This window comes from Bos indicus x Bos taurus, chromosome 7, assembly GCF_003369695.1.
Source record: "Bos indicus x Bos taurus breed Angus x Brahman F1 hybrid chromosome 7, Bos_hybrid_MaternalHap_v2.0, whole genome shotgun sequence".
In the NCBI taxonomy this organism is placed as follows: domain Eukaryota; kingdom Metazoa; phylum Chordata; class Mammalia; order Artiodactyla; family Bovidae; genus Bos; species Bos indicus x Bos taurus.
Genome location: NC_040082.1, coordinates 68437735 through 68581913, shown reverse-complemented (window position 1 = coordinate 68581913; position 144179 = coordinate 68437735). Strand labels below are relative to the sequence as shown.

The 144179-nt window shown below is 38.1% G+C and overlaps 4 protein-coding genes and 2 pseudogenes across 5 annotated transcripts; 3 read left to right on the top strand and 3 right to left on the bottom strand.

The window, feature by feature from the left end:
• Positions 1 to 8663: 8663 nt before the first annotated feature.
• Positions 8664 to 9602, bottom strand: LOC113896278 (olfactory receptor 2G6). The gene has a single exon (XM_027548514.1). It carries the CDS (start codon positions 9600 to 9602, stop codon positions 8664 to 8666), a length of 939 nt encoding a protein of 312 aa, XP_027404315.1.
• Positions 9603 to 48995: 39393 nt separating this feature from the next.
• LOC113896592 lies at positions 48996 to 52587 on the top strand (annotated as a pseudogene). The gene is made up of 2 exons (XR_003512057.1): positions 48996 to 49078; positions 51371 to 52587. The product of XR_003512057.1 is annotated as a heterogeneous nuclear ribonucleoproteins A2/B1 pseudogene (transcript).
• Positions 52588 to 66715: 14128 nt separating this feature from the next.
• On the bottom strand, positions 66716 to 67669 carry LOC113896277 (olfactory receptor 2T29-like). Its single transcript, XM_027548513.1, has one exon. It carries the CDS (start codon positions 67667 to 67669, stop codon positions 66716 to 66718), a length of 954 nt encoding a protein of 317 aa, XP_027404314.1.
• Positions 67670 to 80193: 12524 nt separating this feature from the next.
• On the top strand, positions 80194 to 81180 carry LOC113896591 (annotated as a pseudogene).
• Positions 81181 to 93892: 12712 nt separating this feature from the next.
• LOC113896276 (olfactory receptor 2T3-like) lies at positions 93893 to 94864 on the bottom strand. Its single transcript, XM_027548512.1, has one exon. The coding sequence runs from the start codon at positions 94862 to 94864 to the stop codon at positions 93893 to 93895; it is 972 nt and encodes a 323-aa protein (XP_027404313.1).
• A 21128-nt stretch (positions 94865 to 115992) lies between these two features.
• LOC113896275 (olfactory receptor 2T3-like) lies at positions 115993 to 116964 on the top strand. Its single transcript, XM_027548511.1, has one exon. The coding sequence runs from the start codon at positions 115993 to 115995 to the stop codon at positions 116962 to 116964; it is 972 nt and encodes a 323-aa protein (XP_027404312.1).
• Positions 116965 to 144179: the final 27215 nt, after the last annotated feature.

The window sequence follows — 144179 nt, the reverse complement described above, 5'->3', positions numbered from 1 at the left end:
CATGCCCTCCTCCAGGGGATCTTTCTGAACCAGGGATCATACCCAGGTCTCTTGTGTCTCCTGCAGTGCAGGTGGAATCTTTACCACTGAGCCATGGGGGAAGCCCATGTTATCTATATATAATTTATGCATTATTTATATATAACATATAGTCTCTATGTTTACTTGTTTTTATTATATACATATATGTGTGTTTCCTTTTTCAAAATATTCTGGGAACATTTATAGACTTTATCTTCCATTTGATAAACATTTCGTCATCTGTGTTCCTTCTACTGAGTCCTATTACTATGTTTTCTAAATTTAATATTTTTTTTATTTTTTTTTAATCACAGCACTGTTTATAATAGCCAGGACATGGAAGCAACCTAGATGTCCATCAGCAGATGAATGGATAAGAAAGCTGTGGTACATATACATAAGGGAGTATTACTCAGCCATTAAAAAGAATACATTTGAATCAGTTCTAATGAGGTGGATGAAACTGGAGCCAATTATACAGAGTGAAGTAAGCCAGAAAGAAAAACACCAATACAGTATATTAACGCATACATATGGAATTTAGAAAGATGATAATGACAACCCTGTATGCGAGACAGCAAAAGAGACACTGATGTATAGAACAGTCTTTTGGACTCTGTGGGAGAGGGAGGGGGGGATGATTTTGGAGAATGGCATTAAAACATGTATAATATCATATAAGAAATGAATCGCCAGTCCAGGTTTGATGCAGGATACAGGAAACTGGGGGCTAGTGCACTGGGATGACCCAGAGGGATGGTACGGGGAAGAAGGTGGGAGGCGGGTTCAGGATGGAGAACACGTGTACACCCATGGCGGATGCATGTTGATGTATAGCAAAACCAATACAATATTGTAAAGTAAAAAAAAAAATAATAATAATTTAATATCTTTAAAAGTCATGTGTTTCCGGTTATTTTTTATTTTTCCCACTACTTTTGAAGGTATTTAAAAAAAATTTTTTTTACTTTATTTAACTCCTTTTTGGTATTTAGTGATTCTTTTTCTTTTATCTTCCTCATTTCATTATTTTTCTTATTTTAATTTCTTTGGTGAGTTTGGGTCTGCTTAAATATTAGGAAATTGTTTACTTTATTTTTTTTTTATATGTAGTAGTATATATTTTCTTTCCTCCATTGTTTCTGAGACTCTTTTTATCATATGGAGGCAAAACTACAGTTTATCTTCTGAGCATTATGGTGACTTTTCTTTTCTTTTTTATTCCTTAAATAGCTTTTTGCGGGGGAGAGAAGGGGTACATATTTGGGATGGAAGTCATTATGATCCTCAGCTCCTCTGCAAATTATCCTGGATGAACTGCTTAATAATTCCTGCATCTGTATCTATAAACTTCAAAATGTTTCCATTTCTTTGATAGTATTTAGGCTAGGTTTGTGCTGTGGTTTCCCTCAATTTTTTTTTTTTAAATCTTATCCTATATTTCTCTTTCCCTTGAATTCCTCAGTATTTCCAATATATGTAGCTTTTAAAAAAATTATTCTAAAAAGTACATCTCTTGCTTCATGGAAGGATGTTGGAACTTTTTGTTCATTATGCCCCTTTTATTGTACAGGTTAAAAGCAATTTCAATATGTAATTATCACAGAGATAGGCAAGATTGCCCCTTCCATGGGAATGAAATGGAAAAAAAAAATTGGAAAATAAATTGGTAATGTATGTAAATCTACTTATGTGTCTTTGTTTTTGACAATTGCATTCCTAAAAGGGTCTTATCAATTCCAGCTCAAGATGGAGGAGTAGAAGAATGTGCACTCATCTCCTCCTGCAAGAGCACCAAAATTTCAACTAGCTGTAGAACAACCATTGACAGGAGGATGCTGGAACCCACCAAAAAAAGATACCCATGTCCAAATACAAAGAAGAATCCTCAGCAAGATGGTGGAAGGGGCACATGATGATCAAATCAAACCCCATACCTGCCAAGTGGATGACCCATAGACTGGAGAACAATAATACAAAGAAGTTCTCACATTATTGTTAAGGTTCTGAACCCCACATCAGACTTCACAGCCTGTAAATCTGACAAAGGGACTGGGAATCCCTAAGGAATCTGGCCATTAGGGCCAGCAGGATTAGATTATCCTTCCAGAGGACTGATGGAAACCGAGATCCCAGTCTGGGAAGGAACAAACAAAATTTTATGCATAACAAGATCTAAAGGAGAAGTGCAGTGACCCCACAAGAGACTGAACCAAAACTACCTGTTAGTGTCAGAGGGCCTCCTGTGGAGACATAAGCTGGCAGGGGCTCACTGCAGGAACTGGGGCACTGGAGGATACACCTTGGCATAAACCCTCTTGGAGTTTGTCACTAACTCTACCATAGAACCCATAGACCCCATGTCTGGGTCACCTCAGGTCAAACAACTACCAGGAAGGGAGTGAAAACCCACCCATCAGCAGATAATTGGATTAAAGTTTTACTGAGCAAGGCCCTGACCACAAGAGCAAGACTCAGTTTTCCCTATCACCAGTCCCTCCCATCAGGAAGTTTACAAAGCCTCTTAGCCTCATCCATCAGAGCGCAGGCAGAAGAAGCAAGAAAAAGCACAGTCTCACAGCTCACAGTGGCCAAAATAAAAACCATATTGCAGAGAATTAATCACAACAATAAAGCAGAAAGTTATGCCCCAGAAGAAGGGACAAGATAAAATCTCAGAAGAACAACTAAATGGAGATAGGCATCCTTCCAGAAAAAGAATTCAAAATAATGATGGTGAAGATGATCCAGGATCTAGGGAAAAGAATGAAGGCAAAGATCGAGAAGATGCTCAAAATGTTTACCAAAGACCTAGAAGAACTGAAAAAACAAACAAACAGAGATTAATAATACACTGGAAGGAATCAATAGCAGAATAACTGAGGCAGAACAAATAAATGACCTGGAGGACAGAATGGTGGAACTCACTGCCACAAACAGAATATTAAAAGAATGAAAAGAAATGAAGACAGCCTAAGAGACCTCTTGGAAAAATTAAACACATCAATATTCACATAACAAAAAAAGAAAGGACCTGAGAAAATATTTGAAGAGATAATAGCTTGAAAACTTCCCAAACATGGGAAAGGAAATAGTTAACCAAGTCCAGAAAGCACAGAGAGTCCCAGAAAGGATAAACCCAAGGAGGAGCACATTGAGACACATAGTAATCAAACTGACAAAAATTAAATACAGAGATAAAATATTAAAAGCAACAAGGGAAAAGTAACAAATAAGAGGGAACTTCCAAAAGGCTATCAGCTGATTTCTCAACAGAAACTCTACAAGCCAGAAGGGAATGGCACGATATATTTAAAGTGTTGAAAGGGAAGAACCTCCAACCAAGAATACTCTACCCAGCAAGACTCTCCTTCAGGTGTGATAGATAAATAAAAAACTTTCCAGACAAGCAAAAATTATTAGAATTCAGCACCATCAAACCAGCTTTACAACAAAAGCTAAAATAATGTCTCTAGGCAGGAAACACAAGGGTAGGAAAAGACCTACAGAAAATAAAACTCCAAAAAATAAGAAAATGGCAATAGGATCATGAATAGCAATAATTATCTTAAATGTAAATGGATTAAATGCACCAACCAAAAGACATAGACTTCCTGGATGGAATACATGTGCATATATGGACTTCCACTTACCACATAACTCTGTTTGACCCTCCCAAATTGTACGCAATTATTTTATATTGTTAAGTTAACCATGGACTGGTTCCAAATTGGGAAAGGAGTACAACAAGGCTGTATATTGTCACCCTGATCATTTAACTTATATGCAGAGTACATCATGTGAAATGCTGCCTAGATGAAGTATAAGCTTGAATCAAGATTGCTTGGAGAAATACCAATAACTTCAGATATGCAGATGACATCACCCTTATAAGAGAAAGGATACTAAAGAGCCTCTTGATGAAAGTGAAAGCAGAGAGTGAAAGTTCAATTCAGTTTCTCAGTCATGTCTGACTCTTTGCAACCCCATGAACCACAGTACACCAGGCTTCCCTGTCCATCACCAACTCCCAGAGTCCGCCCAAACCCATGTCCATTGGGTTGGTGATGCTATCCAACCATCTCATCCTCTGTCATCCCCTTCTCCTCCTGCCCTCAATCTTTCCCAACATCGGGGTCTTTTCCAATGAGTCAGCTCTTCGCATCAGGTGCCCAAGAGTGAAAAAGCTCACTTAAAACTCAACATTCAAAAAACTAAGATCATGGCATCTGGGCCCATCACTACATGGCAAATAGATGGAGAAACAATGGAAACAGTGACAGACTTTCTTTTCTTGGGATCCAAAATCATTGTGGATGGTGACTGCAGCCATAAAATTAAAAGATGCTTGCTTCTTGGAAGAAAATCTATGATCAATCTAGACAGCATTTTAAAAAGCAGAGACATTACTTTACCGACAAATATCTGTCTAGTCGAAGCTGTGGTTTTTCCAGTAGTCATGTATGGATGTGAGAGTTAGACTATAAAGAAAGCTGAACACTCAAGAATTGATGCTTTTGAACTGTGGTGTTGGAGAACTCTTGAGAGTCCCTTGGACTGCAAGGAGATCCAACCAGTCCATCCTAAAGGAAATCAGTCATGAATATTCAATGGAAGGACTGATGCTGAAGCTGAAGCTCCAATACTTTGGTCACCTGATGTGAAGAAATGACTCATTGGAAAAGACCCTGATGCTGGAAAAGATTGAAGGCAGGAGGAGAAGGGGACTATAGGGATGAGATAGTTGGATGGCATCACTGACTTCAATGGACACAAGTTTGAGCAAACTCCAGGAGTTGGTGATGGACAGGGAAGCCTGGCGTGCTGCAGTCCATGCAGTCACAAAGAGTCGGACACAGCTGAGCAACTGAACTGAACTGAACTGAATTGTGTTCCTACTATGGCTTGCAATTGTAATTATCTTTTATGTTTTATCTGGCTATTGATTATGAGAACTGATAAACATACATTACTATTGTTATTGTGTAACTATTACTCACTTAACAGCTTTGTATCATGATTCAGTTCAGTTCAGTTGCTCAGTTGTGTCTGACTCTTTGCAACTGCATGGACTGCAGCACACCAGGCTGGTCAATAAAAAAATAATAGAACTCTATATCACCAAAACTACCATTTCATAGAAAAACCTGTAATCACTTTTTAAAGTCCAGATGCCTATCAGAATTCTCTTGGAATTTTTTGAAAAATACAAATCCTTAGGTATTACCTTCTTTCTCCAGACTTCCAGATATGTTTCTAATGAGTATTCATGTTTAAAAACAACTGCACTATATGATGATCTTTTACTTTTATCTAGTTTGTTTCACTTTTCCTATTTCACAATCAATAATCCCATTTCATTTTGCTTATGTTCTCCAATCTGTCTCTTTATTTTGATGTTCTTTCTCAAGCCTCTATCAAGTGTAATAGAAAAGCTTCTGTATATATATGTGTGTGTGTGTAATATATATATTTTATAAAACTCAAGAATTTTTGCCTAACTAAATATTTATGACATTTTGATTCCACACGTTTGACTTAGTATGAATAAAATGCTAGATATCTAATTAAAAAATAGATAGGCAACAAGCAACAAAGGTTTACTTTACAGCATAAGGAACCTTAGTTAATATCTTATAATAACCTATGACTGAAAATAATCTCAAAAATAATATACATGTATATGTATAATTGAATCACCTTGCTCTGCACCTGAAACACTGTAAGTCAACTATATTTCAATAAAATATATATATGTTTAAAAGGGCCTTATCAATATATGACAATAAACGTAGACTACAAATGTGAAGAGAAGACTCTTGAGAGTCCCTTGGACTGCAAGGAGATCCAGCCAGTCCATTCTAAAGGAGATCACTCCTGGGTGTTCATTGGAAGGACTGATGCCAAAACTGAAACTCCAATACTTTGGCCACCTCATGCGAAGAGTTGACTCATTGGAAAAGACTCTGATGCTAGGAGGGATTGGGGGCAAGAGGAGAAGGAGACGACAGAGGATGAGACGGCTGGATGGCTTCATCGACTCGATGGACATGAGTATGAGTGAACTCCAGGAGTTGGTGATGGACAAGGAGGCCTGGCGTGCTGCGATTCATGGGGTTGCAAAGAGTCGGACATGACTGAGTGACTGAACTGAACTGAAATGATGCTTACTCCAGTTATTAATCAACAGAAAAACTGTAAGCAAACTATGGAGAAACTTTTGAAAATAAACCATGGCTTTTTTTTGAGATTATTCAATCATTATAGGAAAACTTAGAATATTACAAATTTTAAAATATAGTATAAAATTGTATATTGCAAAATCAATGTAAACATATTAACATAGAAAACCCTGCATTAAATACAGAAAAAATAGTGGCATGTTTTTTCAAATATGTTACATTTTCATCTAAGAATGAGACTTTTTATTAATTTTTCTTTCCATATGTGTTACCACTCTTTATGTTATTTATTGATTTCTTTTTGAAGAGTTATGCCTATTATTTTTTGGTTGTAGAAAATAGTGTATTTCTCTTTATTTCATTCTATCTATACTTTTTATGAATTATATTAGCATTTAAGTAATCATACATAAAAATTTTATTTTTTCCAATAGAAATTTTTTTTCATATTACCTTCAAGTGTTGGTTTTGTTGTTGTTATTTCGTCCTTGCATTTGTTTTTTCTCAGAGTAGTCCTATCTGTTGTTTACTTCCTTTACTTCAAACATTTTTTTCCTCTCATTTTTCAGCTGTTTATCCTTTTTTTTTTTAAGTTCTTTTCCTGAGGTTGGCTGCCAAGTATTTCTTGACAGCTATTCGATTTATTATGGTAGCAACTGTTGCTGTCCTTGAAGATCGTCCATGTGGCTCTTGAAGAGGGGTTCAGTTTGGGGTCATCCTCAAGGCCTCCAACCTAGGTTCCCACACATGCCCTTCAGAATGAGCATCTACAGATATTTCCTGGGAGACCTCTGGCCAGCACTTTGTCGTAGCCCTTACTAAGGATCTCAAGGATGGCATTTCTCTCCTCCACAGGATATTAGAATTTGTAGAGATGTTTCACAGCATAGAGTCTGGGCTCTCCACATGTGGTGATTCAGAGTCCTAAATATCCAGAAAAAAGTTTAACTGTTTTTTGTTTTATTTTTTTAATTTTTTATTAATTGTAAAATTTTGTGTCATAGGGGCTTTATTTTGTTTAAATTTATTTGGATTCTGACATATGTATGTTCTTTCCTGTGTTGTGCTTTTCTGGGTATAAAAAAGTGATGTTTTTTATAAGTATGAGCTTTCCTACGGAACGTCTTCTCTCCTTGGGCATTATAAATGAAAGTGTGCATTTCTAAAAACATGTTCAATTGAATTCCCAACTCTTCCTTCCATTATTGAGTGGGGAACTCACATAAGAAACTTCTAGAAGACAAATTCAGTCAGACCTTTATGATTCTTCTTTCTGTTAAATAGTAGTCATTTTATTTCATATAAAGATGTTAGATAGATGTAAATTGGGCAGAGGTTGTTTGCAGAGGCATTACTGATTCACTCAGAAAATTCTCTACATGTTTTTTTTCCTTTTGGGTGCAGCCATTTTGCCTTCAATCTAGGCTTTGGCAGTAGAAACAGCTCCAAACTTTATCTGTAATATTTATAGACTGACAGCAATATTCTAGTACCAACTGAATTTAAATGAGCCTCAGTTTTCCTCTCTGTAATCATAAGTCTAAGTCACGTATGAATTTGATTTTTTTGTCTTCATTGTTTTCACGGGTTTTTTTTACCTTGAAATTATTATGGAAGATGGAAGTGAACTTAATATGTAGATTAAATTAATCTCTCTCTAGTTGCACAGTTCTCTTAAAATACTGGAGATTCACAAATTGATCAATTCTGCTCTTTTTGAGAGAAAGAGACAGAGAGAATGATACACACTCTGTCACTTTCACTCGACTTCTAATCCCTTTAAAGAAAAGGGGAACAACTCTAAATTATATATGGACTGATCTGTTTAATGAAATATTATTTATTCTATCACTTTTGTAAAATAATAAAGTGAAAATTTGCATCATAAATGTTATCAATGTATCATAATTCTGTTTTATATTTTTTCATAATATAAATGAGCCAGTATAATAAGGCTTGTCCAGTCTCTGGTTTAAGATGACATTGTGGGTAAGTGGTTATATATTATTTCCAAAACGGTCTCTATATTATTAGAGAGAGAGAGAATGCTTCATGTTTTAAGGAAACATATATTATGAGCCAGTTTTACCCAGAGGATTAGATGGATCAAGTTTCAAGAAAACTCAAGAGTACAGGTAAAATTTATTGTAGATTTTAGAGATAAGCAGAGATTTACGAAATAGACCAGTATTCCAGGGTGAAATAATTTGTGTATGAAAGTTGATGGCATAGTGGAGGAAAAGCAAAGAGTTTTCTCTAGATAGAGCATAGAATCTTGGACTTCATGAGAAGAATGTTTGGAAAAAATGAAACACTATTGTGACTCGAGAATATTAGCTTCTTGTAGAGTTCTGTGTCTTTTACTATCTCTTACAGCATTGAATAAGAAAATTGCACTTAGAACAAATAATCCATAAACTACAACTAATCCACTAAAATTATACCTACAGCTCATACCCTTTATGAACTGAAAGCATTTCCCATTACCAGTGTCCTCATGGCCCCTTTCACATCTTTGTTTCTCAGAGTATAGATAATGGGGTTTAAAAGTGGGGTGACTATGGTGTAGAAAAGGGAGACAAACTTTCCCTGGTTTTTGGAGCTACTTTTAGCTGGCTGAAGGTACATGAAAATGATGGTCCCATAGAAAATGATGACCACAAGCAGGTGGGAGGAGCAAGTCCCAAAGACCTTGCTACGCCCTGCTGTTGATTTAATCCTCAACACCGCTCGCGTTATAAAGCCATAGGAGACTAAAATGAGTGACACAGGGACAATTAGAAAGATTACACTGGCCACGAATAGTTCTACTTCATTGAAAGTTGTGTCCACACAGGCCAGTTTTATGAGCACTGGCACCTCACAAAAAATATGGTCCAATTTGCGATGACCACAAAGAGGCAGCTGCACAGTAAGGGAGCACTGAATAAGGGAGGTGATGAGGCCACTGAGCCACGCTGTGCTGGCCAGGGATGCACAAAGCTGAGGATGCACGATGGTTGTGTAGTGCAGAGGCCGGCAGACAGCAGCATAGCGATCATAAGCCATGACCGCTAGGAGAATACACTCAGAGGAACCCAGCCCGGTGGCTACATAGAGCTGGGCCACGCATCCGCCATAGCTCATGTTCTTGTCTTTCTTATTCATGGTAACCAGCAACTGTGGGGCAACACTGGTGGTGAAGCAGATGTCTACACAAGAGAGGTTGCTGAGGAAAAAGTACATTGGAGTGTGGAGTTTGGGGTCCAAGTAAGAAACTAAAATGATGGCAGTGTTTCCCAGTAGGTTTAAAATGTAGAAGAGCAAAATTATAACAAAGAGTATTCTCTCTAGTTGGGGCTGATCAGAAAATCCCAGAAGAAGAAACCCTTTTTCAGAGCTGCTGTTGCTTTCTTCCATTATCTTGCAGCCTTCAATTCATAAAAGGGTTTATACTCTGGAGATAGAAAGTGAGGAGGTGAATATTAGTAAACTGTAATTGTTTCCAATATGATTATTTTTCTCTTACAACATTCAACCATGTTGTGAAAGAATGATAGCAGTTTCCTCAATGTATATTTTTGACAGAAAATACCTCTCCCCATCTGGAATCTGTTTTCTTGAAGCAGATTCCACCCTAATAGGAGGAACTCTAACACAGACACCATCACAATGCCTGATTCTTTTCGTTCTTAATCCAAAAGGGTATCACCTGCTTTACATTCTTCATCTAGCAGAGACATCTCTGTAAATTTAGTAATGTGCATTTGTGAGACTCTATTCTATCAATTCATGGGGTCACAAAGAGTTGGACACGACTGAGCGACTGAACTGACTGATTCTATCAATAGTGGTTGCAGACTCCTGGAAGAGTCTGCTATTGTTTTCTAAAAAAATTATCCAATGGCAGACAAATATGGAGGAGACATTGAGAAAAATAACAGTTATATGTGGAGAGAATATAGGTTAGATGCGAGTAGTGATGACATATCCCAGGCATGGAAAGAAGTTTGAACCAATGTGGCCGAGAAGGGAACTCTAAAGAGGTCGGTGGTCTTGAGAAGAGAGGAAAGAGACTAGATGAGAAAAACAGTAGCATCACCATGACACCCACTAATTTGTTTGGACACTGCCATTGACTTAACACAGAGTTTGAGCTGCGGACATTTTTAACTAAATACCCAGTTAGCAGTCTCTCACACACACATTATTCCATGGTTCCTTCTTCACTTCCCACCTCCTTCTCTTCAATTACAGCCTTCCCAATAATTTTTAACATTTTTTGATTATTGTAGAGTAGCTTACAAGTATTTAGAGATGAGTTAGAGAAGTAGTCTATCTTGTCTCTCTCCTTTATAGCTATTTCCACTTAAATTTTTCATACCTTTTTCTATTAAAATACAATAGTTGAAAAAGTATTTTTTAAATAATTTAATGCTGCTTATATTCACCTAATTGTTTATTATTTCATTTGAAAATGTACTTTAAACACATTGCATTTTAGTATATAATATTTTAATAATAAAAACAAAATTTTAAAATAATATTTACTTATGATATCTTCACTTAAAAATGATTACTGTTAACTGCTTAGTATATCAGAAGAAACAACTTAGTGATATTAAAAAACTTACTTTCATCTCCATACTCCTTGCTCAACACCTGTAAACATTAATAAAAATTTACATATTTATTATTATAATGGGAATAAATATTAAACTGGTGGTAGTCAAATTATAAATTAATAATTTCTTTAAGTAAATACATATCTATTTTTATAATTTTCAATACTTTATGCTGTTTACACTTACTATATATCCAAATCTTGTATTTTTATGTTATATCAAAAGTTTAAAACACATCAAAAATATCTAACTTTCAGAGATTATGTAAGCTTTTATCATGTGAGAAATGTGATTTATTTTATTGTTTACCATTAAAGTTGGTTATAATTTGTTATTATATATATTATATAATGTATATTATTAACATATATATGTTATATATAATATATTATGTTATATAATATATATGTTATATGTGTTATATATAACACATATATGTGTGTTGTTATATAATTATATATTATAATTTGTTGTTATATATAACATAATCTACTGTATTTACATAATTTATAAATATATATACATACATATATATATAATTATATGTGATGCAATGAGGTATGTCATATATGAAACTATACACAATTATATATACCAAATGTTCACAGAATATTGTCTTATCTAAAAAAATCTGTATATTTATTCAAGTTTACAATCTGTGGAGTTTAAGACTTTCTTTAATATAATGTGGAAACAAAATAGAACAAAATCCCTCTGTAGTTAAGGAAAAATATGAAAAATAGTGTTTTTATTTGAACTAGAATAATATAGATGAAAGAAGGGGAAAAAATTGGTCTATAAGCACTTTGCTTACAGTTTTAGTTATTAGTTTTGCTAATAGACTGTGGTGTTGCAGAAGACTTGTGAGAGTCCCTTGACAGCAAGGAGATCCAAACAGTCCATCCTAAAGGAAATGAGTCCTGAATATTCATAGGAAGGACTGATGCTGAAGCTGAAACTCCAATACTTTGGCCACCTGATGGGAAGAACTGACTCATTGGAAAAGCCCCTGATGCTGGGAAAGATTGAAGGCAGGAGGAGAAGGGGACGACAGAGGATGAGATGGTTGGATGGCATCACCGACTCTATGGACATGAGTTTAAGTAAACTCAAGGAGTGGTAATGGACAGGGAAGCCTGGTGTGCTGCAGTCCATGGGGTTGCAAAGAGTCAGACACGACTGAGCAACTGAACTGAACTGAATACAAGAATTTGTTAATTGCTCAGTCATATCTGAGTCTTTGCAACCCCATGGACTGTAGCCCCTCAGGCTTCTCTGTCCATAGAATTCTCCAGACAGGAATACTGGAGTGGGTAGCCCCTTCCTTCTCCAGGGGAACTTCCCAACCCAGGGATCCAACCCAGGTCTCCTGCATTCCAGGCAGATTCTTTACCATTTGAGCTGCCTAGAAAATGTATATGAAAATCAAGACGGTGTGTGTGTGTGTGTGTGTGCGTGCCAAAGTCCCTTTATGATCTTCCCCACCACTTCCCTTCCAATCACTATCATCTAGCACCTGCACCTCTGCCAGAGTTCCCAAACTGAAAATCTTTTGCACTCTTCCCCCAATCACCTCCTTATTTACAGAGGGGAACAAAGTAAAAAATTTCAAATATAAAAAAGGAAATTCTAGTTGCTGGTAAACACTTTGGATAATCTTCTAATCTTAATATTTCTACTGTTATTTTGAAAATATATACTAAACATTTCAAACAATGACTAACATTGTACCTTCATTATCATCAGGAACAAAACAAACAAAACCTCACCAAATTAAATGTAATAAAGAAAAAAGGTACTGACATTCATCAGAACTGTTGCAGAAATCCCAGAATGGGATCAGTAGGCCTTGAAGGGAAGAAGAGGTTATTCAATGTCACTGATGTGGGCAACACCCCCAAAATATCAAAAATAATTTCCCTTTAAATGAAGTTCTTACTATTTTGTAAACAGTTATGCACACGTCTAATGGACAAGGAGGCAGGGAGCAATCAGGAAAAACGTGTAGAGGAAACTCTGGCAAGGGACTGGTAGAGCTATTAAAGTAGCATTATCTAAACTAAGGGAATTATTATCCCAGTCATGGCAAAGGATGAGAAAGTGTTAAGAAGTGCGGTTTAGAGAAGAATGTAGGTGTTCACACAACAAAGGAACAGAAACCAGGAAAGGATTCTCAATGGCTACAACCCCATGGAATCAATCTGATAATGATGCAAGATAATGCAATGTAAACGTGCCAGCAAAGTTGAAAAAACAGTGGCCACAGGGCTAGAAAAGATCAGTTTTTCATTCCAATCCCAAAGAAGGGCATTGCCAAAGAGTGTTCAAACTACATTTTCAAACTAAATTTTCGAACCACAGTTATGCTCATTTCATATGCTAGCAAGGTAATGCTCAAAATGTTTCAAGCTGGGCTTCAACAGCACATGAACAAAGAACTTCCAGATGTACAAGCTGGATTTTCAAAAGGCAGAGGAACCAGAGATCAAATTGCCAACATCCGTTGGATCATAGAAAAAGTTAAGGAATTCCAGAAAAGAAGTCTACTTCTGCTTCCCAACTATGCTAAAGACTTTGACTGTGTGGATCACAACAAACTGTGGAGAATTCTTAAAGAGATGGGAATCCCAGATCACCCTACCTGTGTCCTGAGAAACCTGTATGCAGGTCATAAAGCAACAGTTAGAAACAGACATGGAAAAACAGACTGGTTCAAAATTGGGAAAGGAGTATGTCAAGTCTGTATATTGTCACCCTGCTTATTAAACTTGTATGCAGAGTACATCATGCGAAATGCCGGGCTAGATGGAGCACAAGCTGGAGTCAAGACCGGTGGGAAAAATACCAATAACCTCAGATATGCAGATGATACAACTTTAATGGCAGAAAGCAAAGAGGAAATAAAGAGCCTCCTGATGAAAGTAAAAGAAGAGAGTGAAAAAGCTGGTTTAAACTCAATACTCAAAAAACAAAGATCATGGCATCACGTCCCATCACTTCATGGCAAATAGATGGGGAAACAATGAAAGACTTTATTTTCTTGGGCTTCAAAATCACTGTGGATGGTGACTGCAGCCATGAAATTAAAAGACACTTGCTCCTTGGAAGAAAAGTTATGATAAACCTAGACTATGTAATTAAAAAGCAGAGACATTACTTTGCCAATAAAGAGCCATCTAGTCAAAGCTACAGTTTTTCCAATAGTCATGTATGGATGTGAGAGTTGGACCATAAAGAAGGCTGAGTGCTGAAGAATTGATACTTTCAAACTGTGGTGCTGGAAAAGACTCTTGAGATTCCCTGGGACTGCAAGGAGATCAAACCAGACCGTCCTAAAGGAAGTCAACCCTGAATATTCATTGGAAGGACTGATGCTGAAGCTGAAGCTCCAATACTTTAGCCACCTGATATGAAATGCTGACTCACTGGAAAAGATCCTGATGCTGAGAAAGATTGAAGACAGGAGGAGAAGAAGGTGACAGAGGATGAGACGGTTGGATAGCATCATTGACTCAAAGGACATAAGTGAGAAAATTCAGAGAGATAGTGAAGGACAGGGAAGCTTGGTGTGCTGCAGTCCATGGGGTTGCAAAGAGTTGGACACCACTGAGTGACTGAACAACAGCAACCTTCTTTATGGCTGAAAATTCTCCCTTACCAGAGAGCCAAACCAGCAGCTTCATGCATTTGTGAAGACAAACTGCAGCCCCATATGACTAATATGCACAGTCAGCAGTTCTGCTTGGCTAAGGTTCCTAAATGGTAGTTCAGTCCATTGATGGAGACAAGCCTACAACCCCATCTGACTGCAGAGCAGCTTTCTTCAGAGTTGCAACCCTATTCAAATGCATATCTCAACCTGCAGCCCCATCCAAATGTGTGGTATAGTCAGAGGTATCATCCTACCTGGGACTCCAGTGACCCCACACAATGAAGCACAGCCACTGGAACTATCTGATCACAGAGTTCAGTCTGTACCTCTGTTCACACCCAGAGTACAGCTCTTCTGAAAATAGAGCCCAATCAGTATCATCACCCGGACTTGGAGTATAGCCTGTGGCACCATCTGACAAGGGGTGATTGCAATGGTAACTCTGCATGATCACATAATTTAGCCAGCAGTATTGCCTATTCAAAGAGCTCAGCCTGCAGTCTCATTCATTTGCAGAATCTAGCCTGTGACACTGCCTGGTCAGAAATCACAGCATGCATTCCTGCCTGATTATGTTACCTAATAAGTGGCCCTGCTTGAATACAAAGTCCAGTCAACTGTTATTCCCTATTGCAGGGCCCAGCCAGAGAACCCACTAGAGAATAGTCAGTGGTGTTACCGTCCCAGAAAGCCCAGCCAGAGGCCCTACTTGATAAAGGAGCTCAGTCAGTGGAACCATCAGATCACAGAGGCCAGCCATTAGGTCTTCTCAACTAAAACTTAGGCAGAGGTCCTAGCTGACCTCAAAGTCCAGGCATTAACCCCACTTCATCAGAGACTAGCAGAATGCCCCACTTCCCCATGTATATTACAAACTATCTTGGCTGGAACACCAGGTAGGGATGATTGGGTAAAGGTCTTTTGGTCTTTGCCAAAATGAGCTTGTAAAGAGTGGAAGAGATGCTCAAATATATAGACACCAACATAAATTTACAAGCATCATGAAGACAATAGGAATGGTGGTACTGCCAGTGAAAACCAATAAAACTCTAATGACCAAACCCAAAGAAAGAGAGATCTATGAAATGACTGACAGAGAATTCAGAATAATTATTTTAAATATTTAATGAATTATATGAAAACTATACAACTATATAAAATTAGAAAGAAAAATTAATACATGAACAAAATGAGATCTCAACAAAGGAAAAGAAATATAAACAAAAAGAAATCTTACAGCTGAAGAATACGATGCTTGTCTAAAACATTCAGTAACAGCAGACTTGATCAAGAGGAAGAAATCTTCCCTGAACTTGAAAACAATCCATTTGAAATTACTCATTCAGAGGACAAAGAGGAAAAAGAAAGAAAGAAAAAATGTGACAAAGATCTTATAAGACTTACGAGACATCACATAGGTATACAATATAAACATTTTAGGAGTCTCAGAAGGATAATAGAGTCTATTGAAAGAAATAATGACTGAAAACTCTCAGTTTTGAAGAGGGATACAGACATCCAGGTACAAAAATAACAAAAATTCCCTGACTCAATCTGAAGTGGACTTCTCTGAAACATAATATAATCAAAATTTGAAATTACAACAAAAGATAAAATTTTGAGATCCACAAGAAAAAGAATCATCACATAGAAGGGAATCCCCCATAAGCCTTTTTGTAGGTTTCTCAGCAGGGACCTTGCAGGCCAGGAGAGAATGGGATGATATATTCAAAGTACTGACAGAGAACAAATACCAACCAAGAATATCTGACAAACTGTCCTTTAGAAATAAATGAGAATTAAAAATCCTTTCACATTAAACTGTATGAACCTAAAGAGACACATTTAGCTTTAAAGATAAGTATAAGCTGAAAGTGAAGGGATGGAAAAAGATATTCCATGCAAATATTAACCAAAACACAGCAGAAGTAGCTTTACTTATATCAGGTAAAATAAACACATTGCAATAACTCATAAGAGACAAAAAAGGCATTGTATGATAAACAGAGACAGCTAATCAAGAGGATGAATTGACCATCATATTGTAAATATATATTATCCAACATTGGAGCAGCTAAATATATTAAGCAAATATTAACAGATTTAAAGAGAATAATATACACCAATACAATAATACTATGAGATCCGTACTCCATTTTCAATAATGGAAGCATCATCCAGAGAGAAAATCAATAAGAAAATGTTGGAACTGAACTATATAATTCAGACCAAATGTGCCTAATTTCTCCGTCTCCCTTTCTCTCTCTCTCTCTATCACAGGCACACACAATAGATGCACACACCCACACAAATAGACATACACACAGTGTTTCCTAATTCTAAGGAAAAAATTAAAGACTCAATTATAAATGTATTTTTGCCAGTCTTAGTTTTATAAAATCATAAACACTATGGCAGAAAGCGAAGAGGAACTAAAAAGCCTCTTGATGAAAGTGAAAGAGGAGAGTGAAAAAGTTGGCTTAAAGCTCAACATTCAGAAAACTAAGATCATGGCATCTGGTCCCATCATTTCATGACAAATGGGGAAAGAGTGGAAACAATATCAGACTTTATTTTTGGGGGGCTCCAAAATCATGGCAGATGGTGATTGCAACCATGAAATTAAAAGATGCTTACTCCTTGGAAGGAAAATTATGTCCAACCTAGATAGCATATTCAAAAGCAGAGACATTACTTTGCCAACAAAGGTCCGTCTAGTCAAGGCTATGGTTTTTCCAGTGGTCACGTATGGATGTGAGAGTTGGACTGTAAAGAAAGCTGAGTGCTGAAGAATTGATGCTTTTGAACTGTGATGTTTGAGAAGACTCTTGAGAGTTCCTTGGACTGCAAGGAGAACCAACAGTCCATTCTAAAGGAGATCACTCCTGGGTGTTCATTGGAAGGACTGATGCTAAAGCTGAAACTCCAATACTTTGGCCACTTCATGCAAAGAGTTGACTCATTGGAAAAGACTCTGATGCTGGGAGGGATTGGGGGCAGGAGGAGAAGGGGATGACAGAGGATGAGATGGCTGGATGGCATCACTGACTCGATGGACGTGAGTCTGAGTGAACTCCGGGAGTTGGTGATGGACAGGGAGGCCTGGCGTGCTGTGACACATGGGGTCGCAAAGAGTCAGACACGACTGAGCGACTGAACTGAGCTGAAAATATAGCTTGCTTGAAGTCCTATAGAATGTCGTTTGAACCCATGAATATTTGTTTTTATGTCTGTCCTGTCTTCTGTCTGTGTCTTTGCTCAGGTAAGGGATGTGTTGCTTTACTTCATGGCTGCATTTCCTTCTGTTTGTATTTAAGATAAGTATATAATCAACTTTGATTTGAAAAGAATTCCTAAAAATAATCGTTCTAACTTATACCTATTTTATATTTTGTATGATGTAAAACCCATGTCATTTTCTCAGGACAAATTTTAATAACTACACTTAAAATAGCAATAGTCTATTTCCAAGCATTTCAAGCCCCCATCTCTTCCCACCATTCAAGAACTGATTGTTCCTTAAACTTGATGCTCTAGCTAAAGCTCAGTGCAAAGCCTAGACAAGTGGTCATCAAGTACTAAGGGTGGATGAAAGAATTCTTGGATGCCATAGGTCTTTATTCATCAATCTTAAGGTCCCCAGGTACACTGAAGACTTCATTTTGTTAACTTCACACATTAAGCCTGTCATCTGAAGAGGTGAACATAACAAGCAAACTCAGAATAATAACCAATTTTTGTTTCCCCAAATAGTTTTCTCTGCCATCCCTTAGAGTCTCATGCCATCATAATATTTGATTTTCATGTGATCTACAATTACCAAAAATTTATAATGTGCTAGGCACTGAGTTCAACCCTACAGACTCTGTAATGTTAAAATTTAGATATGGAAACAGATATGGTAACAATATCTTTATACTTTAAAAACTGCTGCAGCAAATAACTACCTGTATACTGTCAAGCCCTTTTTTCTTGTATATTGAGATTGAACACACACAAAAAAAAGTGGTTCTGGTATTGTTTTTCCTTCTCTGGCTTTTAGAGAATATTCATATCCAGGAAAATCAATCAATTGGCTTTAAATCACACCAATTTCTGGAGAAGGAAATGGCAACCCATTCCAGTATTCTTGCCTGGAGAATCCCATGGACAGAGGAGCCTCGCAAGCTACAGTCCATGGGGTTGCAAGAAATCGGACACAACTTGGTGACTAAATCACCACCACCACCATACCAATTTTTGCTATTTTTACCAAATTATACTTTTCAAAATAAAAGAATCATTGTGGTCCAATCTATTTGATCTAGTTCTACCTTGAAATACCATTTGGATAAAATTTGGAAAAGAAAAATTATACTCAGTGCTTCATAGTCTATATGGCCATGAACATGGATTGACTTGCATTGGAGAGAGGTCAAGTTTACAAACATATTTAAATTTTACTATAATTCCTAGATGCAATCAATCAGCAAGTTTACTTCTGGATTTCAGTCCAACATTTTCTTTCTAACACCAATTTTAGAACGATGTGCACAATATCCTATGATTTTTTTCCCTTTAAATGATTTCAATTCACATGGAATATTTTGCAATACCTGATATTGTGGATGATCCCAGCCTCTTCTTGGATGGTCCCTTTGGTTAGAATTTTTGTGTGAATCTAGTTATAAATCTTGCATAATGAAGACAGAAAAAAAAAAGAATTTGATAGGGAAAGTAATGAAAAAGTACCAGCTAAGAAAGAAAAGATAGCAGATGCAGCAGTTTGGATCCTTGACCTGCTTTCCCTGAATGGTTGCCTATTTCAGAGTCAGGAGATTAAAACCACAGAGTAACAATAAGTTATATTTTGAATCTAAAACAAGTCTGATAGGAAATGGAAGCGAACAGATTCTCCCCTTAGGGATAAAGTGCCTAAATTTAGGGTATGGCTTGTTTATATTGGCAATACCACTGGGACTATGATCTCAACCCACCAATTAAACTTAGAGAGATTCAATGGAGACTTATGGTCCTGAGAATGCTTCCTCTGGGAAAAAAATTTATACCATCCAATTGACCTAAATATGCACAACACAATTCCAATGGACAGCACATATATAATTAAACTTATGTATCTGGGCTTATATTTTTAATGTTTAATAAAAAATAATCAGAACTTCTATTAATCTCCAATAAAAAAATTTTTTATTGATTTTTAATTAAATAAATAAAAATAATAAAACATAAGAAAAATCAACATTTGGAAGGAAGAACAATAAACTCCAGATAAAGAAAAATACATTTCAAAAAATTAAAAATAATATAGAGTCAAGATTTTAAAAAGGAGCTACTTATTTTGTTAAGGTCTGTGATATTTAACTATTTTCTTTCAGTTGATGAAAGACATTTAGAAGTTTTTTTTTAATACAGAATTAATGTGTCTTTACAGAATAACTATGTACACATCATAGACATAATTTTTGTGAAGATTCTAAATAAAAATATATAGAGTATTTCTTTTACAAAGAAGAATGCAAAAATACACAATGCAGAAAGGATAGCCTCTTTATTAAATTCTATTGGAAAAACTGGACAACTATGTGCAAAAGAATCAAACTGAACTACTTTTTCACACCATGTACAAAATAAATTCAAAGTAGATTAAAGATGTAAATGTAAGACCTGAAATACAATTTCTAGAAGAAAACATAGGCATCTGTCTTAGTAACACTTTTTTTTTTTCTTTAGTGTCTCAGGCAAGGGAAACAAAAGCAAAAATAAGCAAATAGGACTACAGCAAACTAGAAGGCTTTTGCACACTGAAGAAAACTATCAGCAAAATAAGAGGCTACCCGGCGTCCCTTGTGGCTCAGTTGGTGAAGAATCTGCCTGCAATTCAGGAGAACTGGGTGTGATCCCTGGGTTGGGAAGATCCCCTGGAGAAGGGAAAGGCTACCCACTCCAGTATTCTGGTCTGGAGAATTCCATGGACTGTATAGTCCACAGGGTCACAAAGAGACGGGACACAACTGAGCGACTTTTATTTTCACTTAATGAATGACTGAAAAGTGAAAGTGTTAGTTGCTCAGTACTATCTGACTCTTTGCGACTCCATGGGCTATAACCCACCAGGCTCCTCTGTCCATGGAATTCTCTAGGCAAGAATACTGGAGTGGTTAGTCATTTCTATCTCCAGGTGATCTTCCTGACCCAGGGATGGAACCTGGGTCTCCTGAATTGCAGGAAGATTTTTTACCATCTGAGCTGGCAGGGAAGCCCTAATGAATGACTGAAAGTGAAGGTGAAGTCCCTCAGTCGTGTCCGACTCTTTTCGACCCCATGGACTGTTCTACCAGGCCTCTCCGTCCATGGGATTTTCCAGGCAAGAATACTGGAGTGGGTTGCCATTTCCTTCTACAGATGAATGACTGAAGACATTTGCAAATGATAGATCTGATCAGGAATAATGTGCAAAATATACAAAGAACTCATACAATTCAGCATTAAACAAACAAAAATGGGCAGAGGAACTGAATACATTATTTTTTCAAAGAAGATATGCAGATGGCCAATAGGCACACAAAAAGATTCTCAGCATCACTAATCTTCAGGAAATGCAAATCAAAATGTTAGTGAGGTAGCACTTCACACCTGTCAGAATGGCTTTTATTAAAAAACAATAAATAACAAGTATTGAGGAAGTTGTGGAAAAAAGTAAACTCATCCACTGTTGATGGGAGTATAAATTGGTCTGGTCATTATGAAAAACAGTATGGAAATTTCTCAAAAAATTAAAAGTAGAACTACCATATTATCCACCAATTCCACTCCTGGGATTCTAAGAAAACCAAAACACTAATTCAAGAAGATATATGCATTCTCTGTGTTCATTGAAGTAGTATGAAGCATTTAGAATGGCCAAGATATGGAAACAACACAAACAGGGGTAACCAATAGAAAAACAGATAAAGAAGATGTGAGATATATCTCACAGTTAGAGATATTATTCAACCATAAAAAAGAATAAAATCTTGTCATTTGTGACAACATGGATGAACTTAGAGTATATTATGTTAAGTGAAATAAGTCAGATATAGAAAGACAAATACTTCATTTTTTCGCTTATAGGTGGAAATACAAGTAAACAAATACAATAAACAGAAGCAGAGTCACAGATACAGAGAACAAACAGATTATTGCCAGTGAGGAGTTAGGGGAGGAAAAAAATAGGTTAGGGAGACTAAGAGATATAAACTTCCAGTTGCAAAGTAAGTCAAGTGCTTAGTGTGGGGAAAATAGTCAATAGTAATATAATATTTTTATATAGTGGCATATTTTAACTAGACTTATTATAAAGATCATTTTGAAATTTACAGAAATACCAAATCATGTCCTGTGACAGAAACTTAACATAATGTTGTAGGCTAGTTACACTTCAAAAACAAACAAACAAGGTTATAGATAAATCAGAATAGTAGTTACCAGAGGTAGCAAGGTGAAATCGGATGAAAACAGCTGAAAGTTGTAAACTTAGAGTTATAGTATAAATAAGTACTGGGGATATATTATATAGCATGTAAATATAGTTAACACTGTTGTATGTTATATATGAAACTGCTTAAGAGTATAAATTTTAAATGTTTTCAACACAAGAAAAAATTTTTCTATTTCTTTAATTTTGCATGTATATGAGATGATGGATGTTCACTAAACTTACCATGATAATCATGTCATGACTGATGTAAGTCAGATCATTATGCTGCACACCTTCAACTGACATAGTGCTGTATGTCAGTTATATCTCAATAAAACTGAAAGGGGAAATAGAATAAAAAACAAACAAACAGAAGAAATCAAAACTCCTTCAATGCCAACATATACATCATTCAAGCAATTTTGTTTCCTCCAACCAAAAAATAGATAAATAAATAATAGCTCACTATAGAGTGAGCACTGACCCTGCATTTATTTCAATAGTATAAATTCTTATGTCTAGATTTTACAGGCTTAAAGAGATAGAAAGCCAGTTAGCAAATCAAATATCACAGTAGTGTGTGGTATAGATATGACAAAGATGTTTACATGAGGAAGAACTTGAGAGATAACAAATAAAATGACTAACAATAGTAAATGACCAGTATTAAATATTTTTCAGTGATATGTTTCAAATACCAATGTATTTAGCTAAATTTTTTTTTTTAATACCACTTGCCAAGTACAGCAGGAATGGTCAAAAACACAGACAGACTCTAATTTCATGGAATTAACCATGAGATCAATTAATTCATATCAGTTGAATAACCATATAGTTTATTAACATACAATACATTTTATTAGTTTCAAAAGGATACATAAAGCTAGGGTAACTGATTACAGTATTTAATGTAAAAAAAAATTTTTATAAAATAAATACTTAAGATCATTATAGAAATTAACCTGAGTCATCCAGGAGAGGAGCTGAGGAATCTCGAAGATCGTAAGTACGATTATGCTAGGTTTGGGTACTAAAGAAATATCAAAGCAAGGGAAATCCCACAAGGAAACATGTAACAAAGAACATGTAATTTCTAGAGTTTCTCTCAAATAGTTTATGTTTTCTGGAAGGTCAGAGAATCAAAATTAGCAAGAATTTTGTGTGTGTGTGTGTGTGTGTGTGTGTGTGTGTGTTTAATTTAAATTTATTTATTTTAATTGGAGGCTAATTACTTTACAATATTGTATTGGTTTTGCCATACACTTACTTTTTTAGCTAAAGCAATAATAGGATTAGTGTATTAATAGAAAATACAATATTACACCTCTCAACTCTGTTGAACAAAGTCGTGGATATGTGAAATGTCTTGGCCCATGAAATATGAGTAGGGTTAATATGTGGACCTTCCAAGAAGAGGACTGAAGAAGGCATCTTGTGGTTCAGTACTTTTTTCTTCTCTATATCTACAACCAGCAATATTCTACAGAGATGCTCTTCCTAAAAGATAAATATGAAATAAAGCCAAAATCAACTGGAAGTGGTCATGAACTACAAGCAGGAATCAATACTTGCATCTATAAACTACTAAATATTTGACATTGCTTTCTTTTAGCACATCATAGTCTGCTGCTGCTGCTGCTAAGTCGCTTCAGTCGTGTACGACTCTGTGCGACCCCATGGACTGCAGCCTACCCGGCTTCTCCATCCATGGGATTCTCCAGGCAAGAACACTGGAGTGGGTTGCCATTTCCTTCTCCACATCATAGTCTAGTCTCCTTTAACTGGTACACACCATCATTTTCCTAGCTCAGGCCCGATCCTCAAAATTAGTTGTTTCCTTAAATAACTTAAAGAGTTGCAGTTTGTAATTTCAGGAAAACAAAAGCTCCAATGGTGGGGGGGACACTTATTGATCATATGTTCCAGTAATTTATGCCATTTATACTCATGTAAATGTATTTAAATTCAATCCTAGTAGACAACATCCTCTCCCACAATACTTTATTTTAGTGTAGCCCAACTTCACATTCTTGCTTACAATCAATTGAACAGATCTTGAGTAGACTCTTATGTAGTTAAGTTTGTACCAATGAAAGAGAAAAATTGAAATAATCATTAAATGAAATACAAATTTTAAAATTGCAATGCAACAGCATTACTATAAGAGGAATTCTTTGTAACGGAAGAGTGTATTCAAAAGCCAGAACGAATTATTCACACACATTTCTTTAAAAGGCTAACCAATTACAATGCAATGTACTCATTCCATTAAAGTTCTCTTACCTGATTAGCAGATAATTGGCATTTGGAAAGAAGGTTCCTTACATAATTGGCCTTAAAAAAAAAAATGAGAGAAAGTAAAGATTCAAAAAAAAAAACCACTTTGAGGTGAGTTTGAAAATTTTTGAAGCAATTATTCCCATCAGTTAAATTCAGTTCAGTTGCTCAGTTATGTCCCACTCTTTGCGACCCCATCAAACGCAGCACACCAGGCCTCCCTGTCCATCATCAACTCCCGGAGTTTACTCAAACTCACGTCCATCGAGTCGATGATGCCATCCAGCCATCTCATCCTCTGTCATCCCCTTCTCCTCCTGCCCCCAATCCCTCCCAGCATCAGAGTCTTTTCCAATGAGTCAACTCTTTGCATGAGGTGGCCAAAGTACTGGAGTTTCAGCTTTAGCATCAGTCCTTCCAAAGAACACCCAGGAGTGATCTCCTTTAGAATGGACTGGCTGGATCTCCTTGCAGTCCAAGGGACTCTCAAGAGTCTTCTCCAACACCACAGTTCAAAAGCATCAATTCTTCAGTGCTCAGCTTTCTTCCCAGTCCAACTCTCACATCCATAGGAGCATTTAAAATCTAGTTATATTATAGTTAGAGAGTACATAGGTGAGTAATTAGAGATTATATACGTAGCATTTGATATAGCACAAGGATGGGAGTTTGGAGGGTGAAAATAAATTATCTAGGATTTTATGGAAGAATATAGGATTTTGGCATTTAATCTTGATGATTTATATGACAATGAACAAAAGAGTGACATTATTGGTTTACATGGGTTTGAAAAGACTCACTGTGGAAAATGTGTTGAAAATATGCTATAGGGTAGTAAAGGAGAAACTAAGAAGACAGTGGTAGAGAAGCTAAGATAATCAAAATAAAGATAAACATATCTTGACCAGGAATAGAAAATTGAAGAAGATGAAAAGGTATCAAATTTCAGTATGACTGAGTCAACAAGTTTTGCTTAAGGGTAGGAGTTATAAAATAATGGGTCATAATAAACTTTTTCTTTGAATTGTCTGACAGAAAGAAACTATTTGAGCAACAGAAAGTAATTTTTTGAAGAATGGAAAGATTAAGATATTGCATTACCCTATTTAGTTTTAGAAACTATTCAGATATCTAAATGTCAATATTTAGAAAGCAATTATACCTATGAGTCAAGTTTAAGGATGAGTCTGGACTAGAATTATTTGTTACTGAGAATTACCAGACTGTAGGTGCTAGGTAAAGCAAGGTGAGTGGATGAAAGGGAAGAAAATAAAACATAACATTTCTATCCTGATAGGATTTTTAATTAAAGGGAGAAAATATAACAGTAAAGAAAAAGAAAAGTATTACTAAAGTGAGGTCATTGTTGTCAAGATCAAAACTGGATCTAGGGTAAATGTGTAGGGTTTGTGCCTCTGGAAAAACATGGGCACCTCCTCCATATTAAAAATATATAGTTAAAATGCATTTGGCTTCCCTAGTAGCTCAGCTGGTAAAGAATCCTCACGTAATGCGGAAGACTGGGGTTCAATCTCTGGGTTGGGAAGGTGCCCTGGAAAAGGGAAAGGCTACCCACTCCAGTATTCTGGCCTGGAGAATTCTATGGACTGTATATATATATATATATATATATATATAAAATATATAGTTAAAATGCATAGGCTCAAATGGTGGATAAGGGGAAATCTGTTTGAAGTTATATTCTCAAAGAACTTCACACACTTCTCAGAGAATTAAGATTTAAGGTAAACAGCACAGAAGAAAAATGAGGAAGGTGATTTGAGAACTTTAAGAAAACAGAATTCAGTATGAAACAGTCATATAAAAGACAGTAACAGAGCATACATTTGGGAATATAGTATAATTTCCAGGTAGCATGGAAGTCACACCTAATGGTAATGAATATGAAGGGAAAAGTCACCATCTTTGTGCTTTTCCTCAGTCATTAAGTGTATAAGTGCTAGTATGGAGTATGTAAAGAGCTGTATTTAACCAGAGAGTGATCCGAAGAAATAAATGTGAAGAAAAAATAAGGGGGAAAGAAAAGGGGATGGGAGTTGGAGGGATATAAAAGCCAAAAATGGACAATGGAATTTAAGCTGGATCAGGAGAAACGTGAGTAAATGTTGACAGTGAATATAGTTTTCAGACAAATTAAATTGATTTATATTAATGAGGGTTAAGAAGTTTGAGACTTGAGTGTGAAGTCCCATCCCTCTCATTGGCGTTTAACTTTCCCATAACTGGCTTCTTTCAGCAAGGATATATAACTATTTTACTGTGGGGTTGTTTCGGCTGCAGGGACATTTTGCTTCCAAATGTAGATAAGTCTGTGGAAATCCATTACTGCAAGTATTCCTCAGCAAATGATGCACAGAGGGTAGTAGAACTTCTTCACCTTGTGTTAATACTACAATACTGGGATATTTCACACAGTGTCCAGAGGCCTCCCCCAACCCCCGCCACAATGGAACTAAGTTGGCGTTTACATTGGAGGACACAGAACACTTCCTGGACCTTTATTAAGGAGGCAAACGAAGGCCAGGTGATAATAGGAGTCTAGTCCCCATATTCCCACTGTGTTTTTTTTTTCTTTTTTTATTTACCACAAAGTATTCAATGTAATTCACTGCATATACATTTTTGATCATGTTTTTCTTATGAAAGTAGTCATAAAACAAACATGATCAAAAATACATATTAATTTATAATTATAATTTATTTTAATTGGAGAATAATTACTTTACAATATTGTAATGGTTTTTGTCATACATCAACATGAATTGGCCACAGATATATATGTGTCCCCCAATCTTGAATCTGCCCCCATGTCCCTCCCCACCCTATCCCTCTGGTTTGTCCCAGAGCATGAGATTTGGGTGCCCTGCTTCATGCATTGAACTTGCGTTGGTCGTCTATTTTACATATGATTATGTACATGTTTCAATACTATTCTCTCAAATAATCCCACTCTCGCCTTTTCCAGCCAAGTCCAAAAGTCTGTTTTTACATCTGTGTCTCCTTTGTTATCCTGCATATAGGATTATTCAGACTTAAATTGAAGAAAGTAGGGGAAACCATTGAACCATTAAGGTATGACCTAAATCAAATCTCTTACCATTATACAGTGGAAGTAACAAATAGATTCAAGAGATTAGATCTGATAGAGTGCCTGAAGAACTATGGACAGAGGTTTGTGACATTGTACAGGAGGCAGTGATCAAGACTATCCCCAAGAAAAAGAAATGCAAAAAGGCAAAATAGCTGTCTGAGAAGGCCTTACAAATAACTGAGAAAAGAAGAGAAGCAAAAGGCAAAGCAGAAAAGGGAAGATATACCCATCTGAATGCAGAGTTCCAAAGAAGAGCAAGGAGAGATAAGAAAGCCTTCCTCAGTGATCAGTGCAAAGAGATAGAGGAAAACAATAGAATGGGAAAGACTAGAGATCTCTTCAAGAAAATTAGTGAACTGACTGACTGACTGATTGACTGAAGGGAACATTTCATGCAAAGATGGACTCAATAAAGGACAGAAATGGTAGGTACCTAACAGAAGCAGAAGATATTAAGAAAATGTGGCAAGAATACACAGAAGAAATGTACAAAAAAGATCTTCATGACCCAGATAACCATGATAGTGTGATCACTCACCTAGAGCCAGACAGCCTGGAATGTGACATCAAGTGGGCCTTAGGAAGCATCACTACAAACAAAGCTAGTGGAGGTGATGGAATTCCAGTTGAGCTATTTCAAACCCTAAAAGATGATGCTATGAAAGTGCTGCACTCAATATGCCAGCAAGTTGGAAAAACTCAGCAGGGGCCACAGGACTGGAAAAGTTCAGTTTTCATTCCAAGCCCAAAGAGGCAATGCCAAAGAATGTTCAAACTACCACATAAATGCACTCATCTCACACTGGTGGGCTGCCGTCTATGGGGTCACACAGTGTTGGACACAACTGAAGTGACTTAGCAGCAGCAGCAGAGCACACTCTAGCAAAGTAATGCTAAAAATTCTCCAAGCAAGGCTTCAACAGTACATGAACCGAGAACTTGCAGATATTCAAGCTGGATTTAGAAAAGTCTGAGAAACCAGAGATCAAATTGCCAACATCCATTGGATCATAGAAAAAGAAAGGGAGGTACAGAAAAACATCTACTTCTGCTTCATTGACTTTGCCAAAGCCTTTGACTGTGTGGATCAGAACAAACAGTGGAAAATTCTTCAAGACATGGGAATACCAGACCACCTTACCTGCCTCCTGAGAAATCTGTATGCAGGTCAAGAAGTAACAGTTAAAACCAGACATGGAACAATCGACTGGTTCAAAATTGGGAAAGGAGTACATCAAGACTGTATATTGTCACCCGCTTATTTAACTTCTATACAAGAGTACATCAGTGTGAAATGCTGGGCTGGAGGAAGCACAAGCTGGAATCAAGATTGCCGGGAGAAATATCAATAACCTCAGATATGCAGATGACACCACCCTTATGGCAGAAAGAGAAGAGAAACTAAAGAGCCTCTTGATGAATGTGAAAGAGGAGAGTGAAAAAGCTGGCTTAAAATCCCACATTTAAAACACTAAGATCATGACATCAAGTCCTGTCACTTCATGGCAAATAGATGGGAAAACAACAGAATCAGTGACAGGCTTTCTTTTCTTGGCCTCCAGTATCACTGCAGATGGTGACTGCAGCCATGAAATGAAAAGTTTCTTGCTCCTTGGAAGAAAAGCTATGACCAACCTAGACAGCACATTAAGAACCAGAGACATCAAAAAAAAAAAAAGAACCAGAGACATCACTTTACTGACAAAGGTACATCTTGTCAAAGCTATGGTTTTTCCAGTAATCATATATGGGTGTGAGGGTTGGACTATAAAGAAAGCTGAGTGCAGAAGAATTTATGCTTTTGAACTGTGGTATTAGAGAAGACTCTTGAGAGTCCCTTGGACTGCAAAAGATCCAACTAGTCCATCCTAAAGGAAATAGTCCTGAATCTTCATTGGAAGGACTGATGCTGAAGCTGAAACTTCAATATTTTGGCCACCTGATGCAAAGAACTGACTCCCTGGAAAAGACTGATTCTGGGAAAGATTGAAGGCAGGAGGAAAAGGGGACGACAGAGGATGAGATGGTTGGATGGCATCACTGAGTCAATGGACATGAGTTAGAGCATGCTCCAGGGAGTTGGTGACAGACAGGGAAGCCTGGCAGGCTGTAGTCCATGGGGTCACAAAGAGTCAGACACGACTGAGTGACTGAACTGAACTGATATATGTACCACAGCTTCTTTACCCATTCAACTGTCAGTGGACATCTAGGTTGCTTCCACGTCCTGGCTATTGCAAATAATGCTACAGTGAACATTGAGGTTGTGTGTCTTTTTCAATTTCAGTTTCCTCAGAGTATATGACTAGTAGTGGGATTTCTTGTTCATTTGGTAGTTTTATTCCTAGTTTTTGAAGGAATCTCCATTGTGGCTATATCAATGTACCTTCCCACCAACAATGCAACAGGATTCCCTTTCTCCACATCCTCTCCAGCACTTGTTTATGGCTTTTTTGATGATGGCCATTTCAATCTTTATTCCCTGGACCTTGTGGTCCTGGCTATGGGAATATTCATGCCTTATAATGGATGATGATTGAGAGCTTATACAGCCTCACCAAAAATTGCCCTTACCCTGCAATGTATTGTCACCAAGAGACACTGATTCTCAGTCCTCAAAATTCCATTCCACTGTTTTATCAGACCAGCTGCTTCAGGATCACTGTAAAAAGGGAAGGACCTGTGAATTCAGGAGCAGCTGCTCACTGCCACACTTCATTTCCTGTTCAATGAGTCCCTTCTCCAGAAGCAGTGTGTGTGGTACACCATGATGATAGATAAGACATCTATGCATCTAGGCATGCTGGTGTTAACAGAAGCATTGCTTGCAGGGAAGGGAAATCTGTTTCCAGGTTAATTAACCATACCAGAATCTGTACTTTTATTGGCCAGATTCATCCAAATTAGTCCTGCCATTCAGTGCCTATTGCACTGGGGATTGGTCCAGTGCAAGAAAAGGGACCGATAAACCCTTGGCCTCTATAACCATGAAAAACACTTGCCCTGCATCTAGTTGGCCACTTTGACTACTATCATTGTCTGTAAAAAGTATTCTTACTTCATTGAAAGGAAAGGCACTTCACTTTTGTTGAAAATCACTTAACCATATATTGGAAAATCCCTGAATCCTCTGAGCTATAGATTTCAATGTTCTCTTGACGTATTCCATAAAACTTTGTTACAATTACTTTTTTATGGTTTTGTAGTCAGTTTGCAATAAGGAGGCTTGATGCCATTAACTTTGGTCTGGTTTTTCAAGATGATTTTGGCCATGCAGGGTCCCTTAAAATTTCAAATGTATTGTAGGGTATATTTTTGTATTTATGTAAACATGACACCAGAATTTTGATAGGACTGAGTTGAATCTGTAGGTCACTTTGGTTAGTGTTGTCATTTAGCAATATTAATATTCCAATCCATGACATGAAATGTCTTTCCATATTAATTTCCTTTAATTTCTTTCAGTAAGAGTTAGTAGTTTTCAGAGTACAGGTCTTTTGCCTCATTGGTTATGTTTACCCCTAAGAATTTCATTAGTTTTGTGTCATTCATTGCTATTCTCTATAAAAACACATGTGTTTTTTTTTTTTATGGTGAATTGTATCTTTCAACTTTGTTAAATTTATTTGTTATTGGTTCTGAAAGTGAATGTGCATGTGTTTCTGTGTGCATGAGATCTTTAGGAATTTCTACATACAAGTTCATGTCACCTTCACACAGAGATAATTTTACTTTTCCTTCCTGTTATGCATGCCTTTGTATTTCTTTTTCTTGCCTTATTGCTCTGACTAGGAATTCCCATTCCATGTTTCTTGAAGTGGCAAAAATAGACATCCTTCTCTTATTCGTGATCTTATAGAAAAATATTTTCAGACTTTATTGAGTATGATGTCACCTGTGGGTTTTTCATGGCCTCTATTGTATCAAAATTTCTTTGTTTTCCCACTCTTTTGAATACTTTTGTCATGAAAGGATGTTGAAAATTCTTTTTCTGCTATAATTATAATGATCATGTGTTTATTTTTCCATTTGTTTTTTAAATGTAGAGTGTTACATTAATCAGTTTTTATATAATAAACCATCCTTAAATTCTGGCAATAAGTCCCATTTGTTTATTATTCAAAATGCATTTAATATGTTGCTAAATTCTATTTGATAGTATTTTGTTAAAGATAATTCTAAGCATTCATGAGGATGTTCATCTGTAACTTCCTTTTTTTGTATTATCTTTGTCTGGCTCTTGTATCAGGGTACTACTACTGACCTCATGGAATGAGTTGGAAGGTGTTCCCTCTTCATTTTCAAAAACATTTGAAAATGATTTTGTTAACTAATATTTATGCTTGGTAGAATTCAACAATAAAAAACTTCACAATGTTGTTCTTTGTTAGACTTTTTGGATTACTGATTTAATCTTCTTATTAAGTGAAGTGAAGTGAAGTTGCACAGTCGTGTCCGACTCTTTGTGACCCCATGGACTGTAGCCTACCAGGCTCCGCCCTCCATGGGATTCTCCAGGCAAGAGTACTGGAGTGGGTTGCCATTTCCTTCTCCAGGGGATCTTCTTATTAGTTTCATGTCTATTCAGATTTTCTATTGCTCCATGGTTCAGTTTTGGTGGGAGAATTTCTAGGAATTTGTCCACATCCTCTGAGTTATCAAATATGCTCATGTGCAATTTGGCATAATATCCTCATACAGTTATTTTTATTTCAGTCAATTCAGGAGTAATGCCCACACATTCATTTCTTATTTTATTTTTTTGTCCAGGTCGTGCAGCTTGAAATATTTTACTTCCTGGATCAGGGATTGAATCTGGGCTACTACAGTGAAAGCACTGAGTCCTAACCAGTCACGTATTTCTCTCATTTCTTATTTTAATATTTTAGTCTTCTCTCTTTTTTCTTAGTCAATGTAATTAAAGCTCTGTTAATGTCGTTGATGGAGAGGGCAATGGCACCCCACTCCAGTACTCTTGCCTGGAAAATCCCATGGATGGAGGAGCCTGGTAGGCTGCAGTCCATGGGGTTGCTGAGTCAGACATGACTAAGAAACTTCACTTTCACTTTTCACTTTCATGCATTGGAGAAGGAAATGGCAACCCACTCCAGTGTTCTTGACTGGAGAATCCCAGGGACGGGGGAGTCGGGTGGGCTGCCATCTATAGGGTCACACAGAGTCGGACATGACTGCAGCAACTTAGCAGCAATGTTGTTGATCTTTTCCAAGAACCAGCTTTTGTTGATTTGTATATTATTTTTCTGTCCTTAATTATTTATCTCTGCTTTAGTCTCCAGTGTTTCATTCTGTTTGATAGATTTGCATTTGGTTTTTCCAACTTTTCCTAATTCTTTAATACGCAAAGTTAGGTTCTTGATAAGCTAGATTTAAAATAGTATTTTATTTTAGCTAAATAAACTGGCTTCTTGATTACATATGCCACTATCAATAATTGATGCTTACATTTAACCTAAGTGCTAAAGCATCACTTGAAATTATGCTAAGGAGTCCTAAGTTGATTTGAAACCAGCTCCTCCTAACCTTGCCAAGTCCCTCAGAGCAGTGGTGACGAAACAACCATGAGCTCCTTGGAAGGACATCGGTCATGGACACAGGACAGCAGAGCTCTCAGTGTCAGAATGGGCTTGTCTCCCCACACCTCCCAATCTGCCCCCAAGCCCTAAGTTTCAGAGTCACAGACTGATGAAATCAGAGAGAAATGGGGGAAACGTTTTTCCTCATTGTTTTTCACCAGGATGAAGGGAGACAGGTGCACGGCCCCAGGGCAGGAGCCTCCCCAGAGGTCCTCCGTGGGACTGATCTGAAGCAGTAAAAAGAAGGGGAAGCCAGGCTACTCCTGTCACAGTGACACTGAGGGTGAAGTCTCAGCACTGTGACTCCCTCATACATACCTACCTTCTGATTCTAACTGGGCCCTTGTCTGGCACAAGAGTCTGGCACATGCCATGCAGGATTTCCAAAGGCTGAAAGACAGAGGGGTAGTGTACAAATGCTGTGCTGTACGTGAGGAGAAATTTTCCTTTTGGACAGCAGAGCATGGATCAGGTGCTGATTCCTTTTCTCAGCTGAATGTAGACACAGGTCTTGGTCTCTCTGTTGGACAGCCCCTGTCATGTCATTTGTCTTTTCTTGCTCATGCTGTCTTTACATACTGCATGTGAGATACTTGACGAAGATCCTTGGTATCCCTTGAAGCAAAATGTGTATAGAGATGGGACCTGATGGTGGGTGCGTTTTTTCTCCTCTGTTCCTTGAAACAGGTGAATTCTGTCTCTCCTTCCTGAGAAGACCAAAGCATCTGAAACCATATGTATAAGTTCTTCTCTGCATTTGCATATGTGTGTGTTTCATCCCCCTAAAAATAACCTGAGGTGTGCATGGAAGTGGCAGAAGTGTAGACCAATGGATTCTGAAAATTCTATTCTTTCTTTGTGCCTCCACTACCTAAAATATTTTCCTCTTTCCTCCTTTTGAGACACAGGAAAGAATGATTCATTTTTCCAGTTCTATCCATCACAAGGATATCCAAACTAAGTTCCTGGGGAGGGTCTTAGAATTAGTGAGACTGCTGAACCACAGACCATCCTACTGCCAGGACCCCTAGACTGGGACACAAAATCCCTTTGAGACCCTGATTCCCTGGCCTGAGGCCGCTCTTAGGAGAAAGTGTCTCAGCCTGAATGTTTGCTGCTGACAAGGACATTACTGAGTTGTGTTCCCCTGTAGAGGCCCTAAGTACCTTGGATTCCCGACTCTAAAAAATAAGCCCCACCAAATATTAATATTATTAATTTCTTCTCATGAAGAGTGAGATATTCAACCCTATATCCTGGAAGACAAAAAAAGAAAAGTAGGCACTATATCAAAAGACAGCAAAGCTCTTCATTTTTATCCATATTGTTAATTTTTCTAGGATCAAGGATGAACACTGCCCTTAAGTCTGGATTTGATCTAACTGTGAGGTGTTTATGTCTCTGGTTGAGTTACAGGAGCAATGCTTAACAAGGAGTTTGCATCAAGCAGTCTGTGTTCTGTTCATGCATTGTTGGTTGATCGAGTGTCTAACGTCTTACAACATTTATCAACATGCCCACGTCCTCAGAAGCTGAGATGATGTTTAGAACCTGTATACCTTGTTTCCTTGCTAGTTGCATTTGGAAATTTTAAACACTAGTCCTGTTGGCAGCTGCCCTGTTATTGGAGAGCTGCTCATTTAGGGGTAGAATTTCAATCTTGTTTTTACTCTTCTGTGTGAAGACCTCTGCCAGTCTTTGTCCCTTCCTGCTGTCTCATTTCATATTTCCTTTCTTCAAGGTTTGCTTCTATATCTGTTACCAAAATATGAAATGAGATGTTCGATGGAAAGTATTTCAGGTGGGTACATTTTCTAGTTAGGTGGAAGCTACTCATTATTTGACATGTATCAGGGTTAGGGTGTCACGAAGTGCCTAACGGGGATAAAGGAACCTCTCTGATTGCAGGCACTGTGTGGGGGAAAAGAGAGAACCAGTTTTGTCCATGAAGTCAGTTTAGGGGTAGGGATGAGAGTCTATACTGATGTCCCAAGGCTGGAGGCTAAACTTTGCCTCCTTCCTTCTGCACTGCTGTCAGAGAAATATATGGACATCTCCATTCTGTGCAGGGGAGCAGCAGACATCATTTAATTGACAAGCTCCGGAATGTTATTCTAAACTCTGTGAGTTGCACTGTGGGTATATACTATCAACTTCAATCTGTGAACTACTTCTCATATGTATAAATTTGTCAAGGACATAATTTAATATAAGAAAATGTACATTCACATTGTGATTTAAATCTAAAATTGTCATTTCATATATACATGGAATATTTATTTAGCTTTTGTCATTAATTTAATGTAATAATTAATAAGTGAATATTAAGTCTTCTTAACAAACTTGGAACATTTTTCTGATTTTGATCATTGTAAATTGCTAGATCAAGACACATGCACTTTCAGATAGAGCTTTTGGTGTATGTTAACACAGTAGTGGCAAGGAAACTAGCACTTCACAATGCAGCTAGCAGAGGGCAGGGTTATCTTTTTCATGCCAAACTGGATATGCTTTTTTTTTTTTTAATAAATTTATTTTAATTGGAGGATAATTACTTTACAATATTGTAGTGGTCTTTGCTATACATTGATATGAATCAGCCATGGGTGTACATGTGTTCCCCATCCAGAAGCTCCTCTCACCTCCCTCCCCATCCCATCCCTCAGGGTCATCCCAGTGCACCAGCCTGGATCACCCTGTCCCATGCATTGAACCTGGACTGGTGATCTGTTTCACATATGTACTATATATGTTTCAATGCTATTCTCGCAAATCATCCCACCCTCGCCTTCTCCCACAGAGTCCAAAAGTCTGTTCTTTACATCTGTGTCTCTTTTTTGTCTTGCATATAGGGTCATTGTTACCATCTTTCTAAATTCCATATATATGCTTTAATATATCTTTCTGACTTACTTCACTCTGTACAATAGGCTCCAGTTTCATCTACCTCATTAGAACTGATTCAAATGCATTCTTTTTAATAGCTGAGTAATATTCCATTGTGTGTATGTACCACAGCATTCTTATCCACTTGTCGGCCAATGGACATCTAGGTTGCTTCCATGTCCTGGCTATTGTAAACAGTGCTACAATGAACACTGGGGTACACGTGTCTCAATTCTGGTTTCCACGATGTGTATGCCCAGCAGTGGGATTGCTGGGTCGTATGGCAGTTCTATTTTCAGTTTTTTAAGGAATCTCCACACTGTTATCTCTAGTGGCTGTACTAGTTTGCATTCCCACCAACAGTGTAAGAGGGTTCTGTTTTATCTGCACCCTCTCTAGCATTTACTGTTTGTAGACTTTTTGATAGCAGCCATTCTGACTGGTGTGAGATGGTACCTCACTGTGGTTCTGATTTGCATTTCTCTGATAATGAATGATGTTGAGCATCTTTTCATGTGTTTGTTAGCCATCTGTATGTCTTCTTTGGAGAAATGTCTGTTTAGTTCTTTGGCCCATTTTTTGATTGGGTCACTTGTTTTTCTGGAAATGAGCTGCAGGAGCTGCTTGTATATTTTAGAGGTTAATTCTTTTTCAGTTGCTTAGTTTGCTATTATTTTCTCCTATTCTGAAGGCTGTCTTTTCACCTTACATATAGTTTCCTTTGTTGTGCAGAAGTTTTTAGTTTAATTAAGTCCCATTTGTTTATTTTTGCTTTTATTTCCATTACTCTGGGAGGTGGGTCATAGAGGATCCTGCTGTGATTTATGTCAGCGAGTGTTTTGCCTATGTTTTCCTCTAGGAGTTTTATAGTTTCTGGTCTTATGTTTATATCTTTAATCCATTTTGAGTTTATTTTTGTGTATAGTGTTAGAAAGTGTCCTAGTTTCATTCTTTTACAAATGGTTGACCAGTTTTCCCAGCGCCACTTGTTAAAGAGATTGTCTTTTCTCCATTGTATATTCTTGCCTCCCTTGTCAAAGATAAGGTGTCCATAGGTGTGTGAATTTATCTCTGGGCTTTCTATTTTGTTCCATTGATCTATATTTCTGTCTTTGTGCAGTACCATACCGTCTTGAGCGACTTCCCTTTCACTTTTCACTTTCATGCCTTGGAGAAGGAAATGGCAACCCACTCCAGTGTTCTTGCCTGGAGAATCCCAGGGACAGGGGAGCCTGGTGGGCTGCCGTCTATGGGGTCGCACAGAGTCGGACACGACTGAAGTGACTTAGCAGCAGCAGCAGCAGCATACTGTCTTGATGACTGTAGCTTTATAGTGTACTCTGAAGTCAGGCAGGTTGATTCCTAATTCCATTCTTCTTTCTTAAGATTGCTTTGGCTATTCGAGGTTTTTTGTATTTCCATACAAACTGTGAAATTATTTGTTCTAGCTCTCTGAAAAATACCATTGGTGGGTTAATAGGGATTGCATTGAATCTATAGATTGCTTTGGGTAGTATACTCATTTTCACTATATTGATTATTCCAGATCCATGAACATGGTATATTTCTCCATCTACTTGTGTCATCTTTGATTTCCTTCATCAATGTTTTATAGTTTTCTATATATAGGTCTTCTGTTTCTTTAGGTAGATTTATTCCTAAGTATTTTATTCTTTACATTGCAATGGTGAATGGAATTGTTTCCTTAATTTCTCTTTCTGTTTTCTCATTGTTAGTGTATAGGAATGCAAGAGATTTCTGTGTGTTAATTTTATATTCTGCAACTTTACTATATTCATTGATTAGCTCTAGTAATTTTCTGGTGGAGTCTTTAGGGTTTTCTATGTAGAGGATCATATCATCCACAAACAGTGAGAGTTTTACCTCTTCTTTTCCAATCTGGATTTCTTCTATTTCTTCTGCTTCTCTGATTGCTGCAGCTAAAACTTCCAAAACTATGTTGAATAGTAGTGGTGAGAATGGGCACTCTTGTCTTGTTACTGACTTTAGGGGAAATGCTTTAAATTTTTCACCATTGAGGATGTTTGCTGTGGGTTCATCATATATAGCTTTTATTATGTTGAGGTATTTTCCTTCTATGCCTGTTTTCTGGGGTTTTTTTTTTTTTTATCATAAATGGATGTTGAATTTTGTCAAAAGCTTTCTTTGCCTCTATTGAGATAATCATATAGTTTTTAATCTTTCAATTTGTTAATGTGATGTATCAAACTGATTTGATTTGCAAATATTGAAGGATCCTTGCATCCCTGGGATAAAACCCACTTGGTCATGATGTATGATCTTTTTAATATGTTGTTGGATTCTGTTTGCTAGGATTTTGTTAAGGATTTTTGCATCTATGTTCATCAGTGATATTAGCCAGTTCTTTTTGCCTCACTTTAGAGGCAGGAAATACATAGCCATCATTTTAATGTGCACCTCTTGTCTAATTAGAGTCTCAACAATGTTTGTGGTTTTACACATTGTACATATTTTTCAAAGAGTATGATTGTTCATACTCTTTAATTGTAATGATATTTCTACCGGGGTGCTGATCTTTTGCTTATTTATTCATTATATTCTTTATGAAATAGTTATCTGAACTCACTGTCATTAATCTGAACCCATTTATCATTGATTTTTATTATTTATCTCCAGTATCTGTTTTGATATTTATTTCTGTGTTGCTGTGGAGAATTAAAAATACTCATAATTATGTAGTTAAATCTTTCATTTTTCCTCTTCTGTTTTTTGTTTCATCTAATTCAAGAATTTATGTGTGTGCTTCTATATTGAATTTTTGAAGTAAACACTTTATTGAGATATAATTCCCATAATATAAAAATTCAATCTTTTACAATGTAAAGTACAATGTTTTTTTTACACATTCACAGAGCTGGGTAACCTCTACTACTATCTAAACTTAGAACATTTGTATCATCCCGACATGAAATCCACATCTATTGTCAGTCTCTTCCCATTTTCCTCTCCTCCCAACCTCAGCCACTAATCTACTATCTCTAAGGGTTTGCTATTTGGGGCATTTCATGTAAATGGGATTAAATAATATGTGGTGTTTGGAAATGGCTTCTTTCACTTAGTTTCCTTATCAGTTATCTATTTACTGTTGATTTAGAGTACTGATGTCTCCTGCTGTTACTAAATGTCTATTTCTCCCTCTGACCTGTTTGCATTTTCTTAGTATATAGAGGTACTACCATTAGGTAGGATGTAAGCAGGAAGCTATTGGTAAATGTGCTTTATCAAGTTGAGGAAAGGCCCTCTACTCCTACTTTGCTGAGGTTTTATTAGTAAAGGATTTTAGATATTTGTTGCAAATTATCTGCATATATTCAAATGATCTGATGTTTTTCCTGCTTTATTTTGTGAATATGGTAAGTTACACTGATTTGTCAATGTTAGCGCAACCTTGTATTCCTAGAATAATCCCAAGAACATTGTAATGTATACACACATGCACACACACAAGTCTATGTGTGTGTTTGGATCAACTACCTATAACATTTGAAGAAACTTTGCATCTAAGTTATGAAAAGACATTTGCCTGTGGTATTATTTTCTTCTAATATTCTTGCCATCTTTTGTTCTGATAGTAATGCCAGCTTCCCAAAATAACTTAGGAAGTGTTGCATCCTCCTTATCTTCTGGAAGAGTTTTTAAACTCTGATCTGGTCCTATCTCTAGGTGAGATGTTTTGTAGAAGTCACAAATTTTACTGTCTTCCAGCCTTTGGATACTGTGGCACAGTTTATTATATCATCCTTTTATGTGTGTGTGTATATACATATATATATATATATATATATATATATATATATAGTGCCTTGTTGAAGTTTACCAGGTAAAAATGTTGTATACTATGATTACATTTGGGTTTATCTGTGGAATTGAACAGAATTGATTTCTCAATATCAAATTTGGGTCCTATTTCTTCCAGCCTCAAGAGAATTGGCTGGAGAGTTCTCCATCTTATTTTCTGGCAACAGTATTAAAATTGCACTTTACATGTAGCCTGAAGTTTCCTAAACTTACAGAAAGATGATTTGCAAAGCAGTCGATGTTGAGGGTTTTTTGTGTGTCAAGTTTAAACTTAAGTTAGAAATCTAAGATTGTTGAAGTTTATGATTTCTTCAGGTTTTCTACCCATTTGTGGATGATGATGAATGTATCATCTGAGAGGTTGAAATTAAAGGAAAAGATAAGCAGGTGACATTAAAGCTGAGTTCAAGTGTTTCACCGCAACAGCAAATATCAAAAATACAGATTCCTTTCATATGAAAAAAGATAAGACATAAAGAAAATGTTAAAGTAAAAGCAGTAAATTCACTTCTGCTACTTTATGAGACCTCAAACACAAAAGGAGAGATCTCTAAAGAATATCATTAGTGTGGAGGAGCTATTTGATATATATCAAGTGTATCCTCTATATGAACTGTATACAGTTTAGTTATATTTCAAATGTTAATGGAGAAGGAAATATGACAATTTGTTTACCCAGTAGAAAACTCAAATTCCAAAAATAGGAAAAAATACACATAAAATTATTTGAGCACAATGTAATGATCTTTTTATAATGAACAATAGAACGTCTGTTTTTAAAATAGCTCATGATATTGAGAAAAACAGTTCACCTAAAATAAAATTTCAGTTTATCTGGAAAATTACAATATTGAAAATATTTAAGAAGCACTAGAAAACAGCCAAATCACTGTTTACATAAAATAATTGAGTCTACTACAATTTGTTAACAAATAAATATTAGTTTTAAATGTACTTCTCTTAAGGTTGAAATTCACAAAGATAGAAAAATTCCAAGAAAAGGAGAAGGAAAAGATTTAAAAAGAAAAAAATATTATTTTTTTTAAAGAAACACAAAAATAGAGTTATTTTAAATATCAAATATTTAGTGTTTGGGATGGAAAAAATACAAGAAAATCACATATTAAATGACAAATGACAGAAGAAAATTTTCCCCACTTTCTTCAATTTAAGTCTGAAGTTGGCAATAAGGAGTTCATGATCTGAGCCACAGTCAGCTCCTGGTAATATAAAAATTACCTATATATGAATAAAGATATGACAAATAAAGGAAAAGTTGATGGATTTTATCTGAAACTTACAAGCAAAACCAATTATTATTAAGAAAATAATAATGTATGAAATCAGATTTAATACAGCATTAACAGAAAAAAAAAATCTCACTTGAATAGATATCTCTTCTTTGAGTGTAAGTACTAGAGGAAAGAAATGTAAATTCAAATAAGTAAGTAAAACCTCAGCCTCAATTATCCTATTGATTTAATATAAAAATGAAGACAATCAAGGAAAATGTAAATTGAGTTTTCTATGAGAGAATCAATGCCTAGGCAGGTTGATAAGAGGTCTGGGGGTCCCCAGAGAGAGAGGGGGGTCTGGAATTCTCAAGGAGGAGGAAAGGACAATTTTTTTTTCCTCTACATTCCTTAGTCTTAGTCACATAAAACATTTTTATCTTTAAGCATGGAACTGATGCTTACACAACAAACAACTCAGTTTAACTCTGTGCTAAGGATTATATAACAGCAAAGTATCCTGCCTGAGGACAGTTTCTCCTTCCTGAAAACATTCTGACTAATCCTGTTATCTTAAAATGTAAATTATGGGCGTGGGTCTAGTAAGATCTTTACAACCTCCAGACATTCAAGAAACTGCACTGGTCATAACAAACACCCTCTTCCAACATACAAGAGAAGACTCTATACATGGACATCACCAGATGGTCAACACCCAAATCAGATTGATTATATTCTTTGCAGTCAAAGATGGAGAAGCTCTATACAGTCAGCAAAAACAAGAACAGGAGCTGACTGTGGCTCAGACCATGAACTCCTTATTGCCAAATTTAGACTTAAATTGAAGAAAGTAGGAGAAACCACTAGACCATTCAGGTATGACCTAAATCAAATCCCTTATGATTATACAGTGGAAGTGAGAAATAGATTTAAGGGCCTAGATCTGATAGATAGAGTGCCTGATGAACTATGGACTGAGGTTTGTGACATTGTACAGGAGACAGGGATCAATACCACCCCCATGGAAAAGAAATGCAAAAAAGCAAAATGGCTGTCTGGGGAGGCCTTACAAATAGCTGTGAAAAGAAGAGAAGTGAAAAGCAAAGGAGAAAAGGAAAGATATAAGCATCTGAATGCAGAGTTCCAAAGAATAGCAAGAAGAGATAAGAAAGCCTTCCTCAGTGATCAATGCAAAGAAATAGAGGAAAACAACAGAATGGGGAAGACTAGAGATCTCTTCAAGAAAATTAGAGATACCAAGGGAATATTTCATGCAAAGATGGGCTCGATAAAGGACAGAAATGGTATGGACCTGAAAGAAGCAGAAAATATCAAGAAGAGGTGGCAAGAATACACAGAAGAACTGTACAAAAAAGATCTTCATGACCCAGATAATCACGATGCTGTGATCACTGACCTAGAGCCAGACATCCTGGAATGTGAAGTCAAGTGGACCTTAGAAAGCATCACTACAAAGCTAGTGGAGGTGATGGAATTCCAGTTGAGTTATTCCAAAATCTGAAAGATGATGCTGTGAAAGTGCTGCACTCATTATGCCAGCAAATCTGGAAAACTCAGCAGTGGCCACAGGACTGGAAAAGGTCAGTTTTCATTCCAATCCCAAAGAAAGGCAATGCCAAAGGACGCTCAAACTACCACACAATTGCACTCATCTCACACGCTAGTAAAGTAATGCTCAAAATTCTCCAAGCCAGACTTCAGCAATATGTGAACCGTCAACTTGCTGATGTTCAAGCTGGCTTTAGAAAAGACAGAGGAACCAGAGATCAAATTGCCAGCATCCACTGGATCATGGAAAAAGCAAGAGAGTTCCAGAAAAACATCTATTTCTGCTTTATTGACTATGCCAAAAACCTTTGACTGTGTGGATCACAATAAACTGTGGAAAATTCTTCAAGAGATGGGAATACCAGACCACCTTATCTGCCTCTTGAGAAATCTGTATGCAGGTCAAGAAGCAACAGTTAGAACTGGACATGGAGCAACAGACTGGTTCCAAATAGGAAAAGGAGTATGTCAAGGCTGTATATTGTCACCCTGTTTATTTAACTTATGTACAGAGTACATCACGAGAAACGCTGGACTGGAAGAAACACAAGCTGGAGTCAAGATTGCCGGGAGAAATATCAATAACCTCAGATGTGCAGATGACACCACCCTTATGGCAGAAAGTGAAGAGGAACTAAAAAGCCTATTGATGAAAGTGAAAGAGGAGAGGGGAAAAAGTTGGCTTAGAGCTCAACATTCAGAAAATTAAGATCATGGCATCCGGTCCCATCACTTCATGGGAAATAGATAGGCAAACAGTGGAAACAGTGTCAGACTTTATTTTGGGGGGCTCCAAAATCACTGCAGATGGTGACTGCAGCCATGAAATTAAAAGATGCTTACTCCTTGGAAGGAAAGTTATGACCAACCTAGATAGCATATTCAAAAGCAGAGACATTACTTTGCCAACAAAGGTCCATCTAGTCAAGGCTATGGTTTTTCCTGTGGTCATGTATGGATGTGAGAGTTGGACTGTTAAGAAGGCTGAGCGCCGAAGAATTGATGCTTTTGAACTGTGGTGTTGGAGAAGACTCTTGAGAGTCCCTTGGACTACAAGGAGATCCATCCAGTCCATTCTAAAGATCAGTCCTGGGTGTTCATTGGAAGGACTGATGCTGAAACTCCAATACTTTGGCCACTTCATGCAAAGAGTTGACTCATTGGAAAAGACCCTGATGCTGGGAGGGATTAGGGGCAGGAGGAGCAGTGGACGACAGAGGATGCGATGGTTGGATGGCATCACTGACTCGATGGATGTGAGTCTCAGTGAACTCCGGGAGTGGTGATGGACAGAGAGGCCTGGCGTGCTTCGATTCATGGGGTCGCAAAGAGTCGGACACAACTGAGTGACTGATCTGATCTGATCTGACATTCTTTTGATTCATTGTAATAACTAATTAAAAAGTATATAACTCCCTTGCTAACACTAGTGATGGGGTTACTCTCCATCCCCCTTCTGATGTCTGTGTCAGAAGCTTTCTCTATCTCTTTTATACTTTAATAAAACTTTATTACACAAAAGCTCTGAGTGATCAAGTCTCATCTCTGGCCCCAATTGAATTCTCCTCTGGAGGCCAAGAATCCTGGAGTCTTTCGTGGTTCAGCAACAGCCCTTTACTATGAAACATGAATATGACGATGGACATTGCAAGGAGATGCTGATGAAAGGTCAGATACATCATAAGATGAATTTCTCAAGGTCTGCACCACTTTCCTTTTCTTCAGCATTAATGTTTCCTTTCTTACTGTGTTTTCTAGGGTCTTTCTTGGATCTTCTTCCTCTCTTCTTCCCTGGCAATCCCATCTGTCCTCAAGGCTAGTGGCAGTCTCTCCTCTGCTTTCTTCACAATCTGCTTCTGTTTCTTGTCATCTCTATAATTTTCCTTATTCCTAAAGAGAGGTTGCAAGAGAACCATGTCTGTTTCTGGGCTCATCTATGATAGATATGGACATTCTTGGGCTTTTTTAGGACTAGTATGCAGACCCCCATCCACCCTTATACTGGCCAAAGGATTTATCAGAACTACTTGGTGCAACTGTTGTTAAGGTATTTGTAAAATACAAAGACATACAAGTTCTCCTTCACTGCTGCAACCTGTAGTCCTTGCAGTCTCTTGATGTCCAAGGTGGTCTCCTGTTGGCTGTTCCTGAACTCACTGTCAGCCTGGGAAATTATTCTTGTCACTCACCTCTGGAACATGCAGTTCCAGATACAATGCAGATACAAGCCTTACAGGGTAGCTAGAGCTGAAGCCAGTTTTCTGCTTGACCTATTTCAGTCTCACTGTTTCCTCTGTGAAGCCGAGGCATATTTCTTGAGCTTTCTTTTTAAAATTAAAATATGTAGTTTGAGTAAAATGAGGGACAAACACTGAAATCCATGGTGAATGTGTCAGCCTATTGTAATATTCTATCATTTTCTGTCCTGGATAAATGTGCCATCACAATCAGCTACAGGGTTTCTAAAACTCAGATTTCTGGACTTCAACCCACATAGGTCTTAGGTGGGAGTGGAGAATTTTCATTTCTAAGAGGTTCCTAGTTGATGTTGATAATGCTGGTACAGGTATTATACATTGAGAAAAGGGTTTAGGGACATTACAAAGCTGGTGTGAGACAAGGAGACAAATCTGAAGATTATTATCTAAACCCAGGCCATTTTTCAAATTGGTAAATTTTTAAATCTTTACTTCTTGGTATTTTGAAAATCCATCCACTAACCATACTTAAGCAAGATGTCATCTTTTGAATAACCTCCTCTAATAGATTAGCAATGATGGTTTAAGATTCCTAATCCTTTCTCCATTAATTCAGGTATGAGATTCTAGTCACAATGATCCATTTAAAGCATAAATCTGGTCAGCTCACCAGAACTATTCATATATATATATATAAATCTATTGTAAGAATTGACTCAGTGGCTTGATAGATGGGAAAGTCCCAGAAACGACCATCTCCGAACTGGAAAGCCATAAAAGTCAGCAGTATACTTGATTCCAATTCCAAATGCTTGAGAACCAGGAGTTCTGAAGTCCAGAGGCAGGAAAATATGGATGTACCAGCGAGGGAGAATGGATTAATCCTTCCTTCACTTTTTCCCAGTTGGGCCCTGACCAAATAGCAAAGCACCCACTCACATTCATGAAAGTGGATTTATTTACTTAGTCTATAGAATCAAGTGCTAGTCTTTTCCAGAAACACCCTCAAGAACACACCTGAAACCGTATACCTCGTATTGGAACTCGAACCCATGGTCTTTTAATTAGAATCACTCACCCGGGGTCTGTACTTACTGAGGCTCAGATTCTTCATGTCTTAGTGTAGAAGGAACTAAGGAAGAGGAACTCAGCAAGAGGCAAAGTGATAGGCAATAAATAGATTTATTAATATAGGATGCTTATAAGCAATGCAAGGAAGCAGGCAAGGGAGTTCTGCCCCAAGGATTAAGTGGGCCACAATTTTATAATCAAAGGAAAGTGGGGAAGGAGGAAAAAACCCTTTTCTCTGAGTAGACCTCAGACTTACATTACTAGCTCCTCCTCATGTAGGGCAGGAGCGTGTCAGACCCTATGAGGTCAAACTAGGATTATCATAGAGCTTATTCAAATCAGTAGAGAAGTGGTGAAATTTTTCTTTCACCATATGGCTTTATTGTAAAACTGTTCCTTTTTAAAAATCAAAGATTTTTATTCTGTCTGTCTTGGAAATGAAACTAAAAATTTTGGTAATTAAGAAAATATTGATTCTACAGTTTTTACCTGGATTACTAAAGAGTAAGGCAGAACAAATATTTCAACAAAAACTGAGAGTGAAAAATAATAAACAACCCAGACTTAAAATGGAAGAGAGATATGATTAAAAGGGGAGCAGAGAGAAGGTATGGAGGAATTGATATTGAAACAGAGCAAGACTTTATGGTCTTTCACCATCCCCTCTCCCCTCCCCGCTCATGTCCTCAGCTTGCCTTTTGCCTGTGGAAAAATTTTAGTCAAAAATAAGTTTACACAGAGAAAAACGAGAAAATGCAGGAATAAAGGAAAAGAGTCCAACAAGAATAAGTAATTTAGTTTAGTCATTAAGCAAAGTTAAAGTCTTTTAATTCCTCCTCAAGAGCTATAAATAAATTCTGAACACACCCTCTGAGCTAGATACTGAAACTTTCAACACGTGAAAGAAGTTAACTACTTGATGGCCAGACTATAGCCAAGACATAATCTGACATAATTCTGGGAATTTGCCTCAAGGAAATGGGAACAAACCAACCCTGAAGATTAAGACTAACTCTACTTAAAACCATCACTTCATGGCAAATAGATGGGGAAACAGTGGAAACTGGTTGACTTTGTTTTGGGGGGCTCCAAAATCACTGCAGATGGTGATTGCAGCCATGAAATTAAAAGATACTTACTCCTTGGAAGGAAAGTTATGACCAACCTAGACAGCATATTCAAAAGCAGAGACATTACTTTGCCAACAAAGGTCCATCTAGTCAAGGTTATGGTTTTTCCAGTGGTCATGTATGGATGTGAGAGTTGGACTGTGGAGAAAGCTGAGCACCGAAGAATTGATGCTTTTGAACTGTGGTGTTGGAGAAGACTCTTGAGAGTCCCTTGGACTGCAAGGAGATCCATCCAGTCCATTCTAAAGATCAGTCCTGGGTGTTCATTGGAAGGACTGATGCTGAAACTCCAATACTTTGGCCACTTCATGCAAAGAGTTGACTCATTGGAAAAGATCCTGATGCTGGGAAAGATTAAGGGTAGGAGGAGAAGGGGACGACGGAGGATGAGATGGTTGGATGGCATCACCGACACAATGGACATGGGTTTGGGTGGACTCTGGGAGTTGGTGATGGACAGGGAGGCCTAGCATGCTGCGGTTCGTGGGGCTGCAGAGAGTCAGACATGACTGAGAGACTGAACTGAACTGAACTACTTAAAACAATCAAGATGAGACTGGTCACACTACTGCATGACCAATTTCAAGATGACTGTCAGAGCTGACTGTGCTGTTTCTGCATGTAGCCCCCTCCCTCTGTCAATAAAAACTAATAGTCCCTGGTTGTGAGGGTGGAAGTTGACCTTTGGATAAGAGTCCTCCCTCCCCTACCCCCATTTCTGGCATCCAAAATGAAGCAAATTTTCCTTTCTACCAACCTTGCCTCTTTAGTGGATTTTGAGTGGTAAATAGCTGGACCCCACTTTCAGTCACAATATTACAAGTGAAAATACACAAGCACACTTCATATTAGTGAAAGGCATCCACCTACATTTGCAGTAACTCAACATTAGCTAACACAAGTATATGCAGAAGAAACAATGAAAAGCTATCCTATGGTCTAAAAACTAAAGTTAACCTAATGAATCTGTAGAGAATACAGAAGCCAAACATGCAAGAAAAAGCTTAATTTTTGACACTGATATTGAAACAAAATAAGATAAATACTAACAGAACACTATTTTTAAAGAGTGATAATTATATCAAACCAGAATTCTGTATCAAGCTTCAATGTTCCCCCAAGTAAAGATGTCTTTAAAAACTTAAAGTGAAATATTTTATTGTTAACAGCTTTGAATTAGACAAAATACTAGAGTGAAATATTAAGCTCCAAGGAAATAATCCCAGATTGAAAATTAGGAATGCAGAATGGAATGAGGAGGAAAGGAAGCAATGATTAGGAAATATATATAATTTAATTTTGTTTTATAAAGAACTAGTTATATCTCTGGTAAAGAGTCAGACATGACTTATTGACTAAACGGCAGTGACAGATAACATCCCATGGAAATTAAAATATAGACAGAATTAAAATGCAGAAATGATAAAACACTCAGGAAAGTGTAATGGAATTGAAAAGTGTTCTAAGGTTTTAGACTTTGGGAAAGGTGGTGAAAGTATTAGACTTTAAGTATATTAGACTATTAAGTGAAAGATTCATAATTCAATCATCAATGTAATTACACCCAGATTTGTATATGATTTGGATTAACAAATTGATTAGGGAATCTTGGAATAATAAAAGTGGAGTAAAAAGAGTAAAGAGACTATTTATGTCAAAGGGTAAGGAAAAAGCAATACAGTTGTTGTCATTTCAAATATGAGTAATTAGGTGAAATGTAAATGCACAAAACACTAATTTTGTTGTAGTGGCTGTTTGATATAGATATTATAGTCTTGTCAATAAGTTTTTTATATTTTTTATTGAAAAACTTTAAACAGTGTCTATTTTTTCCTATGAAAGCATAACTTATCTGAAGTTTTATATCAGGAAACCTCCATTCTTATTTTTGCAGAATGTATTCCATAGTGGGAGAAAAAGGAAACATAAAATATTGACTAAAATGTTGGCATAAACTCTAAGTAACACTCCCCACATACAAACATATCACATTTTTTCATCTAGGACATTATGCAAATATAAGTAGCCCCAGATTTTTTTCTTTTAAAATCTCTTCAATCTCATTAATCTAAAATAGGCTGTCTCTCTGGGTTATCCACCGATTGGATTATCCACTGTTAGTCTATAAAAGGGTAATCAAAGGCAGAAGTCGCTACTATCTGCAGCAAGGTACTGGTTGCCTTCATCTCAGGTGTGGGTCACAGGACAGCTCTTGGAACTGGGAGAACCAGCATTCATAAGTCAGACTGTTCTGGTAAGTGTGGCATTTTTATTGATGGCAAGAATGTCCTTTTGTATCCTTTTTTCTTTGGTAAAATCTCTTCTTAAGTTAGCAGATTTTACTCTTAAAACAAGAAGTTACCTAAGTTATTTCCTTGGTGTTAGTATTAAGAAGGTGGAGAAAACAATGGCACCCCACTCCAGTACTCTTGCCTGGAAAATCCCATGGATGGAGGAGCCTGGTAGGCTGCAGTCCATGGGGTCGCTAAGAGTCGGACACGACTGAGCGACTTCACTTTCACTTTTCACTTTCATGCATTGGAGGAGGAAATGGCAACCCACTCCAGTGTTCTTACCTAGAGAATCCCAGGGACGGTGGGGCCTGGTGGGCTGCCGTCTATGGGGTCGCACAGAGTCCGACAGGACTGAAGCGACTTAGCAGCAGCAGCAGTATTAAGAAGGTGGAGAAAACAATGGCACCCCACTCCAGTATTCTTGCCTGGAAAATCCCATGGACGGAGGAGCCTGGTGGGCTGCAGTCCATGGGGTCGCTAAGAGTCAGACACGACTGAGCAACTTCACTTTCATGCATTGGAGAAGGAAATGGCAACCCACTCCAGTATTCTTGCCTGGAGAATACCAGGGACGGGGGAGCCTGGTGGGCTGCTGTCTATGGGATCGCACAGAATCAGACACGATTGAAGCGACTTAGCAGGAGCAGCAGTATTAAGAAATAGTTTTATATACCTTTGTATATGAAACTTTCTTAGGATAATAGTCCAGATTTTAGTTATTTTAATTTTTATTTATTTATGATTCATGGTTTTACATACCTTTGTATATGAAACTTTCTTGGGAATAACAGTCCAGATTTTCTAGAGTGTGGGCTCAGTTGCTCCATGGCATGAGCAATCTTCCCAGGCTATGGATCGAACCTGTGTCGCCTGCATTGGCAGGAGTATTCATAACCCCTGGACCACCAGGCAAGCCCCAACATTTTAGTTTTTAAAATCAATGTCCCTGGAAAGCAAAGTAGTGTTTATCCCTGTGTTGCAGAAGTTGTTCTATCTTAAAATTCCTTAGTTACTATGTGTTTTTTTTTTCCCCCATTTTTCCTTTCTTCCCTTTATTTTTTGGTATCTTAGTTCCCCAACCAGGGATTGAATCCAGGCCACAGCAGTAAAAGTGATGAGTCTTAAACACTGGACCCCCAGGGAACTCTACCCCCATCCTTTTCTTTCTTTGCTCAGCTCTCAGGAGTCAGACTTCCCATAATCTCATCATCTGAAATTGTAGTTAATTCTCCCTCCCTTTTGCCTTTCTTACTGCTCTTGCTCTTTCTCCTATCTCTGCATTGGCCTTACTGTTTGTCAGAATCCTTATTCATACCTAACACTAGAGTAGGCATTCTTAAGTCTATTAACACTTTTATCTCATCAGGATTAAGATAAATTAGGGCAGTAACTTTGTTAAGTAGAATTATGAATCCTGGGTTTTAGTCCACACCTTGGCATATATTAGGTGCTCTGTAAATGAGAGGATCAAGTAACTTTCCCTCCAGACTCAAACATCTTTAAGAAGTACTGTTAATAATTATGGCAGAATAGCAGGAATGGAATTTGATTTTTTTTCTCCCCTTAAAAATACCAATGTGGACAGAAATTTAAAAAAAAAAAGGGTGCACTGATTAACTTTACATCTTAAATGGATTATTGTGGCTAGAGTCTTAAAATGGATTACACAGAGAAAAATGATTTGAAAAGAAATGATTGCAGTCCACCACAAGAGATTATCAGGGCTTAACTATTGTGATTTTATTTGAAAAATGTAGAAAAAAAATTTCTTTTTTGGTGTGAATAGTTTTCTCTCAAAATTCTGAGCATTTCCTAAGAACTAAACATATTTATGTTGCTATATGTCAGTGTTAAACATTAAAGACTAGATCAATATTGTCTTCATTAGATATCCAATTTAGTGAGAAAAACTATGAAATAAAAGATACTAATATATGTACAATCTAAAATAGGAAAAAATAACAGAAAATGTAATATTAATTTGGATTCCTGAATCAGGAAGAGTCACTCATGTAAATGAGGTTTTGCAGGAAAATTGAAAGGTGCTCAAGAATTTCAAAGGGTGGCACCAGGTCATTGAGAAGGTGTTCTTAGAAGGTGGTTGTTCCAGGAGCAGTGGATGTTCTCCCCCTCAGATCCGGGGTGAGTTAGGTTCTAGTTTCTTGTTACCTCAGCATTGTGAACAGTCAGGTTGCTGAGCTTTCCCAGAGATCTCCCTCATCTCCCTCATCTCCCTCACCTTCCCTCACCAGGAAAATGGCTGAAGTGATGGAGTCCGAGATTGAGCAAGGTTTCCAAACTGTTAGATCTTGGAGGAAAAAGAAGGAACAAGAACAATTCCGTAAACTCTTTATTGGTGGCTTGAGCTCTGAAACCACAGAAGAAAGTCTGAGGAACTACTACAAGCAGTGGGGAAAGCTTATAAGCTGTGAGATCATAAGGGACCATGCAAGCAAAAGATCAAGAGGGTTTGGTTTTGTCACCTTTTCATCCATGGCTGAAGTGGATGCTGCCATGGCTGCCAGACCTCACTCTATTGATGGGAAAACAATTGCCCCCAAACGTGCTGTCCCAAGAGAGGAATCTGGACAGCGAGGGGTTTTCCTAACTGTGAAGAAGCTGTTTGTTGGTGGAATTGAAGATACCGAGGAACATCATCTTAGATATTACTTTGAGAAATATGGAAAAATCGATGCCATTGAGATAATTACTGATAGAGAGTCTGGAAGAAAAAGAGGCTTTGGATTTGTGACTTTTGATGACCATGATCCCGTGGATAAGATTGTGTTGCAGAAAAACCATATCATCAATGGCCATCAGGCAGAAGTAAGAAAGGCCTTTTCTCGACCTAAAATGCAACAAGTCCAGCATTCTAGAAGTAGAAGGGGAGACAACGCTGGTTTTGGAGATTCTCCTGGTGATGATGGAAATGTTGGACCAGGGTCAAGACGAGGAAGTAGCTTTGGAGGACGATCTGATGGATTGAGAAGCGGTCAGTGGACTTGGTCATGGTTATAATAGGTGTGGAGAATGACCAGGAAGTGGCAATTTGGGAGTTAGCCCTGGTTATGAAGGAGGAAAAGGAGCTTATGGTGGTGGACAACTTGGATATGGATTGACAAGAGGATCTTTAGCTTCCTGTTTTACATGGACTTGACTATATAAAGAGAGGATAAGAGCCCAGAGATAACAGGGCAACTTTAGGTTATCCAAATAATTAATGACTTTAAGGAAACTCATCTCAGTCATGCCATGACTGTGGCAGTGATGTAGCAGAAGACACCAGAACAGATGCAGAGTCATTTGTGAATGGATTGGTTTACTATACTATGGAGGAAAGAATGAATGTGTCCAGTGACATGTTAACCTGTTTTCAAGATTTTTCTCACTAAGTTTTGAAAACCTGTTTTCTAGGATCATGGTATAATAAGACATTTAAAAAACTGAAATGTTTGTTGTATTAAGAAGTTGTTGTACATTTATGATTTAATAAAGACTTCTAAAGGAAAACAGCTATTAGTTCTCTTTCAGTCATGTTTTTGCATTTTTATTCTTTCTTTTAAATAAATACTTCTTCATTTTATGAGATCATTGACATACAGCACCATATGTTTAAATATGCAGTACAATGATGATTTATATGTATTGCAAACTGATTACTATAGAACTTTATAGCATTTATCTCACACTGTAACATTTTTCTTATGATAATCCTTAACTTTCAGTGTTAAGTGTGGCCCTCATGTACATTACTTCTTTTATGTTTATCTTAAAACTGAATGTTTGTATTTTTTTTATAATTTAAGTATGATTACTCTTGCATGGAAAATCCCATGGACAGAGGAGCCTCGTAGGTTGCAGTCCCTGGGGTTGCTGTGAGTCGGACACGACTGAGCAGCTTCGCTTTCACTTTTCACTTTCATGCATTGGAGAAGGAAATGGCAACCCACTCCAGTGTTCTTGCCTGGAGAATCCCAGGGACGGGGGAGCCTGGTGGGCTGTCGTCTATGGGGTCACACAGAGTCGGACATGACTGAAGCGACTCAGCAGCAGGAGCAGCAGCATGATTGCTTTACAGAATTTTTTACAGAAATTAACAGAATTTTCTGTCAAACATCAACATGAATCAGCCATAGGTATACATATGTTCCCTGCCACTTGAACCTCCCTCCCATCTCCCCCCACATCCCACTCCTCTAGGTTGATACAGAGCCCCTGTTTGAGTTCCCTGAGTCATACAGAAAATTCCCATTGCTTATCTAATTTACATATGGTAATGTATGTTTCCATGTTACTCTCTCCATACATCCCACCCTGTCCTCCCCCAACCCTTGTCCATAAGTCTGTTCCCTATATCTGTTTCTTTATTGTTGCCCTGCAACCATCTTTCTAGATTCCATATATATGCATTAATATACAATATTTTATCTTTCTCGTTCTGTATTACTTCACTCTGTATAATAGGCTCTAGATTTCATTAGAGCTGACTCAAATGCATTCCTTTTTATGGCTGAGGAATATTCCATTGTGTATATGTACCACAGTTTCTTTATCCCTTCATCTGTCGATGGACGTCCGGGCTGCTTCCATGTTCTAGCTATTGTAAACAGTGCTGCAATGAACATTATGGTACATATGTCCTTTTCAATCTGGGCTTCCTCAGGTTATATGCATAGTGGGATTTCTGGGTCATGTGGTGGTTTTATTCCTAGTGGAATCTCCATACTACCAGCCATAGTGGCTGTATCAGTTTTCATTTCCACCATGTGTATTTTCAATTTTGGTTTTCTCAGGTTATCTGCCTAGTAGTGGGATTGCTGGGTCATATGGTGGTTTTGTTCCTAGTTATTCAAGGAATCTCCATACTATCTTCCATAGTGGCTGTATCAGTTTACATTTCCACCAACAGTGAAAGAGGATTCCTTTTTCCGCACACCCTCTCTATCATTTATTTGTAGACTTTTTAATGATGGCAACTCTGACAGATGTGAGGTGATCTCATTGCAGTTTTGATTAGCATTTCTTTAATAATGAGCAAGGTTGAGCATCTTTTCATGTTTGGTAGCCAACTGTAGGTATTCTTTGGAGAAATGTCTGTTTAAGTATTTTTTCCACTTTTTGATTGGGTAGTCTGTTTTTCTGGTATGGAGTGGTATGAGCTGGTTGTATATTTTGGAAATTCTATGTCAGTTGCTTCATTTTCTATTTTCTCCCATCATGAAGCTTGTCTTTTCACCTTGCTTATAGTTTCCTTTGCTGTCCAAAAGCTTTTAAGTTTAATTAGGTCCCACTTGTTTATTTTTGTTTTTATTTCCATTACTTGAGGAGGTGGGTCATAGTCTTGCTTTGATGAGTGTTCTGCCTATGTTTTCCCCAAAGAGTTTTATAGTATCTGGTCTTACATTCAGGTCTGTAACCCATTTTGAGTTTATCTTTGTGTATGACATTAGGAAGTGTTCTAATTGCATTCTTTTACATGGGTCAAATCAGATCAGTCGCTCAGTCGTGTCCGACTCTTTGTGACCCCATGAATCGCAGCACGCCAGGCCTCCCTGTCCATCACCAACTCCCAGAGTTCACTCAGACTCATGTCCATTGAGTCAGTGATGCCATCCAGCCATCTCATCCTCTGTTGTCCCCTTGTCCTCCTGCCCCCAATCCCTCCCAGCATCAGAGTCTTTTCCAATGAGTCAACTCTTCACATGAGGTAGTTGTACAGTTTTCCCAGCACCACATATTGAAGGGGCTATCTTTGCCCCATTGTATATTCATGCCTCCTTTGTCAAAAATAAGATACCCATAGGTGTGTGGGTTTATTTTTGGGCTCTCTTTTTCCATTGGTCTATATTTCTATTTTTCTGCCAGTACCATACTGTTTCATTGTTAATATATAGGAATGCAAATGATTTCTGTGTATTGATTTTGTGTCCCACAAATTTGCTAAATTCACTGATTAGCTATAGTAATTTTCTGATAGTATCCTTAGGGTTTTCTATGTATAGTATCATGTCATCTGCAAACAGTGAGAGCTTTAATTCTTCTTTTCCAATCTGAATTCCTTTTATTTCTTTTGCTTCTCTGATTCCCATAGCTAGGACTTCCAAAACTGTGTTAATAATAGTGGAGAGAGTGGACACATTTGTCTTACTCCTGATCTTAGAATGCTTTCAGTTTTTAACCATTGAGAATAATGATTGCTGCAAGCTTATCATATATCAGTTCAGTTCAGTTGCTCAGTCGAGTCCGACTCTTTGCAACCCCATGGATTGCAGTACACCAGGCTTCCCTGTCAGTCACAAACTCCCAGAGCTTATTCAAACTCATGTTCATCCAGTCAGTGATGCCATCCAACCATCTCATCCTCTGTCGTCCCCTTCTCCTCCCACCTTCAATCTTTCCCAGCATCACGGTCTTTTCCAGTGAGTTATTTCTTCGCATCAGGTGGCCAAAGTATTGGAGTTTCAGCTTTAGCATCAGTCCTTCCAATGAACACCCAGGACTGATCTCCTTTAGAATGGACTGGATGGATCTCCTTGCAGTCCAAGGGACTCTCAAGAGTCTTCCCCAACACCACAGTTCAAAAGCATCAATTCTTCGGCGCTCAGCCTTCTTCACAGTCCAACTCTCACATCCATACATGACCACAGGAAAAACCATAGCCTTGACTAGATGGACCTTTGTTGGCAAAGTAATGTCTCTGCTTTTTAATATGCTGTCTAGATTGGTCATATCTTTTCTTCCAAGGAGTAAAGTCCATATAGATTCGTTGAGGTAGATTCCTTCTATGCCCATTTTTTGAAGAGTTTTTATCATAAAAGCTCTTTTTATAAGTCAAAGGCTTTTTCTTCATCTATTATGATTTTCATATGATTTTTATTTTTCAATATGTTAATATGGTGTATCACATTGATTTTCTGTATATTGAATATTTGCATCCCCGAAATAAACCCAACTTGATCATGGTGTATGAGCTTTTTAATGTGCTGTTGAATTTTTGTTTGCTAGAATTTTGTTGAAGATTTTTGCATCTATGTTCATCAGTGATATTGGCCTGTAGTTTTCTTTTTGTGTTGTCTTTTTCTGGTTTTGGTATCAGGGTAATGATGGCCTCATAGAATCAGTTTGGAAGTGTTCCTTCCTCTGCAACTTTTTGAAAGAGTTTTAGAAGGATAGACATTCTCTCTTCTCTAAATGTTTGATAGAATTCACCTGTGAAGCCATCTGGTCCTGGGATTTTGTTTTTAAGGAGATCTTTTATCACAGTTTTGATTTCAATGCTTGTAATTGAGTTGTTCATAATTTCTATTTCTTCCTGGTTCAGTCTTGGAAGATTGAAATTTTCTAAGAATCTGTCCATTTCTTCCAGATTATCCATTTTATTGCCATACAGTTGCTCATAGTAGCCTCTTATACTCCTTTGTATTTCTGCATTGTCTGTTGTAACCTCTCCTTTTTAATTTATAATTTTGTTGATTTGATTCTTTTCTCATTTTTTCTTGATGAGTCTGGCTAAAAAGACTTGTCAATTTTGCTTATCTTCTCAAAGAACTAGCTTTTAGTTTTATTAATCTTTGCTATTGTTTTTTTTTTTTTTTTCCATTTCTTTTTCATTTATTTCTGCTCTCATCTTTATTTCTTTCCTTCTGCTAACTTTGGGTTTTTGTTCTTCTTTTTCCAGCTGTTTTAGGTTTAAAGTTAGGTTGTCTATTCAATGTTTTTCTTATTTCTTGAGGTAGGATTGTATTACTGAACTTCCCTCTTAGAACTGCTTTTGCTGCATCCCAAACCAGTCTATTCTGAAGGAGATCAGCCCTGGGATTTCTTTGGAAGGAATGATGCTAAAGCTGAAACTCCAGTACTTTGGCCACCTCACGCAAAGAATTGATTCATTGGAAAAGACTCTGATGCTGGGAGGGATTGGGGGCAAGAGGAGATGGGGACGACAGAGGATGAGATGGCTGGATGGCATCACTGACTCGATGGACATGAGTCTGACTGAACTCCAGGAGTTGGTGATGGACAGGGAGGCCTGTCGTGCTGCGATTCATGGGGTCGCAAAGAGTCAGACACGACTGAGCGACTAATCTGATCTGATCTGATCTGATAGGTTTTGAGTTGTTGTGTTTTCATTGTCATTTGTTTCTGGAAATTTTCTTGATTTCCCTTTTTATTTCTTCAGTAACCTGTTGGTTATTTAGAAACGTATTGTTTAATCTCCATGTGTTTGTGTTTTTTAGTCTTTTTGTTGTAACTGATATCTAGTCTCATAGTGTCATCATCAGGAAAGATGCTTGATATGATTTCAATCTTCTTAAATTTACTGAAAGTTGATTTGTGACCCAAAATGTAGTCTATCCTGGAGAATGTTTCATGTGCACTTGAGAAAAAGTGTATTGTGCATTTGGATGGAATGTCCTGAAAATATCAATGAGATCCATCTGGTCTAATGTGTCATTTAAGACTTGTACTTCCTTATTAATTTTCTGTTTTGATGATCTGTCCTTTGATATAAGTGGGGTGTTAAAGTCTCCTACCACTATTGTGTTACTGTGACTTTCTCAATTTATGTCTGTTAGTGTTTGCCTTATCTATCGAGTTACCCCTATGTTGGGTGCATAGATATTTACAATTGTTATGTCTTCCTCATGGATTGACCCCTTGATCATTACATAGCATCCTTCCTTATCTCTTGTAGTATTCTTTATTTTAAGGTCTATTTTGTCTGATATGCGGATTGCTACTCCAGCTCTCTTTTGACTTTCACGTCCATGAAATATTTTTTCATCCTTTCGTTTTCAGTCTATATGTGTCTTTAGGTCTGAAGTGGGTTTCTTGTAAACAGCATATATATGGGTCTTGTTGTTGTACCCATTCGACCAGTCTATGTCAGTCTATGTCTTTTGGTTGAAGCATTTAATCCATTTATATTTAAAGTAATTATTGATATATATGTTCCTATTGCCATTTTCGTAATTGTTTGGGATTTGTTTTTGTAGATCTTTTCCTTCTCTTGTATTTCCTGAATATGTAAGTCCCTCAACATTTGTTGTAAAGCTAGTTTGGTGGTAGTAAATTTTCTTAACTTTTGCTTGTCTGTAAAGCTTGATTTCTCCATCAATTTTGAATGAGATGCCTGCCAGGTAGAATAATCTTGGCTGTAGGTTTTTCACTTTCAGTATTTTAAATATATCCTGCCATTCCCTTCTGGCCTAAAGAGTTTCTGCTGAAAGATCAGCTATTAAACATAGGGGTTTCCCTTGTATGTTACTTGTTGCTTTTCTCTTGCTGCTTTCAATATTCTTTCTTTGTGCTAAATATTTGTTAGTTTGATTAGTATGTGTCTTGGCATGTTTCTTCTTTCTTTTGTCATATATGGGACTCTTTGCACTTCTTGGACTTGATTGACTATTTCCTTTCCCATGTTGGGGAAATTTTCAACTGTAATCTCTTCAGAATTTTTCTCATGCACTTTCTTTTTCTTCTGAGACCCCTATAATTTGAACATTGGTGCATTTAATATTGTCCCAGAGGTCTCTGAGACTATTCTCAATTCTTTTCATTCTTTTTCCTTTATTCTGCTCTTCAGCAGTTACTTCCACCATTCTACCTTCCAGCTCAATGATCCATTCTTCTTCTTCAGATATTGTGCTATTGATTCCTTCTAGAGTATTTTTAATTTCAGTAATTGTGTTGCTTGTCCCTGTATGTTTATTCTTTAATTCTTCTAGGCCTTGTTCATTGATTCTTTCATTTTCTACATTCTATTTTCAAGGCTTTGCATCATCTTTACTATCATTATTCTGAATTCTTTTTCAGGTAGTTTGCCTATTTTCTCTTCATTTATTTGGACTTGTGGGTTTTTAGCTTGTTCCTTCATTTGTGCAGTATTTCTCTGCCTTTCCTTTTTTTTTTTTTTAAACTTACTGTGTTTGAAGTCTCCTTTTCCCACTCTTCAAGGTTTAATTTTTTTCTTCTTTGGTTTCTGGCCTCATTAGTTTGGTCCAGTTATGTAAGCTTTGTGTAGGGTGTGATTTTTGCTTGTATTATGGTGGGTGGAGGTGAGGTGTTTTGTTTTGTTTTGTTTCCTCTGATGGGCAGGGCTGAGTGAGGTGGTAATCCTGTCTGCTGATGATTGGGTTTGTATTTTTGTCTTGTTTGTTGTTTGGGTGGGGGTGCAAAGGGTGCTACTGGTAGTTGGGTGATGATAGGTCTTGTATACAAGTAGTTGCCTTTGTGGAATTCTCATTATTTGATACTCTTTAGGGTTAGGAGTTCTCTGGTAGTCTAGGGTCTTGGAGTCAGCACTCCCACTCCAAAGGCTCAGGGCTTGATCTCTGGCTGGGAACAGAGATTCCACATCTGGTTTGTTATGGCATTAAATGGCATTAAAATAAATACACAAAAAATGAGGAAGAAAACAAGCACCCCAGGCAAATGGCAATTACAAAATCAGGTAAATAATAACTAAAATAATGGAATATACAGATACATATACAGCCATAAGCAGAACCAAAACAGTCCAAAAAAATTAAGCATAAAAGATCGACCCTGCAAACAAAGGAAACCAAAAATGAAATCCACCAGATAAGAACAAAACTAACTAAAGTATTAACTGGAAAACAAAACTAAAGCAAACTGCTACCTGGGGAATAAATCAACAAAGACAAAACAAACCAACAAATATGGTGAGAAAAAGAGAGAATAGAAATGCAAAGTTAATTAGAGGTAGATAGAGAAGATTTATGTATATTAAAGATTAACTGCAACAGGAAAAGAACAATGGGAAAAGCAAACAAAGGAATAAATGTAGAAAAATAATAATAAATTTAAAAAGTTTAATTAAAGTTAAAAGAACGGGGAAAAAAAAGAAAAAAGAAAGAAAAATGGATAAAAAAGGAAAACCCCACAGAACCACAAAAGGCCAATATTGAGGCAGAAGCATATAAGAGAAATAAAATGTGTGATTTTAAAAAAATTCTCAAAGGTGTAAATAGTGAAATCAACAACTACAACCACAAAGGGGGGGAGGGAGAAAAATTAATAATAAATCCAGAAGAAATTACAGTAAAAGTCAAAATATAAAAATAATAAATGCTTCTCTTGAGTCTCTCCTATCAGTGTACTTTCCCTCTCTGGGAGTCACAGTCTACCTTGCTTCCCTAGATTCACTCCAACACTGGACCTGCTGTGGGGGCAGCTCAGACTCTAATCTGGTCCTACTCCTGAGTGTTCTTGTCTCCAATTTCCGGAGTTTTCAGAACTAGTGGGTGCATTTTTGTTTTTGTTTTCTTTTTGAGAACTCTCAATGTTTTTTTTTAAATATATTCCATAGACACAGAGTCTGCCTAGTTGATCATGTAGATTTAATCTACAGCTTGTACAGCTGATGGGAAGGTTGTGGGTCTTCTTCCTTAGCCACACTGTCCCTGGGTTTCAACTGTGGCTTTATCTCCACCTCTGCATGTGGGTCATCCACAGGAGTTTGCTCCTGAGGTGCCCAGAAGGACTTGGGTTTGCCTCATTGAGTGCCAGGTGTGGTCATGGTGCAGCTGCTTGGGTCACAGGGGCCCTGGCAGCACCAGGTACTCAGGGGAGCTGGTGGCTAGGGCAGCAGGAAATATGCTTTTCTAGAAGAGTGGCAACCCACTCCACTACTCTTGCTTGAAGAACCCCCAGACAGAGAAGCCTGGAAGGCCACAGTTCACAGGGTCACAAAGACTTAGTCACCACTGAAGCAACCCACATACACAGATGCAGGACTTTTTCTAGCCTGTGGCAGTTCTGCCCTAGTGAGGATTGAGTGTGAAGGTGGTGCAGCTGCTTGACAGTGCCAAGTGCGCAGGGACACAGACTGGCTCAGCTGCAGCTATGGCTCTATCAGAGTCTGGCAGCTAGCAATCAGAAGGCCTCTTTGGCTAGTCCTTCTCTGTTGCTCCGCCCATTCATGCACTTAGAGGTCTCCCTTGCCTGGGGTCCTTCTCTGTTGCTTGGTGCATCAGGCACATGAAGGGCTCCTCTGGCTGGGGTCCTTCTCTGTTGTTCCATGCCTCAAGCACTTGAAAGGCCAGCATCTCTATTGTTCACCTGCTGGTGTTGGTCTTAGTGTGTGAGGAGAGAGAGGCTACCATGATGGCTTCATCCCCTACGCATGACTCAGCAGTATCCACTTGCTGCCATGGCTGCCTGACTTTTCTCCACAGACATTTCTCAACACAGTCTCCTCCCTCATGTCCCCTCAGGCTGTCTCTCTGCAGTCAACAGCAGGCTTTGCCCTGGGATTGCTCCACAATCCCTACACTTCAGCTCCCAGCCACTGTGCCTTCTAGGGGAACTGCAACCCTGTCTGGGGTACGAATGGCTGCAGAAAGGAATGTCTATGTGATTATCATTCCATTTAGGCTGTCACAGATCAGCTGCTCCACTCAGCCTCAAATGTTTCTCCTAAGTCACAAATAAATACCCTGAGTTCCCCCACCCACTGAGGGCAAGTCCAGTCTTACTAACTCTCCTGTTTTTCCTCCTTGTTCCTTCATTCTAGCAAGTTTTCCATGGTTCTATATATTCTTTTCCAGTGGTCAGGTACTCCTGCCTGCTCTCAGCTGGTGGTCTGCAATCACTTCTGGGTCTGAAGGTGTATTCCTGATGTATCCATGGAGAGAGATATACTCCATGTCCACCTACTCCTCTGCCATTTTCTTCCTCATGTTTGTATTTCTTGACAACCTTCATCCTCAATCTCCTCCCACCAATTCTCTGCCTTTAGTAACCACAAATGTTTGTCTTGTTATCAATGTGTCCTAAAGCAGCAGTTGCCCTGAGTCCACCCAGATGTAGCCCTGGGGGTGGCTGTGTTCTTTTCCACTGCCTTGAGCTATGCTCAGTGAATGTGAAGGAGAGCCTGAAATTCTCCTGATGGGAGTCTGAAAGATAAAGCTTGAGAAGAGGAGTTTGAGAGGTCCAGGAATGGATGTCTCCAAACTGATAATGCATGGCCATGCATGGGCACAGCTGTACCAATTAAAATCTCAAAATGCTTCCAATCTTAGTGGGTAAACAGTCACTGAGCTCAGGTCACCCCAAGTACCCATGCCATAACCAGGAGCTAAAGGGCTTTTATCTGGCATTTTGAACTTCATCTCCTAGAAAACTCTGTAAAAGCAAAGTAATATCTCTGCTCTTTAATATGCTATCTAGGTTGGTCATAACTTTCCTTCCAAGGAGTAAGCGACTTTGAATTTCATGGCTGCAGTCACCATCTTCAGCAATCTTGGAGCCCAGAAAAATAAAGTCAGCCACTGTTTCCCCATCTATTTGCCATGAAGTGATGGGATTGGATGCCATGATCTTAGTTTTCTAAATGTTGAGCTTTAAGCCAACTGTTTCACTCTCCTCTTTCATTTTCATCAAGAGGCTCTTTAGTTCTTCTTCACTCATTAGGATTTTAGTTTTTACAGAGATCAGGAAATGTGCTAGGTGCTAGGGATCTGGCAGGACAAAGATAAACTAGATTGTCCCATTCCTTGACCTCATGGAGGTCACAATCTTGAGGAAATGGGGATGAATAATAAATGTTCATATAAAGGATAACCAGGGCTGTGATATGTTAAGCATTGGGTATTGTGGGTACCAGAAGTAGTCCTTGACCTAGTGTGGGAGAGTTCTTGGGGGAGCAGGCATCTAAGTGAGGACCTGAAGGATGATCAGGAAATTACCCACATAAGCAGAGAAGAGGAGAAACATCCAGACAGAAGTGACTGCATGTGCAAAGATCCCAGGATGAGAATGTATGACAGAGTGGAGAAACTGTAAGTGGTTCAACAAGGCTGGAAATGAAGTGTGCAGTGATGACAAATGGAGAGATTCCAAGTGGACTGCATCCCCCAAAGGTCAACCACCCCTTCCCTGGGTGAGGGTAAAAGGGCATATAGCAAGCAAAAATGGAGGCAAAATGCGTGGGGGCAAAAATGTGTGGACAAAAATGTAATGAGGGTCTCTTGTTGGGGACATGTTGGAGAGGTAGGTATAGAAGGGTCATTTCTAATCAAAAGGTAAGGAGTTCCTTTATAATACAGATGACATTTAAGTCTGAATAGAAGATGAATAAATGCTCACCTGGTACAGAGAGAATGGCATCTATAAAGGAGCCCCACATGGACAAAGAAATCTGGGGTTTTGAAATCTGGGGTTGTTCTTTCACCTTTCCTTAATGTGTGCCTTTTTTGTCTCCAGGTTTTAATGGACATGGTCTGAATGAGCCTCCTACAAGTAAATATCTTTGCATCCATCTTTCATTTCAGCCTCCATGGGTCTTTTGCCAAGCTTTTCTTTTCGCTCACAAAGGGAGCTGTCCCCAGACTCAGACTGGTCTCCTGAGTGGAGCCAAGATGTCAGTGGGAGGAAAAATGCTGAGCCTTTGGTCTCTTTTTGTACCTGCAGCAATGGTACTGGCTTGTCAAATTTTATTTTCTGTATTTTTCTGGGTTAGAAGGGTATATTTGAGCAATAATTTCCTACAGAAATGAGTTGAAGTTCTATAATGAGCTTATAATTCATGACTCCTACTAACAAAATTTCCTGTGGGTGCCACAGAAGTATCAAGGTAAAGATGTAAACACTGGTGACTATTCACTATTAATGGTGAAATTTGCATTTTTTATTCAACGCCTCCCTAATGTATTTTTCCATCCATTTTTCTATCCTACCAGTTATCTGTTTTCTCAAATACAAATCTCCCTCCCTCCATTCCTTCTTTTCTTTTTCCTTCATTTCTTTCATCCATCCAAATAACCGTTCACTTGTTTGTCCTTCTTTTGTTCTGTACTTCCATTCATCTCTCAACTTTTCTTCCTGGTATTTACTCTTCTTTCCTCCTCTTTGACTCTCCTATGTCCACTCTTCCTTCATCCATCCAGGTATCCCATTTCTCTTTCTCCATCTATCTGTCCTCTTTGTTTACTGTCTTTCTTGTTTACCCACTCACACTCTCTTGGATTCATTTCATTCATTGTGTGAATAGGAGGCTTGCTCTACTCACAAAATCACTCCTATTCACACAATCCCTCCTTCCCTCACTCTGATTAGTGGTACACCTTTAAATGGTTGTCCTTGGACAAATTTCTGGAACTCAGGTGAGCCTGGGGGGCTTTCTTCCATTCTATGGGGGACTTGGTTTTTTAGTTTGATGAAATGAATTTTTTTTTTTCTTTTGAAATCTGGTTCATTTAATACCATATTTAAGAAGCCAAAAGGTCAAGAAGATTTACTCATATCTTTTTTTTCCAAGGGCTTTCTATTTTTATCATTGAATTTAGGTCTTTATTTTCAGTTAATTTTGTGTAAGTTGTGAGTTGGGGGACCAACTTCATTTTTTTTTTTTTTTTTTACACATGGATATCTACTTGTTGCAGTGCTTTTTGTTAAATCATCTATTATTTCCCTGCTGTCTTGGAACTTCTATTGAAAATAAATTGCCTAGAAGTGTGTTTGTTTCTAGACAAAAAATCCTACTCTATTGATCTAAACGTCTATATTTATGCAAGTGGGTTGGGAAGATCCCCTGGAGAAGGGAAAGGCTACCCTCTCCTGTATTCTGGCCTGGAGAATTCCATGGACTGTGTAATCCATGGGGTTGCAAAGAGTTGGACATGACTGAACAACTTTCACTTCACTTTATGAAAGTGGAATGCTCTTTTGATATCTGTAGCTTAGTAGCAATTTTTATAATTGGGAAGCAGAATTTTCAAAGTTTATTATTTCTGCTTATTGGTTTGGCTTTTCAAGTACTTTGCAATGTTATATGAATTTTAGGATCAGCTTCCAAATTCCTATAGAAGAGCCAGCTGAAATTTTGACAAAGATTGTATTTAATCTGTAAATTAAGTTAAGCAGTGTTTCCATCCTAATAATATTAAATCCTTGATTTATGAATATAAGATGCGTTTCTGTTTATTTCGGTCTTTCTAAAATTTTTCAACAAAGTTTTGTAGTTTTCAGTGTATGAATCTTAACAGTATTTTTGTTCAATTTCTCCCCAAATTCTTGATATTTTATTCTTTGCTTATTTATTTTTTAAATTTCATTTTCAGAATGTTAATACCTGGCATTTAGAAATACAGTGTTTGCGTATTTGTCTTATATTGTCCTGAACTAATAGAATTCAGTAGTATTTATTTATATTTCTTAGAATTTTTAATATACAAGATCTTATCATTTGTGAATAGAGAGAGATTAAGTTACCAGAATACCTTATCTGTCTCCTGAGAAATTTGTTTGTGGGTCAACAAGCAATAGTTAGAACCAAACACAGTACAATGGACTGGTTCAAAATTGGGAAAGGAGTACAACAAGGCTATATATTGTCACCCTGTTTATTTAACTTACATGCAGAGAACATCATGTGAAATGCTAAGATGGATGAATCACAAGATTGGAATCAAGATTCCTGGGAGAAATATCAACAACCACAGATATGCAAATGATACTACTCTAATAACAGAAAGAAAAGAGGAATTAAAGAGCACCTTGATGAGAGTGAAAGGACAGAATGAAAAAGCTGGCTTGAAACTCAACATTAGAAAAAAGAAAAGAAACCTAAGGTCATGGCATCCATCCCCATCACTTCATGGCAAATAGAAAAGGAAACAGTGGAAGCAGTAACAGATTTTATTTTCTTGGGCTTCAAAATCACTATGGATGGTGACTGTAGCCATGAAGTTAAAAGATGCTTGCTCTTTGGAAGGAAAGCTATAACAAACCTAAACAATGTTTTAAAAAGCAGAGACATTGCTTTACCGACAAAGGTATATATAGTCAAACTTCTGATTTTTCCAGTAGTCATGTATGGATGTCAGGGTTGGACTGTAAAGAGGGCTAGGCACCAAAGAATTTATGTCTTTGAACTGTGGTGTTGGAGAAGATTCTTGAGAGTCCCTTGGACAGAAAGGAGATGAAACCAATCAATCTTAAAAGAAAATCAACCCTGAATATTCTTTGGAGGGACTGATGCTAAAGCTGAAGTTCCAATACACTGGCCACCTGATATAAAAAGCTGATTCACTGGAAAACACCCAGATGCTGAATTTGAGCAAATTCTGGGAGATAGTGGAAGACAGAGAAGCCTGGCATGCTGCAGTCCATAGGGTCACAAAAAGTCAAAAATGGCTTAGTGACTGATTAACAGCAATTACAATTACGGCACAAACTACATTTACAGTTCAAATTCCTTCCAGATAGGATCCATGCATTACTCAGATTTTAAACTAATTTCATCTATTTTTAAAAAATTATAATGTAGTATAAGAAATGTTTAATAAAAGCATTTCCATGAGTAAGACATCATGCTGTGTGATCATTAGCTCTGGACCTAAAGAAAGGCCAGTTCTAGGGCAAGATACATTGTTGCACAAGGCTTAAAGAAAGCATGAGGAAGAATGCTCACCTCCTACTGGAAGGGCCCTGGACTGCCTATCAACTCTCTCAGGGATGAATATGGGATTTACATCATGGCATGAAATTCTGAAGAATAATATTGGCAAAAGACTATATATTTCTGATGTACAGTGAAGGAAAATAAACCATTAGTACAAAAATGCCTTAATTTACAGTATTGTGACAGATCCCATGTTTAACATTTTCTTTAGAGCCCCTGTGACATCCTTATTCCTAAGACTATAGATTAAAGGGTTAAGAACAGGAGTGAGTATGGTGTAAAATGCAGATACAATCATATCCTTCTCAGGGGTGTGGTAGGAACTGGGGAGCATGTAGGTATAGATGGCAGCTCCAAAGAACAGGATGACCACAGTCATGTGGGAAGAACAAGTAGTGAAAGCCTTCTTCCTGCCCTCTGCTGAATTCATCCTGTGGATGGTGAGGAGGATGAATGAATAAGAGCTTGAAATGACTGTCACAGGGATGAGGAGCATGAGGACACAGCACAGGTACATGAGTGTCTCATACAGGGAAGTGTCTGAGCAGGAAAGCTTCATTAGAGCAGGGACCTCACAGAAGAAGTGATGGATCTCCCTGGTTTTGCAGAAGGGGAAGGTCATGGTGACTGGTGTGAGCATAAAGCCATCCACTGATCCCAGGAACCAGCAGCCAGACACCAAGAGGTGACACACTCTATGGCTCATGAGAATAGAATAACGGAGTGGATGACAGATGGCCACATAGCGATCATAGGCCATGGCAGCCAGAAGAAAAAATTCTGAACCTACTAGAGTCAAATAGAGAAACATCTGCATTCCACATTCAGAGGCTGAAATCTCATTCACACCCATGACCTGGTCCATGAGCATCTTTGGCACAGTGACAGAAATGTACATCACATCCATGAGAGACAACTGACTAATAAAAAAATACATGGGAGTTTGAAGATGGGCATTAGAATGTATCAGAAGGATCAGGATACTATTACCAGACAAGGCCATCAGGAAAATCACAAAAATGACCACACAAAGGAGAGCTGGGTGCTTGGATTGACTGAAGAGTCCCATGAGGATGAAATCCAACTGTCCAGTGTGGTTGGCCACCCAGGTGGAGTTGTCCATAAAGTTTCACCTAGATAAGCAAGGAGAGCTTTGTGATTAATAGATTGCAATATGGTCATGCAATATGACCACCTGATATTAATGTTTAGTGAGCTTCTGCTGCATGTGTGTTTGTGTTTTTGACTGTGTGTGCATACACACCTGCATGCACAGCCATGTATGCAATCTAGTTGTGCTAATAAGAGGAGATGTTATGGGGTTGTAGATTTGAGGATTATAAGATTCCTTCAATTAAATACATTCTTTGAAATAGAAAGAATTCACAACTTGTCTTTCGGTGAATATATTGTGGGTTAAAACAATCAGTTACTAATAGTAAGTTTGCCAAAGTTCAATGTCATGAGATGTCCTGATGCAAACTCTACGTAAATATATATTAAAGCAAATAAGAGTATATAAATATAAATAAGTATAATTTATACTTCCAATTTTAACTGTGGATAAGCAGAGTTTCATAGAGAATCCCATCTCTGTTTTATCTAGTACATGCTTCTGCAACTTCATCTCCTTATAGTTCCTGCCATTTGTTTCAAATATCGGGGAACAGAACTAGTGTTTAGAAGGTCACAGACATTTACAAGACAAGGCATTCATTGTTTTGCAAGCATTATCTGCTTTATTGCCTACAGCAATCAAGTTTTCATGGAAAAAGAGATGCATAAAGGAAAACTGAATAACACTGAAAAGTCTCTGACTCCATGTAATGTTCTGTCCCCTATCTTGCTGCTCACAGTACATATCTGTGTTCAATGCTGAAGACAAATTAAAAAAAAAAAAAAATTAAACTTGGTTACACTTAAGGAGGTCATAATCAGTCAATGAGGGAGAAATATTACATAAATGTGATTTAAACTAGAATATTAAAAGACATACAAAATAAATTATTAAGAACAGTAGGAAAAAAATACACCTGAACTTTCTTAAGAGAATTAGTAGTTTCTCCTAAAATTTTTATCAGGCAGATTACATTTTGGAGCTTTTCATTTTCTTACATGTTAAATGTTAAGTTTTATAAGTCCTTATCAACAAGAGCTCATCTTTGCATGAAATGTTCCTTTGGTATCTCTGATTTTCTTGAAGAGATCCCTAGTCTTTCCCATTCTGTTGTTTTCCTCTATTTCTTTGCATTGATCACTGAAGAAGGCTTTCTTATCTCTTCTTGCTATTCTTTGGAACTCTGCATTCAGATGTTTATATCTTTCCTTTTCTCCTTTGCTTTTCACTTCTCTTCTTTTCACAGCTATTTGTAAGGCCTCCCCAGACAGCCATTTTGCTTTTTTGCATTTCTTTTCTATGGGAATGGTCTTGATCCTTGTCTCCTGTACAATGTCACGAACCTCATTCCATAGTTCATCAGGCACTCTATCTATCAGATCTAGGCCCTTAAATCTATTTCTCACTTCCACTGTATAATCATAAGGAATTTGACTTAGGTCATACCTGAGTGGTGTAGTGGTTTTCCCTACTTTCTTCAATTTAAGTCTGAATTTGGCAATAAGGAGTTCATGGTCTGAGCCACAGTCAGCTCCTGATCTTGTTTTTGCTGACTGTCCAACCTAGATAGCATATTCAAAAGCAGAGACATTACTTTGCCAACAAAGGTTCGTCTAGTCAAGGCTATGGTTTTTCCTGTGGTCATGTATGGATGTGAGAGTTGGACTGTGAAGAAGGCTAAGTGCCAAAGAATTGATGCTTTTGAACTGTGGTGTTGGAGAAGACTCTCGAGAGTCCCTTGGACTGCAAGGAGATCCAGCCAGTCCATTCTGAAGGAAATCAGCCCTGGGATTTCTTTGGAAGGAATAATGCTAAAGCTGAAACTCCAGTACTTTGGCCACCTGATGTGAAGAGTTGACTCATTGGAAAAGACTCTGATGCTGGGAGGGATTGGGGGCAGGAGGAGAAGGGGACGACAGAGGATGAGATGGCTGAATGGCATCACTGACTCGATGGACGTGAGTCTGAGTGAACTCTGGGAGTTGGTGATGGACAAGGAGGCCTGGCGTGCTGCAATTCATGGGGTCACAAAGAGTCAGACATGACTGAGTGACTGATCTGATCTGGTCAACAAGAGGAAATATTGGCTTCACTTTCTGGGAAAAGTTTAGAAATGCTTATGATGCAGTAGTATTTCAAGTAGAATTTCAGTTTCAAATATATTTTATGTTCTTGCAATAATCCCAAGACTGATTACAATATTCAGCTTATTAACAATCCCATGTTCTAGAGTGATGAAGCTGCAGACAACTTTGAAAGTGAATTTGGTGATTTAACACAGATATACAACAAATTTGCCACACATTGCATTAACATATATTTCTGTCAATTTCTACCTTCACTGGCAAATGAATGCTGAGCTCCATCTGTGTAAAATTTTTAAACTGTACAATTAAGACGAAATACACCTGTGACTGAGTCTATTTGTGGTCAGAATGAAGCAAGGACCAGTTCAGTGGCTGGTACAAGTGAACATCTCAGATCTATTTGTTGAATAAATGAAAAGAAAGCAGAGGGCAAGTGGGAAGTGGGACTTTCATTTCTTTGGTAAATGAAAGTCACTGTGTTCAAGCGACACTGAATACCTAGGACACCAGACAGATAAGGGAATTCTGTTTGTACCACAAAAAACAGTTGGCCTCCCTATTCAAAAGGGAGACCAATTTTTTTTTCTTACTTTTCTCTACCAAATTGCCTGAGTTCAAAATCAACAAAATGGTGCTTATTAAACTTGAGTAATTCTTAACTGTAGTAGTAGCTTAGTAACAAATCTTACATTAATCTGACAGCTCTTAAGCAATTGTTTTATTGCATTACTGTGTATTTTGTCCCCAAGAGCCTATGAAGTACTTACTCATCTTATTTTCTCCTTTTACAAATTAAATAATTCAGGTTCCTGGGGCATCTGCCTAGACTCGTGTCTCAGCTCAGGAGTTGGGACACAGAGTCTGTAATACTGCATAAATACTGTAGAACCCACTGTTCCCTCCACAGTCTACAATTTGGGTATTAGCTACCAACTGTAGATTTCCTCTAGGAAACAGATATGACTGAGACATTTATTTCAATGTTCTTACATCCAGAAATAATACCCATACCAAGTAAAATTAGTCCCTTTTCTTCTATTCACTTCAGTCTCAAGAAAAGAAAGTACAATAATGTAGGAGGGTGTGTATTGTAAATAAATGTAATATGAAAGATTCAAGAAAAAGAAACATTTGCTTCTCTCCAGGGAAATAGACAATAGTGAAAAAAATTAGAAATAAGTCCAAACATTAGCAGAATGTGACAGAAACCCAAGTAAAAATAATAATAGTTACCCTTTTTATTCTTTTTTCCTGTCTTCCTATCTGATTGACCCCAAAATCAGATGATGCCAAAAGCCTCATCTAGATGGACTAATGGAAAGTGGCCACAATTAACTATATAAAAAGAAACAGGAGAGTGACATCATCCCTGGTTTTACTAAGCCTATTAAGGAAGTGGAATATGGTCTTCTATAGATAAATTCCCTCTGGGACTTTGTAGAATAATGAAATCAAGAGAGTTAAAAGTAACAAATATCTGTACTGCACTTTTCTGATTTTTTCTCATTTTTAGCCACTTTTATTATTAAAGTAGAACTCTTAACCAATATTGACAAAATCTTAAATCTTTACCATCATCAATAAATTATCTATGAAATAGATATTAGCTTATATATCTAATATAAGCCTTAGCCCTTTCACATTAAAAGTGTTTCATATATATATATATATATATATATATATATATATATATCTCCCCATGTAATCTTCAAGAATATTTTGTAAAGTATTGCTGTTTGTCTTATCTTTCACAGATATAGACCCTGAAACTCATAGTCTAATTGATATGTCAAAAGAGTACCAATAATCAGTAATGTAGTTGAGACGAATTTGAGAGGGTATCCTTTACATCTTCATCTGGATCACTCTTCATTATTAATGCTTTGCTGATTGTGCTCTTTCTTTTTTTACTCGGCTGCAATCTGTGTTGCACTGCATTTTAGGATATTTTTTTTTAATTGAAATGTCAACATCTTGTTTATAGAAAAAAATATATATATAAAAACAGAAACCATTACAAAGAAAATATTTTAAAGGGGCCATAATCTAATCTATCAGACAAACACCATGCTTTAACAGTTTTATTTTGCTTGAGATTACAAATATCTACAAATTGTATATCACACACCAGGTAGTTGGGATAAACAAGGCAGCAAGAAGCAACCCCACCATCATGAAACTAGCAGGAAAATTCTTTTGAACCTTTTTCTATATGTGTGCTCTCAAACTATGTTGAGTATTTTTCCATGCCATCTTTTGTCCATGACATCCTTGTCTAGAGAGTGACTCCTGTTTAAAAGGCCTACACTCAGGGGCTGGAGCCTCCCATGTCTTCCAGGGTTTCAGCCTGCAAATGGTTTGTTCTAACCACTTTGTCACATGGTTTCCCAGAAGACTCTGATGGTGCAAGCCCTGGGAGGTTCTAGATAGTGAGAAAAAGGAAGAAATTGCATCTTTTTTCTTGTTTCTGATGAATATCTCTGGAAGTAGCTGTAAGCTATTGAGAACCATGCAGGAACTGGAGGTTCCAGTACTCCAAAGGCAGTTTCAGTGTCAATGGTGGGATGCAGGACTCAGGGCTGCAGCAGGGAAGGGTCCCCTCAGTAACCCTAGAATGCAGCATCTCAGTCAGCTCAGTAGTGTGGGGAATGTGGGGCTCCAGTTTTGGCAAAGACTTGACATTTCCTTCACTTTTCCCCCAGCTTTCACTCCAGCCCATTGACATCCCCATAATCAATCCCCTGAAGTAAATTTCTTCACTTTGAAGTGTGTAAAATGGGACTGGATATTAAATAATTAGGTTAATGTTCTATCAAATGAATATACATTAATTACAATTCCCCATAATATTGAATAATTGTGTTGCATTCACATTCTAAATTACAAGTTATGCTATGATAAAAATATATAGAAAGCATTCTCTGAATGTAATTTCCCCTAAGATAATTTATCAGAGGGTATAGAATACTTGTGGGCTTCCCTGTGAAAGGTTGTTGCTGAATCATGACAAGACGCCGGGATTCTTGGCCTCCAGAGGAGAATTCAATCCAGGACCAGAGACGAGGCTTGATTGCTCAGAGCTTTTGTGTAATAAAGATTTATTAAAGTATAAAGGAGATAGAGAAAGCTTCTAACATAGACATCAGAAGTGGGTAGAAAGAGTACCCCCTAGCTAGTGTTAGCAATGAAGTTATATACTCTCCAATGAATCCAAAGAATGTCTGGAGGTTGTAAAGACCTCACCAGACCTTCTCCCATAATTTACATTTTAAGGTAACAGAATTAGCTAGAAGGTTTAGTCCAGAGACTGCCTTCAGGCAGGATACATTATTGTTCTATAATCCTTGTAAAGACCAGACCTACTCCCATAATTTACATTTTAAGATAACATGATCAGCCACGTTTAATCCAGAGACTGTCCTCAGGCAGGATACATAATCCTAAGGAATAGTAGAGAAAAAAAGGAAGTTTGTCCTTTCTTCCTCCTTGAGTATTCCAGACCCCTCTCTCCTTGGGGACCCCTAGACTTCTTAACAACCTGCCTAGGAAATAACTCTTTCACCTGGCAGTTCAAATGGTAAAGAATCTGCCTGTAGTACAGGAGACCCAGGTTCTATCCCTGGGTCAGGAATATTCCCTGGAGAAGCGAACAGAAATCCTCTGTAGTATTCTAGCCTGGAGAATCCCATAGACAGAGGAGCCGGGTGGAAATACTTCAAGTTTCTTCATACACAACACAGAACTGCTTTTCCACAAATGTCTTCAAATGTACTATGATATCAAATTTCACTTGAACTAGCATTAAGTTGTTGTGCTTTTCCATCTCAGTCAATTTGATAGGCATATAATTAATACCTGCTGTATTGCTGATCTTGTTTGTGACACCAATTGTCTTGCTGTTCACACTATTCACACTGTTCGCCGAACCCAGGGTAGACAAGGCATGAGCTAAGAGGCTAGAAGAAGACTCAAGGAACTATAGGAACGGCAGACACACTTATTCTCTCCTGGCTGGCACAGCAGCCATAACACAGCATCTCTTCTTGATGAAGCAGCAGCTGTAGCAGCAGTCATAACATAAAACAACATAACCACACACAACCCTGTGAGCAAGTGTGTACCTTGTGACATGCATGTGCAATGCTATAAGCAGTCTCAGCTGTTACACAACCATGCAAAGTCATTGTTTACAGAACATGGAGCAAGAGAGCCTAGCCACCCATCTTGGCTAATTTGTCTTCATCCACACCTGCCTTTCTTGATTACTAATATGGTCATAAATTTTCATATGTTTATCCATGTAACTACTGCTTATGTGAAATATGTTTATATCTTTTGCACATTTAATTTTTTAAAGTTTTTCTTTAAAAGTATGAAAGTGTTAATATATTAAGAATAGTAACTCCTTGTGAGTAGTGTTCATTATTTTTTCCTAAATTTTTTATTGTGATATTTTATCTCATCATAATATTTTATTTAGTTTAATGTGTTTTTTATTTTAGCATTTTTGTGTTTAGGAAGTTCTTACACAGTTTGGAATCATTAAAAATAATCAGTTTTGCTTTTTTTTTTTTTTAAAGAATGAGTTTCACGGTATTTTTGAACAGTTAATTTCTAACCCAGCAATAACTTCTTGGGGGTGTGATATGGAGTGGATTTCTAACATGGTTTTCAAGTAGAAACTAACCTCAAGGACTAAAGAATTCGATCTTTCATTCACTCACTCCAAAAATGTATATTCACTACCATTTATGTGCCAGCTGCATTTATCTTTCTCAAGATTGCTTTGGCTTTTCAGGGTCTTTCGTGTTTCCATTAAAATTGCAAAATCTTTTGTTCTATTTCTATGAAAAAATACCATTGGTAATTTGATAGGAATCATACTTGTTTTGGGTAGTATGGTCATTTTCACAATATTGATTCTTCCAATCCAAGAATATGGTATGTCTATCATTATGTTTGTGTCATCTTTGGTTTCTTTCATCGGTATCTTATAGTTTTCTGCATACAATCTTTTGCCTCCTTAGGTAGGTTTGTCCAACAACAGGTGAGTGGATTAATAAAGATGCAGTATATATGTACAATGAAATATTACTCAACTATAAAAAGAACAAAATAATTCCATTTTTAGCAACATGGACGGGCCTAGAGATTCTCATGGTGATTGAACTAAGACACAGAAAGACTAATATCACTTATATGATGAATATTTTAAAAGGAAACAGAACTGAGTCACAGATGTACAAAACAGACAAATGGTTACCAGGGGATGAAGAGAGAAGGGATAAATTGGGAGACTGTGTTTGACATACTCACACTGCTTGCATGTATACCAATTCACTTCAAAAGTGTCTGACTCTTTGTGACCCTATTGACTGTAGCCTGCCAGGCTCCTCTGCCTAGGGATTCTCCAGGCAAGAATACTGGAGTGGGTTGCCATGCCCTCCTCCAGGGTATCTTCCCTGACCCAGGGGTTGAACCAGCATCCCCTGCAGCTTCTGAATTTCTGTCAATTTGTTTACCACTGAGCTGCCAAGGAAGCCCATATACACACCATTATATAAAAAAGACATCTAATAATAAACTGCCATTTAGGACAAAGAACCCTACTCAATACTCCGTAATGGCCTCCATGGGAAAAAAATCTAAAAAAAGAGTTGATGTATGCATATATGTATCAACCTCATACCTGCCAAAGATGCTCCAAGCACTCAAATAAAACCTTGTGTGCACCAGGACCCAGAGACCCCACAGAGACTGAGCCAGACCTGCCTTTGAGTGTTTGCGTGTCTCTTGAGGCAGCATGGATTAGCACTGGCCTGTTGCAGGGACAGGGCCTCTGGCTGCAGCAGACCTGGGAGGTGTGACATGTGACATAACTCCTCTTGGAGGAGGTTGCCATTAGTCCCACCATACAGCCACCAAGCAGATTACCCACAAACTGGAGAACAATTATACCAAAGATATTCTTGCACTGTTGCAAAAGTTCTAGGGCCCACAACAGTTTTCCCAACCTGGGGATCCAGCAAAATCACTGAGAATCCCCAGGGAATTTGACTTTCAAGACCAGTGGGATTTGATTACAGAACTTCCACAAGACTGTAGAAACAGACGCTTGGAGGGCACAAACAAAACCTTGTGTGCACCAGGACACAGGAGAAAGGAGCAGTGACCCCACAAGAGGCTGAGCCAGACTTGCCTGTAAGTGTCCAGGAATCTTCAGCAGAAGTGTGGGTCGACAGTGGCCTGCCAATGGTTCTGGGGCACTGAATACAACAGTCCTGGGAGCTGCAGCATGCTGACATAAGTACTTTTGAAGGAGGTTACCATTACTGCCATTACCCCTACCATAGTTTGTTCTCAGGTCAAACTACAGGGAAGGAACAAGCCCCACCTATCAGGAGAAAGTTGAATTAAAGATTTACTGAGTATGACCACCCCTCCATCAGAGCAAGACTCAGTTTGCCCCACAGCAGGTACCTCCCATCAGGAGGCTTTCACAAGCCTCTAATCCTTACTCATCAGAGGAAAGACAGAATGAAAACCACAGTCACAGAAAATCAACCAAACTGATCATATGGATCACAGCCTTGCTTAACCCAATGAAACTATGAGCTATGCTGTGTAGGGCCACCAAAGATGGATGGACGGGTCATGGTGGACAATTCTGACAAAACATGGTTCACAGGAGAAGGGAATGGCAAACCACTTCAGCATTCTTGCCTTGAGAACCCCATGAACGATATGAAAAGGCAAAAAGATATGACATTGAAAGATGAACTCCCCAGGTCAGTAGGGGCCCAATATTTTACTGGAGAAGATCAGGGAAATAGCTCTAGAAGGAATGAAGAGTCTGAACCAAAGTGGAAACAATGCCTAGTTGTGGATGTGAAAGTGGATGTGGGTGTGAAAGTAAAGTCCAATGCTGTAAGAACAGTGTTGCATAGGATCCTGTAATGTTAGGTCCCTGAAACAAGGTAAATGGGAAATGGTCATACAGGAAAGGGCAGGAGGGAACATTGACATTTTAGGAATCAGTGAACTAAAATGGACCAGAATGGGAGAATTTAATACAGGTGATCATTATATCTACTACTGTGGGCAAGAATCCCAAGAGAAGAGTACAAAGTGCAGTACTTGGGTGCAATCTCAAAAATGACAGAATGATCTCTGTTCATTTCCAAAGCAAACTATTCAATATCACAGTAATCCAAGTCTATGCCCCAATCACTAATGCCGAATACGTTGAAGTTGAACAGTTCCATAATGACCTACAAGACCTTCTAGAACTAACACCAAAAAAAAAAAAAGTCCTTTCCATCATAGGGTACTGGAATGCAAAAGTAGGAAGTCAAGAGATACCTGGAGTAACAGGAAAGTTTGGCCTTGGAGTACAAAATGAAGCAGGGCAAAGGCTAACAGAGTTTTGCCAAGAGAATGCACTGGTCACAACAAACACCTTCTTCCAAAAACACAAGGGAAGTCTCCACACATGGACATCACCAAATGCTCAATACTGAAATCAGATTGATTATATTCTTTCCAGTCCAATTTGGAGAAGCTCTATTCAGTCAGCCAAAACAAGACTGGAAGCTGACTTGTGGCTCAGATCATGAACTCCTTATTGCAAAATTCAGACTGAAATTGAAGAAAAAAAGGGGAAACCACTATACCATTCAGGTATGGCCTAAATCAAACTCCTTATAATTATACAGTGGAAGTGACAAATAGATTCAAGGGATTGTATCTGATAGAGTGCCTGAAGAACTCTGAAAGGAGGTTTGCAACATTGTGCAGGAGACAGTTATCAAAATCATCCCCAAGAAAAAGAAATGCAACAAGGCAAAATGGTTATCCGAGGAGACCTTACAAATAGCTGAGAAAAGAAGATAAGTGAAAGGCAGAGGACAAAAGGAAAAATATACCCATCTGAATGCAGAGTTCAAAAAATTAGCAAGGAGAGATAAGAAAGCCTTCCTCAGTGATCAATGCAAAGAAATAGAGGAAAGCAATAGAATGAGAAAGACTAGAGATCTCTTCAAGAACATTAGAGATACCAAGGGAACATTTCATGCAAAGATGGGCATGAAATAAAGGACAATAAAGGACAGAAATGGTATGGACCTAACAGAAGCAGAAGATATTAAGAAGAGGTGGCAAAAATACACAGAAGAACTGCACAAAAAAGATCTTCATGACCCAGATAACCATGATAGTGTGATTACTCACCTAGAGCCAGACATGCTGGAATGTAAAGTCAAGTGGGCCTTATGAAGCATCACTATGAACAAAGCTAGTGGAGGTGATGGAATTCCAGCTGAGCTATTTCATATCCTTAAAGACGATGCTTTTAAAAGTGCTGCACTCAATACGCCAGCAAATTTGGAAAATTCAACAGTGGCCAGGGGACTGGAAAAGGTCAGTTTTTATTCCAATCCAAAAGAAAGACTATGTCAAAGAATGTTCAAACTACCTCACAATTGCACTCATCTCACATGCTAGCAAAATAATCCTTAAAATTCTCCAAGTGAAGCTTCAACAGCAAGCGAATTGAGAACTTCCAGATGTTCAAGCTGAATTTAGAAAAGGCAGAGGAACCAGAAAGGAAATTGTCAACATCTGTTGGATCATAGAAAAAGCAAAAGAATTCCAGAAAAACATCTACTTCTGCTTCATTGACACGCTAAAGCTTTTGACTGTGTGGAAATCAAAAAACTGTAGCAAATTCTTAAAAAAGATGGGAATACCAGACCACCTTACCTGCCTCCTGAGAAACCTGTATGAAGCTTAAGAAGCAACAGTTAGAACTGGATATGGAACAATGGACTGATTCCAAATCAGGGAAGGAGAACATCAAGGCTGTATATTGTCACCCTGCTTAATTAGCTTATATGTAGTGTATGTGGACAGAGGAGCCTGGTGGGCTGCAGTCCATGGGGTCTCTAGGAGTCGGACACGACTGAGCGACTTCACTTTCACTTTTCACTTTCATGCATTAGAGAAGGAAATAGCAACCCACTTCAGTGTTCTTGCCTGGAGAATCCCAGGGATGGGGGAGCCTGGTGGGCTGCTGTCTATGGGGCTGCACAGAGTCGGACATGACTGAAACGTCTTAGCAGCAGCAGTGTACTTTATGGGAAATGCCAGGCTGAACTAAGCACAAGCTGCAATCAAGATTACCAGGAGAAATATCAATAACCTCAGATATACAGAAGACACCACGCTTATGGCAGGAAATGAAGAGGAGCTAAAGAAACTTCTGATGACAGTGAAAGAGGAGAGTGAAAAAGTTGGCTTAAATCTCAACATTAAAGAAACTAAGATCATGGCATCTGGTCCCATCACTTCATGGCAAATAGAAGGTTGTGGGGTGGGGGGCGGGGAGGAGTAGAAGCCAGTGACAGATTTTCTCTTCTTGGGCTTCAAAATCATTGCAAATGGTGACTGCAGCCATGAAATTAAAAGATGTTTGTTCCTTGGAAGAAAAGCTATGACAAACCTAGAGAGCGTATTGAAAAGCAATGATGTCACTTTACCGACAAAGGTTTCTGTTTTCAAAGCTATAGTCTTTCCAGTAGTCATGTTTGGATATGAGAGTTGGACCATAAAGAAGGCTGAGCATCCAAAAATTGATGGTTTCGAACTGTTGTCCTGGAGAAGACTCTTGATAGTCCCTTTGGCTGCAGCGAGATCAAGACAGAATCCTAAAGAAAATCAACCCTGAATACTCATTGGAAGGACTGAAGCTGAAGTTCTAATACTTTGGCCACCAGATGTGAAGAGCCAACTCATTGGGAAAGACCATGATGCTGGGAAAGACTGAAAGCAAAAGAAGAAGAGGGAAGCAGAGGATGACATGGTTTGATAGCATCACTGACTCAATGGACATGAGCTTGGACAAACTCTAGGAGATAGTGAGGGACAGGGAAGCCTGGTGTGCTGCAGTCCGTGGGGTCACAAAGAGTTGGACACGACTTAGCAAGTAAAGAACAACAATGATACATCTAGTAAGGTTTTCTTCCTGGTGGCTCAGAAGGTAAAGTCTCTGCCTGCAATACGAGATCTGGGTTTTATGTTTGAGTAGGGAAGATCCCCTGGATAAGGAAATGGCAACCCCCTCCAGTATTCTTGACCTGAGAATTTCATGGACAGAGGGGCCTAGAAGGCTACAGTCCATGGAATTTCAAGGAGTTGTACATGACTGAGCGACTAACACTTACTTAAGCGTTTCTTTTTTATTTTTTCTTCCAGTTTTATTGAGATAAAATTGACATACAGCACTTTGTAATATGTAGAGCATAAATCTGACTTACATACATCATGAAATTATTACAACAGTAAATTTAGTGATATTACATGATCTCATAAAGATAAAACATTAAAGAAATTTTTAAAATTTTCCTTGTGAAGGAGAATAGGGTGCTATCTTCTTCCTCTCGCAGTCGCCGCCGCGGAGCGGAGCTGAGGCCATCAGATCAAGGAGCGCGGTGACCGGGAGGGTTGGGTCTATGGTCGCTCCGCGGGCCGCTCCGCTGGCTGGTGCTTTTTTATCAGAGCAAGCTGTATTCCATGGCAGGGAACTTTTGGCAGAGCTCCCACTATTTACAATGGATTTTGGATAAACAAGATCTGTTGAAGGAACACCAAAAAGATTTAAAGTTTCTCTCAGAAGAAGAGTATTGGAAATTACAGATATTTTTTACAAATGTTATCCAAGCATTAGGTGAACATCTTAAATTGACAACAAATCATTGCCACTGCTAAGGTCTATTTCAAGAGATTCTATGCAAGGTATTCTCTGAAATGTATAGATCCTGTATTAATGGCTCCTACATGTGTGTTTTTGGCATCCAAAGTAGAGGAATTTGGAATAGTCTCAAATACAGGATTGATTGCTGCTGCTACTTGTGTATTGAAAAGTAGATTTTCATATGCCAAAGGAATTTCCTTATAAGATGAACCATGTATTAGAATGTGAATTCTATCTTTTAGAATTAATGGATTGTTGCTTAATCTATCATCCTTATAGACCTTTGCTCCAGTATGTGCAGGACATGGGCCAAGAAGACGTGTTGCTTCCCCATGCATGGAGGATAGTGAATGATACTTACAGAATGGATCTTTGCCTACTGTATCCTCCTTTCATGATAGCTTTAGCTTGCCTGCATGTAGCCTGTGTTGTACAGCAGAAAGATGCCAGAGAGTGGTTTGGTGAGCTTTCTGTGGATATGGAGAAGATTTTAGAAATAATCAGGGTTATTTTAAAGTTGTATGAGCAGTGGAAAAAATTTGATGAGAGAAAAGAGATGGCAACTATTCTTAGTAAGATGCTGAAACCAAAACCACCTCCAAACAGTGAAGGAGAGCAGGGTCCAGATGGAAGTCAGAACTCTAGCTACAGCCAATCTTAAAACATTCTGAAGAATTTCATAGTGGAAATAATCACAGTTGGAAATAAACCATTGGGCAGATTTCAGTAATGTCTTCAATGGAACACAAATGAAAATGAATAGTTTGTCAAGCATATTAGGAAGTGATTTTATTTTTGCAAAATGTTTTCCTTACCTAACTTGATTCTAATACATAATTGATCAAAATCTATTGTTTATGAAAGTTTGGAAAGGTTCTAAGAGGACCTACAGACAGACATACATAGACTTTTGAAAATTAATAGCTTCTGATTAGTAAAACTTTTCTTAATTTGGATAATGGAAATTTTAACTTTTTATTAAGCCAAAAAACATGAAACATAATTTGTTTAAAATTCTCTTTTGTCACTGAATGACCAAAAAAGGAAATAAGTCAAATATATTAGGGTCTTCTTTTTTCCCTCTTTAAGTTAAAATTTTAAATTGTATTTAAAGAATCATATCTTATAAAATCCTGGAAGGTTTTGGTGATAATGATGATGATGATTTCAGGGAAATGAATCAATTACCTATGATTTTAAAGTGTAATTATTCAGTAGTTTTGGTATCTTGCCATGGAGGATACCAGCCCAGCCTAGCAGAAAAGTGCAATATGTACAGTATACTTTGACATTTTAAAAGTTATACTCCATAACCATTTTGAAATGCTGGGCAAACGTTTTTAAAAATTGCATTTAATTCAGTTAATCAGGCATTTTGAAAGCTAATTGGATGAAAACTGTAATATGGTTGAAATTTGCTAACACTTTTGTTATTTTTACTGTGAAGTTTTTATATGACGTACACACTCTAGTTTATTTTTGTGTCTCAGTGTGGACTTACAGATTTACTACAGGAATCCTGAGCCAGGAACACAGTCAGGTTTCAGGCCAGTTAGATACTGGCTGTTCTTAATTCTCATCTGAGTGTAGGACTTCAGACTAAATGTTAAGTCAGTGGGACTTTGCTGTCTGTAGAAGTTAGTAAATTACATGATCGTTTTTTTCTCAGACTTGAAAGAGTGATAAAATTTGGAGTCATAGGATATTTTTGTACAATTTAAGGATTAAAAATTTTTATAATTCAATTGTGAATAATGGATTATTAAATGTTGACTTCCTAGTATAAAACTACAAGAATAAAAATACATTCTCCAGCTTAAAAAAAAATGTCCTTGTGATGAGGAATCAGGATTTACTTTTAATAACTTTCATATGTAACATACATCAATATTAATTCCATTAATATTTATCATGTTTTACCTGGGAATCCCACGGACAGAAGAGCCTGGCAGGCTACAGACCATGGGGCTGCAAAGAGTCAGACCATACTTAGGAACTACAACAACAGCAACAGCAACAAACATGATTTCCCTAGTACTATTTATCTTATAATGAGAATTTATACCTTCTGATTGCATTCACTTAATTTTATGTCTCTAGTAACCACAAATCTGACGTCTTTGCTATGAGTTTGCTTGACTGTTTGTCTGAAGTGTAACTGAGCTACTGTACTATTGTAATCCCTGTTACACAACATAATGACTTGATATTTCTGCACATTTCAAAATGACCACCATGATATGTCTAGTTTTGATTTGTCACCATATATTATGTAGTTATTGACCACGTCCCCTACATTATAAATTTCACACCCTGATTGATTTATTTTACAACTAATTTTTATTTTATACTTCTTACTGTCCTTCAGGTATTTCTTTTCTTCCCTATATTCTTCTCTCTGGCACACCCCCAGTTTATTCTCTGTATCTATGATTTCAGGTTTGTTTGTTTGTTTGATATATGTGTTCCTTTTTTTTTTTTTTTTAGATCCATAACTAAGTGAAATTATACAGTATTTATCTTTCCTGTCTGACTTATTTCACTCAACATAATACATTCTAAGTCCATCCATGTGCTGCAAATGGCAAATTTTTATAATTTTTTAATGGCTGAGTGGCATTTACATATATATATATAATATTTTTTCTATTCATTATCTATTAATGCACACTTAGGCTGCCTCCATATCTTGGATACTGTGAATAATGTTGCAATGAATATAGGGGAGCACATATCTTTTTAATTCAGATAAATAACAAGGTGGGGGATTGCTGGATGTAAAAGTAGTTCTATTTTAATTTGTTGAGGAATCTCCATACTGTTTTCCATGCTGGCTGCACCAATTTACAATCACAACTTAGTGCCAGAGTCTTCCATTTTATCCACATCCTTCTGAGCAGTTGTTTGTTGTCTTTCTGCCTAAAGCCATTCTGACACTCTGACAACTGTGTGGTGAAGATTCATTATGGTTTAGATTTACATTTCCCTGATGACTAGTGATACTGAACATCATTTCATATGCCTGTTGGTTAACTGTTTATCTTCTTTGGAAAAAATGTCTATTCAAGTCCTCTGTCTGTTAAAAAGGAGAGATTAAAATATATCTGACAGGAATAGCATATGAGTTGGGAGTGCAACTTCCATTAATTAATGGAATTAGTCAATTAAAATGGATTAATTAATTAATGGAATATCCCATTAATGAAATATGCAACTCATATTCCAGACATCCTGGAATGTGAAGTCAAGTAGGCCTTATGAAGCATCACTATGAACAAAGCTAGTGGAGGTGATGGAATTCCAGTTGAGCTATTACAAATCCTAAAAGATGATGGTGTTAAACGTGCTTCACTCAATATGCCAGCAAATTTGGAAAACCCAGCAGTGGTCACAGGACTGGAAAAGTCAGTTTGCATTCCAATCCCAAAGAAAGGTGATGCCAAAGAATGCTCAAACTACTGCACAATTGCACTCATCTCACACACTAGTAAAGTAATGCTCAAAATTCTCCAAGCCAGGCTTCAGCAGTACATGAATCGTGAACTTCCAGATGTTCAAGCTGGATTTAGAAAAGACAGAGGAACCAGAGATCAAATTGCCAACATCTGCTGGATAATCGAAAAAGCAAGAGAGTTCCAGAAAAACATATACTTCTGCTTTATTGACTATGCCAAAGCCTTTGACTGTGTGGATCACAACAAATTGTGGAAAATTCTTCAAGAGATGGGAATATCAAACTACCTTACCTGCCTTCTGAGAAATATGTATGCAGCTCAAGAAGCAACAGTTAGAACCAGACATGGAACAACAAACTGGTTCCAAATGGGAAAGGAGTACGTCAAGGCTGTATAGTGTCACCTTGCATATTTAATCTCTATGCAGGGGTTTCCATGATAGCTCAACTGGTAAAAAAAAATCTGCCTGCAATGTAGGAGACCCCAGCTCAATTCCTGGGTCAGGAAGATCGGCTGGAGAATGGATAGGCTAACCTCTCCAATATTCTTGGGCTTCCCTTGTGGCTCAGCTGGTAAAGAATCCACCTGCAATGCAGGAGACCTGAGTTTGATCCCGGGGTTGGGATGATCCCCTGGAGATGGGAAAGTCTACCCACTCCAGTATTCTGGCCTGGAGAATTCCTTCGACTGTATAGTCTGTGGGGTTGCAAAGAGTCGGACATGACTGAGAGACTTTACTTTCATTCTCACACAGAGTACATCATGTGAAATGCTGGGCTGGATGAAGCACAAGCTGGAATCAAGATTGCTGGGAGAAATATCAATAACCTCAGATATGCAGATGACACCACCTTTATGGCAGAAAGCTAAGAAAAACTAAAGAGTCTCTTGATGAAAGTCAAAGAAGAGAGTGAAAAATTTGCCTTAAAACTCAACATTCAGAAGACTAAGATCATGGCATCTGGTCCCATCACTTCATGTCAAATAGATGGGGGAAAAATGGAACCACTGACAGGCTTTCTTTTCTGGGTTCCAAAATCACTGCAGATGGTGACTGCAGCCATGAAATTAAAAGACACTTGCTCCTTGGAAGAAAAGCTATGACCAACCTAGACAGCACATTAAAAAGCAGAGACAACACTTTATTAACAAAGGTATATCTTGTCAGTACCAGTATGGTTTTTCCAGTAGTCATATATGGGTATGAGAGTTGGACTATAAAGAAAGCTGAGTGCAGAAGAATTGATGTTTTTGAACTGTGGTGTTGGAGAAGACTCTTGAGACTCCCTTGGATTGCAAGGAGATCCAACCAGTCCATCCTAAAGGATATCAGTCCTGAATATTCATTGGAAGTTCAATATTCATTGAAGTTGACACTCCAATACTCTGGCCACCTGATGCGAAGAACTGATTTTTTGGGAAAGACCCTGATGCTGGGAAAGATTGAAGGCAGGAGGAGAAGAGGATGACAGAGAATGAGATGGTTGGATGGCATCACCGATTCAATGGACATGAGTTTGAGTAAACTCCAGGAGTTGGTGATGGACAGGGAAGTCTGGCGTGCTCATTCCGTGGAGCTACAAAGAGTCAGACACAACTGAGTGACTGAACTGAACTGGGAGTGCAAAAATGAGGTTTATCTATCTTAAAATCCTAACTGCCCTTTGCATAGTGCAGAGAAATTTGAGGTAAAAAAAAAAAAAATTAAATCTCAATTACAGGAGAAAAACTATTAAAAATTCCAACATATGGAGGCTGAACAACACGCTGCTGAATAACCAACAAATCACAGAAGAAATCAAAAAGAAATCAAAATTTGCATAGAAACGAATGAAAATGAAAACACAACAACCCAAAACCTGTGGGACACTGTAAAAGCAGTCCTAAGGGGAAAGTTCATAGCAATACAGGCATACCTCAAGAAACAAGAAAAAAGTCAAATAAATAACCTAACTCTACACCTAAAGCAACTAGAAAAGGAAGAAATGAAGAACCCCAGGGTTAATAAAGGAAAGAAATCTTAAAAATTAGGGCAGAAATAAATGCAAAAGAAACAAAAGAGACCATAGCAAAAATCAACAAAGCCAAAAGCTGGTTCTTTGAAAGGATAAATAAAATTGACAAACCATTAGCCAGACTCATCAAGAAACAAAGGGAGAAAAATCAAATCAATAAAATTAGAAATGAAAATGGAGAGATCACAACAGACAACACAGAAATACAAAGGATCATAAGATACTACTATCAGCAATTATATGCCAATAAAATGGACAACGTGGAAGAAATGGACAAATTCTTAGAAAACTACAACTTTCTAAGACTGGACCAGGAAGAAATAGACAATCTTAACAGACACATCACAAGCATGGAAATTGAAACTGTAATCAGAAAACTTCCAGCAAAAAAAGCCCAGGTCCAGACAGCTTCACAGCTGAATTCTACCGAAAATTTAGAGAAGAGCTAACACGTATCCTACTCAAACTCTTCCAGAAAATTGCAGAGGAAGGTAAACTTCCAAACTCATTCTATGAGGCCACCATCACCCTAATACCAAAACCTGACAAAGATCCCACAAAAAAAAGAAAACTACAGGCCAATATCACTGATGAACATAAATGCAAAAATCCTTAACAAAATTCTAGCAATCAGAATCCAACAACACATTAAAAAGATCATACACCATGACCAAGTGGGCTTTATCCCAGGGATGCAAGGATTCTTCAATATCCACAAATCAATCAATGTAATACACCACATTAACAAATTGAAAAATAAAAACCATATGATTATCTCAATAGATGCAGAGAAAGCCTTTGACAAAATTCAACATCCATTTATGATAAAAACTCTCCAGAAAGCAGGAATAGAAGGAACATACCTCAACATAATAAAAGCTATATATGACAAACCCACAGCAAACATTATCCTCAATGGTGAAAAATTGAAAGCATTTCCTCTAAAGCCAGGAACAAGACAAGGGTGCCCACTTTCAACACAGTTTTGGAAGTTTTGGCCACAGCAATCAGAGCAGAAAAAGAAATAAAAGGAATCCAAATTGGAAAAGAAGAAGTAAAACTCTCACTGTTTGTAGATGACATGATCCTTTACATAGAAAACCCTAAAGCCTCCACCAGAAAATTACTAGAGCTAATCAATGAACATAGTAAAGCTGCAGGATATAAAATCAACACACAGAAATCCCTTGCATTCCTATACACTAATAATGAGCAACTGGAAAGAGAAATTAAGGAAACAATTCCATTCACCATTGCAATGAAAAGAATAAAATACTTAGGAATATATCTACCTAAAGAAACTAAAGACCTATATATAGAAAACTATAAAACACTGGTGAAAGAAATCAAAGAGGACACTAGTAGATGGAGAAATATACCATGTTCATGGATTGGAAGAATCAATATAGTGAAAATGAGTATACTACCCAAAGCAATTTACAGATTCAATGCAATCCCTATCAAGCTACCAACGGTATTCTTCACAGAACTAGAACAAATAATTTCACAATTTGTATGGAAATACAAAAAACCTCAAATAGCCAAAGTAATCTTGAGAAAGAAGAATGGAACTGGAGGAATCAACCTGCCTGACTTCAGGCTCTACTATAAAGCCACAGTCATCAAGACAGTATGGTACTGGCACAAAGACAGAAATATAGATCAATGGAACAAAACTGAAAGCCCAGAGATAAATCCATGCACCTATGGACACCTTATCTTTGACAAAGGAGGCAAGAATATACAATGGATTAAAGACAATCTCTTTAACAAGTGGTGCTGGGAAATCTGGTCAACCACTTGTAAAAGAATGAAACTAGAACACTTTCTAACACCATACACAAAAATAAACTCAAAATAGATTAAAGATCTAAACACAAGACCAGAAACTATAAAACTCCTAGAGGAGAACATAGGCAAGACACTCTCCAACATACATCACAGCAGGATCCTCTATGACCCACCTCCCAGAATACTGGAAATAAAAGCAAAAATAAACAAATGGGACCTAATTAAACTTAAAAGCTTCTGCACAATAAAGGAAACTATAAGCAAGGTGAAAAGACAGCCTTCAGAATGGGAGAAAATAATAGCAAATGAAGCAACTGACAAACAACTAATCTCAAACATATACAAGCAACTCCTACAGCTCAATTCCAGAAAAATAAATGACCCAATCAAAAAATGGGCCAAAGAACTAAACAGACATTTCTCCAAAGAAGACATACAGATGGCTAACAAACACATGAAAAGATGCTCAGCATCACTCATTATCAGAGAAATGCAAATCAAAACCACTATGAGGTACCATTTCATGCCAGTCAGAATGGCTGTGATCCAAAGGTCTACAAGTAATAAATGCCGGAGAGGGTGTGGAGAAAAGGGAACCCTCTTACACTGTTGGTGGGAATGCAAACTAGTACAGCCACTATGGAGAACAGTGTGGAAATTCCTTTAAAAACTGGAAACAGAACTGCCTTATGACCCAGCAATCCCACTGCTGGGCATACACACTGAGGAAACCAGAACTGAAAGAGACACTTGTACCCCAGTGTTCATCGCAGCACTGTTTATAATAGCCAGGACATGGAAGTAACCTAGATGTCCATCATCCGATGAATGGATAAGAAAACTGTGGTACATATACACAATGGAGTATTACTCAGCCATTAAAAAGAATACATTTGAATCAGTTCTAATGAGGTGGATGAAACTGGAGCCTATTATACAGAGTGAAGTAAGCCAGAAGGAAAAACACCAATACAGTATACTAACACATATATATGGAATTTAGAAAGATGGTAACAATAACCCTGTATACAAGACAGCAAAAGAGACACTTATGTATAGAACAGTCTTTTGAACTCTGTGGGAGAGGGAGAGGGTGGGATGATTTGGGAGAATGGCATTGAAACATGTATAATACCATATATGAAATGAGTCACCAGTCCAGGTTCAATGCACGATACTGGATGCTTGGGGCTGGTGCACTGGGACGACCCTGAGGGATGGTATGGGGAGGGAGGAGGGAGGAGGGTTCAGGATGTGGAACACATGTATACCTGTGGTGGATTCATTTTGATATATGGCAAAACCAATACAATATTGTAAAGTTAAAAAATTAAATTAAAACAAACAAAAAAAATGAGATAAGGTATTTCACACAAAGTAAACCAGAAGAAAGTTGGTTCATTGGACAAATTAGGGAAAATTCATTAATAAATACAAAGAAAGTCTCTTAAACATAATAAAATGTATGATAGCCTGTTAAAATGTTTTATAAACCTAATAAAATATCCCTAAAACACATCAACTGGAGAAGGCTTTGACAACCCCCTCAAGTATTCTTGCCGGGGAAATCCCAAGGACAGAGGAGCCCAGTTAGCACCAGTTCATGGGGTTGCAGAGTCAGACTCAACTTAGTGACTAAACACAAAGAAAATATATCAAACAAAACAAAAAACTACAGAGAGAACAAAGTAGCAGCAGGGGGATTATAACACATTCCCTTCTCTATGATAGACAGAAGAAATAGATAAAAATTAATAAAATTTGAACATCAGAATTCCGAATGAACACATGAGAAACATTACATTCAATGACAGAAGAAAATATAGAATTTCCACAAAAAAATGATCAAACAAGGCCCATAATATAAGGTGTAAAACACTTCAGAAGATTAAATCTCTGTACTCAGAGTTTGAATTCAGAATGCATTAAAACATAAATAAGAATGTCTCACGTGTTTGTAGATGATAAAATATTATTTTAAATAATATTTGGGCCAAATAAAATATTCACATATCAGCCCTATAGGATACTTCAAAGGCACCAAGTAAAAGGAAATTTAGAGGCTTAAATATGTATGTTAGACTATTTTTTTTATTCAATGACTTAAACTTCCTTTTAAAAATATCATATAGCATTGTACATGATATTTTTTAAAAGGAAGTTTAAGTCATTGAATAAAAAAAAAAAATAGTCTAACAAACATGTATATTATCATATGTGAAATAGATCGTCAGTCCACATTCAATGCATGAGACAGGGTGCTCAGGGCTAATGCACTGGGATGACCCTGAGGGATGGGATGGGGAGGGATGTGGGAGGGAGGGTCAGGATGGGGAACACATATACACCCATGGCTGATTCATGTGATTGTATGGCAAAAAACACCACAATATTGTAAAGTAATTAGCCTCCAACTAAAATAAATTTTTTAAAAAACTAAAAAAAGAAAATATGTCATATAATGGCAAATGTAAACCAAAGAGAGTAAAAGAAACAAAACATACAATAAGGCACATCAATAAACTAAATGACAGTTCTTCAAAAAGACAAACAATACTGATAAACTTCTGCTGAAAATGATCAAGAAATAAAAGAGAAACCACAAACAATCATAAACTATTATCAGCAGTGTAAACAAGGACATCACTAGGGGAGCCAGAAAATCACATGATACTTACTGATTCTGTGAACTGTTTATTGATTATGGGATATAAGAATTCATACCACCAGGGCACATATACAAAAACAGCAGCATTGTTCATAACTGCTAAAAAAATGAAGACAATATATGTATTCATCAGCACAAGAGTGTGTGATTAAAGTATAGTCAGAAAATTCTATTTTATACAACACAGATAATGAATAAATCCATGATTCAACAACATGGATTAATTTTTTAAAACATAATAACAAGAGATTCTAAGAGAAAGGCAAAAATACAAGCAACATGATTAATCCATATGTAAACCAAACCAAGTGACATTGTTAGATGTACAAAAACAGGTAATAAATCTGTGAATAAAAACAATAAAATAATTTTTAAATAAAATTCAAAATAATGACTACCTGGCAAGCAGGAGCTGGTCTTGAATAAATAGTTTGAGAGCTTCCAGGCACCAGAGTAATTCTCATTCTAGGTTTGGGGGATGGGCCCTGGATGATTCATTTGCAAACATTCCATAAGAGGCATCCTTAAAGTCTTTACATGCTTTTCAATACTATTTTTCTCATTAAAATTTTGTTATAGAAATTATGCAATAGATTGGAAGTATATAGAAGGCTAGAGATTAGGATGGTTTGCTTTATTCTTTGATAACAAATATTGTTCAATTAGTTCAATTAGATGGAATTGTTAAAAAGAAGAAAAGCTGGGGAAAATTTTTAGGAAGACCTTTCAGAAATCTTTCAGATGGTTGTTTATGTAAGTAAGGTATCCCCATACCTCACCCTTGAGGATGGACAACCCCTTTCTCTTAAGTATGCCTGTCTCTATCCTTGCCCTCCTCCAATCTCCAGTTACTCTAATTTTAGAATAAATATTGTAAACATAATGTTTATTAATATACTTAATAAATATTTAATTTTATATAAATTAATAGTATATGAACATAATTATTGTGCATAATTTACCCTGCATTTAGAGTAATCAAAAATTGAATGATAAAAATTTTGTATATGTTATGTGTATATGATATTCAAATAATATGCATATAATATGTAAAATACGTGTTCTTACAGTTTCCATGTTCATGCCACTTTACATGCATATTCAATTTGATATTTACAGCTTTCTGAAATTTCCACTGCTTCATTTATACTCATATTTCCTTACAAGCATTTCCTCTTTGGTTTTTTTTTTATCTTTTTTTTAAATTTTTTTTTATTATTTTTATTTTACTTTACAATATTGTATTGGTTTTGCCATACATCAACATGCATCCGCCATGGGTGCACACATGTTCCCCATCCTGAACCCCCCTCCCTCATCCTTCCCCATACCATCCCTCTGGGTCATCCCAGTGCACCAGCACCAGCCCCAAGCATTTCCTCTTTGAAGCGTTCCTTTGTCTCTTTACAAATATATAATCTTTATTTTGGGATCACTGTTCAAATCTGGTGTTCCCTACTAGATGCTGCAGGGCTCTCATAGTTTTTATGACTGGGATCCCAAGTCTGCACAGCTCTCTTCTCTACTAGGAAATAAACCCCTAGATATAAGGGCTTGCATTCTGGCCACTGCTTTGTCCCTCACAAACTTCAGAGTATCTGTAACATTGCAAGTTATCTATAAAGGTTTAATAAATGATTAAATAAACCAAGAGCTTAGGAAGATTTTCAAAAAGTTTAATTAGCAGAATGACACTGATATTAAATGAAAGAACATTGGATAAATACTAGATTTGTGATAAAAAGATAAAATAAATGTTTTACAAGATGGTTTTATGGGTTAACCAAGTACTTACATTGACCTTTCTAACAGAAAGATTTTAAAAGGCCAGCAATACTGTTCTTTAATTCAACATCAGCTCACGAGCTTTTCTCATGTGACAGAATCTACACTGGCTCCTTCATGCTCATGAAGAAGCAGGGCCAGGGCTCTGACATACAGAGTCAGAGCCAGGGGTAAAGCCACGTTCATCCAGTCATACCTAAGAGGGGACAACAGACCCTTGAAGGGAGTGAGCCCTGGACTGAACAAGTGAATTAAATTCAGTTCATATTCAAAGTACCATGGTGATGTTCTGTTGCTAGTTCTATTAGTGGTAGAGAAATCAAGATAGTGGGATGGGAGGGAGTAATTTGATATTAAAGCTGCTGTGTAGCAAGCTAGGATTTAGCTGGAGGTCTCCTTGATCCTACACACTCTCTCACAGCTCCACCACTTGAAGGCAAATAAAAAGAGTAGAAAATTCAGAGGTGGGAATAGAAATCACAGTTTGCAACAGGTGTTAGGGACTGCCTGTGCATATTACCTCTGTATTTGTCAAGGAACTTGAATAGCAAATTTTGCTTTCCCCATCTCAAAAGTGATTATAAGGCAACTGTTAGGGCTTGGGCAAGTTCACAAATGCCACATAGCTCTTGAGAACTAAAGAGGCAGATTCTGAACTAACTTCAAGACTAATTCTTTTTCACTTGATTACATCTAATCACAACAGTCCCCCTATTTGTGGGTAAATTCAAAATCAATATTTCAGTTTTTCTTTGCACTTTGTGTTCCTGGATGACAAATACATAAATCAAACACTCATTTAAAACAAAAACCAAACTGATTGGAAAGATAATATCTAAGACTTATCTAATGATATTGTTAATAATAAGATTAAAATTGTTTAATTGCTAGTGTCAGTTTGGGCAGTTTTGCTTCTTTTATTTATGTAATCACAGCAGTTTCTAAAACTAAAATTTTACCTACCTCTAGATAAAGCTCTCACTTTTTAGATACAGGTTCTTTCCCCTCATTGGTGGAGTTATTTCCATGTTCAGACAAATTCCTTATGTAACACTATAGGAATAATCATAAACGAATAGCAAAAGCATTGAGTTGACATGCCATGTAAAGAATTGACATGCAGCAGGTATGGGGTATGAGAATACCCAATGTCTAACATTTGATAGCAAGATAAAGGTTCTGTTCCAAGTGGTGGTACCTCAACAATTGAGAATCCAAGTCTCCTTCTTGTACGTTAATCAGAGGAAATGTACTTTTTCCTAATTTCACATATTCCCAAAACACTAGACACTTGTATCATTTTGTTCATGAATATAGAAGTTCCTGAAGACTTCATAGTAATTCACTTTTACTGCTATTGTTCAAAATCAAGTCTCATACTAAAATGATTGATAAACTTGGGATGTGAGATGAGATAGAGGGCATTATGTGTAGTTTTCTTTATGTCAGTGTTGACATAAAGGATAAAAGGACTCATATATAAAAGGACCATAAGAATGTTACATTTAATGTGATAAATTAGGATGAATAAACAGGATGGAGGAGAAATGTCACAGGCATAGGAAAGAAGAAAGACATGACTAGACTTAGTTTGGGGGACCCTGTAAACAGCAGACAAATGAAAGCAGAAAAAAGGAAAGGAGGGATAATATAAAAGTTGAAAGAGTCGTGGTCATTCCTAGACTTTCCCCTTTACAACTTTCTCTAGGCTCAGTCCTAATTGCATCCTGCTCCTCAGAGCACCTGTGACATCTTTATTGTGGAAGCTGTAAATGATGGGGTTCAGCACAGGGGTGATGATGGTATAAAAGGCTGACACCATCATGTCCTGCTCAGCTGTGTGGTAGGAATCGGGAAGCATGTAGGTGTAGATGGTGGCACCAAAGAAGAGTAACACTACAGTCATGTGTGAGGAGCAGGTGGCAAAAGCCTTCCTGTGGCCCTTGGCTGAATTAATCCTGTGGATGAGGTGCAGGATGAGGGCATATGAGCTTGAGATAACCACAATGGGGATGAGGAGCATGAGAATACAACATAGGTACATGAGCATTTTATAGAGGGAGATGTCATAGCAGGAGAGCTTCAGCAATGCAGGAGCCTCACAGAAGAAACTCAGGATTTTTCTGGAATGACAAAAGGGGAAGCTCATGGCTATGGGTGTGAGCAACAAACCATCCACCATTCCTAGGAACCAGCATCCAGACACCAGGCATTCACAGACCCTCTGGTTCATCAGCAGAGCATAATGGAGAGGTCTGCAAATAGCAGCATATCTGTCATAGGCCATGGCGGACAAGAGAAAAGTCTCAGCTCCAGCAAGCGTCAGATAGAAGAACATCTGGATCCCACAACCTGAGGGAGAGATTGTATGATCTCCTGTCACCTGGCCCAGGAGCATCTTGGGCACAGTCACAGATATGTACATGAGGTCCATGAGGGAGAGCTGGCTGATGAAGAAGTACATGGGGGTGTGCAGGCGGGGCTCCATGTGGACGAGGATGATGAGGAGGGCGTTCCCAGCTAGGGCCATCAGGAAGAAGATGAAGGTCGCAGTGTAGAGGAGGAGGGCATGTTTGGTTTCACCAAAGAGCCCCACAAGGATGAAATCACTTGACGTTTGATTCTGTGAAGTTTGACTCCCTGAGTACATGGATACAGTTCTCACTGAAGAAGGAAGAGCCATCACTTTTAAAAATTTCATATGCACATACTTTTTAAGATTTTTCCAAAAAAGTACTTAAAACTATTTTTTTTTTAACATGAGATTGTACTGATGTAAAGTCAAATGTTCAAATTTCTGAAAGGCCAGGTTGCACTTTGGCCACAAGTTTTGAGGAGATTATGAAACGGACCTGGGGAGGTGACAACTATACCAACAGACAAGTTGCTTACACTCTGTAAATTACTTACTTTTCCCCCAAATTGAGAATATAAAAGGACTCATCTCATAAGATGATTAGAAAACTAGAGTAGAAAACACACAATAAGTTTTAACACAATATGAATGTAGAGTGAAATCATTCACTAAAGCTTCCACTCCACTTTTGGACACAGTAGACCATCCAGGACTCAGAAACTGAAGTCAAAGCTGGTGCTAATGTCAATGTTAATATTGTTAATTGTACTAATATAAGTAAAGTTTACTGAAATTTGAAATATCATTAAATATTTTTCTCTCATGTTTCAATTAATTCCACTTCCCTCACTAAACATTTCAATTTACTCAACTGTTTCTTGCACAATGAAGCTCCATAAAGCAGAACCACCATGGGTATCAGAGCAGAGACTGCTCAGCCTGTCTGTGGAGAGCAGCTCTAGGTGAAGACCTCATGCAGGACAGAAAGCAAGAGGGGATCAGTCTTATACAATATGGGAGCCAGAAGATGTACAGATTTGGTGCAGGACAGAAGGGTACTCAGTGTGCGGACCTTGTACAGAGCAAAGAGGGCCATCAGGATACAGAGCCGATAAAGGGCAGGAGTCCAGGAATGTCCTGCTTGGTCCCCTTCAAAGCCCCAAGATAACATCTAAGGCATTTAATATATTAAGAGTCATTTAGACAAATGATTTTTACAGGAATTTTTTTAAAAAGTAACATACGTCCTGACTAGCAATTATTTTAGTTTAGAATGAATTGAATAACATTTTTTTCTCATGCCATTTATTCTCCCAAAACAGTGTCTAAAATATTAGATATTTCATGCACAGTGAATGAGTGAGTGATAGGAGTTAATGAGATTGGATGGAGTAGCTGGTTTACTGACACACAAAGCTGCAACCCAATCTTGATCCCTCCAGTCCTGTATCTCAGTTTTCATAGGAAACTAATAAAATTCTCTTGTCTATAAATTATCAGTTTTGTTCAACAACAGCTTTGCCTGAATGTTTCAGTTTTCAACTTTCTGAATTATACTTAACCTAATTATCCTATACTTATTTAAGTTAGGGATAGAGTTCTAGATTATGGAAAGTTCAGGTGCTCAGTGAAAGACTTTTTATCAGTCTCAGGGTTAGAGAAATTTGCACACCAGTTTAGAGAAATTTGTAGGGAAAAGTTCACATAATATCTGAAATACATGGATAAGTAAAATGTAATGTAGTGAACTTAGAGCAAAATTTAGAGTTTAGAACTTAGAGCAAAAATAAATAAATAAATAAAAGTGTGTGACTTCAGGAAATCTAAAGTCAGAATTACATTAAGGATAGCAACAGAAATCAGATGTCTTTGCTCCTTACTGTTTGCTCCTTTATGAATTTCTGAGGAAACATGCTAACAAGCCACATCCCAGGAATGAGACAAGCAAAGAATATAGTGCATATACCTTTTAAGTCCTTCCTGTTCCTTCAGAGAGTAAATCTGAGTCACACCAGTGAAGCTGCTTTTACAAGTCCAAAGCCAAGGCAATCATGTTTAAATTCAGGAGAAAAAGTGGGAAAGTTACATCATCAGGTTTTTCACGTTAGGGAATTGGGATAAAATTTTGTTCTTCAGCCCTTCATAGCATTAAACAAGCATAAAAACTAACAAGACTGGAGAAGCAAGGAGGAATTTTGAAGTTTCGTATTTATTCATATTACCCACACTTGGCATCAGCTCATCCTTGGAACTCTACTTTTTTTAAGGCATTCTCATAATCCACCATTTTGTTTTTTGTTTTTCCATTTACTTTACCAGTTATATTGTATATTTCCACTCATGGTATACATGGGAATTGAATGTGTTTGCCACTTGGGTGCTGCACCTATCAAAAATCAATCTTCCTTTTCCATAAGGATATGGTACATTAAGTTTAAAATATACTACTCAGATTAAAATCACGTTTTTCCTTTTTCATGCTTATTTAAAATGTTCTCTCTCTTTGTAAATATAAATCTTAATTTCAGAAAGGAAGTATTTTGGGGAATATAAACAACAAAGTCAGAACTTGACCCAGAACTGATTTAAAACTGTGTTTCTCCCCTCACACATTCTGCGGTCTTCTGTAGTTGCATACTTTGTGTGTGTGACACTGTGCCATCCAGTGATTGCTTCAGATGCTCCACAGTATAACAAATATACTAATACCTGAAGATGCAGGTGTTGTATCTTCAGTTCATATCTCTTCTCCAGATTTAAAAGCCCATTATAGCTTTATATGAAACATTTATTCAAATTGTGCTTTCTAATTGTGTATCTAAGTTCATTAATATGATTCCCAAACTCAAAGAAATCTGAGTTTAAAATGTTATCAGCAACTCAGCTTTCTGATTCCGCTCAGTTTCTTATTTTCATGCAATTGGAATAGCATAGAGGAAGCCAGATGGCAGCAAAAGGGATTTTATAATAGAAAAAACTGGGGGCTTAAACTTGCAGAATTGTTGTTTAAGTATTACCTTTACTTCTAACTGTATAATCTTAGTCATGCCACTAAAATCTCTGGGTGTCAGTTTCTCAGAATCTGAAAACAAAAGAGGCAACATTTATGTACCTCCTATGCTTCTGTGAACCTCAAGACATCTATAGTTCTAATGTGCAAATGTGGTCTAAGCTTTCTCCATGACAGGGTGATCCTCCTTCCCCTTATTCCTAACCTCAAAGGCTCAAAGATTTCCCTTGAAGGTCTGCTGCATCAAACTTAGAATACATAATTCAGAAATGGAAAAAGCCATGAAAAAATAATTAATATTTACCAGTGCTGACTTGGTTCTGGGCACTGTGCTGAACCTTTCTCAGCACATCATGGGTACAAAGACTGAATAATTCATTTCAGGCCCCTGTCTGATCCTCTGGACAAGTAGGTCCAAACACCAGGAATAAGAATCAGCTCTTTACAAGAGCCCATCCTGCCCTCCAACTTTGTTACCCTTAGGTCTCTGGTACCTTCAAATTGAACCCTTCTTGGATCCTTCCTTTCTGTGAACTTAATCCCTTGGTTTCTGTCTAAATTATAAGAGTTTCTACATGTTCAGCTAAAATGAAAACTTCTGCATTCTCTATCCTCAATCACCGAGAACTCTCACACATTTGAGATATCACAGTGCATCGTTTATACTACGCTCATGGGCTTTATATCACTTATTCCTGTAGTTTAGTTACTTATTTTTAAATTTCAGCAAAAACGCCACACCCAGAGGGATGGTATGGGGAGGGAGGAGGGAGGAGGGTTCAGGATGGGGAACACGTGTATACCTGTGGTGGATTCATTTTGATATTTGGCAAAACTAATACAATTATGTTAAGTTTAAAAATAAAATAAAATTTAAAAAAAAAGAAACAAAACAAAACAAAAAAAACCCTGTAATTTTTAAGTCCACAGAGGGTGGCCAAGTATCCATTGTCTAATATGAGTTTGTAAAAAACAATCTTACTAAATAAACTCATTTTACTTCTTAAAAAAAAATTATGTGTTTATAATTGAAGTTAAAAAATGTAAAAGGTATCTGGATTCTGTGTAGATAAGAAAGTTTAAAACGTGTATACCTGTAGCGGATTCATGTTGATATTTGGCAAAACCAATACAATATTGTAAAGTTAAAAAATAAAATAAAATACATAAATAAAATGTAAAACAAATCTTTTAAAAATTTTTATTTATTTTTGGCAACATTGGGTCTTCATTGCTGTGTGCAAAATTTCTCTAGTTGAAGTGAGCAGGGGCTACTTTTTAATTGCACTATGAGGCCTTCTTATTGTGGTGGCTTCCATGTTTGTTGAGCACAGGCTTCAGTAGTTATGGCACATGAACTTCACTGCCCTGAAGCATGTGGAATCTTCCCTGGCCAGGAATAGAATCCAAGTCCCCTGCATTGGCAGGAGGATTCTTTACCACTGGTCCACCATGGATGTCCTAAAATAAATCTTTAAAAATCACAGGTGGAGAGTTAATATATTTGAATACATCAAGTTGTGAAATTCTCTCTCAATAAATTTTAATTAATATGATGACATCATTAATGAGCTGTATATATGAATGTTTTGTGCATATTTTACCTCAATTAAGGGCTTTGTAAGGTTCTTCTGAGACTTCCCCAGGTGGCTCAGTGGTAAGGAATCAGACTTTAAAGAGAGGAGTTGCAGGATGGATTCTTGAGTCAGGAAGACCTCCTGGAAAAGGAAATGGCAATCCACTTCAGTATTCTAGCTGGGAAATCCCATGGACAGAGGAGCCTGGTGGCCTACAGTTCATGGGGTCACAAAAGAGTCAGACATGACTTAGCAACTAAAAAACAATAAAGGTTCTTCTATAACCACAAATATAAAAGGATTCAATAAAATAAAATAAAAGGATTCAATAAAATAATAATAGTCAATGAAGAGCTCTGTCATCCTGAGTCCCTGAGAGATTTTTGGTGAGCAGAGCCCCAGTCCCACTGAACACACTCACAGTGTGGGTACCTCATACACACTTGTTTGTTGAAAGTCAATGATAAATTGAAGTTGTTTTACTGCAGCACAACATTGTCCATTATGATTGACCCACCCCTGTACTTATAAGTACAATACTGTCTCCCCTTAATCCTCACCTACCTCCTTTTATTTTTTCTGGTTTCATTACATGTATCAGCTTCTTAACATAATGATATTATGTTGTTTTATACTTGATAGGCAAATGGGTTTATTTTATTGTTTTCCCCTAGCACAGCACTATGACTGACATGTAATACATACTTATTAATATCTGTTGAATGAATAAATAAATGAAAGAGAGAAAAGGAGAGAGGAAATTAGTACAACCCTTCCAGAGGAGAATTCAGTACTCTCATAAATTTGAAGAAGTTATTACTCTTTAACTTAAGACCTCTAAGAAGATTATACAAAAATATACATCATCAACACTATTATAGCCAAGAAAATAAAGAAGAAGCCTAAATATTTAATAAAATAAAGTGGATACATCAATAACCAATATTAATATTGATTTATTGAAAATATTTTAAAAATAAAGTTAAGGAGAAAGATATGTTGCAAAATGACCAGTGTGATACCATTTAGTAAAAACCTCTGTTAAATATTAAATTTGGACACATGTGTACAATAAAAATATTTTGTAAATGGCAAGCAAGATGCATAACTTCTGTAAGGAAAGTGCTCTCTCTGAGAACACTGAGGGGAGATGATCAAAGAGGACACAGGGCTTCAATGCATCTATAATGTATGTTACACATTCAATGTATCTATAATGTATCAACTTGAAATAAAGATACCAAACTTGAAATAAATATACCAAAATAATTTGATTTTTTGAAGTTGATTTGGAACATGATGGACACTGTATTAGTATATGATTTGTCAATAGCGATTATTAAATGAATTTTATACACTTCTTGAATCAAAAGCTTAATCATGGGTAGCTTTTCAAGTTTTCAATTTGCATTAATCCAAATTTCAAATTTTCAGTTTATATTAGTACATGCTGTTTTTTATACCTTGCATAATTCCATGTTCTTTCAACACGTAATTGAAAGAACTTAGACTCCACAAATATACAATGAACATTTCTTACACTTTCTCAGATACTGTTTTGTCTCATTTATGTCATTATCTCTTATAGGAAAGTTGATTTATTGATTTCATTTTTATATCATTTATCTCAAAGAGTTTGTAAGCTACTTTGGGAACTAGGACAATGAGACTTTCCAGTTTTACTAATAGAAAGTGCCTTGCCAACATAGCATGTTTTTTTAATTAAAAAACTGGGGGAAAAAAGATGCTTTTTTAATACTTGACTATCTAGTAGACATTTGAAGTAAACTGAGTTTCCCCGTGCCCAGCCTCCTATCCACCATCCTTCCTGGAGATCTGAAAGATGGTTGTGAATCTTACTGGAACATGACTTGCCTCCAGAATCCCTGAGGAATATGATCTTGGGTTTGCAAACTAAACTGAAGAGATGGTTTTCTAATATTTGATCATAAGAAGTGAGTTGCTGGGCAAATTCTCTCCCCTAAAAATCAACGAAAGAGCACAAAATACACTATTTCACTGCTCTGTTACATGATTGAAGATTATATAACAAGTTTACAAGTGTTTGTTCATGGAAACTACTAAAATCTGTGTAAGAATAGCTCGTTTGTGGTGTTTTGATCCAGGCTGTGTCCATTGCCCACCTTCAGCTACTTTGAGTGGTAGTTCAAAAAGGACCGTGAAACAAGGGAGTGAAAACCAACAGCTTTGCCACTGCTTGCTAAAGAGGGCTCACATAATTAGAAAATTGTTGTGATCTTAGTGCAAATGAACACAGTCTAGTAGCTGCAGTAATCTGGGATGTGATCCAGTTCTGTGCATAAAATAGATATGCAAACTAGCAAGATAATTTAGAGGGCATCCTAAGAAGAAAAACTGACATAAGAGCTTTAAAATTTTACACATATCCTGTCTATAACTTGGCCCTCAGAGAAAAGTGAAAGAAATACTCATCATACATCCCAGCCTTTGGATCACAACCCAAGGGACAAATTTCTGCTTAAACTTCACTAAGAGGACTAAGACATCCAGCATAGTTTAGATGCTAGGGGAAAGCTAAAGGCAAAGACAAAATATGGGGCCTAACAGCAGTCTGCTTGATACTGTAGGATTAAAAAAGTAAAACGGCAGTTACTCAGTAGTGTCTGACTCTTTGTGACCCCATGGACTGTAGCCCGAGAGGCTCCTCTGTCCTGGGAATTTGTCAAGCAAGAATACAGGAGTGGGTAGTCATTCCCTTATCCAGAGGATGTTCCCCCACCCAAGGATTGAATCCTGGCCTCCTGCACTTCAGGCAGATTCTTTACCATCTAAGCCACAAGGAAACCCCTGGTTTGAGAAGAGGTGTGTAATTCTGAGACTTCTTCCTAAAGAGGGAAGAAAACATCATACCAAGTTTCTCAGCATTTCATTGCATCACTCTTAAGAATAGGGGTAGATGGATCTCAGACACTTGCATGTCTCCAGAATATTGAGAGATGGTGCATGATTCTTTCAGGAGAGAAAGAGAAATGAGGTTTGCACCCAGCCTGCCAGCATTCCATTTATCTCCTAGATAAAGACGGAGAAAAGGTTATGATAGTCAATATAGCTCAATGAGATTGGAAGAAGGTGCAAAACCCTGAAACCTGAGGGAGAGTAGTGAAGTATACACTGAGATCTGAGAAATGTCTGAGAGATTTGCAGAATCTCTATAAACAGTTATTGCCGAAGGCTTTTCTCTATAAAACTAGAACAGGCACCTTCTTCAAATACTCAAACATTAACACAAAGTTACAAGGAACACAAAGAATCAGGAAAATATGATACTGGAGAAATAAATTTCTAGTAACTAACCCTGCCCCAAAATGGAGATCTGTGATTTGCCTGAAAAAGAATTTAAAATAATGATTATTTGAAAAGCTCAGTGAGATAGAAGAAAAGAGAGATAACAACCAGAGAATCAGGAAAACTGTACCTGAAAAAATATCAATGAGATCAGATCAGATCAGTCGCTCAGTCGTGTCCGACTCTTTGCGACCCCAGGAATCGCAGCATGCCAAGCCTCCCTATCCATCACCAACTCCTGGAGTTCACTGAGACTCACGTCCATTGAGTCGGTGATGCCATCCAGCCATCTCATCCTCTGTCATCTCCTTCTCCTCCTGCCCCTAATCCGTCCCAGCATCAGAGTCTTTTCCAATGAGTAAACTCTTCGCATGAGATGGCCAAAGTACTGGAGTTTCAGCTTTAGCATCATTCCTTCCAAAGAACACTCAGGGCTGATCTCCTTTAGAATGGACTGGTTGGATCTCCTTGCAGTCCAAGGGACTCTCAAGAGTCTTCTCCAATAACACAGTTCAAAAATATCAATTCTTCGGCGCCCAGCTTTCTTCACAGTCCAACTCTCGCATCCATACATGACCACTGGGAAAACCATAGCCTTGACTAGACAAACCTTTGTTGGCAAAGTAACGTCTCTGCTTTTCAATATGCTATCTAGGTTGGTTATTACTTTCCTGCCAAGGAGTAAACGTCTTTTAATTTCATGGCTTCAGTCACCATCTGCAGTGATTTTGGAGCCTCAAAAAATAAAGTCTGACACTGTTTCCCCGTCTATTTCCCATGAACTGATGGGACCAGATGCCATGATCTTCGTTTTCTGAATGTTGAGCTTTAAGCCAACTTTTTCACTCTCTTCTTTCCCTTTCATCAAGAGGTTTTTTAGTTCCTCTTCATTTTTTGCCATAAGGGTGGTGTCATCTGCATATCTGAGGTTATTGATATTTCTCCCAGCAATCTTGATTCCAGCTTGTGTTTCTTCCAGTCCTGCATTTCTCATGATGTACTCTGCATATAAGTTAAATAAGTAGGGTGACAATATACAGCCTTGACATACTCCTTTTCCTATTTGGAACCAGTCTGTTGTTCCATGTCCAGTTCTAACTGTTGCTTCCTGACCTGCATACAAATTTCTCAAGAGGCAGATCAGGTGGTCTGGTATTCCCATCTCTTTCAGAATTTTCCACAGTTTATTGTGATCCACACAGTCAAAGGCTTTGGTTTAGTCAATAAAGCAGAAATAGATGTTTTTCTGGAACTCTCTTGCTTTTTCCATGATCCAGCAGATGTTGGCAATTTGATCTCTGGTTCCTCTGCCTTACCTAAAACCAGCTTGAACAGCTGGAAGTTCATGGTTCACATATTGCTGAATCCTGGCTTGGAGAATTTTAAGCATTACTTTACTAGCGTGTGAGATAAGTGCAATTGTGCAGTAATTTGAGCATTCTTTGGCATTGCCTTTCTTTGGGATTGGAATGAAAACTGACCTTTTCCAGTCCTGTGGCCACTGCTGAGTTTTCCAAATTTGCTGGCTTATTGAGTGCAGCACTTTCACAGCATCATCTCTCAGGATTTGAAATAGCTCAACTGGAATTCCATCACCTCCACTAGCTTTGTTCGTAGTGATGCTTTCTAAGGTCCACTTGACTTCACATTCCAGGATGTCTGGCTCTAGGTGAATGATCATACCATCATGATTATCTTGGTCGTTACCATCTTTCTAAATTCCATATATATGCATTACTATACTGTATTGGCAGAGAAGGCAATGGCACCCCACTCCAGTACTCTTGCCTGGAAAACCCCATGGAAAGAGGTGCCTGGTAGGCTTCAGTTCATGGGGTCGCTAAGTCGGACACGACTGAGAAACTTTACTTTCACTTTTCACTTTCATGAATTGGAGAAGGAAATGGCAACCCACTCCAGTGTTCTTGCCTGGAGAATCCCAGGGACGGGGGAGCCTGGTGGGTTGCCATCTATGGGGTTGCACAGAGTCGGACACGACTGAAGCGACTTAGCAGCAGCATACTGTATTGGTGTTTTTCTTTCTGGCTTACTTCACTCTGTATAATAGGCTCCAGTTTCATCCACCTCATTAGAACTGATTCAAATGTGTTCTTTTTAATGGCTTAGTAATACTCAGGTCAGGAAGCAACAGTTAGAACTGGACATGGAAAAAACAGATTGGTTCCAAATAGGAAAAGGAGTATGTCAAGGCTGTATATTGTCACCCTACTTATTTAACTTCTATGCAGAGTACATCATGAGAAACGCTGGGCTGGAAAAAGCACAAGCTGGAATCAAGATTGCCAGGAGAAATACCAATAACCTCAGATATGCAGATGACACCACCCTTATGGCAGAAAGTGAAGAGGAACTAAAAAGCCTCTTGATGAAGGTGAAAGAGGAAAGTGAAAAAGTTGGCTTAAAACTCAACATTCAGAAAATGAAGATCATGGCATCTGGTCCCATCAGTTCACGGGAAATAGATGGGGAAACAGTGGAAACAGTGTCAGACTTTATTTTTGGGGGCTCCCAAATCACTGCTGATGGTGACTGCAGCCATGAAATTAAAAGATGCTTACTCCTTGGAAGAAAAGTTATGACCAACCTAGATATCATATTGAAAAGCAGAAACATCACTTTTCCAACAAAGGTCCATCTAGTCAAGGCTGTGGTTTTTCCAGTGGTCATGTATGGATGTGAGAGTTGGACTGTGAAGAAAGCTGAGCCGAAGAATTGATGCTTTTGAACTGTGGTGTTGGAGAAGACTCTTGAGAGTTCCTTGGACTCCAAGGACACCTAAACAGTCCATTCTGAAGGAGATCAGCCCTGGGATTTCTTTGAAAGGAACGATGCTAAAGCTGAAACTCCAGTACTTTGGCCACCTCATATGAAGAGTTGACTCATTGGAAAAGACTCTGATGCTGGGAGAGATTGGGGGCAGGAGGAGAAGGGGATGACAGAGGATAAGATATCTGGATGGCATCACTGACTCAATGGATGTGAGTCTGAGTGGACTCTGGGAGTTGGTGATGGACAGGAAGGCCTGGTGTGCTGGGATTCATGGGGTCACAAAGAGTCGGACACGACTGAGCGACTGAACTGAACTGAACTGAATACTCTATTGTGTATATGTACCACAGCTTTCTTATCCATTCACCTGCTGATGGACATCTAGGTTGTTTCCATGTCCTGGCTATTATAAACAGTGCTGTGATGAACATTGGGATACACGTGTCTCTTTCAATTCTGGTTTCCTCAGTGTGTATGCCCAGCAGTGGGACTGCTGGGTCATAAGGCAGTTCTATTTCCAGTTTTTTAAGGAATCTCCACACTGTTCTCCAAGTGGCTCTACTAGTTTGCATTCTATAGATTCATTGAAATTCCTATCAAAATACTAATAACATTTTTTTATAGAACTAGAACAAATAACTTTAAAATCTGTATGGAATCACAAAGACTCCAAATAGCCAAACAAGCTTGATAAAGAAGAGGAGAACTGAATCAGACTATACGGTTTGTGCATGTGTGCTAAGTCACTTCAGTCATGTCTGACATTTTGCGATCCTATGGACTGTAGCCCACCAGGTTCTTCTGTCTGTGGGATTCTCCAGGCAAGAATACAGGAGTAGATTGCCAGCCTCCTCCAGGGGATATTCCCAACCCAGGTATTGAACCCATGTCTCCTGTGTCTCCTGCATTGCAGGCAGGTCCTTTAGTACTGAGTCATTAGAGCAGCTTTGGACTATACTACAAAGCTTCAACAATCAAAGAAGTATGGTGACTGGAACAAAATCGGACACCTAGTTCAATGGAACAGAGTAGAGAGCCCAGAAATAAACCCATATTTATACGGGCAATTAATTTATTACAAAGGAGGTGACGATATGCAATGAGGATTTGCATTTCTTCAATAATTAGCAGTGTTGAACATCTTTTCAGGTACTTCTTGGACATCTATATGTCTTCTTTGGAGAAATGTATATTTAGGTGTTTTGCTCATTTTTGATTGGGTTGTTTGCTTTTTTTAAATTTTTTTATATTGAGAGTCATGTTTGTAAATTTTTGAAATTAATTGCTTTCAGTTGCATCATTTGAAAATATTTTCTCCCATTATGTGGGTTGCCTTTTCATTTTGTCTACTGTTTCCTTTGCTGTGCAAAAGCTTTTGAGTTTATTTAGATCTCATTTGCAAATGTATGGGTTTTTTTCCCCAAAAAACATGCAGTAAGGAATCATGTCAAATATATGTCAATATTAAAAATAAATCCAAGTAAATAAATCTAAGAAAAAAATAGGTAATCCAAATAGGGCTGTAAATGATTAACTTAAAATCTTTCTGCAAAGAAAATGATAAAACCAGATAGATCTAGCCATAAGTTCTATCAAGTTTTTAAGAAATATATCAATGTTATATTCTTAAATATATCAGAATACATGAGGAGGAATACTTTCCAACTCATTCAAAGCTCAGTTTTCCTTATAACCAAATAAAGACAAAAATATTAATAGAAATCAAAACTGTGTACCAATATACCTCTTGAATGCACATGGCAATTTCCTAACAAACTATTAGCAAACTGAAATACAAAATTATAAAAATCATTATAAGCCATGACCAACTGTGATTTGATTTAAAAATTAAAGATTGCTTAGCAATAGAGAGCTATTAATATGATACATTTATTAATAGAGAAAAGAAATGCAATGTATGCTTCTATCAATATACATAGAAAAAATATTACTCTGCAAAATGCATTTATGTAAAAACTCAGCAAACTAGGAATAGAAAAACATTTCTTAGGTCCAAGATAAGACATGCTAGAGAAACACAAGTAGCATCATATTTTATTGAAAAAATTGAGTAATTTCTCTATAAAATCAGCAACAAGACAAGGATATTTGCCTTAATTGTTTCTATCCAACATTGTGCTGGAAGATAAATCCAGGGAATGGATTTATAATTATCCATGGATAATTACAGAAGACAGATAAATAAAAGACACCTTGCTTGGAAAGCAAGAGGTAACGTTAAGTTTATTTACAGAAGGCATGCAAACTAAGGATTTTGCTAAAAAACTATTAAAATCTATAAATGAGTTCATTAGGTTTAAAGCATACTAAATCAATAAGTGAAAATTCGTTTTATTTTTATACACCCGTACTCAACACTTTGAAAATTAAAATGGGGGGAAAAAATTGCATTCACATTCCTGGGGAGGTGAGAGAATCAGCACACCTGCAGACAACAAAGGCCGTAGTTCAGATGCTGATGAGGTGGAGGAGATGCTCAAGTTCACTGAGAAACTAAAGGAAGATGAAATCATTGATGAATAAGTTCCTCTTATTTTCTCTCAACTGCTAATTTAATTTGATATTCTACTCAGCAATCATTCCTATTTTAAATTACCTGTTGTTTGAGTGCCTCAAATTTCTATTTTCATGCCAGAACTAAAAAAAAGTATATATATACATATATGTTCACAAACATTGTTATTGTTCAATCACTAAGTCACATCTGACTCTTTGCAACCCCACGGACTGCAACATGCCAGGCTTCCCTGTCCTTCACAATTTCCCAGAGTCTGCTCAAACTCATGTCCATTGACCCAGTGATACCATCCAACCATCTCCTCCTCTGTTTGACCCCTTCTCCTTTTGACCCCAATCTTTCCCACCATCAGGGTTTTTTCCCATAAGTCAGGTCTTCACATCAGGTGGCCAAAGTATTGGAGCTTCAGTTTCAGCATCAGGCCTTCCAATGAATATTCAGGGTTGATCTCCTTTAGTATGGACTGGTTTGTTCTCGTTGCTGTCTAAGGGACTCCCAAGAGTCTTCTCCAGTACAACAGTTCAAAAGCGTCAATTCTTCAGCACTCAGCCCTCTTTATGGTCCAACTCTCACATCCATACATACATGACTACTGGAAAAACCATAGCTCTGACCTTTGTTGGCAAAGGGATGTCTCTGTTTTTGAATATGCCGTCTAGGGTTTGTTATGTCTTTTCTTCCAAGGAGCAAGTGTCTTTTAATTTCATGACTGCAGTCACAATCTGCAGTGATTTTGGATCCCAAGAAAATAAAATCTGCCACTGTTTCCACTTTTTCACAAACATCAGTTCAGTTCAGGTCAGTTGCTCAGTCATGTCTGACTCTTTGCGACCCCCCCAAAAAAATTACCCACTGACTCAAAATAGTAGTCTTCTACCAATTCCCTGGTGGCTCAGATGGTAAAGCATCTGCCTGCAATGCGGGAGACCCAGGTTCAATCCCTGGGTCAGGAAGATCCCCTGGAGAAGGAAATGGCAACCCACTCCAGTACTCTTGCCTGGAAAATTCCATGAACTGAGGATCCTGGTAGGCTACAGTTCATGGGGTTGCAAAGAGTCAGACACGACTGAGCGACTTCATTTTCTTCACTTTCTACCAATCAGTGTTTACTAAATTAAAAAAAAAAAAAATCACAAAACCTTAGTGACAGAAAGCAGTAAACATTTGTTATCTTCTTGCACCTGTATGTTGCCTGTGGGGGCTCTAATGATCTTGATTTGGCTTAAGTGTGTTACTCTAAGTTACATATTTTCATTACTGTGCTAACTGATCATATTCTCATGATGACTATAGAGGTATCCTGAGAGGTATGAGAAGGCGAGCATAAACATAGATGATTCTTGAGGCTTAGAATTGGAACTGGCACAATTCCACTACTGATTACATTCCTTTCATCCATGCAAATTATATGGCCAAGCCCAAAGTGAAGAGGCAGAAAATACACTCCTTTTCTTGGGAAACTTGAAAATTTTATCTGCTGAAGGGCAAAGGAGAGTAAAAGCTATGGAGACAATCATTCAGTCTGCCTCAGTGTACATATACACTGAGAGCCACAGTAAAAAAATTACTCACCACTAACAGTCACCCAAGAACTGCAATCAATTATACCTATTATTTTGTGATCTACATCAGATCCTAAAGTGTCCTCTTTTATCCAGAAGCATATGAATAAAATGTTATTCAAAGATGTTATTATTTCCACGCAACTCAATGAACAGTACTGGAATAAGGACAGGATAACCATAACAAGCCCATTTTAAAAGAGGAAGAATGAAAGATACTACATAGCAATTTTGTGTCACACAGGGTTATTAGTCATGGGTCATTTATTCTTGATTTAGGGCATTTCTTTGGTTATTCCACAGTTCTACTCTCTGAGCATTAATTCTTGATCTATTATTCTTTACATCAGTTCAGTTCAGTTCAGTTGCTCAGTCGTGTCTGACTCTTTGTGACCCCATGAATCCCAGCACGCCAGGCCTCCCTGTCTATCACCAATGCCTGGAGTTCACTCAGACTCACGTCCATCGAGACAGTGATGCCATCCAGCCCTCTCATCCTCTGTCGTCCCCTTCTCCTCCTGCCCCCAATCCCTCCCAGCATCAGAGTCTTTTCCAATGAGTCAACTCTTCACATGAGGTGGCCAAAGTACTGGAGTTTCAGCTTTAGCATCATTCCTTCTAAAGAAATCCCAGGGCTGATCTCCTTTAGAATGGACTGGTTGGATCTCCTTGCAGTCCAAGGGACTCTAAAGAGTCTTCTCCAACACCACAGTTCAAAAGCATCAATTCTTCAGCACTCAGCTTTCTTCACAGTCCAACTCTCACATCCATACATGACCACTGGAAAAACCATAGCCTTGACTAGACAGACCTTTATTAGCAAAGTAATGTCTCTGCTTTTCAATATGCTATCTAGGTTGGTCATAACTTTCCTTCCAAGGAGTAAACGTCTTTTAATTTCATGGCTGCAGTCACCATCTGCAGTGATTTGGGAGCCCCAAAAAATAAAGTCTGACACTGTTTCCACTGTTTCCCCATCTATTTCCCATGAACTGATGGGACCAGATGCCATGATCTTCATTTTCTGAATGTTGAGCTTTAAGCCAACTTTTCACTCTCTTCTTTCACTTTCATCAAGAGGCTTTTTAGTTCCTCTTCACTTTCTGCCATAAGGGTGGTGTCATCTGCATATCTGAGGTTACTGATATTTCTCCCAGCAATCTTGATTCCAGCTTGTGCTTCTTCCAGCCCAGTGTTTCTCATGATGTACTCTGCATATAAATTAAATAAGCAGGGTGACAGTATACAGCCTTGATGTACTCCTTTTCTTATTTGCAACCAGTCTGTGGTTCCATGTCCAATTCTAACTGTTGCTTCCTGACCTGCATAGAGGTTTCTCAAGAGGCAGGTCAGGTGGTCTGGTATTCCCATCTCTTTCAGAATTTTCCACAGTGTATTGTGATCCACACAGTCAAAGGCTTTGACATAGTCAATAAAGCAGAAATAGATGTTTTTCTGGAACTCTCCTGCTTTTTTGATGATCCAGCGGATGTTGGCAATTTGATCTCTGGTTCCTCTACCTTTCCTAAAACCAGCTTGACCATCTGGAAGTTCACGGTTCATGTATTGCTGAAGCCTGGCTTGGAGGATTTTGAGCATTACTTTACTAGAGTGTGAGATGAGTGCAATTGTGCAGTGGTTTAAGCATTCTTTGGCATTGCCTTTCTTCGGGATTGGAATGAAAACTGACCTTTTCTAGTCCTATGGCCACTGCTGAGTTTTCCAAATTTGCTGGCATATTGAGTGCAGCACTTTCACAACATCATCTTTCAGGATTTGAAATAGCTCAACTGGAATTCCATCACCTCCACTGGCTTTGTTAGTAGTGATGCTTTCTAAGGTCCACTTGACTTCACATTCTAGGATGTCTGGCTCTAGGTGAGTGATGACACCATCGTGATTATCTGGGTCGTGAAGATCTTTTTTGTACAGTTCTTCTGTGTATTCTTCCCACCCCCTCTTAATATCTTCTGCTTCTGTTAGATGCATACCATTTCTGTCCTTTATCGAGCCCATCTTTGCATGAAATCTTCCCTTGGTAACTCTAATTTTCTTGAAGAGATCTCTAGTCTTTCCCATTCTGTTGTTTTCCTCTATTTCTTTGCACTGGTCGCTGAGGAAGGCTTTCTTATCTCTTCTTGCTATTCTTTGGAACTCTGCATTCAGATGCTTATATCTTTCCTTTTCTCTTTTGTTTTTCACGTCTCTTCTTTTCACAGCTATTTGTAAGGCCTCCCCAGACAGCCAGTTTGCTTTTTTGCATTTCTTTTCCATGGAGATGGTATTGATCCCTGTCTGCTGTACAATGTCACAAACCTCGGTCATAGTTCATCAGGCACTCTATCTATCAGATCTAGTCCCTTAAATCTATTTCTCACTTCCACTGTATAATCATAAGGGATTTGATTTAGGTCATACCAGAATGGTCTAGTGGTTTTCCCTACTTTCTTCAATTTCAGTCTGAATTTGGCAATAAGGAGCTCATGATCTGAGCCACAGTCAGCTCCTGGTCTTGTTTTTGCTAACTGTATAGAGCTTCTCCATCTTTGGCTGCAAATAATATAATCAATCTGATTTCTGTGTTGGCCATCTGGTGATGTCCATGTGTAGAGTCTTCTCTTGTGTTGTTGGAAGAGGGTGTTTACAATGACCAGTGAGTTCACTTGGCAAAACTCTATTAGCCTTTTCCCTGCTTCATTCCATATTCCAAGGCCAAATTTGCCTGTTACTCCAGGTGTTTCTTGACTTCATACTTTTGCATTCCAGTCCCTTATAATGAAAAGGACATCTTTTGGAGGTGTTAGTTTTAAAAGGTCTTGTAGGTCTTCATAGAACCATTCAACTTCCACTTCTTCAGCGTTACTGGTTGGGGCATAGACTTGGATTACTGTGATATTGAATGGTTTGCCTTGGAAACAAACAGAGATCATTCTGTCATTTTTGAGATTGCATCCAAGTACTGTATTTCAGACTTGTTTGTTGACCATGATGGCTACTCCATTTCTTCTGAGGGATTCCTGCCCGCAATAGTAGATATAATGGTCATCTGAGTTAAATTCATCCATTTCAGTCCATTTGAGTTCGCTGATTTCTAGAATGTTGACATTCACTCTTGCCATCTCTTGTTTGACCACTTCCAATTTGCCTTGATTCATGGACCTAACATTCCAGGTTCCTATGCAATATTGCTCTTTACAGCATTGGGCCTTGCTTCTATCACCAGTTCCATCCACAACTGGGTACTGTTTTTGCTTTGGCTCCATCCCTTCATTCTTTCTGGAGTTATTTCTCCACTGATCTCCAGTAGCATATTGGGCTCCTACTGACCTGGGGAGTTCCTCTTTCAGTGTCCTATCTTTTTTCCTTTTCATATTGTTCATGGGGTTCTCAAGGCAAGAATACTGAAGTGGTTTGCCATTCCCTTCTCCAGTGGACCACATTCTGTCAGACCTCTCCACCATGACCCACCTGTCTTGGGTAGCCCCACGGGCATGGCTTAGTTTCATTGAGTTAGACAAGGCTGTGGTCCTAGTGTGATTAGATTGACTAGTTTTCTGTGAATATAGTTTCAGTGTGTCTGCCCTTGGAAGCCCTCTTGCAACACCTACCTTCTCAGTTGGGTTTCTCTTACTTGGACGTGGAGTATCTCTTCACAGCTGCTCCAGCAAAGCGCAGCTGCTGCTCCTTACCCTGGACGAGGGGTATCTCCTCACGGCCACCCCTCCTGACCTTGAACGTGGAGTAGCTCCTCTAGGCCCTCCTGCACCCATGCAGCCACCACTCCTTGGATGTGGGGTAGCTCCTCTCAGCTGCTGCACCAGACCTCGGACTTCAGGTAGCCCCTCTCAGCTGCACTTGTGCGCCATCACAGACTAGGATCACAAGGGGACAATAGATGATTTTGAACACTGTCCTTGAAACTGACCAGATCACAATCTGTGTTTCAGCTGATTATGACCAAACACATAATTTTTAACCTATGAAACTGATAACCCCACTTTAATAATACCAAGCTATTTTCTCTTATGCATTTTTAATCTCAGAGACATTTTAGATCAGTTCTGGGTCAAATTCTGACTAGATTTTATGTTCTGCCTTTCTTAAATTTAATTTGTTTTTATAAGGAGAGAGAGAATGTTCTAAATAAATATAAGGAAAAATATATAAACTGGAAAATATAATTTTAAACTTTCAAAATGTACAATATTTTTATGAAAAAGTAAATATGTTTGTTTTTTGATAGTTCCAACACCTAAATGATTTGTGCTCAGTCACTGAGTCATGTCCAACTCTTTGCAACCCCATGGACTGTAGCCCAACATACTCCTCTGTCCATGGAATTTCTTCCCTAGGCAAGAATACTGGAATGGGTTGCCATTTTCTACTTCAAGGAATCTTCCCAACCCAGGGATCAAACCCAAGTCTCTTGTGTACCCTGCATTGGCAGGCAGATTCTTTACCAGTGCACCACCTGGAAATTCCCATCTGTACCATGAGTGGAAAGTTACAATATAACTTGCAAAACCTAATGGAGAAACAGAAATCAAGATAGTGGATTCTGAGATAGTCTTTAATAAAGTAAAATTTCAGAGTAGAACTGATGCCAAGTGTGGATAACATGAATAAATAAGAAAACTGAAACTTCCTCCTAACTTTCCCCAGGACAGTTTAGTTTATACGCTTGCTCAACACTGCAGCAGTCTTAAGAAGACACATTTACCTCAATTCTCTAAAGTGAAAAAACCAATGATGTAACTCTCCCCCAGCCATTTGGATTTATACGTGATGCCCAGGCCAGGTTCATTCAGCTGGTGTGGCTTACATTCACTCTCTGATGGAGGAGAGAATGTGGAACAAAAGGTAAGTGCTCAAACGGTTGTGTGTTTTTCCTGAAATGCGGCATGTTAACATATATCTCCAGAGCTTTATAGAACTGCAAGGGGAAAAAGGAGCAAAGATGTGTGATTACTGTTGCTGTTTCTTATGTAACTCTAATTTTAGATTTCCTGAAATCCAAGATTTTTTTGACCTAGGTACATTACATTATGTTTTGCTTCACACTTCCTGTGTCTCAGTTACTGTGTGATTTTTTTTCTCTGCAAGTTTCTCTAAACTGTGCTGAAAATTTGAGACTGACCAGACCTCAATCAGTCACGAAGCTCCTGACTTTTCCATAATCTAGAACTGGACTATCTTGTTAACTTAAATAATTTTAGGACTACAGCAATTCAAAATGGAAAATTGAAATTTTCAGGCAAAGCAATTGTCGATCAAGGCTGATAAATTATAGAAAGGAGAATTTTAATACTTTTCTGAGTAAACAAAGTAATAGAGGGATCACTATGCTATGTTATAGGGATGTAGCTTTATGTTTAGTTTAACCCAATTGTTCCATATACACATTTATCTTCATTCACTCATTTACTGGGCATGAAATATCTAATGTCTTGTTACCTGGGGGAATAAATGGCATCTGCCAAAGGAGAAATAAATGTTTAAGATTTTTTCAACTAAATAATTGCCATGCAGGACATCAGTAGCTTTTATTTTTGTAGTTTCTTGAAAAAATCATTTCTCTGCATAAACTTAATACAATAAGTGATTTAGACTTTGCTTTGAGGTTGAGAAGGGGATCGATCAGCATATAGTTGACCTCCTGCTCCACCAGGGTCTGTACCTTGAATGTTTCCTCTTCTGTACAAGGTCTGGAACCAAGTGCCCTCCTTCTGCATGCTAAGTTGGCACCTCTTCTGCCCTGCATCAGGTCTGTATCCTGAGTGCCTTTCTGCCCTGTACGAGGTCTGCTCCCTCCCTGCCCCGCTTTCCCTGTACAATATCTGCACCCTGGGTACACTCCTTTCCTATGAACCCCTTCTGCACTCCTTTCCTGTATGTGATTTGTACACAAGTGACCTCCTCCCCTGTAAAGGTCTGCATTAGTCCTACCCTTATGTCCCACACCAGGTCAGTAAACTGAGCTGCTCTACCCAGGCAGGCCAGGCACTTTCTGCTCCGATGCCCCTGATGATCATCTTTATGGAGCTTTATTGTTCAAGGAAAAACACAATAAACTGAAGTGCTTAGCAAGGAAAGGGTAGAAAATATTTCACATTTCAAGTTTCAACAAACTTCAGTTATGTTAATACAATTCACAATATTAATATTAACATTATCTGAAGCTTTGACTTCTGTCACTGAGCACTGGAGGAGCTAATGCATCCAAAAGTGGAGTGCGAGCTTTAGTGAATAGCTTCATTAGATATTTGCATTGTTACAGACTCATTGTGTTTTTTTAATCTAGATTTCTGACCATCCCATGAGATGATCTTTTTATATCTTCAGTTTGGGATAAAAAACAAATAATGCTGAGTGTAAACAACTTGTCTGTTTATACAGTTTTCAGCTTTCCAGACGTATTTCATATTCCTCTCTAGATTTGTGGCCAAAAAGCAACCTGGCTTTGAACTTTTGATTCTACATCAATACAACTTCATTTTTTAAAAAATAGCTCAAAGTAGTTTTCTCATTGGAAAAGTGTTAAGAAAACCATATATGTTTGAAATATCTAAAACCAATGAATCTTATTTCTTCCTCAGGTGAGAACTGTAACCAAAACTATGTACTCAGGGAGTCAAAACTCACAGAATCAAACGTCAAGTGATTTCATCCTTGTGGGGCTCTTTGGTGAAACCAAATATGCCCTCCTCCTCTACACTGCAACCTTCATCTTCTTCCTGATGGCCCTAGCTGGGAACGCCCTCCTCATCATCCTCGTCCACATGGAGCCCCGCCTGCACACCCCCATGTACTTCTTCATCAGCCAGCTCTCCCTCATGGACCTCATGTACATATCTGTGACTGTGCCCAAGATGCTCCTGGGCCAGGTGACAGGAGATCATACAATCTCTCCCTCAGGTTGTGGGATCCAGATGTTCTTCTATCTAACCCTCGCTGGAGCGGAGTTTCTCCTCCTGTCTGTGATGGCCTACGACCGATATGCTGCCATTTGCAGACCTCTCCATTATCCTTTGCTGATGAACCAGAAAGTCTGTGTATGCCTGGTGTCTGGATGCTGGTTCCTAGGAATGGTGGATGGTTTTGTGGTCACCCCCATAGCCATGAACTTCCCCTTTTGTCATTCCAGAAAAATCTTGAGTTTCTTCTGTGAGGCTCCCGCTGTGCTGAAGTTGTCCTGTTCTGACATCTCCCTCTACAAGATGATCATGTACTTGTGCTGTGTTCTCATGGTCCTCATCCCCATTGTGGTCATCTCAAGCTCATATGCCCTCATCCTGCACCTCATCCACAGAATGAGTTCATCAGAGAGCCGCAGGAAAGCCTTTGCCACCTGCTCCTCCCACATGATTGTAGTTCTGCTCTTCTTTGGTGCCACCATCTACACCTACATGCTTCCCGATTCCTACCACACAGCTGAGCAGGACATGATGGTGTCAGCCTTTTATACCATCATCACCCCTGTGCTGAACCCCCTCATTTACAGCCTCCGGAATAAGGATGTCACAGGGGCTCTGAGGAGCAGGATGCAATCAGGGCTGAACCTAAGGAAAGTTGTGAAGAGGAAATCCTGAGGATGACTATATATTTTTCCCCTATTATATTATCCCCCACCAATTTCTCTTCTTCTTTGTCCCCTGCTTCCAGGGCCCCCAACACTGAGTCTAGTTATAACTTCCTTCTTTCTTCTGCATGTGACATTTCTCCTCCATACTGTTTACTCATCATAATTTATCTCATTATATTTAATGTCCTTATACTCCTTTTATCTGTGAAGCAAAAATTGACATCAAGAAAACTCACATAGGGCCTTTGATCTTATCTCCCATCCCAAGTTTATTCACCTTTTTAATATGAGACTGGGTGTGAAATCCATAATCCTAAATGTGGCTCACTGAGAAGAATCCAGATCCCAGCATAACACAGGAGATCTTTTCGTTTTCCTTGCCCTGTAATATCCCTCAGCTCATAATTCACATGTGGCAACCAATAATAGCAACAATGAGTGCTATTATACCTTAGTAAGAACAATGTACACATTTTTCTAAATATTGAATATGAGACTCATAGTATAAATACAAATTTACTATTTGGCTATAAGACTAAGGCTACATAGACCAAACTTCAATCTACGTTAAAGTTTCCATGAGTTAATGCATTCATCTAACTTCACAGGCTATAAGGGTATGTAAAAATAATTAAAAGTAATTTCATACTTAGTTTCTTTACTCTTTATCATAGGAAGTGAGCTGACATATGTAAACTAAATATAAGATCCTTGAAGGAGGATAGAAGTTTAGGAAATCTTAATCTTCTTAGTAGTTTCCTTCCGAAACAGGGAATTAATGAAAAGTTTTGAGGATATTCACCTATTATAACTTTTCTCTCAGTCGTGTCCGAATCTTTGCAACCCCATGGACTGTAGCCTACCAGGCTTCTCCCTCCATGGGATTCTCCAGGCAAGAGTACTGGAGTGGGTTGCCATTTTCCTTCGCCAGGGGATCTTCCCGACCCAGGGATTGAACCCGGGTCTCCCGCATTCCAGGCAGACGCTTTAACCTCTGAGCAACCAGGGAAGTCCCATTTATTGTATATCATGCTACAAATAGAATGTCTGTAAACTTAGTAGGTGGTTCAGTGGTAAAGAATCTGCCTGCTAATGCAGAAGTCGCAGGAGATGCGGGTTTGATTTCTGGGTTGGGTGGATCCCTTGGAGGAGGAAAGGGAATACATTCCAGTATTCTTGCCAGGATAATCTCATAGACAGTAGTCTGTCCAAGGGACCACCAAGAGTTGGACACGACTGAGCATGCATGGCCTAAGTAACTTATTAGTAGCATCAAGACACTATTATTTTCATGAAAAAATAATTCGTGTGTCTAGTTTTACCCAATGTAGAAATTAGAAAAAATACATTTAATCTGATCAATGTGCAAGGGGTTTTGGACTCCAAATTTTAGTGTCTAATACCATTTGAAACAGAACCCTGATCTTGCTATCAAGGGATAGATATCTGATATTCACATGCCTAATACCTTTCAACAGACTGATAACTGAATAATTTTGATTCTCATTTATGATTATTCCTGCAATGGATGAAATTTGTCTGAAATTTAAAATAACTCCACCTAGTATGAAAAAATCAGTACCTGAAAAGTAAAGATGTTTTTGTAAAGGTCAGTAACATTTTGTTTTAGAAATCAGTGTGATTAGAGAAATAAGAGAATCAAAATGTCCCAAGTGGACACAATCAAAAGGCAAATCAAACAGTGTTACCTATCATTATCTGCTGGTATCATTAGATAAGTCTTATGTAATATCTTTATGTAGATTTTGTTTGTTCTTAATGTATGGATGGATTACATGTTTGTCATTCAGGAGCACAAAAAAAAAAAAAAAAACAAAGAAAAACTAAAACTTGGGTTTAAATTCATCCGTAAATTGAGGGACTGCTTTGAGTAGGTGTAATAAAATAAAAGAGATTAATCTTCAGTTTAGTTCTGTATATGTCTTTTTAATTCTCAAGATCTGTGTGGCATTTTTGAAGTTTCCCAAGCCCTCCCAGTGGCCTTATATCACTTTAGAGATGGAGACTGCAAAGCTTTCAAGCAAATTTCCTTGAAGAGTAAGTAGAATAATATGCACAGACAGCCCTAAAACCTGATCCAAAAATGTGAGCTGTCTTTTATCTCAGTAAATCTTAGATTTGCTTTTCAGCTGTTCTGTTGAGCTGATTATCCCACCAGTATGTTGATTTCTCTTCACTAAGGTAGAACTTGCAAGTTAATCATCGTCATGGAACTTTGGATGTTTCGTGAATTTAACTCACTTGCCTAATTCAGGTCCTCTCAAAGAGTCTAGATAAGCAGTCCTCAATCCTTCTGGCACCAGCAATCAGTTTCATGGAAGATAGTTTTTTCATGGCTGGGGGGAGGTGGAGGTATGCTTTGTCCGCCTCATACCTTCTATTTTCTGTGCTGCCAGCTTCCTAACTGGACCCAGACAGATACTGGTCTATGGTCTGGGCCTTCAGGACCCATGGGCTAGATAAATGTTGCCCCCTCTTATGTATGACAGGATGAAGGTGACTTTGCCCATGACACTGCCTCTATGTGTCTGCCCTACTTCTTCATGGACAGGAGGGAGCCACTGTAGATTCTGTCACATGAGAGGAGCTTGTCAGCTGTCTGTTGAATTAAAGAACAGCTTTTCTGGCCTTTTGCATCTTCCAGTGGACAGTTCCACAAAAATATCTGATTAAGCTGTAAGACCATATTGTATAAAATTTAATCTGTTTTCTCACAAATCTATATTTATCCAATATTCTTTGATGTAAATGTCATGCTGCCAGTCAAACTTCTTTTCTAATTTCTTATTTGTTTTTATTTATTTATTTATTGGCTGCGCTGAGTGTTCATTGCTGCTTGAGATCTTTCTCTAGTTGCATCAAGAAGAGGCTACTCTCTCGTTGTGGTGCAAGGGCTTCTCACTGCAATGGCTTCTCTTGTGAAACATGGGCTCTAGGATGCATGGGCTTTAGTAGTTGCAGTATTGGCCTTTAGAGCTGTGGCTCAGTAGTTGTGGCCCATGGCTTTAGCTGCCCTGAGACACATGGGATCTTCTTGGAGCAGGGATCGAACCTGCATCCCCTGCAGTGGAAGGTGGATTTTTAACCACTGGACCACCAAGCAAGTCCCTCAAACTCTTTGAAACAGCAAATCTTCCTAGACTCTTGGATTATTCAATCATTTATTAAACTTTTATGAATTACTTGCTATGTTATAGATGTGCTTCAGTTTATGAGAGACACAGCATTGGCCAGAACATGAGCCCTTATCTCAAGGAGTTTATTTGCTAGTGGAGGAGAGATCTGTGCAGACATGAGTTCCCAGTCATAAGAACTATGAGATGACTCCACCCAGAGAGCCCTGCAGCATCTAGATGCAAATCCTAGATTTGAGCAGTGATCCTAAACTGAAGATTGTACATATGTAAAGAGACAAAAGAACATTTCAAAGAGAGGACCAGCACATGAACAGACATGAGTATAAAAGTCAGTGGAGATATCAGGAAGCTGTCAACACCAAATTAAGTATGCTTTACACTGGAATGAATAGGGAGACTATAAGAATATATATTTTATATATTAAATTAAATTAATTTAAAAATATTAAATTAAACTAAATATACTAAAATAAACAAAATATATTTATATATTAGATACAAAATATATTTTAAAATACCTTGCCATCATAAATTGATGAAAAGATATTTTAAATAATATAAAATGATAACATACAATAAATTTTATTAAATAATATAATATGTATGTATAATATGCTGTTGTTCAGTCACTCAGTAGTGTCCGACTCTGAGACCCCATGGACTGCAGCACGCCAAGCCTCCCTGTCCCTCAACATCTCCCAAAGGTTGCCCAAGTTCATGTACATTGCATCAGTGATGCCATCCAGCCATCCCATCTTCTAATGCCCTCTTCTCCTTCTGCCTGCAATCTTTCCCAGCATCAGGGACTTTTCCAAAGAGTTGGCCTTTCACATCAGATAACCAAAATACTGGAGCTTCAACTTCAACATCAGTCTGTCCAACAAGTATTCAGGGTTGATTTCCCTTAAGATTGACTAGTTTGATCTCCTTGCTGTTCAAGGGACTTCAGGAGTCTTCTCCAGCAACACAGCTTCAAGGTATCAATTCTTTGGTGTCTGCCTTCTTTATGGTCCAGCTCTCACAACTGTACATGGCCACTGGGAAAACAATAGTCTTGACTATATGGACCTTTGTTGGCAGAGTAACGTCTCTGCTTTTCAACACACTGTCTAGGTTTGTCATAGCTTTCCTCCCAAGAAGCAATCGTCTTCTGATTCTTAGGCATAGACATGTACACATATATACATGCATATAAGTATTATATTATGTATGTATATTAGATAATATACAATGAATTATATATAATTCAATATAAAATTAAATTTATACTAAGTATATTAATGAATAAATATCAATTTTACAATATTTTCTCCAGAATTAGAGTGATTATAAACTAGAGAAGGTCAAGGGATAGACACAAACATACCTATTAATAAGAGAAACTGCACATTCTCAACAGAAAGGTATGGAAATATCATATCTTATAACCAACAATTAAAAGACGCTTACTCCTTGAAAGGAAAGTTATGACCAACATAGATAGCATATTCAAAAGCAGAGACATCACTTTGCCAACAAAGGTCTGTCTAGTCAAGGCTATGGTTTGTCCTGTGGTCATGTATGGATGTGAGAGTTGGACTGTGAAGAAGGCTGAGCGCCGAAGTATTGATGCTTTTGAACTGTGTTGTTGGAGAAGACTCTTGAGAGTCCCTTGGACTGCAAAGAGATCCAACCAGTCCATTCTGAAGGAGATCAGCCCTGGGATTTCTTTGGAAGGAATGATGCTAAAGCTGAAACTCCAGTACTTTGGCCACCTCATGCCAAGAGTTGACTCGTTGGAAAAGACTCTGATGCTGGGAGGGATTGAGGGCAGGAGGAGAAGGGGACGATAGAAGATGAGATGACGGGATGGCATCACTGACTCGATGGATGTGAGTCTGAGTGAACTCCAGGAGCTGGTGATGGACAGGGAGGCCTGGCGTGTTGCGATTCATGGGGTTGCAAAGAGTCGGACACAACTGAGCAACTGAACTGAACTGAACTGATAACCAACAATTTGAAAATTTTCTGAATGACCTTATTAACAGTTTGTTTTCAGTATTTCCAACTGCCACCTTAACTGATATGTAATATATTGCATTCAAAGACTACAGCAAAATAATTTTCTTATCTTTAGACTTCTAATTTTTTCTAATCAATTGCATTCTTTCAAAAATAAAATTATATCATGAAAAATAACATTGGGAAAAGGTGTCTTTAAAGGTTATAGTTTATGAGATGTATATAAACTATATCAGTTTGAATTTGTGAGGAGAACAAAGCTACTAGCAGTGCTACAAGACTGAAAATTTTATATACAAATAGGACTTAAATAAACATCGAGGAGGGTGAGGGAAGGAGATCTGTCATCCTTCACATGGAGTTTTGGAAAAATACTAAGTCACTCCTTGAGTTTAACACACTTGCTAGAGTGAAGAAGTAGGAACCATGGAATTATCTGAAGCTGCCTACATTGGATACACAGGGTGAGACTAAATCATAGAAATGTCTTTGAAACTACCACATCAGGGAAAGTTCCACTCTCTCATGAGCCATATGTCAGACCCCAAGAAATAATGCTCCCCACCTAAGTTTTATTTTCCTAATTTGAATGAGATTCTTGTTCTTGTGAAACTCTAACCTGGAACCATAAAGTGAAAGTGTTCTGGGAAAAACAGTGTGCAACCTTTATACAGGAGTGGTGGGGAGACCATAAGGGACAATGGAGGATCTTAAACACTGTCCTTGAAATTGACCAGGTCATAGCCTGTATTTTAGACAAATACATTTATTTTTCAACTATGAAAACTGATAAGCCCACTTTGATAGTTCCAATATGCTTTCATTGAGGTATTTGCAATCTCAGAAACATTTTAAAACAGTTCTGGGTCAAGTTCTGATTCTGATGTGTATGTTCTGTCTGACACTGCCTTTCTGAATTTCAGAATTGTTTTTACAAAGAGAAAGTGAGAGAACTTCTAAACAAACATCGAATAAGAAAATGTGATTTAAAACTGGAAAATACCCATCTGAACTTAAAAAAGAATCTACAGTACCACCAGGGCTTTCCTGTGGCTGTGTGGTAAAGAACTCACCTGCCAATGCAGGAGACATGGGTTTGAAACCCAGGTCGGGAAGATCCCCTGGATCCACTCTAGTACTGCTACCTGGGAAATCCCATGAACAGAGGACACTGGCAGACTATAGTCTATGAGGTCACAATGAGTTGTCCACGATTTAGTGGCTGAGCACATACACACAATGAGTGAGTGAGTCAAAGTCGTTCAGTTGAGTCTGATTCTTTACCTTTATGGAAAAACTAGATTTGCTTTTTGATAGCTGTCATGCATAAATGGCAAACATGTTCAATTCCCATGTGTACCATGAGTGGAAAGTTACAATATAACTGTCAAAAACAAATGGAAAAACAACAACAAAAAATGATAGTTCTGAGAAAGTCTTTTCAAAAGAGTAGTGTTCAGGGTACTGGGATAACAGATATGGGTAATAAGAATAAATAAGAAAATTGAAAAGTCATTTTGACTTTGCAAGTCTTGTTAGTTTTTGTGCTTATTTAATAATGCAAAGTAGTAAATAACAGAAATTTGTCTGAATTCCCTAACACAAAGAAACTGATGATATAACTGTTTCACTCTATCTCCTGAAATTAAGCCTGATTTCCCTGACCTTGGAATGGTAAAATCAGCTTCTTTTAGTTTGTGTGGCTCAGACTCTCTGGTGGAGCAGAATATGTTGAAGAAGAGAAAAGGTGAAACAAAATGTGTGTGCTCTAAATGCTGTGTTTGACTTTTTGTGGAAATGTGTTTAAAAGTGCAAACAAAATTAGTATCAAAGATGTCTGATTCCTATTTTTAATCTCTACGTAATTCAGACTTTAGATTTCCTGAAATCTCACAATTTTTTTTTTTACCTAAGTACACTATTTTATGGTCTTCCCAGATGGCTCAATGGTAAAGAACTCATTTGCCAATGCAGAAGACATGAATTTAATTCTTGGATTGGGAAGATCTCCTGGAGAATAAAATGGCAACCCACTCCAGTATTCTTGCTTGGGAAATCCCATGGACAGAGGAGCTTGGTGGACTATATAGTTCATGGAGTCTCAAGAGAGTGGAACAGGACATAGCAACTAAGCAACAGCAACACTATATTATACTTCACTTCATATTTCCATGTGCCTTAGCTACTATGTCCTTTATTTTCTCTGAAAGTGTCTCTAATTTGGCGTGCAGTGACTCTGAAACTGAACAGAACTCAATCAGTTATGGAGCTTCTTACCTTTCATAATCTAGAACGGGACTCTATCCTTAATTTTAAAAATTGTAAGACTATTGGCTCAAATGTGACTCAAGAAATTGAACTAGCAGTTTAAAAATTGAAATATTCAATTAAAAGAATCATACACCATGATCAAGTAGGATTTATATCAGCGATGCAAAGATTCTTTATGCAAATCAATCAATGTGCTATACCATTTTAAAAATTGAAGACTAAAAACTGTATCATTATCTCAATACCCACAGAAAGCTTTTGAAAATAACCAATACTGATTAATGATATATATAAAAACTCCACAAAGTGAGCATAAAGGGAACCTATCTCAACATAATAAAGGCCATATATGACTAACCCACAGCAAGCCATTCTCAACAATGAAAAACTGAAAGCATTTCCTCTAAGATTAGAAACAAGACAAAGATACCCACTCTCAACATTCTTATTAAACTTATTAAACATTCTTATTAAACTTATTCTTATTAAATAGTTTTAAAGTTCTAAACCCAACAATCACAGAAGAAAAAAAAAATCAAAGGAATTCAAATTGTGAAAGGAGAAGTAAACCTTTACAGTCTGCAGATGACATGATATTATACATAGAAAATACAAAAGATGTCATCAGAATAATAATAGAGCACACCAATGAATTTGGTAAATTTGCATAACATAAATACAATTCATAAAAATCTCTTGCATTCCTATACATTAACTACAAAAGATGGGGAAAAGAAATTAAGGAAACAATGCCATTTACCATTGCAGCAAAAAGAATAAAATACCTAGGAATAAACATACCTAAGGAGACAAAAGACTCGTATACAGAAAACTATAAGATAGCCATGAAAGAAATCAAAGACAACAAAAACAGATGGAAATATACACCACATTGTTAGATTGGAAGAATTAATATTATGAAAGTGACTGTATACTCAAAGAAATGTATTTTTTCAATGCACTCCCTACCATATTAGCAGTTTCAAGAATTAGAACTTTCAAGAATTATAACAAAAAAAATTAAAATTTTTTAATGGAAACACAAAAGATCTGGAAATCATCAAAGCAATCTTGATGAAGAAAAACAAAGCTGGAAGAATCACGCTCCCTGACTTGAGTATAATACAAAACTACAATAACACTATACTATGGTACTAGCACAAAAATAGGAATATAGATTAATGGGATAGTTTATAAAGCCCAGATATAAACTCATGCACCTATGGTCACCTAATTGGTGACATATGAAGCAAGAATATACAATGAAGAAAAGACAGCCTCTTCAATAAGTGGTGCTGGTAAAATTGGATAGCTATATGTAAAAGAAGGAAATTAGAATACTATCTAACACAAACATAAAAATACAGTCAAGATAGATAAAAGACCTAAATACAAGGCCAGTCTCTATAAAATTCTTAGAAGAAAACATAAACAAAACATTCTTTGACATAAATCACAACAAGAACTTTTTGACCCAGTACATAGAGTTATTTAAAAACTTTTGCACAGCAAAGGAAACCATAAATAAGACAAAAAAGAAAACCCCCAGAATTAAAGAAAATATTTCCAAATGAAGCATCTGACAAAGCATTAATTTCCAAAATAAACAATCAGATCATGTATCTCAGTATAAAAGGCAAACAAACAAGCAACCCAATCAAAAACTGAATGGGAAATCTAAACAGATATTCCTCAGGTCAGTCCGTTAATCAGTTCAGTCGTTCAGTCATGTCTGACTCTTTGCGACACCATGGACTGCAGCACACCAGGCCTCCCTGTCCATCACCAACTCCCAGAGTTTATTCAAACTCCTGTCCATTGAGTCAGTGATGCCATCCAACTATCTCATCCTCTGTCGTCCCCTTCTCCAGCATCAGGGTCTTTTCAAATGAGTCAGCTCTTCGCATCAGGTGGCCAAAGTATTGGAGTTTCAGCTTCGACATCAGTCCTTCCAATGAATATTCAGGGATGATTTCTTTTAGGATGGACTGGTTGAATCTCCTTGCAGTCCAAGAGACTCTCAAGAGTCTTCTCCAACACCATAGTTTAAAAGCATCAATTCTTCAGCGCTCAGCTTTCTTTATAATCCAACTCTCACATCCGTACATGACTACTGGAAAAACCATAGCTTTGACTAGATGGACCTTTGTTGGCAAAGTAACACCTCTGCTTTTTAATATGCTGTCCAGGTTGGCATAACTTTTCTCCCAAGGAATAAGCGTCTTTTAATTTCATGGCTAGAGTCACCATCTGAAGTGATTTAGGAGCCTAAATACATAAAGTCTGCCATTATTTCCACTATTTCTCCATCTATTTGCCATGAAGTGATGGGACTGGATGCCATGATCTTCGTTTTCTGAATGTTGAGCTTTAAGCCAACTTTTTCACTCTCCTCTTTCACTTTCATCAAGAGGCTCTTTAGTTCCTCTTCACTTTCTGCCATAAGGGTGGTGTCATCTGCACATCTGAGGGTATTGATATTTATCCCAGAAATCTTGATTCCAGCTTGTGTTTTCTTCCTCTCCAGAATTTCTCATGACATACTCTGCATATAAGTTAAATAAGCACAGTGACAATATACAACCTTGACTTACTCCTTTTCCTATTTTGAACCAGTCTGTTGTTCCAGGTCCAGTTCCAACTGTTGTGTCCTGACCTTCATACAGATTTCTCAAGAGGCAGGTCAGGTGGTCTGGTATTCCCATCTCTTGAAGAATTTTTCTCAGTTTAATGTGATCCACACAATCAAAGGTTTTGGCATAGTCAATAAAGAAAAACACGTGTTTTTCTGGAACTCTCTTGCTTTTTCAATGATCCAGCGGATGTTGGCAATTTGATCTCTGTTTCCTCTGCCTTTACTAAAACCATCTGGATGTTCACGGTTCACATACTACTGAAGCCTGGCTTGGAGAATTTTGAGCATTACATTACTAGTGTGTGAGATGAGCGGAATTGTGCAGTAGTTTGAGCACTCTTTGACATTGCCTTTCTTTGGGATTGGAATGAAAACTGACCTTTTCCAGTCCTGTGGCCCCTGGTGAGTTTTCCCAAGTTGCTGGCATATTGAGTGCAGCACTTTCACAGCATCATCTTTTAGGAATTGAAATAGCTCAACTGGAATTCCATCACTCCACTAACGTTATTCATAGTGATGCTTCCAAAGGCCCACTTGACTTCACATTTCAGAATGTCTGGTTCTAGATGAGTGATCACACCATCATGATTATCTGGGTCGTGAACATCTTTTCTGTAGAGTTCTTCTGTGTATTCTTGCCACCTCTTCTTAATATCTTCTGCTTCTGTTAGGTCCATAGCATTTCTGTCCTTTATTGAGCCCATCTTTTATGAGATGTTCCCTTTTATCTCTAATTTCCTTGGAGAAATCCCTAGTTTTTCCCATTCTATTGCTTTCCTCTATTTCTTTGCATTGATCGCTGAGGAAGGCTTTCTTATCTCTCCTTGCTATTCTTTGGAACTCTGCATTCAAATAGGTATATCTTTTCTTTTTGAAATCCTTTGCTTTTCATTTCTCTTCCTTTCACAGCTATTTGTAAGGCCTCCTCAGACAGCCATTTTGCTTTTTTGCATTTCTTTTTCTTGGGCTGGTCTTGATCCCTGTCTCCTGTACAATGTCACGAACCTCCATCCATAGTTCATCAGGCACTCTATCAGATCTAGCCCCTTAAATCTATTTCTCACTTCCACTGTGTAATCATAAGGGATTTGATTTAGGTCATATCTGAATGGTCTAGTGGTTTTCCCTACTTTCTTCAATTTAAGTCTGAAGTTGGTAATAGGGAGCTCATGATCTGAGCCACAGTCAGCTCCTGGTCTTGTTTTTGCTGACTGTATACAGCTTCTCCATCTTTGGCTGCAAAGAATATAATCAACCTGATTTCAGTGTTGGCCATCTGGTGATGTCCATGTGTAGGGTTTATTCTTGTGTTGTTGGAAGAGGGTGTTTGCTATGACCAGTGCATTCTCTTGGCAAAACTCTGCTAGCCTTTGCCCTGCTTCATTCTGTACTCCAAGGCCAAATTTGCCTGTTACTCCAGGTGTTTCTTGACTTCTACTTTCGCATTCTAGTCCCCTATAATGAAAAGGACATCTTTTTTGGGTGTTAGTTCTAAAAGGTCTTGTAGGTCTTCATAGAACTGTTCAACTTCAGCTTTTTAAGCATTAGTGGTTGAGGCATAGACTTGGATTACCATGATATTGAATGGTTTGCCTTGGATACGAATAGAGATCATTCTGTCGTTTTTGAGATTGCATCCAAGTACTGCATTTCAGACTGTTTTATTGACTATGATGGCTACTCCATTTCTTCTAAGGGATTCCTGCCCACAGTAGTAGATATAATGGTCATCTGAGTTAAATTCACCCATTCCAGTCCATCTTAGTTCGCTGATTCCTAGAATGTTGATGTTCACTCCTGCCATCTCCTGTTTTACCACTTCCAGTTAGCCTTGATTCACGGACTTAACATTCTAGGTTCCTATGCAATATTGCTCTTTATTGCATAAGACCTTGCTTCTATCACCAGTCCCATCCACAAGTGGGTATTCTTTTTGCTTTGGCTCCATCTCTTCATTCTTTCTGGAGTTATTTCTCCACTCATCTCCAGTAGCATATTGGACACCTACCGACTTGGGGAGTTCCTCTTTCAGTGTCCTAAATTTTTTCCTTTTTATACTGTTCATGGGGTTCTCAAGGCAAGAATACTGAAGTGGTTTGCCATTCCCCTCTCCAGACTACCACATTCTGTTAGACCTCTCCACCATGACCCGTCCATCTTGGGTGGCCCCACATGGCATGGTTTAGTTTCATTGTTAGACAAGACTGTGGTCCATGTAATCAGGTTGGCTAGTTGTCTGTGATTGTGGTTTCAGTCTGTGTGCCCTCTGATGCCTTCTCTCTGTGTCTACCATCTTACTTGGATATGGGGTATCTCCTCTCTCCAGTCCTGTGCCGTGCAGCCACCAACTTTCCTGGTGGTTCAGACGGTAAAAGTGTCTGCCTACAATGCAGAAGACCCGGTTTCGATCCCTAGTCAGGACAATCCCCTGAAGAAAGAAATGGCAACCCACTCCAGTACTCTTGACTGGAAAATCCCATGGATGGAGAAGCCTGGTAGGCTACAATCCTTGTGGTCACAAAGAGTTGGGTGTACTTAGATCCTGTTATACATAGTGAAGTAAGTCAGAAAGAGAAAAATAAATACCATATATTAATGTATATCCATGGAATCTAGAAAAAAATCTATTTTGCAGGGCAAAAATAGAGACACAGAGGAGAACAAGACGGCAGAGGAGTAGGTGGACTTGGAGTACACCTCTCTCCATCCATACATCAGGAATACACCTTCAGACACAGAAGTGCATGCAGAACACCAGCTCAGAGCAGACAGGAGTACCTGAACAGTGGAAAAGAATGTATAGAACCATGCAAAATTTGGTAAGACAAAGGAACTAGAGGGAAAAACAGAAGTGTTAGTAGGACTGGACCTGCCCTCGCTGGGTGGGGGAACTGAAGCAGGGGTCTGATCCCCCATATCAGGGCAATAGTTTGAGTCAGAGGAGAAACATTTAAGGCTGAGAGTGCTGATCTGTGGCAGCCTAAATGGAAAAGAATCAGACAGTCCTTGCTACAGCCATACATACCCCAGACAGGGATGCAGGTCCCCTAGAATGTGCAGCAGCTGGAAGCTGGAGTTCAGGGATTGCGAGTAATCTGAGGGTGAGGGCTGCTGTTGAATGTGAAGAGAATGATTGAGGGGATGTGAGAGAGGCGACTGCGTTGTAAATGCCAGTGGAAGAAAGCCAGGCAGCCATGGAAGCAAGGCGATACTGTTGAGTAATGCGTAGGGGGTGGAGCCATCACTATAGCCTCTCTCTCCCCATAGGCCAGCATCTGCAGCTGAACAATAGAGAGGCTGGCCCATCAAATGCCTGAGGCACTGAACTACAGAGTAGGGCCCCACCCAGGTGCCCCTTTAAGTGCCTGATGTGCTGATCTATAGAGTAGGACCCCAAACCAATGGGTCCCCTCTATGTATCTGACACACTGAACAACAGAGAAGGACCCAGTCAAGGGAGTCCTCTAAGTACCTCAATGAGTAGAGCTATGGAGAAAGACTGGCCAAAGAGGCCTTCTGATCACCAGCTACAAGAAGCTTGAAAAAAGACTCTGATACAGCCATAACTCCTGCAGCAGAGGCAGTCTGTGTCCCTGCACACTTGCCACCTCCAGGGTCCCTACAACCCAAGCAGTTGTGCCAACTTCACGCTCAACCCTCACTGGGGCAGAGCTGCCACAGGCAAAGAAAAAAGTCTTGCATCTGTGCATGCAGGGTCGCTTCCATCATGTCTAATTTTTTGCGACCCTGTAGACTAGGGGCTGCCAGGCTTCTCTGTCAGGGGTTTCTCCAGGCAAGAATACTGGAGAGTATTGGCCAATACTGATTGCCATACCCTTCTAGAGCACTATATTTTCTACTGCCCTAGCCACCAACTCCCCTGAGTACCTGGTGCTGCCAAAAATCCCTGCAACCCATGCAGCTGCACCACCTCTACACCTGGCCTTCACTGGGGCAGACCCACGTCCTCCAGGGCAGCCTCAGGAGCAAACCCCAGTGGATGACCCACATGCAGAGGTGAAAATTGAAATCCAGGGACAGTGTGGCTAAGGAAAAATACCCAAAACCTTCCCACCAGCTGTACAAGCTGCAGATTAAATCCTCACAATAAACTAGGCAGACTCTGTGTCTATGGAATATATGAAAGGACACTGAGAGCTCCCACAAAAGAAAACGCACTAGTTCTGATAGTTGTGGACATGGGAGGCAAGAACACACAGGAGTAGAACCAGATTAGAATCTGAGCTGCCCCCACAGCAGGTCCAGAGACCAGCACAGTGTATGAGGGCATCCTAGGGAGGTGAGGTGGACTGTGACTCCCAGTGAGGGAAAGGACTCTGACAGCAGTGACTCAAGGAAAACATTTATTATTTTTACGTTTTGACTTGTTCTGTATATTCTATTGGATTTTTTCTTTTTCTTTCCCTTTTTTATTCCCCCTCTGTTGTAGTTGTCGACTTTATTGGCACTATGAAATCTAATTAAGCTTTTGAGTTTTTTTTCAGTCACATTTTTTTTTATTATTGTTATAAAACTCTGCCTCTATGTTGGGCTTTAGAAGTTCTGTGGAGTTTTCCTTTCTTTTCCTTTTTTTTTTTTTTGGGGGGGGCTTTCTTTTAACTTTTCCCTTTATTTAATTTTATTTTTTTAACCTATTATTATTTTTTCTACATTTATTTCTTTGTTTGCTATTCCTACTGTTCTTTTCCCCTTGCAGTTAATCTTTAATATATATAAATCATCTTTATCTATCTCTATCAAGCTTTGCATATCTATTCTTTCTTTCTTTCCTTTCCTTTCAGCATATTTGTTAGTTTTGTTTTCATTGCTTTATTCCCCACTTGGCACGTTGCTTTAGGTTTGTTTTCCAGTTTGTGCTTTAGTTATTTTTGTTCTTAACTGCTAGATATAATTTTTGGTTTCCTTTGTTTACCAGTCAATCTACTGTACTTTATTTTTGTTGGACTGTTTTGATTTTGCTTATGAGTGTATATGTACATGTACATGTGCATTCCATTATTTTGATTATTATTAGCCTGATTTTGTAACTACCATTTTCTGGGGTTCATCTTTGGCTTCTCATTTTGGGGTATTTGTTTTAATTTCACTTGTAGAGTCTTCATTCCTGACCAGAGACCAAACCCTAAGCCTTTGGACCAGGAGCATTGACTCCAAGACCCTAGAATACCAGAGAACTAACCATCAGTTCAGTTCAGTTCAGTCGCTCAGTCATGTCCGACTCTTTGTGACCCCATGAACCACAGCATGCAAGGCCTCCCTGTCCATCAACAACTCCTGGAGTCCACCCAAACCCATGTCCATCAAGTCGGGGATGCCATCCAACCATCTCATCCTCTTTCATCCCCTTCTCCTCCTGCCTTCAATCTTTCCCAGCATCAGGGTCTTTTCAAATGAGTCAGCTCTTCGCATCAGGTGGCCAAAGTTTTGGAATTTAAGCTTCAATATCAGTCCTTCCAGTGAAAACCCAGGACTGGTCCCCTTTAGGATGGACTGGTTGGATCTCCTTGCAGTCCAAGGGACTCTCAAGGGTCTTCTCCAACACCATAGTTCAAAAGCATCAACTTTGGCTCTGAGCTTTCTTTATAGCCTAAATCTCATATCCATACATGACCACTGGAAAAACAATAGCCTTGACTAGACGAACCTTTGTTGGCAAAGTAATGTCTCTGCTTTTTAATATGCTTTCTAGGTTGGTCATAACTTTCCTTCCAAGGAGTAAGCGTCTTTTAATTTCATGGCTGCAATCACCATCTGTAGTCATTTTGGAGCCCAGAAAAATAAAGTCAGCCACCGTTTCTACTGTTTCCCCATCTATTTCCCATGAAGTGATGGGACCAAATGCCATGATCTTCATTTTCTGAATGTTGAGCTTTAAGCCAACTTTTTCACTCTCCTCTTTCCCTTTCATCAAGAGGCTCTTTAGTTCTTCTTCACTTTTTGCCATAAGGGTGGTATCATCTGCATATCTGAGGGTATTGGTATTTCTCCTGGCAATCTTGATTCCAGCTTGTGCTTCCTCCAGCCCAGCATTTCTCATGATGTACTCTGTATACAAGTTAAATAAGCAGGGTGACAATATACAGCCTTGACGTACTCCTTCTCCTATTTGGAACCCCCCTGTTGTTCCATGTCCAGTTCTAACTGTTCCTTCCTGACCTGCATACAGGTTTCTCAAGAGGCAGGTCAGGTGGTCTGGTATTCCCATCTCTTTCAGAATTTTCCACAGTTTATTGTGATCCACACAGTCAAAGGCTTTGGCATAGTCAATAAAGCAGAAATAGATGTTTTTCTGGAATTCTCTTGCTTTTTCCATGATCCAGCGGATGTTGGCAATTTGATCCCTGGTTCCTCTGCTTTTTCTAAAACCAGCTTGAACATCTGGAAATTCATGGTTCATGTATTGCTGAAGCCTGGCTTGGAGAATTTTGAGCATTACTTTACTAGCGTGTGAGATGAGTGCAATTGTGCAGTGGTTTGAGCATTCTTTGGCATTGCCTTTGTTTGGGATTGGAATGAAAACTGACCTTTTCTAGTCCTGTGGCCACTGGTGAGTTTTCCCGATTTGCTGGCATATTGAGTGCAGCACTTTCACAGCATCACCTCTCAGGATTTGAAATAGCTCAACTGGAATTCCATCACCTCCACTGGCTTTGTTTGTAGTGATGCTTTCTAAGGCCCACTTGACTTCACATTCCCGATGTCTGGCTCTAGGTGAGTGATCACACATCGTGATTATTTGGGTCATGAACATCTTTTTTGTAGAGTTCTTCTGTGTATTTTTGCCACCTCTTCTTAATATCTTCTGCTTCTGTTAGGTCCATAGCATTTCTGTCCTTTATTGAGCCCATCTATGCATGAAATGTTCCCTTGGTATCTCTAATTTTCTTGAAGAGATCTCTAGTCTTTCCCATGCTATTGTTTTCCTCTATTTCTTTGCATTGATCACTGAGGAAGGCTTTCTTATCTCTCCTTGCTATTCTTTGAAACTCTGCATTCAGATGGGTATATCTTTCCTTTTCTCCTTTGCTTTTCAGTTCCCTTCCTTTCACAGTTATTTGTAAGGCCTCCTCAGACAGCCATTTTGCTTTTTTGCATTTCTTTTTCTTGAGGATGGTCTTGCTCCTTGTCTCCTGTAAAATGTTATGAACCTCGGTCCATAGTTCATCAGGCACTCTGTCTATCGGATGTAGTCCCTTAAATCTATTTCTCACTTCCACTGTATAATTATAAGAGATTTTATTTAGGTCATATCTGAATGGTCTAGTGGTTTTCCCTACTTTATTCAATTTCAGTCTGAATTTGGCAATAAGAAGTTCATGATCTGAGCCACAGTCAGCTCCCAGTCTTGTTTTTGCTGACTGTATACAGCTTCTCCATAGGAAGTATCAAGTATTGAGAACTCACACAAAAGAAACCACTTGAATACAAGACCCACCATCATCCAACCACCAGTAGCACTCTGTGCAGGATGCCTCATCTAAACAACAAACAACAAAATTATCAGCAGACAAGATTACCACCTCACTCAACCTTGCCCACCAGAGGAAAAACAAACAACAAAAAACTCAGCACAAATCTCACCCTATATGAAGCTTACACAAACCACTGGACCAACCTTAGGAGTGCAGAAACCAAAAGGAAGAAAGAATTCAACCTTGAAGCCTGGGGAAAGGAGACCTCAAACACAATAAGTTAAAAAAAGAAAAAGTAATGAAAAGGCAGAGAAATGCTACACAAATGAAGGAACAAACTAGAAACACAGAAGACTATATAAATTAAGAAGAATGCATCTGAGTCAATTCCATACTCTAGCTATTGTAAATAGTGTTTCAATGAGCAATGGGATACAAGTGTATCTTTCAATTTTGGTTTTCTCAGGGTATATGCCAAGGAGTGGGATTGCTGGCTCATATGGTGGTTTTATTCCTAGTTTTTTAAGGAATATCTATACTATCTTCCATAGTGGCTGTATCAATTTACATTCCCACCAACAGTGCAAGAGCATTCCCTTTTGTCCACACCCTTTTCACCATTTATTGCTTGTCAGCTTTTTGATGATGGCCATTCTGACTGGTGTGAGGTGATATCTCATTGTAGTTTTGATTTGCATTTCTCTAATAATGAGCAATGTTGAGCAGCTTTTCATGTGTTTGTTAGCCTTCTGTACGTCTTCTTTGGAGAAATGTCTGTTTAGGCCTTTTTCCCACTTTTTGATTGGGTTGTTTGTTTTTCTGGCATTGAGTTGTATGAGCTGCTTATATATTATGGAAATTAATCCTTTGTCAGTTGTTTCATTTGCTATTATTTTCTCCCATTCTGAGGGTTGTCTTTCATCTTGCTTATAGTTTCCTTTGCTGTGCAAAAGCTTTTAAGTTTAATCAAGTCCCATGTGTTTACTTTTGTTTTTATTTCTTTTACTCTAGGAGGTGGTCATAGAGGATCTTGCTTTGATTTATGTCATTGAGTGTTCTGCCTGTTTTCCTCTAAGAGTTTTATAGTTTCTGGTCTCACATTTAGGTATTTAATCCATTTGGAGTTTATCTTTGCGTATGGCGTTAGGATGGAGAAGGCACTGGCACCCCATTCTAGCACTCTTGCCTGGAAAATCCCATGGGAAGAGGAGCCTGGTGGGCTACAGTCCATGGGGTCGCTAAGAGTCAGACACGACTGAGCGACTTCACTTTCACTTTTCACTTTCATGCATCGGAGAAGGTAATGGCAACCCACTCCAGTGTTCTTGCCTGGAGCATCCCAGGGACAGGGGAGCCTGGTGAGCTGCCATCTATGGGGTCACACAGAGTCCGACACTACTGAAGCGACTTAGCAGCAGCAGTAGCAGCATGGCGTTAGGAAGTGTCCTAATTTCATTCTTTCACGTGTAGCTGCCCAGTTATCCCAACACCATTTACTGAAGAGACTGTCTTTGCCCCATTGTATAGCTTGCCTCCTTTGTCAAAAATAAGGTACCCATACATGCATGGGTTTATTTCTGGGCTTTCTGTCTTGTTCCATTGGTCTATGTTTCTGTTTTTGTGCCAGTATCACACTGACTTGATGACTGTAGTTTGTGAAATTTTTTGTTCTAATTCTGTGAAACATGCCATTGGTAATTTGATGGGGATCGCATAGAATCTGTAGATTGCATTTGGTAGTATAGTCGCTTTCACAGTATTGATTCTTCCTACCCAGGAATATGGAATATCTCTCCATCTGTTTATGTCATCTTTGATTTCTTTCATTAGTTGTCATAATTTTCTATGTAGTTCTTTTGTCTCCGTAGGTAAGTTTATTCCTAGATATTTAATTCTTTTTGCTGCAATGGTGAATGGGATTGATTTCTTAATTTCTATTTCTGACTTTTCATTGTTAGTATATAGAAATGCAAGTGATTTCTGTGTATTGATTTTGTATCCTGCAACTTTGCTAATGCACTGATTAACTATAGTAATTTTCTTATACTGTCTTTAGAGTTTTTTATATACAGTATCATGTCATCTGCAAACAGAGCTTTACTTCTTCTTTTCTGATCTGGATTCCTTTTATTTCTTTTTCTTCTCTGATTGTTATAAGACTTCCAGAACTATGTTGAAAATAGTGGTGAAAGTGGACACTCTTGTGTCCACTGAAAGCAGTCCTAGTTTGAGAATAATGTTTGCTGTAACCTTATCTATATGACCTTTACTATGCTGAGGTAGGTCCCTTCTGTATCCAGTTTTGGAAGAGTTTTCATCATAAATGGGTGCTTAATTTTGTCAAAGGCTTTTTCTGCATCTATTGAGATTATCATGAGTTTTGTCTTCAGTTTGTTAATATGGTGTATCACATTGATTGATTTGTGTATTTTGAAGAATCCTTGCATTCCTGGAATAAACCCAACTTGATCATGGTGTATGAGCTTTTTGATGTGTTGCTGAATTCCATTTGCTAAAATTTTGTTGAGGATTTTTGCATCTATGTTCATCAGTGATACTAGCCTGTAGTTTTCTTTTTGTGTGTTGTCTTTTTCTGGTTTTGGTGTCAGGGTGATGGTGGCCTCATAGAATGAGTTTGGAAGTATTCCTTCCTCTGCAATTTTTTGAGAGTTTTAGAAGGATAGACATTAACTCTTCTCAATGTTTGATAGAATTCTCCTGTGAATCCATCTGGCCCTGGAGTTTTGTTTTTTGGGAGATTTTTGATCACAGCTTCGATTTCAGTGCTTGTAACTGGGCTGTTCATAATTTCTCTTTCTTCCTGGTTCAGTCTTGGAAGATTGAACTTTTCTAAGAATCTGTCCATTTCTTCCAGGTTATTCATTTTATTGCCATATAGTTGTTCATAATGGGCTTCCATTGTGACTCAGCTGGTAAAGAATCTACCCGCAATGCGGGAGACCTGGGTTCAATACCTCAGTTGGGAAGATGCCCTGAAGACGGGAAAGGCTACCCACTCCAGTATTCTGGGCCTGGAGAATTCAATGGACTATGTAGTCCATGGGGTCACAAAGAGTCAGACAAGATTTAGAGACTGAACAACAACAGAATATACCTTTGAGATTTACATAATGTTTTACATCATGAACTATACTTCATATAAATAAATCATATGCATGTGTGCTCAGTCGTATCTAACTCTCTGAGACCCTATGGACTTTAGCCCACCAGATTCCTCTGGCTATGGGATTTCCCAGGCAATGATACTGGTGCTAGTGCTAATGCTAAGTCACTTCAGGTATGTCCGACCCTATGGACTGTAGCCTGCCAGGCTCCTCTGTCCATGGGATTCCCCAGGCAAGAATACTGGAGTGGGTTGCCATGCCCTTCTCCAGGGGATCTTCCCAATCCAGGGATCAAATCCACGTCTCTTACGTCTGTCTACCTGTGTTGGCAAACAGGTTTTTTACCACTAGCGCCACCTGGGAGGCCCTGGAGTGAGTTGCCATTTCCTCCTCCAGGGGATATTCCCAACCCAGGGACTGAAACTGTGACTCATGTTTCTACTGCATTAGCAGGAGGATCCTTTACCACTGAGCCACCTGGAAAGCCCGAAATAGAAAATATATATGCTGCTGCTGCTGCTAAGTCACTTAAGTCGTGTCCGACTCTGTGCGACCCCATAGACAGCAGCCCACCAGGCTCCCCCGTCCTTGGGATTCTCCAGGCAAGAACACTGGAGTGGGTTGCCATTTCCTTCTCCAATACATGAAAGTGAAAAGTGAAAGTGAAGTCGCTCAGTCATGTCCGACCCTTAGCGATCCCATGGACTGCAGCCTACCAGGCTCCTCCATCCGTGGGATTTTCCAGGCAAGAGTACTGGAGTGGGGTGCCATTGCCTTCTCCGGAATATATATATATATATATATATATATATATATATATATATATATACACCCTAAAGTTCATAGGAGCACTATTTGCAGTTGCCAAATTATGGAAGTAAAATGCCTACCAATAGATGAATGAATAAGGAAGATATGGTTTATGTATATTCAAAATATTACTCAACCTTACAAATAGCAGAAATATTGCCATTTGTGACTAATAGAATGGCCTAGAGTTTATTATGCTAAGTGAAGCAACCCAGAGAGAGAAAAACAAATGCTATACGATTACATCTGTATGTGGAAGCTGAAAAACAAATGAGGAAACACAACAAAGCAGAAATACAGTCATAGAAACAGAGAACAAATATGTGGTTGTCAGAGGGGAAGGAAAGAGGAAGAGAAAAAAAAATAGTTGAGGGAGATTAAGAGGTAAAAACTTTCAGTTGAAAAATAAATGAGTCACGAATGTGAAATATACAGTGAAGGTAACATAGTCAATAACGTATGTAATAACCTTTATGGTGAAATATTGCAACTAGCATACATGGTGAGAATTTTGAAATATATGGAAATACTGAACTGAAATATTCTTTAATGGGAGCTAACATGATGTGCTTGATTAATTATACTTCACAACCAAAGAAACACACAAACACCTAACAAAAGAGGTCAGATTTTTGGTTAACAGAGGCTGAGGGGTGCCCAGATGGAGAACTGAATGAAGGCAGTCAAGTGGTATAAAGTTCCAGTTACAAGATATATAAGTACTAGGGATGTAAAATATAGCATGATAAGTAAAATGAACATTGTTGTTTGTTATACACAACAGTTGCTGGGAGAGTAAATCCTAATAGTTCTCATCAAAAAAAAATATTCTTTTACTTGTTTAAATGAAAAGTTAAATGGAAAATCAAAGAACTAAAAGAATTTATTTTTCTTATGATGAGAACTATTAGGATTTACTCTCCCAACAACTACTATGTGTAACAAATGACAATGTTTATCTTCATCTTTCATTGCATATATTTTTCATCTGAGGTTCTACTGGTATCAAATTCCCTTAAGTTCACTTTCTCTGAATATATCCTTTATTATTGAAATGTGTCTTCATTTCTTAAGAATTTTAGGTTGCGATATCTTTATCAGATCAGATCAGTCACTCAGTCGTGTCCGACTCTTTGCGACCCCATGAATCGCAGCAGGCAGCACGCAGCACTCCCTGTCCATCACCAACTCCCGGAGTTCACTCAGACTCATGTCCATCGAGTCAGTGATGCCATCCAGCCATCTCATCCTCTGTCGTCCCCTTCTCCTCCTGCCCCCAATCCCTTCCAGCATCGGAGTCTTTTCCAATGAGTCAACTCTTCTCATGAGGTGGCCAAAGTACTGGAGTTTCAGCTTTAGCATCATTTCCTTCCAAGGTTCAGTTGGAAGTGGAATAACATATTACATTTATTTACTGTGACTTTAGCTTTCTTTTAATTGAAATACTTATTCAGTATTTAATTACATTTAAATTTTGAATTAAATAAAAACTAGCAATATTTTTTTTTTTACAATGACTTGAGAGGTCATCATTTTCCCATAGTAATTGTAAGTGTGTCAGTTTATAGACTTTCTATTATGTTACATTCTTTTATTATAAGACTTTAAGTATCAAAATAGTCTAGTCTCCAATATTGCTCTTATTTTTCAACATTTTCCTGGGTTGAAAGTAAATTTTTCAACATTTACTTCCCATACAAATTTAATGAACAACTGTTCCTTAAAGAAGAAAAAAAATGTATTTCTGATGAGTGTTTGTTATACACTGAAGGTCTATAGTTCCATCCCCCAATTCACATGTTTAAACCCTAATCTGTAATCTGAATGTGTCTGGAGCTGGCTACCCCAAAGGAAGCAAATAAGATTAAATGAGACCCAAAGTGTGCCGCTCTGATCCAACAAGATTAGTCTTCTTATAAGAAGAAATACCAGAGCACACTCTCTTTCCTTCTGCACACTGTGGAAAGTCAGAAGATGGCTATTTGCAAGCCAGGAAGAAATCCACCCCAGAACTGAATTAAGCAAAATCTTAATATTGGAATTCTAATCTGCAGAATTATAGGGAAATAAAGTTCTTTTGTTTAAGATATCTAATCTGTAATATTTTGTCATGGAAGTTCAAGCTGATGACAAAGTTTTCATTCCACTTAATAATATTAAGCTGGTATTCACTTACATAGAACTGATATCTTCCTGATGTTAATTTGAAACAGTTCAACTGGAATTCTATCACCTCCACTAGCTTTGTTCAAAGTGATGCTTCCTAAAGCCCACTTGACTTCACATTCCAGGATGTCTGGCTCTAGGTGAATGATCATACCATTGTGGTTATCTGGGCTACAAATATCTTTTTTGAATAGTTCTTCTGAGTATTCTTGTCACTTATTATTAATATCTACTGCTTCTGTTAGGTCCATAATATTTCTGTTCTTTATTGTGCCCATCTTTGCATGAAATGTTCCTTGGTATCTCTAATTTTCTTGAAAAGAATTCTAGTCTTTCCCATTCTATTATTCTCCTGTATTTCTTCGCATTGATGACTGAGGAAGGCTTTCTTATCTCTACTTGCTGTTCTTTGGAACTCTGCATTCAAATGGGTATATTTTCCTTTTCTCCTTTGCCTTTAGCTTCTCTTCTTTTCTCAGCTATTTGTAAGGCCTCCTCAGAAAACCACTTTGTCTTGTTGTATTTCTCTTTCTTGAGGTTGGTCTTGATCACTGCCTCTTGTACAATATCACAGACCTCCATCCATAGTTCTTCAGGCACTCTGTCTACCACATTTAATCCCTTGAATCTATTTCTCACTTTCATTGTATAATCATAAGGGATTTGATTTAGGTCATACCTGAATGGTCTAGTGGTTTTCCCCACTCTCTTCAATTTAAGTCTGAATTTGGCAATAAGGAGTTCATGATCTGAGCCATAGTCAGCTCCCAGACTTGTTTTTGCTGACTCTATGGAGTTTCTCCATCTTTGACTGCAAAGAATATAATAAATCTGATTTTGGTGTTGACCATCTGGTGATGTCCATGTGTAGAGTCTTCTCTTGTGTTGTTGGAAGAACGTGTTTGCTATGACCAGTGCGTTCTCTTGACAAAACTCTGCTAGCCTTTGACCTGCTTCATTTTGTACTCCAAGGCCAAATTTGCCTGTTACTCCAGGAATCTCTTGACTTCCTACTTTTGCATTCCAGTCCCCTATAATGAAAAGGACATCTTTTTTGGGTGTTAGTTTTAGGAGGCCTTGTAGGTCTTCATAGAACTGTTCAACTTCAGCTTCTTCAGCATTACTGGTTGGGGCATAGACTTGGATTACTGTGATATTGAATGGTTTGCCTTGGATACGAATAGAGATCATTCTGTCATTTTTGACATTGCATCCAAGTACTGCATTTTGAATTTTTTGTTAACTATGATGACTACTCCATTTCTTTTAAAGGATTTTTACCCACAGTAGTACATACAATGGTCATCTGAGTTAAATTCACCCTTTACAGCCCATTTCAGCTCACTGATTCCTAAACTGTCGATGATCACTCTTGCCATCTCCTGTTTGACCAGGAGATGATGCTGTTAAAGGGCTGCACGCAATATGCCAGTAATTTGGAAAACTCAGCAGTGGCCACAGGACTGGAAAAGGTCAGTTTTCATTCCAATCACAAAGAAAGACAATGCCAAAGAATGTTCAAACTACCACACAATTACACTCATCTCACATGCTAGTAAAGTAATGCTCAAAATTCTCCAAGCCACATTTCAACAGCATGTGAACAGTGAACTTGCAGATGTTCAAGCTGGATTTAGAAAAGGCAGAGGAACCAGAGATCAAATTGCCAACATCCGATGGATCATCAAAAAAGAAAGAGAGTTCCAGAAAAACATCTACTTCTGCTTTATTGACTAAGCCAAAACCTTTGACTGTGTGGATCACAATAAACTGTGGAAAATTCTTCAAGAGATGGGAATACCAGACCATCTAACCTGCCTCTTGAGAAATCTGTATGCAGGTCAGGAAGCAACAATTGGAACTGGACATGGAACAACAGACTGGTTCCAAATAGGGAAAGGAGTACGTCAAGGCTGTATATTGTCACCCTGCTTATTTAACTTCTATGCAGAGTACATCATGAGAAACACTGGGCTGGATGAAGCACAAGCTGGAATCAAGATTGCCAGGAGAACTAACAACAACCTCAGATATGCAAATGACACCACCCTTATGGCAGAAAGTGTAGAAAAACTCAAGAACTTCTTGATGAAAGTGAAAGAGGAGAGTGAAAAAGTTGACTTAAAGCTCAACAATCAGAAAACTAAGATCATGGGATCCTGTCCCATTTCTTCATGGCAAATAGATGGGGAAACAATGGAAACAGAGAGAGACTTTATTTTGGGGGACTCCAAGATCACTACAGATGGTAACTGCAGCCATGAAATTAAAAGATGCTTGCTCCTTGGAAGAAAAGCAATGACCAACCTGGACAGCATATTAAAAAGCAGAGACATTACTTTACCAACAAAGGTCCATCTAGTCAAAGCTATGGTTTTTCCAGTAGTCATGTATAGATGTGAGAGTTGGACTATAAAGAAAGCTGAGCACTGAAGGATTGATGCTTTTGAACTATGGTGTTGGAAAAGACTCTTGAGAGTCCCTTGGATAGCAAGGAGATCAAACCAGTCAATCCTAAAGGAAGCCAGTTCTGAATATTCATTGAGAGGACTGATGTTGAAGCTGAAGCTGCAATACTTTGGCCACCTGATGCGAGGAATTGACTAACTGGAAATGACCCTGATGCTAGGGAAGATTGAAGGCAGGAGGATAGGGGGACAACAGAGGATGAGATTTTTGGATGGCATCACCGACTTGATGGGCATGAGTTTGAGTAGGCTCTGGGAGTTGGTAATGGACAGGGAAGGCTGGCGTGCTTTAGTCCATGGGGTTGCAATGAGTTGGACATGACTGAGCTACTGAACTGAACCTAACTGAACTGATATTAATTGGTTTTCCTCAAGGAGAAAAATATTATATTAGTTAGGCATAACAAAGGACCACAAACTGGGTAGTGTTGTTGTTGTTAAGTCTCTAATGGGATCTTACCTTAACTAATCATATCTGCTACCAATATGTTTCCAAATAAGATCACATTATGGTGCATTGGAAGTTAAGATTTTAATATATGAATTTTGAAAGAAGAAATCAGCCCATTAAACTCTAACCTCTGCTCCCCAAATCCATGTCCTTCTTAACTATGCAATACAGTTACCTTATCCCAACATCCTCAAAAGTATTGATCCCCAATCTTGGATCAACTCCAAATAAAAATTTTATACACTTATAAATTAGGTATAAATGAGTCTCCAGGTAAGAATCATCCTGGGGCAGAATTTCTTTTCATCTGTGAACTTGTGAAACCAGACATGTTATCTCTTCTAAAAATACAGTGATAGGAGAGCTGTGGAATAGATACTCCCTTTCCAAAAAGAATAAATCCAAATAAAAGCGAAGTCATGAGATCCACTATTTTAGAATAATCAAAAGAAGTCCTGTTGAAAAATATCAAGGAAAAAAATAAGCATTTATTTCTAACATTTGAGTAACCTGACATACCTACCATGAATATCAATACAAGTTCTTAGCATTTAAACAATCCTTCCCAGATATTTTAATTATATGTTAATACAAATTCTAATTAGATCTCCTGAATGTTACCAAATGAATTGAAAGATCAATTTAAGTTAAAAAGTAGGAAATATTTTGACACATTCACTGTAAATATAATAAAAACAAGGAAA

Coding starts and splice junctions, on each gene's coding strand:
- LOC113896278 (XM_027548514.1), bottom strand. CDS start 9,602: ATGGAAGAAAGCAACAGCAGCTCTGAAAAAGGGTTTCTTCTTCTGGGA.
- LOC113896277 (XM_027548513.1), bottom strand. CDS start 67,669: ATGGACAACTCCACCTGGGTGGCCAACCACACTGGACAGTTGGATTTC.
- LOC113896276 (XM_027548512.1), bottom strand. CDS start 94,864: ATGTACTCAGGGAGTCAAACTTCACAGAATCAAACGTCAAGTGATTTC.
- LOC113896275 (XM_027548511.1), top strand. CDS start 115,993: ATGTACTCAGGGAGTCAAAACTCACAGAATCAAACGTCAAGTGATTTC.